At 38.0% G+C, this 144179-nt stretch overlaps 1 pseudogene; it reads right to left on the reverse strand.

Annotated features, from left to right (window-relative positions):
* Positions 1-104148: 104148 nt before the first annotated feature.
* Positions 104149-106239, reverse strand: LOC105879936 (ribosome biogenesis protein NSA2 homolog pseudogene; annotated as a pseudogene).
* Positions 106240-144179: the final 37940 nt, after the last annotated feature.

The raw sequence follows: 144179 nt of genomic DNA on the forward strand, positions 1-144179 counted from the left end.
CCAGCTAAGCTTGAAAACATGCCATGCCCCTGGTAACCTGGTCCATATTAATTGCCATTATGCTGACTGTTATTTGGGCCAAGAAAGAAAATGCTAGAAAGCTATGTCGAGTTATCTACTTTAACCCCAAAGAGGTCCAAAAAAAAAAATTCTCTAATAAACAAAACAAAACAAATCTAATTGACTTTGCCTTGCAGGTTGCTAACCACATCATTTTCACATTTCACCTAGTTGTTCTGGTGACCTACACAGTGTGAAAAATTTGGTTGATCTGCAATGAAGTTTCAGAGTTTTGCTTCAGTCCTTAATCTTAAATACATGGCTATAACTAAGGACTACAAAAAACCCATATCTTTTTACCCATTGTCTTTCTGAACAACCTGTCCATGCAGTTGATCACCTAGTCCCATCAAGTCTATTCCTGGGTATCTCCTAAGATGCCCAACAGCTTAGGAAGTCATTCAAGCCACCTTAGTCTTCCTACAATCTGAACTAGTCCTACCCACTCATCCCTCTCCATCATTCTAGTCAGAAGGCCATTATCTTAGCAATGTTGGATCCTGGGCACTGCAGGGAACAGCCACACTGCTCATTTAGTTTCTTCTGATTGGAATGCCGTTTTCACTAACCCACACATTGCCTTTCTCTGCCTACTAAGTATTGTTCTTTTTGTTTGTTTTTTTTTATAACAGATCTTAAAAATTGAGATGTTTATTGGCCTTTGACAGATAACAGTATGACTAAGTATAATTGGTTAATATAAGAAAAGTCATACTACTATCCCACCCTATCTTTTGTTTTTCTGCCTCTAGTAGAACCAAGGTACAAAGAAATATTTATTTAGAAAAAGAAATCAGACCGAGACCAATAGAGAATAAGAAGGAACTGCCTGTGCTGTCATACTGAGGACACAATAAGCAGTAGTGGAGACTGTGGAGAACTAAAAATCACACGTCTGTTCTAACAGGGCAGAGAACTAGCAGATCTAGACTACTGCTGCTCTTAAGCATGCAGGCTTAATGTGTTAACAAGTCTTTTCATTTTTAAGAGAAGTCATAAATAATTATTGCTATGTGAAATCTGAGAAGTTTGGATCAGACATGTTTTGTTGGCTATATCAAGCCCAAGGGCACAAATTTGTAAATCTCAGCCTCATGATCTTGTTCAAATATTGGATTTTTTTTTTGTGATGCCTCCTCTTACTCCCCTAACCCAGTAGAGCGCTTTCCCGCTACCCACTCATGTGCTGATCAAGAGATTGCAACCAGCCACCATCGTGAAGTGTCAGTGACAAGGTAGACTTAACACAGGGCACAATCACATATGGGTGGGGCAAAGCAGGGACTGTAGCCTACACTTCTGCGTGCTGTGCTCCCCTCAGCCCACCTGACTTCAGCATACCTCTGGCAGAAGTTTGATGCATATTTCCAGCATCCTATGTCAATTGGACCCCCATGGCATCTGCTTTTCTGCCTCACAGCTTTCCCGTGGAAAGCTCCTCAGCCTATGTAGGTACAGCCCTCACATGCAGGGCAATTAGATAAACGCCTCAACTAACCTATTCTTTGAACAATTCTGTTTCTAGCAACTTCTATGCCTATCACGCTGTTTATATGGATGGGTATTTAAAGAAAATTACTACTCCAGATAATAAACATCATCTTCTAAGGTATGGTTCTTCTCCTAATTCCTCTAGGAGACCCTGCCCACTCCATGACATAGTGATGAGAAAAATAATAATGCTTTTCTAAAAACACTACAGCAATTTTTACTCAAAATATGTTCTTATGGGATGGTCTCTTTTTGTTCTAGGCAGGGTCATTTTGGTGATAGTTTTTAGCCAAGCAGCTCTAAGGCAAGTACTTACTCTTAACCAGGAAGACCTGAACCCAAATGCAGATGCTACAAATCTGGTGTTAAGCAGTCTTTTTAATAATAACACAGAGTTTTAATTGTGGAAAAGGTCTATCTCTGGAGTGCTTACTTTAATATTGACTGATTTTGTGTTGCCTCTGGTGGAAGCCCTAGACTGGGGTGAGGAAACAACTGAAATAGAGAAAACTCCTCCAAGAAGGATGATCAGATCCCACAATCTGGCAGTAGGCCAAAGGTTAAGCCAAAGATGACCAGAACCCCAGTAAGAGGTTGTGGACACTGGACTTGAAGAGCTGATGTATCAATATCTAATATCCAGTTTCAAGTTTCCCTTCACTGCCTTGAATCTAATTTATATCATCCTCATATCTTCATCAAGATCATGTTAAAAGACAACCTTTTACTGTGAGATAGGAGTGTGCCATCACAGCATGCCGGAGAGTTGATGTGGAGACAACTGGGAGGGAGCCAGAACAGAGGGCTGGCGTGAGCGGAGCACAGCCACACCGGGATAGTATTCCTTATGGGCTGAATTGTGTTGCACAAAACATGTTGAAATCCTAACGCCCTGTGCCTGAGAATGTGCCCTTATTTGAAAATAGGGTCTTTGCAGAAAATCAAGTTAAATATGAGATCCTAAGGATATATATTACATTATAATGTAATACAATTAGGACCTCATTGTGTTGAGCCCTAATACGATATGAGTGATGTGCCTAGAAAAAGGGAAATTTGGACCCAGAGACAGACATCCATAGAAGCAAGACAATGTTAAGTTGCAAGGAAAATTCCATACAAAAGTCAAGCAATACCTGACACTGTCAGAACCTCAGAGAGGTATGGGACAGATTCTCTGACAGCCCTCAGAAGGAACCTGCCTGCCCAACATCTTGATTTTGGACTTTTGGCCTTAGGAATTGTGAGACGATAAATATGAAATAAAAAATAATTAAATTAAATTAAAAATAAATATTCCTATTGCTTTAAACCACACAATGTGTGTTACTGTGTTAGGGCAGCTTCAGAAAACTGATACAGTATTCCTCTAGTGAACCACAGAGATAACTGGGAACAGAATTGGATTCTTGCAGTTACACAGGAGGGATCCTCAGATTATTGTAATTTAGATATTAAAAGTAAGGGTGAGAAACTTAGGAACACTCAGAAAACAGATGACTCTCTATACTTCTTTCAGAGTGGTGCACTGCAGCTCTCTCATTGTATCCCAGGAGTCAGTCCTGTGAACCAGCTGGAATTAAACTCCTCATGGCATAGAAAATAATATAATACAACATAAACCTCTTCTTGGTCAATTTCACCCTCTCCTTAGTACCTTGCAGACTATTGGTACTTTACATCAAATAAATATCCCATCAGTTTCACCTACTTCAAGGCTTTCTATATTGCGGACTTACAAAAATACCCAGTCCTTCTGATTCCAAGAGTAACCAGAAGTGCCTGTCCTCAGAAGATCCAGGGCAAGGAAAATAATCCATTAGCAATCTGGAAAGAGTGTTGTTAAGAAAGGGATGAGGTTGTTCAGGGTGCTTAGTGGTCTGGAGATAATAATAGTGACCACATTCTTCTACAGCCTGCTTTTTTCACTTGACAATAGATTATGAACTTTTCTTTGGTTAATAAATATTTTTCTACAACATGATTTTTAATATGTGCAGAGAGTCCATCTTCAGGAAGAGATTCCATAATTCATTTAACTAATCCTCTATTCCTGAGTCAACTCAATGGAAAATCAAAATAGTGTGTTGAGCCTAGAGGCATGTATGCCTGAAGATGAACTCTATGATCAATCATCTGTTTCGTAGTCTTCTATGTCTCTATGTGGCACTTCCTTTGTCTAGGAGAGTGCCTCATGGAATCCCATTCTCCAGTATGTGGGCATTTGTAGGACACTGAAAAAGAATCTGTTACCCTATCAAGTTTCTGAAAAAATCACCTATCCATTCATTCATTAAACAAACATTTATTTTGCACTTAACATGCTAGACTACCCAAGTGACCATCAATACATGAGTGGACTAATAAAACGTGGTATATGTATACCATGAAGTACTACTCAGCCATAAAAAAAAAAATGGTGAACTACCTCTTGTTTTATCCTGGATGGAGCTGGAGCCTATTCTTCTAAGTGAAGTATCACAACAATGGAGAAACAAACACCACATGTACTCAGCATTAAATTGGTACTAATTGATCAACATTAATATACACATACGGGAAGTAACATTTATTGAGTGTTGGGCAGGTGGGAGGAGTAAGGAGGGGATGGGTAAATTCACACCTAATAGGTACAGTGTGTGCTGTCTGGGGGATGAGCATGCTTGTAGCTCTGACTTGGGCAGTACAAAGGCAATTTATGTAACCAAAGCATTTGTACCCATGTAATATTCTGAAATGAAAAACAAACAATCAAATAATCAAAAACATGCTAGACACTGCTCTTGGCTTGGTAATATAGCAATGAATAAGACAGATATAGTCTCTGCTTTCTGGCACTTTAAAATCCAAGTAGAACACACAAATAAACAAGATAAATTCAACTACCTGCTATGAAGGAAGTGAAACTGGTGAGGTGAGATAGGCTCTCACTCTGTCACCCAGGCTAGAGTGCAGTGGTGTGATTATACCTCATTGCAGCCTCAAATTCCTGGTTCAAGTGATCCTCCTGCCTCAGCCTTCCAAGTAGCTAACACTACAGTCACATACCACCATGCCTGGCTAATGTTTTGGTTTTTTTTTTTTTTCAAATTTTTGTAGAAATGGGGATCTCACCATGTTGCAAAGGCTGGTGTCAAACTCCTGGCCTTAAATGATTCTCCAAGCTCAGCCTCCCAAAGTTCTGGGATTACAGGCATGAACTACCATACCCAGTGAAGAAGGATACTTTAGATGGAGCAAGAGGGAGTAGTGTGTTAACTGAGACCTGAAAAAGAAAATAGCTATCCCTGTCAAGAGCCATGGAAAAACCATCTCATGCAGAGGAAACAGGTGGAGTAAAGGCGTGATGTGGGGAAAAAGTGTGACAGGTTCAAGAAATAAATGTTAGCCAGAGTGACTGGATAGAGTGACATAGTAGGTGACAAAGGAAAGAGCTGAAAAAGTAGGCAAGTGTGGGGTCCAGGAGACAGGAAAGGCAAAGGACTTTATTTTGAGTACTGTGAGCTGCTGATTCAGAAGATTTTAATCGGGAGTGTTACATGTTAACTCTGTTTTAAGAAGACTGCTCTGGCTGTGGGGGCAAGCATGGATTATAAAGAAACAGGAGAGGAAGTAGAGAGAAACCAGATAGCAGGCTACTGCTGTAGTCTAGTTGAGAGAGTTGTCACTAGCTTAGAATGAGTAGAAATAGATAAAAAGTGAACTGGCTCAAGATACATTTGGATGATGGAATAGGCTGGGCATACTGATACAGATAATATGGGTGAGTGAGTTAAAGGAATAAATCAATGGTGATAACATTTTATCATGAAAATTTTCACATTTAGAGAAATGAAAGAATTGAATAGTGAATACTTATCTACTCACCATGTAGACTGTATAATTAAAACATTATATATGTTATCATATAGATATCCATTTATTCATCCTACTATCCATGTATAAATCCATGTTCTTTTTTATGGTCTTGAGATGAAAGAAAGAAGACTTCACCCCATTTCCCTACTACAATATGCATATTATTAATTAGAATAAATATTTAGTTTTGGTTCTTGTATTTTTTTATACAAAAATTGGCATTCAGTGAAATGCAAAAATCTTAGGTATATCATTTAGTGAGTTTTGAGAAATCATACACATATGTAACCCTCATTCAAGGTTTTTAAACCTCAATGCTATTCTCAACTTTAGATAATTCTTTCTTGTGGGGTGGCTGTCCTTGAACATTGTAGGATGTTTAACAGCATCCCTGACCTCTATGCATTAGCTGTCATTAGTACTATATATTAATAGCTCCTTTTCCAGTTATGACTACAAATTTTCTCCATACGTTGCCAAAAATAATCTGGGGAGCAAAACTGCCCCCAATTAATAACCACTGCCTTAACTCTAATCAAAATATAAAACATTACCATCATCCAGAAAGTTTCTCCTGTTCCTTCCCAGCAAATCCCCGTATCTGTCTCCCAGGGCAACCAATATTCTGAATTTTTGGCCACTCAAATTAGTTTTGTATATTCTAGAACTTCACATAAGTGTAGTCATATTGTATATGCTCTTTTGTGAAAAGCCTTTTTCAGTAAGCTTAACATTTTTGAGATTCATCCATGTTGTGTTTATCAGTAGTTTATTCCTTTTTAATGCTAAGCAGTATTCCATTATGTAACTATACCTGAGTTTGTTTAGCCATTTGCTTGTTGATGGACAATTGGGCTGTTTCCAGTTTTATGTGTTATGAATAAACCTGATATGAACATTCTCATATGATTACTTTTATGGACATGTTTTCATTTATCTTGGCCAGGAACAGAATTTTTGAGTCATAGGATAGGTATATATTGTTAAGAAATTGCCAGACCTTTTTACGAAGCCATTATATCACGTTACATTCCCATCAATAATGTATGAGATTTCCAGTTGATCTATATCCTTGGCAACACTTGGTGTTGTCAGTGATTTTAAATTTAGACATTTTGGTGGGTGGTTAGCATATATCATTATGAATTATTTAATTTGTATTTCCCTGATGATTCTCATGTTGAGTGTTTTTTCACAAGTTTATTGGTCATTTTTATAATTTTCCCTGCAAGGTATCTGTTTAAACTGCTCATTTTAAAAATGAGGTTGTAGTTTTATTATTAACATGATTTCTTTATATATACTGAATATCAGTCCTTTGTCAGATATATGCTTTATGAATATTTTATGCAGGTCTGTGGATTACCTATTATATATTAATAGTCTTTTGATGAGTAGACATATTTAATTTTAGTAATATCAAATTTGCCAATTATATTTTTTATAGTTACAATTTTCTGTGTCCTATCTGGGAAACTTTTGCCTAGTCTCAAAGTCCTAATGACATTCTCCTGTATTTTCTTCTAGAATCTTTATTGTTTTAGTCTTTATGATTAGGTCTAAGATTTATCTCAAGTTATTCTTTTATGGTGTGAGGTATGGGTCAAGGTTCATGGTTTTTTTAGATAGATATCCAGTTGTTCTAGCACATTTTGTTGAAAAGATTTTCTTTTTCCTATTACATGGCTTTTGTGACTTTGTTGAAAACCAAACAAAATTGTATCAGGGGTCTAAATCTGGATTTCCTAATCTGTTCCATTGACCTATTTATAAACCTTTTTGCCAGTACCACACTTTTTTGACTACTGTAACTTGACAGCAAATCATAAGGCCAGGTTAAGTCCTTCAACTTTGTTCTTCTTCAAGATTTCTTTGGATATTCTTGCTCCTGTGCATTTCCATATAAATGTTAGAATAAGCCTATTAATTTCTTTGAAAAAATCCTGGTGAAATTTTTACTGAGATAGTATTGAATCTATAGATTATTTGGGGGTGAATCAGCATATTAACAGTAGTATATCTTCTAATCAATGTACCTGATATATCTTTCCATCTATTTCTAATTTTTCTTAGCACTGTTTAGCAATATTCAACGTAGAGGACTCACATGGTTTTGCTAAACTTATTCCTAGGTGTATTATGCTTTTTGACTCTATTGTAAATAGAATTGATTATTTTAACTTTATTATACCGTTTTATACACTTACATATGGGGATTGTAGCTGATTTTTTTATATTTACCTAGTACTCTGAGATATTGCTAAATTCACATATTAGTGGTAGCAAGTTTTTTAAAGCTTCATTAGGCTTTTCTACTTTGACAGTTATGCCATCTATGAATAAAGATATACTTAACTTCTTTCTCATCTGAATGTCTTTTATTTTCTTGTCTTTTCTTATTGCAATGACTAAGATTTCCACTAAAATGTTGATTGAAGTAGTAAAAATGGACATCCTAGCCTTGTTTATGGTCTTGGGAGAAAGCATTCAATATTTCATCGTCAGTAATGATGTTAACTCTTGGTATTTCATAAATGTGTTTTATCAGAATAAGAAAATATCTTCTATTCCTAGAGTGCTGAGAGCTTTTATCAATGAATTGGTGTGAATTTTATAAAATGATTTTTTCTCCATCTATGAAGATGATGATACATTTTTTCACCTTCATTCTTTTAGTATGGTCAATTGCATTGATTGACTTTTTGATATTAAGCCAAAATTACATTCCATGGATAAACTCTACTTGATATTATCCATCTTATGTGCTATTAGATTTTATTTACTAATATTTTGTTAAGGGTTTTTGTATATATGTGGCACATTTGATTGTAATTTTATTTTTTATAATATCTTTGTCAGGTTTTCCTATTGAGTTTTTCATAGCTTTTTTTTTGAAATTGTGACAACTGGCTAAATAATATTAAAATTTAGAGTTAAGTTAGGGGAGAAGAAGGCAATAAAAAACTGAAAAAGAATAACCTTACAGGATTAGGAGAATAAGAGTTTGTTGTTTCACAGAATTCAAGAGAGAAAAGTTTTTCATATTGAATGCTGCTTATAGTTCAGTAAGATGTGGACAGAAAAGTGACTGTGAATTCAGCAACATGAAGATAATTGATAACACTGACATGAAACTTTTCAGGAGGGTAGAGATGGATTAGAATGAAGGTAGATTAGAGTGAGTTCAAGGAAGAAAAGGAAGTGAGGGAAAGGAGAAGGCTAGTACAGCCAACTTGCTATGTAATGTTTTTCTGTGAAGAGTAGCAGATAAATAGGGCAGCAGCTGGAAAAGATGGAAAGTCAAGAAACATTGAGAAAGAATATCCACTTGGTATCCCTGCTTTCAAGGTAGGTAAGTAGGACAAAACAGAACAGAGGAAAATTTCAACTTAAAATATTCGTGATAATGGAGAGAGCTCTGAAGTAGAGATCAGATCATGGTTTTGTTTCCAGCTTTAAAAATAACCAACTTCATGACCTGGAGCGGGTCATTTCCTTTTATTTGAGCTTTGGTTTTCTCCTGTGAAAATTGATGTCTTTCAGAATAAATATTTTAAAAGACAGTTTAAATATTCCTCAACTTCTGTGACTTCTCTGACAAGTCTCATAATGAAACCAGTCTCTAATTTGTCATTCTTACATCTTAAAATGTATGGTAATTTTGTTTTATTGACTGTGTCTGTTACTTGTTTGGCTTATTTGCATCATGTAAGTAGTATTAAATTGGAAGGCCAAGCATACTTGATTACTCCACAAAAGCAGCTATATAGAGAGTGAGAATTCCAGTCATGTAAAAACAAGCTGTAAAGAGGAGAAATCAGGCCAGCATGAGAAAGTTCCAGGGGGAGAGTGGAATTTTCTAAACAGAGGAAATACAGCCACAAATGCTTTTTTAGATCCCTTGTTGTCTCCATAAAAGTTGGAAGGGAAATGTTAGGGGTACTTGAAGGTTAATCACAATCATCCAATCACATTGTGGTAGATGAAACACATTTGATCAACTATAATAACTAGTCACTAAAATATCTAGACCACATCAAATTATCTTGTTTGTTAAGATAAATGTATTGGATTAGCCATTTTACTAAATCCATGGATTGATGTTTAACTAATTAAACTTATTTCTTCTAAAAGAAGTGATTAATCATGTTGATGTTGTAGTGTCAAGTAAACAGGATGAGTTGATTTGGAGAGGAAGAAACAGTAAATGGAGTTTTCTGCAAAGAGTATGTATATTTAAATAGATTCAGAAATCAATCCATCACCATGGATGGGTTGAGTTTCTAAAAATTACTAGACCCTGGATGAAAAACAACGAAATATAGAGAAAATTATATCTGCCCTTAAGTATCTTCTAGTTGAACTGAAAATATAGATAATAATGGTGAATATATTGAATAGCATAACTTCATGCCTGATTGGGGGAAAGACTAGAAAATATTAGTAATGCAGAAGAAATGGGATACTACAGGGCAAGAGTAGTCAGAGAAGGCTCATGAAAGATGTGGATTTAACCTACATTAAAAGTAGAATTGAGAATTAGAACACATTTGGTTTAAAGTGACAGAATCCAATATGAACTATATTAGGCATAAGCTTGAATTTGCAGAAGGGACAAGTGATCAAAAGAAGAAAAAGGGCAACAAAATTGGTGGGTACACAAGCACCTTCGGACCCTTTTCCTTTTTGTTCTCACATCTCTTCTTGGTTTCTCAGCTTCAAGTGTTTCAACTCATTTCCAGTGCAGGATCAGAGAAGTCTTTGACATGAATCTTTTCTAGGGGTGGAAGTAGGGTGGAACAAATGTAGATCACAGTGAATTAAACGTTGAAAATCACAAAAGGGTGTGCCAGACCAACAAAAGTATGTGAATAGACCAGAAAGGGCAAGTATATTGTTTTCCCATGTACCTGAAATTTCATTATGTGCCAGAACCCTCTTCCTTTGCCATCCAGCTACCTGGAGGAGAAACTGAATGATAGAGAAAGCCTGCAGTTAAGAAGCAGGAAAAAGAAGTCATTAAATGTAACATAGAAAGAGCAATTAGTGAGACAGAAAAAAAGCCCAATTTTAACGTAAACTTACAGTAGCCAATGTCAGAAGAAAAATCATCAAATTTGAGTCCAGTTATCAGAGGCATGAATTAAAAAGGAATACAGAAAAGTTCAGGGATAAAATAGTCTTTTAAAGTAGATTGGAGGCAATTGATGTCAAACTGAAAAGGAATTAAAAATAAGTGAATTAAGAGAAGATGGAACTTCATCTTCCAGCCATGATGGAGCAATTAGTACCTGACCAGCCCTACTGTCATTAAACAGTGGTTGTGCTGATAAATGCTGAACAATCAGTTCTCTAATTAAAAAAAGAAAAAAGCCTGGATTTGTAACATTTGCCTGTTTTCATGGCTTACATACTCCCCATTTGGCTGATTTCAACCTACCAATGGTTTAACAACTGTCTGGCAGTATTTCTAAAAACTTAAAAGTTGCTTCTCACAAGCTGGGATGAGCTGGCTCCAGCATACCATAAATTGCTACAAAGCTGAGGAAAATATTAAAAGAAAGTATTTTTAGGCATTGGATAAAAAGGGAAGCCCACAAGGCAAGCACCATGTGTGCCACTTACCACCCCATCCTGCTGTCCACCTGAGACAATTTCCCAAAACAGGTGGAGCTGGAGGCCAGATGCTTAGCTCCTTCAGCGTTCTGCCTGAGCTGAGGAGCTGGGAGATGAAATCTGAGAGGCACCATAGTAAACAGGAGGGATTTGAGCAAAGTGAGCTCCAGAACTCTATATGGGGCGCCCCTATGAGTCCTTGGCTGAGGACTGGACCACCCATGTGCAAGAAAAGACCACAGGAGGCTTATAAGAAAGTGATTGTTACGGGCCAAGAGCAGAATAGAGATACTGGAAGTCACACTGAGCTATGAAACTAATATTAGAGTTCTAGACAAGCCAGAATGGAGAAACCTCCTTAATACCCTGTTAACACCTCATTAGCACTCAGCAGACAGCTGACACTTCAGAAGGGCCATACATTAGCAGTAAGGGATGACATCTTTAAAATGCTGGAGAAAAAAAAAAAAAAAAATCAGCCCAGAATTCTATATCCAGACAGCAAACATTTCCTTCCAGGATAAGAGTGAAATAAAGACACTTTCTCAAGAAAAAATAATTGAGAAAATCTGTTGCATACAGACTAGCACTATAAGAAATATGAAAGAATATTCTTAAGATCGAATGGAAGGGATAGTAGATGGGAACTTCGAATGGAAGGGATAGTAGATGGGAACTCACATCTACAGAAAATGAGGAAATGGAAATGGTAAATGTGTGAGTAAATATGAGAACTTATTCTTTTCTTAATTTCTTTTGAAAACAACTTACTGATGAAAGCAAAAGCAACAATATTGTAAGGTAGATTTCCAACATATATACAAATAAAACATTAGGGCAAAGGATGTTTGTTCACTCCAACTACTTCTATTCAATATCATTCTAGAGTCTGCAGCAATAAAATACAGGAAAAAGAAATAGAGGGCATAGATATTGGGAAAGAAGGAGTAAATCTGTTTTTATTTATAGATGGCATGATTATTTACATGGAAAGTCCTAAGAAATACACACACACACACAAACACACACACACACAAACACACACACACATTAATAAGTTAAATTTGTATGGTCACAGGATACAAGGTCAATATATAAAAATTAATTGCATTTCTATGTACTAGAGAAAACAACTGAAAATTAGAATTTTAAAGGATATTTATAATAGCATTGTAAAACATAAAATTCTTAGGAATACATTTAACAAAAGATGTGCAAGACCTTGATTCTGAAACTACAACATATTTCTGAGAAAAAAATTAAAGAAAATTTAAATATAATAAATAGCATACCACATTCATGGATTGGAGGACTCAATATTAAGATGTATACTCTTTTCAAACTAATCTATAGATTCAATTAAATTCTACTCAAATTCTATTAGGCATTTTGATAGAAGTTAACAAGCCCATTTGAAAATTTATATGGAGACTTAAAGGACCTAGAATAGCCTTAAAAATATTGTAAAAAAGAACAAACTTAGAGGACAGACATTATCCAATTCTAAGACTTCCTATAAAGCTACAGTATTTAAAATATAGTACCAGAAAGGCCTAAGTAATATTGTAATAATATTGTAAAAAAAAAAATTGGAGGATAGACACTAATTCTGAGACTTACTATAGTGCTATGGTATTCAAAACATAGTACCAGCATAGTACATCAGTAGAACAGAATAGAGTAGCTTAAAGTATAGCAGACATGCATACACACACACCTTCAATTGATTTTTGACAAAGCTTACAAGCGAAAAGTATGTCTTGTCAATAAATGATGTTGGAATAAATGGAAACAAACAGAACTAATGGGGGAAAAATAGAACTCAACTCTTAACTTTCAAAAAATATATAATTGATTTAAAACAGATCATGCACATGTGTAGAATCAAAAACTATAAATTTCTAGAAGAAAATATATGAGAAAAACTTCACACTTTGGAATAGGCAAAGATTTCTTAGGGTACGGAAACCACCAACCAGATATTTAGAAAGAGATAAATTGGATTGCATCAGCATTTAAAATTTCTGCTTTTCCAAAGATACCATTAAGAAATGAAAAGGCAATATATAACATCATGACTTTAGTTAACAATACTGTATTGCATAGTTGGAATTTGCTAAGAAGATAAAACTTTAGTATCCTCACCTCAAAAACAAAAAACAAAAAAAATGAGAGAAGAAAGGAAAATAGTAACAATGTGAGGTGATAGATATGTTAATTATCTTGATTGTATAAACATTTCATAATGTATACAATTAGAAAAATGTGAAGTTGTATACCCGAAATATGTACAATGTACAATTTTTGTCAGTTATGCCTCGATAAAGCTAAAAAAAATGGAAAGGCAAGCCAGAGACTAGGAGAAAATATTTACAATACATGTATCTAACAAAAGATATATGTCACAGAATATTAAAGAAAATTCTTCTAACTCAATAATAAGACAAGCAAGACAATTTATAAAAACGGGGGAAAAATTTACCAAACACTTCCCAATAGAAAATACTCATGGCTCAACATCACTAGTCACCAGGGAAATGCATATTAAAAGCCCAGCAAGACACCATGTCATTTGAATGGAGAAAATTAAAAACTGATAATACTAAATTTATGATTTTTGAACATGATTATTGAACAACTGAAATTTTCATACATTATTGTCTGGAGTGTGAAATGGTACAGCCACTTTGAAAAATATGTTGGCAGTTTCTTGAAAAGTTAAACATATCCTAACCATATGACACAATAAGTATTTCTCCAAGTGAAAAAAAATATATAACACATATATGAGGTCTGTCCGGAAAGTATCCAGTCATTTTTAATATCACGAGAACGGTTTGCACAACATCAATACGACCTGCAACCTGGCAGCCAAGGAGAGTGGACTACAATGCACATGCATAAACAATGACGACTTCACTGTACCAGTAAGTGGGGCACTAGACACCTTTGAGTGAGCGTGTGCACTGTGTGGCCATCACATTGAAAATGAAATGACTGAGCAAGTAGAGTAACAAATCTGCATCAAATTTTGCATTAAGCTTTCCTCCATGGAAACTATTCAGATGACTCAGAAGGCTTTTGGGGACTATGCAATGAGTGTATCACAAATAAAAGTGTGGCACAGACATTCCAAAGATGGTGTAGAATCACTTTAAAGTGATCCGCGTTCTGGAAGGCCTGAAACAAGTAGAATACCTGAGAATGTTGAATGGGATATGGGTTAGGTTAAGAGACACTAGGAGAATTGTGTGAGGTCCCAAGGTGACTACTTTGAATGGAACTGAGGCATTATTGTTCTATGTACAATGTTTCTTCTTATATTTTCTTTAGTAAATGTCTCTATTTTTCATATTACATGGCTGGATAAATCTCATCCATGAAAACTCTTGTTGATAACTGTCAATAAGAGATTCATTGACAATTACTAAAAAGCTGAAAAACCCCAGATGTCCATCAAGAGTGAAAGTGTAAATAAATTGTATCTATTCATACAAAAATAAAATGTATATCTGTGTAGTAAAATGCTACTCCGCAACACAAAGAATGAACGAATGTTGCATTCAACAACATGGAAGAATTTTTTAAATTATTCAAGCAAAATAGACTAAACACAAAAAGTATATACTGAATAATTCCAATTAAATGAAGTTCTAGAACATGTAAAACAAATCTAAAGTGATAGGATCAGATCAATGTTTATTTGGAGTAGGAAGTGGAAGAAATTGATTGTAATGGGCATGAAAAAGTTCTCTGGAGTGGTGGAAATGTTCTGTGTTTTATTGGTGTGGTACTTACATGGGTACCTATACCTATAAAACCTCATCAATCTGTACACTTAAAATTTTTCATTTCATTTTATGTAAATTATGCCCAATTAAGTTCACTTTTTAAAAGATGAAAAGTAGTAAGTAGTAAGCATAAGAATAGCTACTATTTTTCAAGCACCTCATATGTCTCAGACACAGGCTAGGGTGTTTGTATTCCCACTCAATTCTTACAGCATCCTTCTAGGAGGTCATTACTACGAAAACTGAGGTTGAGGGCAGTGAAGTGGGCTGCCCAAGGTCACACAGGAGGAAGCCAACCCATAACACAGGACAGGGAAAGGATTACATGAAACGGCAGAAACTGAAGTTACTAGAAGAACTGGAAGGAAGAATTAAAAGGTATCTATAGAGGCAAATATGTGTAAAAAAAATGGGTTCAAGTAGATATGGGGGCTTTTGTCTGATTTACTTGGTGTTCTCAATGGAGGTGATGAGACCACCTGCTAAAGTGGGGCTGGAGCATGCAGGGAAATCTGAAGTGGTCCCACCAGAAATAATAAAGAATTTCTGGGCAGCAACAGGGCCCCTCTCTGAAGTAGGAAAAGTTAATCATGAAGTGGGCAGAGTCTACAGGACTCTGCCATTTTTTTTTGGAATATTTTGCAAATTAAGAAGGTCAGTGATGAGATTAATGGTGGGCACAGCCTAAGAATGAGTGTGTAAACATGCCCCAGGCAGGAGTGACCTGGAAGCTTTTGGGAGTGGGTTGTTCCTTTTGTTTTCTTTTTTTTTTCTTAGCTGAAATGAAAAAAAAAAAATCCCATGTCTAATCTCCCCCAGCTAAGGGAAAAATTGGCAATTCTGTCTCTCTTTTTTAATTATAATATTTGACTTACTATGATTCTGTCAGACTGCTAAATTGAAAATGAAATAAAATATAGTAGGGTAGAAATTTTGGCTGAGCCAATTAAAATATTCCACAGGGAGTCTTTCCTGTCCAAGCAACATTATGAACCTCTGAATAAATTGGGTCTGGGCCCTGGTTTGTTATTTTTAATTTAGACTAATGGAGTGGATATAAAAGACTAAAATGTGAGGCTTATTCCATCATTCTCATCCTGATCAAAACTCCAATATGCCACAAACTGACAACACTTTCACCATATTTCCTTCCCCCTTGCTGCCAGTATTTGATCCACACTATGCCTTCCCTGACATGAAATCAAAGCAGTATTTATTTCTAATAATGTTAATTGTGTATATTTAAGTTACATATATGTTTCTTAAGCATGTTTAAGAAACAAATGTGTAGTAAAATGGTTACTACAGTGGAACAAATTAACATCTCCATCATTTCATGTAGTTACCCATTTTTCCCCCTGTGGCAAGAGCAGCTGCAATCTATCATGGAGGCATTTTGACCTCAGAACTGTCCTAATTCACCCCTTAGCTACTATCCTTTTCTTCTGTTTCTCTGTCAAGCGTTCACACCACATATTGTTCATAGGTTCTATGCATGAAGATGGTTCTATAGTGAAATATGTTTGGGAAACATTAGGTTAAACACAGGTACAAGTCTTTGCTGCAAACCTCTCAGAGACTTTAATGTTCTCCCGTGTGCTGTGAATCTCCAAAGGTAAGATAAAATAGCTGATCACAGAACTCCTGTGGTTGTAGCATTACCTGAAATTCACCGTGGGAAACACTGACCTAAATTGTAGTAACTGCCCCCAGCTATCCTCTCTATCATCAGTCTCTCTTGTTTCGATCCATATTGAATACCACTGTGGTTAAGGATCTCAAAACACTTCCTTGAACCGGTCCTTGGTGCCCACACACAGCACATATCATGCCTCATGCCTCATGCAGGCCCCTCACAGCATGGCCAGCAAAGCTCTCCTTACTCAGAAGTGAGAAACCGGTTCCAGCAGCAGCAGCAGCAGCCACACAACCAACAGGGGTGAGTGATCACACGCTATCAGTGGAGAGGAAATCACTGTTTCCTGAGTGCAGGTGGCTTCAGAGGTTCCATTTTAAGAGGAGTCAACAGGAATAAATACAAGGGCAAGTGAAAAAAGCCTGAATGACCCCCACTTTGGGAGGAAGTGGAAAACTAGAGATTAGGTATGTCTGATGATTGTTGTCCTGATTCTAAATCCTGTGGATTATATCCAGGCCAGGGGATAAGAAATGGGTCAGAGCCAGGACTAACAAGAATCACTTGCCCAAATCTTCTGAGCTGGCTTAGATCTACTATCAGCACAGAGACTTTCTCTCCGTCACCACTTTACTTCGTTTGAGAGGAATACAGACACCCTCTCACCTTAGATAACTAAAGCCAGAGAATTTCCACAATTGAATCTTGAAGGCAGCACCAGTTCCTTAATATTGAACCCTCAAAGGAAGGGAGATTTTTTTAAAAATGTTTCTTTTCCTGTTTGTGTAAATGTACTCTTTTCTTTTAAAGATAGTGTGTCTAAAGATGCTATATATACCACATGAATTATCTAAGACTCCCTCATTCCCAAATACTTTGATCTAAAATTATTTGAATATATTAAAGCCAAAATATGGTTTGGAACCTCAATTGTCTAGATAATTAAGTGTGTAGATGGGTTCTTGGTTTCAAGAGCATGGACTGGAATAAAAGGAGCCTGTTTCTTTAAGTAATTTTTGCAAAGGTTTTCTAAAGCCCTCTCCTGTTTTGTTGATTTATTTTTCAAAGAGAGAAAGACATGTTGATGAATGAGTCGGCCTCTACAAGATCCCAGGAGAGGAAGGAGGGGCTTGTGGGAGAAGGAGGGGTGGGCAGCTTTTTCTTCTGCTTCGAGAAGGCTCCAAAGCCCCCAGTCCTTCCTGATTACTCTCCAAGATGCTGCACTTACTGTCTAAATTGACTCTATGCCAAGAAAACCCTTCTTTCAAGCCCTGGAGAGTTCCATGCTGTGGGATAAAAAGTAAACAAGAACAGAAAGGGATGAAGGGTAGGGAAGGAAAGAAAAAGAAAGCTGAGGAAATGAGTATATTTGTAAGTTGGGGAGTTTCTGCATCCCCTGGACCACTAGGTTCCATTGAGATTCAGAAATAAAAGGGACAACACTATGACAAAATTCCTAATCCAGAAAGGTGTCTGCTTTAGGATGGGAGGTGTCCAAGCAGTCTCCCTGCCTCTGGTTTAGAAAATAGCAAACCCTTAATAAGAAAATAGGTAAGAGGATTTGTCCTTAAAATCAACTGGGGACCAGAGAAGGAGCAGCCACAACACTGGTTTTTAGGGACTTTTGGGTCCCATAGGAGCCTTTTTTCATGACTGTGTAATCAGAGCTATTAAATCTCTTGTTCATGCTAACAGAGAGGATGATGGAGCAATAATATATGACTCAATTAGCAGACTTTAGGAAGCAACGGGGTACCCAGCAAAATGGGGAAACACCAAAAAGGGTGTTTTTGATAGAGTATATTTGCTATTTAAAAAATAATAATCAGCATGAGAAACTTCAGGACAATTCTCTGAGTAGCCTTGGATCAACCTATTTCTTCCCTTTCTTGCTTGTAGTTCTCAAGAATAATTGTAGAATGTGCTAGGAATGCAATATCTTTAGATAAGAGGAGGACACTGGCTGGAAAAGCCTGAGCTCTGTTTCAGTAACCTTCAGTACAGAATGTCCTTCAATGCTTAAACCCAGTGTGGCATGTGACCTTAAATTATATAATCCAGGGCAGGCCACCTTTTAGGGGTCACTCATCTGTTGTGCAAGTGGAACGTGCACCATTGAGAGTCCACCCCAAGCAGGTTTCTGAGCTTTGGGGGACTGGCGCACAGTGCATCCCAGGCTTCTGTTGTCCCTTGCTGCCTCCTTGTAAGTGATAAATATGCTTCATGCAACTTATTGCATTTGAGTGTTCTGTCTCACTGGGCTGAGACAAGTTGGTAATCAGCACACAGTGAACCTGCTTTACAGAAACTGGAATAGAGTTTCATATACTTGTGCAAAGGTTCAGTGTGCTCTGGATCAGTTATCCATTGCTACAAAAATACTGTGTAACAAACCATCCCAAAACTCAGTGACTTGAAACATCAATGATCTATAGGTCAGTCCAGCATTGTCTCATCTAGGCTGAACTCAGCTGGGAAGCTCTGCAACAAGCTGGGGGTGCTGGAGCAGCTCGGCTTCTTAGAGCAGGACTGAGAGACGGCCAGGGGGCTCTGCTACACTGGTCTCTACTCTTCCTTGGCCCGTCAGGCTAGCTTGGGCATGTTCTTTTGGCACTGACAAAAGTTTGAGAGAAAGCAAACCACCATGTACAAGCACATTTCAAGTCCCTGCTAGAATCTTTTCTAACATCTCATTGGACAAACCAAGTCAGAAGGCCAAGCCCAAATTCAAGGATAGAAAAGTACACTTCACCTTTTGAGAAACAAATTGCAGTTATATGGCAAAAGGCGCAAATATAGGAGGGGGTGAAGAATTGGGGTCAATAGTTCCATCTATTATAATGTACCATTATCTCTTCAGCTTTTAGGACCCCAAAGGTCCTCTCTAGACATTACTGGTTCTTTACCAGTCAGTAGCCATATGGTGTTGGAGATGTCTCTTTGGGGCTTAGTTTCCTTATCTGTAAAATAGGAATGATGTTTTCTCTGCCTGTCTCACAGAACTGGTATGAATGCCAAATGAGATAATGGATATCAAAGTTTTTAAAAACCTATAAAGTATCAAACAGTGCAAGTTAGTATTATAATTATTACCAGAAGACCATACTCTTAGTATATATTGATCTTAGGGACTACATATTTTCCGTCACCACTGCTCAGTTCTGCTGGCATAGCACAAAAGCAGCTATGGACAATATGTAAATAATAGGCACGGCTGTGCTCTAATACAACTTTATATACAAAATTTTAAAAGGCAGCTGGCCTAACGGCCATAATTTACCAATCCTGATATATATCCTTGCATTTTAGGAAATAGATATTAGGACAGCTTTCTATTTACCTGAGATGCTTGGGTAAAGACTCCATCGGGAGATTCCCTACCTCCTTTACTAACTCATCAGAAGGTTTAACAACCTTCACCATTAAAAGACTCATCATATTATAAAAGTTTCTCACTCTACGCTTTAAATCTATGTTCTTTCATTCTTCATGGGGAATAGTTTCCTTGTTATATATCAGGTAACTTATAAATTATAGGTACTTCATAAGAGTGACTTATTTTAAGACTGCCCAAATTTAGATGAGAAAGAGAACTTTTGCCATTTTCCCTGGGATATCAGAGGATCATTGGCTTCCACCCCTTTCCTGTTACATGCTCTTGTGTAATACTATGGCGCAGAGACAGCAAGAATAGTGAAAACACAGGTCCTAGGACATATTTTACAGCCTCTTTTAAGGGCGTATTTCCTTCATTTCTCCAACAAAATACCTGCTGCCACTGAGAACTTTCTACAACCCTCTTTGCTGTTTTCAGAATTGTCTTTACATTTTCATTCCCTGTCAGCTGAGGGAGGGGGGCGGTGAGAGCTCAGCTGTTCTTCATTGCAATCAGGTATAAGCCTGGCTCCAGCCAGCACTCTTGGGAGACAAGTGTAGAGGGAAAATTTCTCACTTCTAAGCCCTGGAAGCTCAGTAGGCCTGCTGTGAAGACAAAAATAAGGTGTGTGTGTGGGGGGAGGAATCAAGAATAGCACACCTCTCCATGATTTTTACCTGAACTCTTCATTAGACATTCTGCATAATCCACTTTGGAGTGAATACAGTCATTAAGAAGACTACAGAGGCTGATGTGGCTGATTTGTTTTACTAGAAGCCAAATACCCAGAACTTTCCTTAGCATGCAAGCTGAGTCAGGATCCCTAAAAGGGCCTACTGTGAAAAACGTCACTGTACTGGAATGGTCTTCAACTGAAACGAGGGTTTCAGTAATAAGTAAATTACCTGAAACTGCCTAGCAAGTCAATGCAAGTAATGAGGACATTTTAGGTCACAAACTTCGTTTCTCCCCACTTGGTACGTAGTTTGGAAGGTGGGCAGGAACCTGTATTGATTTTGTGCCATCTCATCCTTGAGCTAGAAAGGCTCTCAGGGTACATTAAACATAGTGCAGACAACATGGGTACAACCTCTGCAGTAACCTAGAGCTTTTTAAGGTATGAGCTCCATTTACAGTTGGCAGGTGCCCAGTTTTAAGAGATTGCTCTGAAAAGCAATCCTCTGTAGTACAGACCAGTTTCAAAGAGTTCATGTTCAAAGGGAAGAGCCCCTTTCCTGTGCTCATCCGAGATTGTAGCTGTGCTGAGGAACTGCCTCCTGAAAAGCTAGAGCCCTGAATGGAGCATCCAGTTCACTAGGGTTAAAACCAGGCCTTCCTGCGTGCACAGCATCCATCTCCCCGATGACTGACCCAGTCTGGCTAACTAATGCCCCAGCTTTGCATGGCACCTCCTACCCATCCTTCTCTGTTCTCCCACTCATGACTTTCTAACTAAGTGCTGCCTCCCTGCCTCGAGCTCATCTTCTCCTACAACCCCACCTCACACATAGTGCCTTCTTTACCCTATAGCTGGACTTGAGTTTTCAAAGTCCTATTTTTCTAAACACATATCTTATACTGCCCCACATGAATCCTATGTTATATTAATTGCAAATGGGGTTACTCGCTGCTCCCCAAACTCATCTTACCCTTTCCTATAATTTTTCTCATGACATATTCTCACCTGGAATGTTCTCCCCTATCTCTACCTACTGAAATATTTCAAAGCCTACTTTATATACTACTTATTCTAGAAAGACAATAAAAAATGATATTCTAAAGTCCCTTAAACTCTGGACTTCAATTGTATTGTGCTTATGTTAATCATGTTCCCTCTTGTGTTATAATCAAATGTCTTTTCTGCCTTTTTAGATGTGGAGCATCTTTATTTCTAAACAGTCTTCTTCCTCCTGAAATATAATTTGTAATAGCTGCTCAGTTAATACTTGTCACAAAATTAAATGATCAAATGTAAGATTTGAGACTTTAAATAGTTAATTTACTTTCCTAAGTATCTAAAACATAACCAGGAAATAATATGTGTAGGAAATAGAAAAAAAAAAAAAATATATATATATATTTTGTCTGTCCCTTGTAAAAAGTAGGAGAGGCATTTTACAGCAGTTTTACTAGATTGATTACCAGGTTATTTATTGAATCAGATCCTATAAGCCTAAGAGAAGTAAGTTAAGTCTTATTTTCCCATAAAGCAATCTTACAAAATTGGTTTCTGTTCTTAACCAAGGCCTGATGCCCAACTTCTTTATATGAATGGTCAGAAGCACAATATTTAATCAATTATAAATGTTACACCTGTATACTATATTTCATAAAGCTTTCTACAGGGTATATAAATCAATTAAACAAGGCAACATAGTAGCCTATAAAATAAAATTTTATTTAATACAGCCCATCATAAAGGTCTACTCTATGAAGTTTTCATCTTCTTTAAAACCTCTGATAAAATAAATCAGCAAGTGAAGATACTTCTTTGACAGGGTCATGGTTTCAGAAAAATTTCTTTGAGGAAATCTTGTAAGGCATCCTTGGGAAACTTTGTAGGGGATTAAAGACTACAGTGACTTTTGGAGGAGCTAATGCAGAGATGTATGTTCTATTGCCCTTGTTTCTACCTGACAATTTCCCTGAAGTGAGCATAGCTATTAGCCAGTAAGCTTGCATTTCTCTCAATATGAAAGTAGAAAGCATGCTGCCTTTTGAGTACTTGTCTCATCAGCACTAGCAATTTTCTCCTGTTACCTGATAATAACATACTTGGCCAGGAAGACTGACCTGCTATTAAAATGGATCCATCCATTTATTCCCTCATGATGGTGTCTTGTTTTTCTCATCTGATAATAAACTTGGCCTAGGTTCCTTCCAATTTAACAGCTAAACGTCTATAATGCTCAAAGCCATGTCCACGTTGCCACTCCACAATGCTAAGTCACAGGCTGCATTTCATAACCGAAGGTAGTAGCCTCCATGTTATTGATCCACCTCCAACGTACAAGCACAGTACCAGCTCTTTCTCCACAGTAACCATGTCCATGTCACAGCAGCTTAACCTTGGCTACACTTTAAAAATCTCATTGCCTGGGAATTCCTACCCATCCCAAAGCCACTTAAATCAGAAAATAGAAGTAAAATTCAATGAACATCAAGTAAGTAGAAGGGAGGAGGAGGGGATAGGTAAATTCACACTTAGCATGTACAAGGAACACTATCTCGGTGAAGGTCACACTTAATAACTTTGACTCAAACTGCACAAAAGCCAAAATGTATAACCAAAGCCAAAATGTGTAACCAAAATGTATAAACTCCCATAATATTCTGATAAAATAAAATAAAAGTGTATTTCTGGCTCTTGTAGTTACTTGCTGCTTTAGAATTCCTGTATTTCTGTTTCTCAATTCTTAGCCACCAATTAAAGCTTGTTACAACTGCACAGTATGATGCGTTTGCTGGCTTGCTCTGTCACACTTCTGATAGATGTAGGTAACTAATTAAAAAACAAAGAACAACACAATAGATTGCGCTTCTCTGCTGTATCTATCAGACAGGTATAATATTTTAACCAGAGTACATAACTGAGAGTAAGACTTAAAGAAAAGCTAATATTTAGTTATAGTGAGATCTCTCAATAAATTTTATACATGATAGATCCCTGCATAACATAATTCTGATTTTTCTAGGATGTGGTAATTAGAATGAAAGCCCCCTAAATTAGCATGGGTTTCATAATGCCTGTGTGTTTCAGTTCTTCAAGAAAGCTGGGTATTCATCATCTCTGAAGACAGTTTGACTATCCTTTTATTTGTCCAGCATACATAGTCTTCTCTCCGAAGATAGTTGAAACGTGCTTTTCTTCACATGGAGAAGGAAGTTTGAATGGAATGAGAGGAATCATGATTCTCTGCTATGGCTATGTGGACCCCATAGCCCAGAGTCAGTCACTGTTCTACTTTACAAGTGTTCTTTGTAAAGCTGCATTGAAAAATTACATCTGTGCTTCCCACACACCTATCTTTTAAAAAGATATAAGTCTTTTAAAAAAACAAGTTATTCTACATCAGAGATCATGCTCAGAAATGGCAAGTTTATCAAAAGTAGATGGAAGTCAATGAGAGTAGCTTGGTACTTCAAGTGGTTTAAAGAAAGGATTCTAGAGTCAGAAAGTCTGAATTTGAGTCTCTGATTCCAAGAGCGTGATCTTGGGCAAAGGACTTGTCTTTGTGCCTCAGTTTAGTCACCAATAAAATGAGGGTATTAGTGATACCTTATAATAGGATCAGATGACAATTAAAAGGCTTACATTAGGTACTCAAAAACCTTATTTATTATTATTACTATATATTATTAATATTGTTATCATTATAGTCCTCCTGGCTATACTTAAAAGTGTTAGGAATCTTAAAATACAGACAGAGTCAGAGAAACTGCCAACTAAGAGTTGACTGTTAGGCTAACACAGACTAGAGAAATCATATTACTGCAATATGCAAAGGGAAAAGAATCAAAAAAATCCTTTTCATGAAAGAAGTATTTCTGTGTATGCAGGTCATGTCTACCAATGTCCTGTCAGTATAATTCTTTGTAGTGGAAAACCTTTCCATTATGCAGTCCAGCTGTGAATGCCTAGTTCCCCCTTTCCTCCTAATTTCATTTCCCTGATTAGGGATTGAGCCGAAGATCCATACTAAAAAGCCTGAAATGGCAGCATAAAGACAACTATGGTGTTAAGGAAGAACAGCAGCCAAGGATACAGGTTATCTGGTCTTCTAGTTTCTGAATCCCTTTATTCTTCATAACCAGGGTTACATGAACACACTAGGTATCTTACACCTACCCTTAATTCCAGGCATAGGAGAAGTGCAAATCTCTGCAGACTCGCTCTGTAGGATTTGGTCTGAGGTACCGACCACCTTGCTAATCTAATTCTCATGATACACCTCTGCTTTGGAAACATAAACTTTTGCTTTGTTGCTTTTACAATAGAACCCCTTCTTCCCTGATCCCTTAGTTGGAGTGTTAACCTTGATATTTTGAACGCCTATCTGGCATGAAGCTTTCTTCTAAGAATTTCATAGCAGGGGTTCTCCCACATTTTGATGGCCACTTACCTGTCTGGTCTTCTGAATATAGCCCACCCTAATTCCTTCCCAATTCATATTGGAACCTCCCATGGCCCTCATGCTGGGCCCACTATTCATTGTCTTAGCTGGGATAGGAAATTCTATAGTCCCTAAACATTATACTTCACTGGAGGTATTGACATCAGTCTGCTCCACCTGGTGAGGAAGAGAATGTTTGGTCTGGTTCCCTTCCATTGGCTCATTTGATCCCATTGCAAGTGATTGGCTGTTCCCTGCACAGGATGTCTGCCCAGAGGCCCTCAGTGAAAACTACGTGCATTTTTTTCATTCAACTAATACTTAATATGCAATCACTTTGTGCTATCATAGACACAGGAGATACTGTAAAGAGCAAGAAAACGTCACTCTTCTCATGAAACTCAGAGGAAACCTGATGTCAACATTTTGTGTGTGTATTTATTTTTGAATTTTCTGCTAGTGTTCTGTGCTTGACAACTTGTACAGACTTTTGCAATGGATATAATCTACTTAATAATATAACGTTTAGTAAATATAGGAATTCATTTTTACAACTATCCTATATTGTTTATAATGAGCCACTTTATCATTGTAGTTACCAAGCTCAGCTAGCTAGTGTGTGTGGCAGCAATGAGGAGTTGTGGCTGATTATATTCATTTTGTGTCTGATTCATTTAAATGTCACTCAGTTATGAATGTCAAAAGACAGAAATTTGCTCTCTTGTGGTGAAGTGATAGTATGTCTTATTTAAATTAAAAATATTCTATAATAGTGATTTGTTTTAGTTACCCAATATTATCAGTTTAGCAGACTCGGTATTTCAAATGCACCAAAATAATACTCTACCCCACTCACAGAAGGGTGAATATGCATGCACATTTATATTGCGTATTATATGGAAACTACTCACTCATTAACATCATCACATTAGAACACGGAGGTCTGCAAGGAACTCATTCAAACTGAACCGACAGACAGAAATCTCAGCTAATGGTTGTATTTTGACAATACCTAAAATAATTGGATTGAAGTTTAAGTATTTCTATCATGAAAGTGTATTGAATTTTGTTAAATTTTGTTTTCCCTAACATCGATCAACTACATTAGTTTGCTGGTTCATTTTTTTCAGGATGGAGGTAGTTGTGGTATATCAGCTGACACATAGTAGTGACTCATGTGTTCACTACCTATTGAATAAGTATAGCTATTTTAAATAGAATCTGCACATCATAATTTTTTAAGTGTGGTAAAATACACATAACATACATTTTACCATTTAACTATTCTTGAGTGTATAGTTAAGTGTCATTTAAGTACATTCACGTTGTCATGCTACCATCACCACCATCACCCACAGAACTCTTTTCATCTTGCAGAAATGAAGCTCTGTACCCTTTAGACATTAACTCCCCATTCCCTCTCACCCCCAGCCCCTGGAAAACACCATTCTACTTTCTGTCTCTATGAATTTGACTTCCCTAGATACCTCATATAGGTGGAACCATGTGGTATTTGTCCTTTGGTAATTGGCTTATTCACTTACTATAATGTCCTCAAAATTCATCAGTGTTGTAGCATGTGCCAGAATTTCCTTTCTTTTTAAGGCTGAATAATATTTCAGCCTTAAATAATATGTGTATATAGCATATTCTGTTTATTCACCCACTGTTGATGGACACTTAGGTTGCCACCACCTTTTGAATATTTGGGAAAATGACACAATGAGCATGGGTATACAAAGTTCTTTGATTCTCTGCTTTTAATATTTTTGGGTATATGCCCACAAGTGGAACTGCTGCATAATATGGAAATTGTTTAATTTTTATAAATCTCCCATATTGTTTTGCATAGCAGCTGTAGGAAGCATTTTACATTCTCACCAACAGTGTACAAAAGTTCTAATTTCTCCACATCTCACAACTTCACTGACACTTTTTTTTAAGATAGTAACCGTCCTAGTGAGTTTGAAGCAGTATCTTATTGTGGATTTGATTTGCAATTTTGTAATGATTAGTCATGTGAAGCATTTTTTCATTGCTTATTGGCCATTTGTATACCTTCTTTGAAGAAATGTCTATTCAATTCCTTTGCTCATTTTTTTTATTTTTAAATTTTTTTAGTTTTATGATTACTCTTTCTTTTAGGAATCTCCCTATTATTTTCCATAGAGATTGTACTAGTTTGCAGTCCTACCAACAGTGTATAAGTGTTCCTTTCTCTCTGCATCCATGCCAGCATCTGTTGTTTTGGAACTTTTTGATAAAAGTCATTCTCACTGGGTTACGTGGTGTCTCATTGTGATTTTGCTCTGCATTTCTCTGATGATTAATGACATTGAGCATTTTTTCATATGTTTATTGGCCATTAGTGTATCTTCTTTTGAAAGCTTCTGTTCCTATCTTTTGCCCAATTTTTATTGCAGTGGTTTGATTTTTTTCTTCCTGATTTGCTTGAATTCTTTATAGATTCTGGTTATTACCCCTTTATTGGATATATGGCATATGAATATTTTCTCCCATTCTATTTATTTGCTTTGTTGTCTATTTTCTCTGTTGATTGTTTTTTCAGCTGTGCAGAAGCTCTTTTATTTAATCAGGTCTCATTTATTTTTGTTGTTGTCATTGCCCTTGGAGTCTTCTTCATAAATTCTTTGCCTCAGCTGATATGTAGAAGAGTTTTTCCAACATTTTCTTCTAGAATTCTCATGGTTTCATATCTTAACAGACTTAAGTCCATTATCCATCCTGAATTAATTTTTGTGAGTGGTGAGAGGTACGGATCCTGTTTTAGTCTTCTACATGTGGCTATCCAATTTTCCCAGCACCATTTATGGAATACAGATTCTTTACCCCAATGTATGTTTTTGTCTGCTTTGTCGAAGATCAGATGGCAATATTAGAATGGTTTCACATCTGTGTTCTCTGTTCTGATCCATCGGTCTATTTTTGTGCCAGTACCATGCTATTTTTGATACTATAGCTTTGTAGTATAGCTTGAAGTCTGGATTTGTTCTTTATTATTACCTAAGGTCGCATTGGCTATTTGGAGTCTTTTTAGTTTCATATGAAGTATAGAGCTATTTTTTTCTAGATCTGCAAAAATGGTGTTGGTATTTTAATAGAAATTGCATTAAATCTACAAATCACTTTGGATAATATAGACATCTTAGCAATGTTGATTCTGCCAATTCATGAGCATGATATGATTTTTCATCTGTTTACATCCTCTGCAATTTCTTTCCTCACTGTTTCATAGTTCTCCCTCAAGAGGTCTTTCACCTCCTTAAATATGTTACTAGGTATTTTATTTTCTTTGTAGCTATTGTGAAAGGTATTATTTCATTGATTTGATTTTCAAAGTAACTGTTGTTGGCATATATGAAAGCTACTGATTTGTGTACATTGATTTAGTACACTGAAACTTTGCTGAATTTATTTATCAATTCCAGGAGTCTCTTGGTTGAATCTTCGGGGTTTTCTAGATATAATATCATATCACCACCAAAGAGCAATGGTTTGACATCTTCTTTTTATATTCAGATATCCTTGATTTCTTTCTTTTCTTTGATTGCATGGGCTTGGAATTCCAGCACTATGTTGAATAGAAGTAGTGCTAGTGGACAACCTTGCCTGGTTCCAGTTTTGTGAGGCTATGCTTTCAATTTTTCCCTCTTCAGTATGACACTGGTGGTCAGTTTGTCACATGTGGCTTTTACAATTTTACGGTATGTCCCATCTACGCCTAATTTGTTAAGCATTCTTATCATAAATAGGTGCTGAATTTTGTCAAATGCTTTTTCTGCATCTATTGAGAGGATTATATGGTCTTTGTTTTTGCTTCTATTTATGTGGTAAATTACATTGTAGACTTGCATATGTTGAACAAACCTTGCATTTCTGGGATGAAGCCCACTGGTTCTTGGTGAATTATTTTTTGATATGCAGCTGAATTCACTTCACTAAGATTTTATTGAGAATTTTTACATCTCTATTCATAGGGGATATTTGTCTCCAATTTTCTTTTTTTGTTGTGTCCTTTTCTGGCTTTGGTATCAAGGTAATATTGCCTTCATAAAATGAGTTGGGGAGGATTCCTTCCTTCTCAACATTAATGAATAACTTTTATAGTATAGGTACCCTTTCTTTTTTGTAGGTTTGGTAAAATTCAGGTATGAAACCGTCTGGTCTGGACTTACTTTGGGGGGAGGAGACTTTTTATTGCTGCTTTAATTTCAGTGCTTGATATTGCTCTGTTCAGGAGTTCTCTTTCTTTCTGATTGAGTCTAGGGAGGTTGTGTGTTTCTAAGAATTTGTCCATTTCCTCCATGTTTTCAAGTTTATGAGTATAGAGATTTTTATAGTATTCAGAAATGATGTTTTGTATTTCCATATTATCAGGTGTGATTTCTCCTTTTTCATTCCTGATAGAGCTTATTAGAGTCCTTTATTTTCTGTTGTTTCTGGTTAATCTAGCAAGAGGCTTGTCAATTTTGTTTATCTTTTCAGAGAACCAACTTTTTGTTTCATTAATCTTCTGTATAATTCTTTTGTTCTTGATTTCATTTAGTGCTGCTGTGATTTTAGTTATTTACTTCTGCTCAGTTTAGGACTGGTTCATTCTTCCTTTTCCAGTTTCCTAATATAATTCATTAAATTGTTGATTTGTGATCCCTCTGTCTTTTGGATGTGGGCCTTTAAGACTATGAGTTTTCTCCCCAGGACTGCTTTTCCTGTATCCCACAGATTTTGAGAACTTGTGTCCCCATTATAATTTAGTTCAAATAAACTTTTATTTCCACCTTTATCCCTCTTTAACCAAACTATCATTCAGCAAATGAGAAAATCACTCAAATTTGCTTTTTTGTCTAATATCATTTCCATAGTCTAAAATAAATATAAAATGCACAGCAAGTAATAAGTCATTATAAAAACACATAAAGTGAGAAAGGCACATTAAAATAACGTATAATATAGCCACATTTATTTTAGAATGTATTCCAATATCAAATGGCAAAGTTCAACAAGTTTCTAAAACCACAATTACTTTTGCACCAATCTAATATAATGCAGGTCTGAACTCTTCCTGCAGGGCAGGTCTGGTCTTTGCAAATTCCCTCAGCAATTGCTTCTATGAGAAAGTCTTTATTTCTCCCTCATATAAGAAACTTACTTTTGCAGAACACAAAATTGCAGGCTGGCCATTATTCCATTTTGGAAAACTGAAGGTGGGTCTGCAGTCCCTTCTGACTTTTTTTTAAATTTAATTAACAAAGTTTATTTTATTTATTTTTTTAATTTTAGTGTATTATGGGGGTACAAATGTTAAGGTTACATATATTGCCCATTACCCCCTCCCCCATCGAGTAAGAGCTTAAAGCATGTCCATCCCCCAAACGTTGCACATCTTACTCATTATGGTTGTATATACCCATCCCCTCCTACCCCCTTGCACCTGCCTGACACACAATAAATGTTATTCCTATATGTCCACTTAGGCGTTGATCTGTTAATACCAATTTGCTGGTGAGTACATGTGGTGCTTGTTTCTCCATTCTTGAGATACTTAACTTAGTAGAATGGGTTCCAGCTCTATCCAGGAATATACAAGAGATGCTATATCAACATTGTTTCTTAAAGCCGAGTAGTACTCCATGGTATACATATACAACATTTTATTCATCCACTCATGAATTGATGGCCACTTGGATTGTTTCCACAGCTTTGGAATTGTGAAGTGTGCTACTATAAACATTCAAGTGCAGGTGTCTTTTTCATAAAGTGACTTGATCTTTTGGGTAGATGCCCAGTAGTTGAATTGCTGTAAAAATGGTAGATCTACTTGTATCGCTTTGAGGTATCTCCATATTCTTTTCCACAGAGGATGAACTAGTTTGCAGTCCCACAAGCAGTGTAGGAGTGTTGTTTTCTCTTAAGGCCATTCTCACTGGAATTAAGTGATATCTTATTGATTTGCATTTCCCTGATGATTAGAGATGTTGAGCATTTTTTCATATGTTTGTTGGTCTCAGTGAGAAGTCTCAAGTTAGTCTGATAGGTTTTTCTTGGTAAGTTACCTGCTGTTTTTGCAGGTACTCCTATTGCTCGTGGGAGTGCCTCCTTTGTGTTTACTTTGGCCAGCTTAATGACTATGTGTCATGGTGATTGCCTTTTTATGATGAATCTCCAAGGAATCCTGTGTGCTTCTTTTACCTGGGTATCCAATTTTTCTAGCAAGGCCAGGGAAATTTTCCGGAATTATTCCCTCAAATAAATTCTCCAACCCTTTTGTATTTTTTCTTCACCCTCAGGGATGCCTAGGATTCTCATGTTTGGCCTCTTTACATAACCCCACATTTCTTGTAGGCTTTGTTCATTCCTCTTATTTCTCTGTTCTTTCTCTTCAACTGATTTGTTTCACTCACCGGTGTTATCTCCAAGCTCTGAGATTCTTTCTTCTGCCTGATCTAGCCTATTCTTTTTTTCTTTTATATTTTGCAATATTATGGGGGTACAGATTTTAAGGTTTCAATAAATGATCTTTTCCCCCTCCCCCAACATGTATGGGTTTCCAGCATGACCATCCCCCAGAAGGTGCACATCTCACTCTTTATGTATGTATATACCCACCGCTCTCCCCCCTGCCCAATACCCTATTACTGTAGTACCTATGTGTTCACTTAGGTGCTGCTCAGTTAATACCAGTTTGATGGTGAGTATATGCCGTGCTTGTTTTTCCTCCATTTTTGGGATACTTCACTTAGTAGTATGGGTTCCAGCTCTAACCAGGAAAATATAAGATGTGCTATATCACCGTTGTTTCTTAGAGCTGTATAGTACCCCATGGTATACATATACCATATTATATTAATCAATTCTTGGATTGATGGGCACTTGGGCTGCTTCCACAGCCTTGCAATTATGAATTGTGCTGCTATAAATATTCAAGTGCAGGTGTCTTTTTTGTAGAGTATCATTGGATCATTTGGGTAGATGCCCAGCAATGGGATTGCTGGATCAAATGGTAGATTCACTTGTATCGTTTTAAGGTATCTCCAAATGGCTTTCCGCAGAGGTTGAACTAGTTTGCAGTCCCACCAGCAGTGTAGGAGTGTTCCTCCTATACTACAGCTTTGTAGTATAGTTTGATATCTGCCATATTAATACCTCCCATTTTGTTTTTGTTGCCTAGAATTGGTTTTGAGATACGGGGTCTTCTTTGGTTCTATACAAAGCGTAAAATTATGTTATTATATCTGTGAAGAATGCTAATGGGGTTTTAATAGGTATTGCATTGAATCTGCAGATCAGTTTGGGTAGTATAGACATTTTGATGATATTGAGTCTGCCGATCCATGAGCATGGTATGGATTTCCATCTGTTTACATCCTCTGCTATTTCCTTCCTCAGTGTTTCATAGTTCTCCCTGTAGAGGTCTTTTACGTCCTTGGTTAAGTATATTCCTAGGTACTTTAATTTCTTTGTTGCTATTGTGAAGGCAATTGAGTCTTTGATTTGGTTCTCAATTAGATTGTTGTTGGCGTATATGAATGCCTCTGATTTCTGTGTATTGATTGTGTATCCTGAGACTTTACTAAATTCATTGATCAGTTCCAGGAGTTTCTTGGTTGAATCTTTGGGGTTTTCTAGATATAATATCATATCATCAGCAAACAGTGAAAGTTTGATCTCTTCTGCCCCTATTTGGATACCTTTAATTCCATTTTCCTGTCTGACTTCTGTAGCCAGGACTTCCAGCAATATGTTGAACAGAACTGGAGATAGAGGGCAGCCATGTCTTGTTCCAGTTCTAAGTGGGAATGATTTCAATTTTTTCCATTCAATATGATGTTGGCTATGGGTCTGTCATATATGGCTTGTATCATTTTTAGGTATGTCCCTTCTATGCCTATATTCTTAAGTGTTCACATCATGAAAGGGTGTTGAATTTTGTCAAAAGCTTTTTCTGCATTTATTGAAAGAATCATGGGGTCCTTGTTTTTGCTTCTGTTTATGTGGTGAATTGCATTTATAGATTTACGTATGTTGAACCACCCCTGCATCCCTGGGATGAAGCCCACTTGGTTTTGATGGATTATTTTTTTGATAAGTGTCTGGATTCGGTTAGCTAAGATTTTGTTGAAAATTTTTGCATCTATATTTATTAGGGATATTGGTCTGTAGTTTTCTTTGTTTGTTGCATCCTTTCCTGGTTTTGGTATCAGAGTAATATTCGCTTCATAAAAGGTATTGGGAGGTTTCTGTTCTTCTCGATGTTGTGGAATAGTTTCTGCAAGATAGGTACTAGTTCTTCTTTGTAAGTGTGGTAAAATTCGGGTGTGAAACCATCTGGACCGGGACTTTTCTTTTTAGGGAAATTTTTAATTGCTGTTTCTATTTCAGCTCTTGAGATTGGTCTGTTCACGGAATCTATTTCTTCCTGGTTGAGCCTAGGGAGGCTATGTGTTTCTAGAAATCTGTCCATTTCCTCATCATTTTCCAGTTTGTATGCATAAGGATTTTTGTAGTACTCATAAATTATATCTTGTATCACTTTGGGATCAGTTGTGATATCTCCTTTTTTATTCCTGATGGAGCTTATTAGAGATTTCTCTTTTCTGCTTTTCGTTAGCTTAGCCAGTAGTGTGTCAATTTTGTTTACTTTTTCAAAGAACCGACTTTTTGTTTTATTAATCTCCTGAAGAGCTTCCCTGTTTTCAATTTCGTTTAGTTCTGATTTGATCTTGTTGATTTCACTTCTTCTGCTGGGTTTTGGGCTGGTCTGTTCTTCTTTCTCCAGCTCTTTGAGTCGTTTCATTAGATTGTCTATTTGTGATCTTTTTGACTTTTGGTTATGGGCATTTATGGAGACAAACTTTCCTCTCAGAACTGCTTTAACTGTGTCCCAGAGGAGTTGATAATTGTCTCTCCATTGTCATTTTCATCATAGATTTTTCTTATTTGCATCTTGAGTTCTTCATTTATGAAATAATCATTTAGTAGGAGGTTGTTTAATTTCCACGTTTTTGTGTAGAAATGTGATTTTCTGTTAGGGTTGATTTCTACTTTTATTCCACTGTGATCTGAGAAGGTACGTGGTATGATTTCTATTTTTTTTAATTTCCAGAGGTTTACTTTGTGTCCTAGGATATGGTCAATCTTAGAGAATGTCCCGTGAGCAGATGAGAAGAACATATATTCAGTGGATTTGGGGTAGAATGTCCTGTAAATGTCAGTCAGACCCAATTGTTCTAGAGTTTTGTTTAAGTCCATTATTTCTTTATTAATTTTCTGTTTGGAGGATCTGTCTCGTGCCATCAGTGGGGTGTTGAAATCTCCGGTGATTATGAAGTTGCTATTAATCAATTTGCTTAAATCCAATAAGGTTTGCTTTATGAATCTGGGTGCACCTAAGTTGGGTGCATATATATTAAAATTGTTATCTCTTCTTGTTGAACTGTGCCCTTCACCATTATAGAATTACCTTCTTTGTCTTTCACTACTATTGTTGGTTTAAAAACTAAATCATGTGAAATTAGAACTGCCACGCCAGCCTTCTTTTGGCTTCCACTTTCTTGGAATACTGATCTCTACCCTTTTACTTTTTGTCTATATTCATCCTTGCAGTTTAGATGCATTTCCTGAAGACAGCATATACTTAGCCTGTATTTTCTTATCCATTCAGTCAGCCTATGTCTCTTGAGTGGAGAGTTTAAGCCATTCACATTTATTGAAAGAACTGATAGGTAAGGTAGATTACTGTTCATTCTGTTGGGTTGGATGTTGTTTCTTTGATTTCTCTCTTGAGCCATTATAATATCCGGCCTTTAATCTTTGGGTTTTGGTTGTTTTTACATTTGTTAGTTTTTATTATGGTGTTCCCTGGGTAACACTGTTTTGAGTATTTCTTGTAGGGCTGGTCTTTCTTGGGGAATTCTCTGAGACTTTGCTTATCTGAGAATGTCCTTATTTCTCCTTCATATATGAAGCTTAGTTTTACAGGGAATAATATTCTAAGCTGGGCATTGTTTTGTTTCAAAAGAGTGAGAATGGGACCCCAGTCTCTCCTTGCTTGTAAAGTCTCAGTAGAGAAGTCTGGTGTTATTCGAATTGGCTTTCCCTTGTATGTTACTTGCTTCTTTTGTCTTACAGCTCTTAGAAGGGCCTCTTTAGTTGATATTTTGGTCAGTCTGATGACTGCATGTCGTGACATCTTCCTGTTTGCATTGAATCTCCCAGGGGTCCTCTGAGCTTCTTGAACTTGTATATTTAGATTTTGAGTAAGGCCTGGGAAATTTTCCTCTATTATATCTTCAAATAGCTTGTCCAACCCTTGAGTGTTGTCTTCTTCTCCTTCTGGTAACCCTATGACCCTCACAATAGGTTTCTTCACATAATGCCACAGCTCTTGTAGGCTTTGCTCTTTTCTCTTGTTTCTCTGCTCTATCTCTGTGACTGATATATTTAATTGGAGGGTGTTATCTTCAATCTCTGAGATTCTTTCTTCTGTTTGATCTACCCTGTTCTTGAGACTTTCCACTGTATTTTGTAGTTCCCTGAATTGATTCTTCATTTCCAGGAGTTTGGTTAAACTTTTCTTCATTGTGTCTATTTCTTTAGGGAACTTTTGTTCCAGATCCCAGAGTCTTTTTGTGGTTTCTTTGTGTTGGTTAATGAGTTGTTCTTGCAGGTCATTTAATTTTCTGATGATTCACATTCAAAATTCCCCTTCTGTCATTTTGGTTGCCTGATTTTGATTGGTGTCTGTTTCTTGGGGACTAGTGTTCCTCTTTGGGGGTTGTTTTCCATTTGGTTCTTCATATTTCCTGAGTTCCTTCGCTGATTTCTTCCCATGTCAATCAGTTGTTGTTTCTTTCCTTTAGGTTTTTGTTTGGGTATTCACACACCTTGTTTAGTTTCTGAACTTGTAGGTGGTGTCTGTGGGTGAGATCAACCACTCCCTGTATCATGAGTCAGTAGGTTCCATGAAAAGGCTGTGCAGGATGTCCTCCCTGTCAGTAGGTGGTGCTTGCTTGGAGGAACAGGCTACACTGTTGTTTTTGTGTCCTGTTATCAGCTCTTGTTCCTGTAGAGAAGCACTCTTGTGCCTCAGGTGGTGGGTGGTGCCCTGGGACTTCCAGGTGTGTCCTTTTCTCCCCCTCAGTGGGGGCTAGTCTAGGAGAGAGTCTGGGCGGAGCTGGGTTCGGTAAGCCTGCCCTCAAGCACCACCAATGTCATTAGTAGGGGTGAAAGTTCTGTTCTTTGCTTCGAGGAAAAGCTTTCGGGGAATGGCTGGAATGGCCCTGCTCAGTCAGAGAGTCTGTGTGTGGGGGTGGGGCTGTCTGAGACCCACAGTCTGTAGCGGGCCTCGCTTTTTTCCACTGTCCCCAACTCTGTGGCTACTCCTGGGCCTCTGCAGCAGGCCAGACCTCATGCCACTAGGCCTCCCCTGTCTGTGATGCCGGCCGGGAGGTTCCCTGCACAAGAACGCCACCTGGGCTGAGCGCATGGCCTCCTTTTGGGGGGAGAGTTGCCCTCTAGGACGCTGATCTGCCCCTGTAGGCACACACACCTCAGTAGGCTGTTCACGTATATCCTTTCTGTGCTCTAGCGATGCGAGACCTTGGTTCACGGTATCTGGTCTGCAGATCTGACCTCTGGGTCCCAGAGTTCAAACTATATCCCCACCAGGGAGAGGAGTGCCAGTACCAATTCACCCATGGGCAGCACAAGCTGGATCTATGTCTGTCATCCTCAGGGTCTGCCCCGTTCTCCTGGAATCACCGTGCCAGCAGCACCTGGGAGGGCTGGCGGGTAGGAAGCTCACAGTCTGAGTTCCTCTTAGTCAGCTGTAGGGCCCCAAAAGGGAAGATCCCATTCCCTGGAGGTGCCTCCACCTGGTGGCTGTATTATCTCTCTTGGCAGTGGCAGGTAGGGTTGGGGGAGGGGAGAAGGAGGCAATATGGCGCCTGCCGCGCTGCTTGGGTCTGTGCACATGGAGGTGTCCTGAGGGAGTTGGGATCCTGGTCCCGCGTCCGCTACAGGCTTACTGCTCGCTGGCGGCTGCCATCTCTGGGCTGGTGTCCATAGGTCTCTCCACCCGCTGGGGAGCCCACCAGCAGTCTGAGATGCAGGGGAGGGGTAACATCCGATCCACCTACCCTTCTTGCTGGTGTCCGGGCTGCTCTGGCGGTCTCAGCTTCCAGTTCTCCTCCGTGACCTCCTCCTGTGGAGTCTCCCGTGGTCTCAGGTACTCCTCCTTCCTATCCTCCTCCAATGTAGGCTTGTCTTCTTGCTTCTTTCTTCTAATTTCTGTTAGAATCTGTCTTTTCTGCAGAGACACTCTGTCTGGCATTGTTTCTCATCTGCCATCTTGATTCCCTCTCTAGCCTATTCTTAAAGGTTTCTACTGTGTTTTTTAATTCTTTGAATGAAATTTTTATTTTCAGAATTTCTGTTTGGCTTCCCTTTAATATTTCAATATCTTTAGAGAGTTTTTTATTTATTTTCTGCAATGCTTTCGTGGCTTCTTTGTGTTTGATTTCCATTTTCTCCTGTATTTCATTGAGCTTTTTTACAATCCATTTTTGAAATTCTTCGTCTGTTATTTTAACCATTTCATTTAGGCTGGCATTCATTGGTAAGGCATTATTGATATCTTTTGGGGTGCCCTTTCACTCTGATTCTGATATTTCCAGAATTCTTTCACTGATTCCTTCTCCTCTGGCCTCTTAATCAAGAGCTGGGGGTTCTAGGGATGGCTTATAGCCCTGTCTCTCAGTCCCCAAAGCTCAATCTCTGATCATGCTAGGGAGACTAGTGCTGGTCCTATGTTGCCTTTAGGATGTTTTAGCAGGTTTGATGAACCTCTCAGTTTAACTATGGCCTGTTGTCTTCACCTCTTCCCAATGGAATATAGTGAGTTTGGTCTCCCAGGTTAATCTCTGAGCTGGTGGATTGTACCTGTGTGTGTGAATCCACAGCTCCCTAATTGCTTGAATTATAAGGCACTATGTTTAGCTATGGGGTTGTTCTCCCTGTCCCTGATTGTAGTTTGCATGGAGTAGCCAGCTGCCAAGGTAATCATTTCTTCCTGTAGTAAGCTCTGGTCCCTTAAATGGGGCACATGAATGCCCCAAGCTTTAGGAGGGATCCTGTAGCTCCCAGAGGGTTGCTTGGTCCCTATTCTCCCTGAGATGGAGAGATGGGCAAGACAGTTCATGGCTGGAATGTGAGAGCCTGAGGGGCTTTGCTAAGTCTCAGTGGGGCTCAGAGGTTGCTTATGCAGCTGCTAGTGTAGGTCACTAGCAGCTGTATATGTATTTCAGGGCAATCTTTCTAAGCCCAAAGAGCTGCTCCTAAGGGGAGGGGCCTAATCCAGTGATTGCTAAGGCTCAGAGCCAGGCTTTTTCTGTCTCTGTCCATTAGCCTGGTTTCTCTGCAGGGTGGGTCATGTGCCCTCCCTATTTCTTCCTGTAACTTCACAGCATTCTCTCCTCTGATCAACCTATCTGTGTCCTCTCTCTGCTTAAGACTGGCTCTTGAGCTACACCACAGTTCTTGTGTCTGATCCACTGGCATGTATCTCCATGTGACACTGATGGTTTGGGGGATCTCCAGTTGTGCACTCCTGTCCCACCACCAGATCCCTCTCTATCCACAGAAGTCTCTGCCAGGGGCATGCTTATAATGAATCAAAGGCCAGACATGAAAATGGGACCTTCAAAAAAGTAGGCTTTCCTATAAAGAATTTGATCAAGCAGTAAGTGTTCATCAAATGCAACAGCAATCTCCATACTATATTTGTAGCTGAGGGTTACAGAAAAGACTACCTGCTTCAAAAAATTCTCCTTTTGAAGAATTTGTCATCTCTTGAACAGAACTGTCTAACTTTCTGCAATAATGAAAATGTTTTATGTCTGTTCTAATATGGGAGACAAGAGACACATGTAGCAATTTAAATTTAAACAAATTAAATTAAATTAAATTAGAAACTCAGTTCCTCAGGCATGCTAGCCACATTTCAAGTGCTTGCTGGCCATGTGTGGCTCATGGCTACTATGTTAAACAGCACAAATATAGAACATTTCCCTCATCATAGAAAGTGGTATTGGACAGTGCTGGTCTAGATAATGTCAGAAAAGGAGGAAAGCACAATGTCCTTATTTTTAAGAAATGTTAATTGTATGGCTTTCTTTAAACAAAATCTTAAGTAATTGTGAAAAGAAAAAATAATGGACCAGACTCTATTTAAAGAGGAATCTTATCAACTGAAGGCAAACTATATATACTTAAAAATATACCTATAACCAGATGGATCCTTGATTTTAATTTGGCTTCAAATTCATGTATGATTATAATAATGTTAAACAATGTCTTTAGCAATTGAGAGTAAAGTGTAAAGCACAAAAAAAATTTTCATTTAAAAAATTTTCTATGAAAAGACATTAAATCCATTATATTCTTGACATCATAGTCAAAGACGATCAGTGTGGGTTGATGTAGTAGACTCACAGGGAAAAAAAGAAATTTAGGATAGCAGAGACACCATTGAAGTGAATTATTTTGCTCCAGCAAACTTCATGCTGAGATTTATTTCTTCTTCTTGGTAATGCATAACAAAGAAAGTCGAGTATGGGCTTGTATCAGTGGGACCATTTAAGCTGATGCATTAGAAGACTAGCAGCAGCTTTCACCTCATTCTAGCTGTGGGCCTATTGATGTTCTCATTAAGAACTAATATTCTCAGTGATTTGAAACTGATCATAAATATTTAAGTGATATTACTTCTAAAATGAGAGCTTCCTCCCTGCCCTTCATTCATGAAAGGGCCTCAACCCATTTGCGACTATGTTTCCAAACAGGAGCATAACAGGTGTACCCACAATGATAGGCCCTCAATATTCATGTAGATCTGATACTTGCTCCATGAAAATGCAACACAGTAATTGTGCACAGTACATGTGCCTTTAATTATTTTGTCTTTGTACCTAAGTGAAGGATTTATGGATTTAGAGTTGCCTTTTTTGCTACCATCTTCAGAACTCTGGTCTTCAATGACTTACGTTTGGAAAATACACAACAAGGCAACTTATTTTCTGAAAATTGGCTTCTCCACACATGAAATAATCTACTAACAATGATAATGATCATGTTAATTGAAGGAAGGAAATTCACTGAGCAAAGCCACACTAAGGCACAGCATTATTTTACTCTGTTCAGAATTTATGAATTTAGCAGGCTACACTCCGGCTTATGGAATGCTAGGTCTGATTGGAACATACTAGGTGAGTACTACCCACTTCAAGAAAAAGATCTCTGCTCTTATCATCAGGCTAGCCAAGAGGCTGGCACAATGCCTAGTTCCAAATGGCTGCTTTCCATTTTCCTCATTCAAACTCCTCCTTTCCCTGGTATTTTTGGGGGTTTTGTTTTGTTTTGGTTTTTCTTTCTTTTCAAAAAAGTTTTGACATAACCCAGAAATAGCCCTTTTAAAAACAGCCTCTTATGCTTTCTTTTATCCACTGAGCCACAGTAACCCTTAATACAAACCCCCAAACACCGGCCCCAGTAATCATCCAATCTGTGCTGTTATTACAAGCATCAGTCACTCATCACTGCTGCTTCTATGCTCCTGGTGTCCTTGTACTGAGTGAAACTACCCCCTCAGTACCTCAACCCATTGAGGTACCTGCCACCTCCTTCTCTGCTCCCAGGTGGGCTCCTCTCAGTCATGACTAACTGGATTAAAGAGGGACATCTGAACCAAAACAAGCCTAAATTTTTTCTTCCTAAAAATTTAGAATTAGAATTAAGAACTGATCAGTCTGATCTAGTTTTCAAATGAAGGGTTTAAAAACTTGGAAGATATGAGTTGGCTCTTATTTACTCCCATTCTCCCTATAAATAGGTAATTCCTAAATGCTTGTTTTCTTTCCTATTCTCCCCCTGGCCATTTAATAAGCTTCCATAACCTCAACAACCACTTCTACTCAGATGGCACGAAGAGCTATACTCTAGCCTCAGACTTCTCCCCCAGCTTCATGGTGGTTATCATCATGCATAATCCACCCATCTCAAAAATGCAGTATTTCCAACACTGAATGCATTACCTTTTCCTCAAAGGCTATCTCGCCTCCTGATTGTTCTATTCCTTTACTCATACGATCACTCTTTCAGTTACCCAGATTCAAAACCTCTAGATCATCTTTGAGAACTTCTTACAAAAAATACCCACCTGACCAATTATTTTCCAAGTCCTGTGTAGTGTGTGTTTCTTCCTCTATTCCTACTGTTCTATGTATCATCCAGGTTTGAACCATGAAAACAGAAACTAATTACTTAAAAATAGAGGGACTTAAATAGAGAAGTTTAGCTGTACACATGATAGAAGTACCAAGAAAAAGGGACAGTTAAGAAACCCAGAAACTAGTAAAACAGTAAGTCACTACCCTCCCTACCTTGGAGAGACAAAAATGAAAGATAGTATTACCAAAGCTGCAACCACAGAAAAGCTATTGGTGCTGCCTGGAGTACCACCTGGGGCAGAGAGTAAGAGATAATTAACCTGGCTTCTTCCTCCATCCTCTAATCTCTTACCAAAGCCTCTCATTGGCCACACCAGCTTGAAGCCAGCTGACAGATGACATGGAGCCTGGGAAACACAGACTGCAGTAATTAGCTCCTTTGGAATCAGGCTAAGGGAGACAAAACAGATCTGAAAGCACTCAAGCAGTTGACTGACATACATCAAAGTCCAATTCCTTCTTTCCTCTCACCTTGACTATTTGTATTAATATTAGTTTCTTAATTGGTCTCCCTGCCTCACGTGTCTCTCCACATCATCCTATAACACTATTGCCAAATTAGTCTTCCTAAAGCACCAATCTAATTACATCATTTTCCTCTCTAAGTTTTTAACAGCTCTCTATTACCTACTAAAAGAAATTCCTAATCCCTTAGCATGATTTAGTAGATGGTTACTATGATGCCCCCAGTGAACCATACCTCTCAGTGTTCATGCCCTTGTTCAGTCCCCTCCTACACTGACTCTGGGTTTCACAGTGAGATACTAGCAAGCATGATACCTGCATTTTAACACTGAGGCTTATTCTGTTTGAATGCTTACTCTTGAGATCTAACCACTATGTGAAGCATCTAAACTAGCCACATGGAAAGAGTCATAAAGAGAAAGAGAAGGACGGTGGGGAGAAAGTCACAGCCTCCCAGCCATCCCTGCTAAGCAACAGATATGTGAGTCGAGCCATTTGGGATACTCCCATCTAGCCACAGTCTGACCACACCCACATGAGATCCCAGTAAGTCCCACAGAAGAACTACCCAGCTGAGCCCCAGCCAGCTCACAGAATCATGAGCAGGTAAAGTGATTATCTTTTTAAGTTGCTAACTTTTGGGATGATTTGTTACACAACAAAGAAAACCAAAATACTACAGCTTCTCCCACAATTGCGTAAGATCTAATTTCTGTAATAAATCATTATTCCACAATATTTGTAATGGTTTTGCTTTTCTGATCAAACCCTGACTGCTATACCTGGCTTTAAAAACATTCTCCAATTTGGCCCCAGCCAGCCTTTCCCTGCTTATCTCTGACCACTGTCTTCCATCACCTTTTACTCCAGCCAACTAAATCACAGGTTCTCACACATGCCCTTCACTTTCTACATCTACATCTTCCTTACCCAGAGTGTATCCCCCTGCTAGTGTTCACATAAGTAAATGCTAGTTTAATATCATCTCCTGCAGAAAGTTCTTTTTCAGTCCCCATAATGATAAAGCCAAGAAAGTTTTACCAGATCTTTACAAATAATAATCTCTCCTCTGAAACACACTCCTATTTTATGATTATAGGTATCTACCTTGCATTATTGTTAGTTAGTCCCTTTGCAGAACCAGTAGCTCCCTGATTATTTGGATATTGAATGCAACTTTTTCTCTCCTCAGCACTCAAAACAATACTTTATATATTATGTGTGCTCCTTAAATGTTTATGAATTGACTGACATACTCAATTAAATATCAGTTCATTTGTAGTGACCAGCAGGAAAAAGAAAATAAGTCATCCATGTTTACCATTAGAATGATAGTATTGCTGTACACTGACAAGAGCCTCACAAAATATGAGTAAATTGAATGACATATTCATGTGATGTTATACAAACCTTATATTTCAGGGAACATGTCTTCCTTGAACACTGTCCAGCTCCCAAAATGTTTGAAATATTTAAAGTTGTAATTACAACCTTCCCTTCTTTTCCTACAACTCATTTTCTCCTTCCTCTTTTTGTATTACTTTCTTTCCCCAGGCCCTACTTCTTTTTTCTTGCCCAAAGCCAAGAAGCCTTTTTCTGGCAGGCTTCATGCTGCCCCAAACCCCCATGCCCAGGTCCACAGAGATGTAGGGGTCACTGCAATTATATTAACCTGACCTCTTTTTTTCCATGTAGATTCATTTCCATGCCCGAAACCAACAAAATGGTATGTGTTCAGAGTCCTAACCCTTTGGGGGTAAATTTTAATTTAATCATTTAAAATGATGAGAACAACCAAGTTCTTGGTTAGCACAAAATATCTGGGGGATTGTTGCAAATATTTGGCAATATTCACTAAAGAGAGTGGAAAGTGTGTTAAGCCAAATTGGTTATAAATGAAAGCAATCTTCAGGGAAAATGAAAAACTAGAGCCTGACAATGAACCCCATAACATGATAATTTCTAAGAGAGCCATTTAAAAGGATTCACCTATCATATTGCCTTTATTTTCATTCTTCTTCTTTTTAGAAAAAAAAAATGGGGCTTGTGCAAAATTCTAAATTATAAACCAGATTCATACTCCATATAATATAATGGGAGAAGTGCTTTAAACTGAGACACAAGTTTGAATCCCATTTCCACAAGGTATTTAGTGAGTACATTATTTTAAGTCTATCACCTTCTAAGTTTCCTCACCTGCAAAACAGGAACAACCCTTACTGCACAAGGATGTTGTGAGAGCTACTTGTGTTGACATAAGAGAAGCACATGCCTGGAGTGCTGCAGGTGCTCAACTGCTCAGGAAATGGCATGGTCAGGATTCTTAATGCATTTTTTCTCTCATTAGCACTTAGGACAGGACCTTATATATAGTTGGTGTCCTATACTTGTCCTTTACCCAGAGGCTCTGGGGAATCATTTCCACTTGTACTTTCTTTCACTAAATCAGTTTTGCAGTAATTACATAATTAAGAAAACAAAGTTAGTATTAAACAGTTCCTGAAATGTGGGGATCATTAGTCCCTCTCAGACTCCACAAGCCCTCATAGCACTGCACATTCAGGTGGACAGGTAGGTATCCAGCCCCTGGCCTCAGTTGTCTATGTCCTTGCAACTGAGAGGACTATGAAAGGCCAGGGGTTTCTGATCGCAAGGAATTTATAATCTGTGGATACAGCACATACACCTATGAAACCACACACACAAACAAAAATAATCAACCACACACTTTAGAGCATTTTTCTAATATTTTGTGTGCTTCAGTATCAAACACTATTCTATCTCCCTCCAAGCTCCTAGTGCCTCTGAGACAGGCAGGACAGGTATTAGTATGCTTGTCATAAAACTAAGGAAACTGATGCCCCAAAAGGCTGGGCCACTTGCCAAGGCCATATAAGTGCTTAGTGGCAGAACTCAGACTAAGCTCTGGGTTTCCAGAGCTCTTTGCTCTTCTCAATAGACATCTTCCTGTAATTCTCTACCCCTACCTCACCCTCTAATTTATTTTCTAATGTCTTCAATATACCCTAAAACTATAGATTATCAGATCATTCATACATTCAAAAGCACTTACTAAGCTCCTGCCCTGTGCAAGAATCTGTGCTAGGTGCTTTGTAGGATGCAGAGATGGTTACAAGAAGCTGTGATTCCTATAGAGAGAGGCAGAAGCATAGAAGAGGAAGAGAGAATGTTTCCTTTTATAAGAGTCCAAAAAGGTTTCAGGAGAAACACAGCTCTCCACTGGGCCTTTTGAAGACTGGGTAGAAGATCAGGTAAGTGAAATCAGGCTACAGACTCAGATCAAAACCTTTCTTCTCCTGAGGTTTTGTTTGTGAAAATTAAATAAATCATTAAGCAACTTATCAAAGCTGGTCATTTCTAAATAATAGAAAAATAGAACTGGATTCTATCCCAACCTCCCACATTTTAATTTTCTTCTCTTTTCCTTTTTTACCATGTTTTGTGTGAGCTAAACAAACTTGCTTATTTAGCATCCTGCACTCCTTTCCAGACCCATGCCTCTATTCAAGCCATTCCCCTTAAAGCACCCCTGTCATAATGAGAATGGGCTTGGGCAGCACTTGGTAGTCCCTGAGGCCTGGGCTGGGGGAAACAGGAGCAATTCCACCAAAGGCTCTGCCTGCACCTCTGACTACTTCACCAGCATGATTGCTTAAAGGCAGAACCAGTGGCTGGTGTGGGTCAGACAAGGAGAGACAAATGTGGTCTGGTCCACCAGGCAAAACAGGGGTCAGGAACATCCCTCCTGGTATGCCATAGCAGAGTGGACAGAGCAGTGCATGGCCACTCACAGCAGCACCTTAGATGGTACTTGAGGGGGAGGGAAGGATCCAGTCTCCAGGAGAAGGGCCAAGAGAAGCAAGGCAGCACAGCGCCCTATAGGAAGTCCAACATACCAGGTAGGATAAGATATGTGGAAGCCAGTACTTTGGATTGGATCCACCTGAGATAGGGTATGGCTATAAAAGCCAGCCTTCGAGAATGCCCAGGGTTAGTCCCTCTCACAGAAAAGTAGTTCTGATCAGTAGTCTGTCTCAATTCTGGACACCACTGGTTCAGGAAGAGGAGTAATCCTGAGCTTGGGGATATAAGGAAAACTCCATGAGAAGAGACACAAAGCATGCATGCAGGGTAGCCTAATAGGCAAGAGTCAAATAAATTTTACTAGAATATAAACTCTACCTGGGCAGGAATTTTGTCTGTTTAGTTCACTGCTTATATCCTTTGCATTTGGAACAGTTGCTGGCATATAGTGTGCACTCAATAAGCATTTTTGGAAAGAATGAATGAAATCACAGTTCTGCTTTTTGTCAGCTGTGTTTCCCTGGGCAAAATATTAGGCTTCAGATTTTCTTAGGTTTAGTTCTTTTCCACCATATGTGTGGTAGACAGAATTTTGGTCCATATGACCTTTACCCCCAGGTGTTGCTCCCATGAATATGTTACGTGGCATGGCAGAAAGGGGTTTGCAGATGTAGTTAAGGTTACTGATAAATTTATTTTAAGACAGGGGCATTATTTTAAATTGTTTGAGTTAATCTAATCGAATCACATGAACCCTTAAAAGCAGAAGTCTTCCTCTGATTTGTAGCAGGAAGGGAAATCAGAGGTTGCAAGGCACAAGAAGGATTTGATGTACCATTGTTGGCTTGAAGATGAAGGGAGCAACATGTCGAGGAAATGGTGACCACAGTCTAATAGCCTCAGAGAACCGACTTCTGCCAGCTACTTGAATGAGCTGGGAAGTAGAATCTTCCCCAGAGCTCAACCAACATCTTGATTTCTGCCTTGTGAGTCCCTGAGCAGAGGATCTAGTAGAGCTACTATTCTCTACTCAGACTTCTGACCTACAGAACTGTGGGATAATATTTAAGTATGTTTTAAGTCACCAAGTTTGTGGGAATTTGCAATGGCAGGAATAGAAAGGCAATATAGAAAGAGAGAGAGTGTGTATTGAAAATATATATATAATACGTAAGCACGCACACACACACACACACACACACACACACACACATATTTATTGCCTGGGACATTGTAAGCATTAATAATGGTAACTAAAGCTGGCAATTTCCATGGTTTACAAATGAATTTCCAGCTTCCTCCTCAACCCTTTCCTGGTGACCACCTAATTCTAATCACTTCATTTACTTTGTAATAAAATGCTCCCTATGGACCTAATTTTGAATTAATTCTTTAGGCAAGCTTCTCTTGCTGAGATTAGAATCAACAGTGAAGTGCTGTTTGTGTGTTAAAAGACTTAGTCTACCAGAACAGACTGTCCCCATTGTGTATAAGGAGGGTTGAGAGGAAAAGACAAAGGAAGTGAATAAGCCTGAATAAATGGCTCTATAAGCTTCCATAAAAGAAAAGAGGGGTTGCTGCTTTCCCCATGCAGAAGTGAGTAATTATAGGTGACTCCAAACAAGTAAAGCCCTCCTTCAATGATGTTTTCTGTGTGGAGGCTGGTGCCCAAGCCTGAAGCTGTCAATCACAACACAGGTCAAATACCTCACATTAAGAGGAGACTCCTACAATGTCAAAGGTAGCTGGAAGCCTCAGAGTTCATTTGAGTCAGCAGGGTTCAGAGAACAGAATTCACCCTAGCTAGTTTGAGTAACATGGAATTATTACACTGTCTACTGGTTTGAAAAGTATCCCTCCCAAATTCATGTCCACTTAGAATCTCAGAATGTGACTTTATTTGGAAAGAAGGTCTTTGTTAAGTTAAAAAGAAGTCACACTGTAGTCAACTGGGCCCTAAGTCCAGTGACTGGTATCTTTGCAAGAAGACCAGGTGAAGACACAGAGACACACATAGGAAAGAAACCAAGTGACAACAGAAGCAAAGCTTGGAGAGATGCACCTATAAGCCAAGCACTGCCAAGGATTGCTAGAAACAGCCAAAAGCTAGGAATAGACAAGGAGGAATTCTCACTAGAGCCTTCAAAGGGAGCCCTACTGACACCTTGCTTCTGAACTTTTAGTCTCCAGAACTATAAGAGAAGAAATTTTTGTTGTTTTAAGCCATATAATTTGTGGTGATTTGTTGTGGCAGCCCTAAAAACAAATAAATATATGCTGTTTTAAATGGCTCAGATAATTATTTCACATAGAGACAATACTGCAGAAAAGACCATAGGTTTAGCTTCTGGAAATAATCCCAAAGCCACACTGTGAAGCAGTCAGCCAACGGTGCTGCTGCCCTGACTCACCCAAGGTGCTACTAAGAAGGTGCCACCATATCCACCAGCTCTAAAATCACTGTGTCCCCTTGTATGAGACACAAGCAAAAAGGATGCCTTATATCCTGGCTCTGTGCCTACTCAATTGAGTTCCTAATTTAAATCTCTAACAAGGGTATCTGATTAGTGGAACTGAATCATAAAACCCAGCTGCAAAGGAGACCAGGAAGGTAGGTTTTGGCTCCCTTGCCTGTGCAGCCAGGTAAGCACAAACAGAAAGGTTAGAATCCACATTAATCACAGTATGTGTCAAAGTATCTACTCATGGAAATCCAGATTCAACTAACCTTTATTCAAGAAAGGTTACATGAGCCAGGCATTATAATACACGACCCCTCCAATGTCATTTTATTCATATTCTTAACAACATCTTAAGGCATCTATTTTTGTCCTCATTTTATACACAAGGAAACTGAAGTTCAGTGAGATTTTTAGTCTCATTGTCTCACAACAATCTATGTAACAATCAACAGGTATTTGAATACCCGCTATGTGCCGGGCTTGCTGGGAATAAATAGTAAACAGAAGATTGTTTTAAACATTTGGCATACATAAAAGTTGCCTGACGACCTAGGTTTTCAGGTAGATGGCTGAGCCCCCACTATCAGAAGTCTGAATAAAGAAACACAGTCTGAAGGCTGGTACATATCAAGGTGACAATCTGAACCCTCATCCCTTGATTCCAGGCCCATTTGATCTATTGTTACCCTGGAAATTCCTCCAGGTGCCAGGCTAGTAAAATAAATATGTGGAGATGTCAGACATGTCAGTAGGTGTTAAGTCAATTATTAAATATTTGTAGCTGAGCCCAACATGACAGCTGCCTGGTGAAACATAATACATTCTCAGATTATTTCAGGCCTTTGAACATCGAGATTGTGAGCCTTGCAAGGTTCCTCGCCCTCTTCTTTATCTGGTGCGAATCCAAGTGAGAAGAAGAATCCCTTTCTAAGTCAGGCTCCTCTCAGAGCACCTCTCATGCCAAATTGTAATTACTTCTTGTCTTGTCTGTCAGCCCCACTGGTCTATGAGCATAGGAGGACCAGGATTTGCATATGCCTTGTTCATGGTTTGAACTATCATCCAGGCACCATGCTAAGGCCTAATGCACAAGATATATTTGTGGAAGAGAGAAAGGAAGGGAAGGAGGAAATAACTCATGTCCCTCCAAGCTGAGAGAATATATGTTCTCCAGCCTTACCTTTCATAAAGAGGAAAACAGCCCCAGGAATTCAGTATGGTCTGCACAATACCTTTCTTCCTGCCATTGACCAAAGCACTGTGGCATCTCCTTTGCGGACTGAATGTGCAGTCAGACTCCTTAGCCTCTGAAGAAGGCCCCTCCCCAACTTCAGGAGTGACTGGAGCTGTTTGCCTTCACCCAGAAAGTTGCAGAGGCAAGACTTTTTCCCCTGTTCCTCAGTTCAGCAAATATCAATACTTCTCTTCTAGGCTCTATTGCTGATGTTTGAAGTACTGAGGTGAACAAGCAAAGTTCTTGCTCTCATGAAATTTATATACTAGCCAGATGAAAAACAAGTGCAAGAATGGGTAAAAAGTAATTATAGATTATGAGAAGCACAGGAAGGAAAAAAGAAGATAATGTAATACAGTTATGGGTGATTGCTTTAAATAGTTGGTCAGAAAACTCCTATAGATGTGAAACTTAAATAGAATAGGAAGGTACAAGGAGAAGACCTAAAAGAAGAACTTTCCAAAAAAAAAAAAAAAGGGAACACCAAAGGAAAAAAGCTCACTGTTTCAAGAAGAGAATAAATCTAGTATGGACAAGGCATAGTAACAGGTTACTTGTTAACACAGTTAACAAGTATGATAACTCCTATGATAGGAGGCTGAAAAGGTAGGCATGTGCCAGACCACCCAGGACTGTAACCATGAAGAGAATACAGTTAAGTGACAGCCCCCAAGGACCTACTCTTGGAATTCTAAGAAGAGCTCAGGCATGTGGGTGGCATGGATGGTAGCTAGATGAAGTAACAGTTTCCCCCTTATAGATTCCTTTGATCCATACCCTTGAAAGAAATCTAGAAAAGTCTCCTTTGCCCTCTGCTGTCAGTGGACACACTCCTAAAGATACCCAGAATAACTGTCTTATTAGAATTAATAACCTACTTTAAGGCAACAATAGGGAAAGCACTATGAAAATTACTAGATTCCTTAGATTATATTCATATTCATATTCTCAATTCAAATGCACTGAAGTTATAACTCAATATATAATTGTTCTTACTGCCCTGCAACCAGTTCCACTTGGGATTTCACTATTCATCTTACCTTGATTCATTTTTGTTCTCCCCCATGGTTATCTCAGTATAGGCCAGCATAAATTAGCATAAACATGGCCAGTCTATATATGTGTGGAAGGGATAGAATTTGTGCCCCCTACCAACATGCACAGTGTCTTGGTTCTTTGGAACCACCTGAAGCCAGGTGCAGTAGCACACACCTGTAGTCCCACCTATTCAGGAGGCTGAAGCAGGAGAATCAGTTGAGCCCAGGAGGTTGAGGCTGCAGTGCACAATGATGGCATCTGTAAATAGCCACTGCACTCCAGCCTAGGCAACATAAGGAGAACTCATCTCTTAAGAAAAAAAAATGAAAAAGAAAAAAGAAAAAAAGGACCACCTAAATGTAGACATGGAGGTAGCTGGTAAAGTGAGGCCTGGACTGGGAGAGATTTTTAGAACATATTTGTAGGTTCACTTATCAGATACCATTTCTAAAAACCTTTTATTTTGCAATAATTTTGCCTTACAGAAGATTTGCAAGACAGCAGAGAGTTCCTGCATACTCTTCACCCAGTTTCCCCTGATGTAAGCATTTTACATAACTATGGTACAATGATCAAAACTAATAAATGAACATGTATAACCTGAACTATAAATGTTGTTCTGATTTCCCCAGTTTTTTTCCCAGTTCCTAAAGTGGAACTGGTTTAAACTAAACATATTCCCAATCCCCACTAGAGCCCCCGGGAATAGAAGGAGTTGGGGGGAGTGTAGAACCAAGATGGGGACAAGAACAGCCCAAGAGAGCTGAACTACTACACAAAGTAGAGGAGCAGTGAGGAAGCACACCTACATGATTACAAGTGGTGGGGGACCAAGGGGCACAGCCACCTCACTTCCTCAAGGGGACAAGGAGTGCCATGAGCTTCCAAAGGTGGAAGCAATGGAAGAGTAGCACCCGCGCTCACCTTCACGTGAGTGTGGAGGCTCTCGTTCACTATCCGTTGGCCTGTCTAGCCCCGGGACCCGGGTGCAGCTTTTCCGCAGGGTGGCAGTGGTAGCTCCAGAGAAGGTGGAAGCTTCCCTGTCGGGGGCATCTGCTGCTCGCACAGGCTATGTGAGAGCCCACAGGAAAAACACTTCTTCAGTTTGCCAGTCAGTGCCTAAACTGAGCAGTCACACAGGATGGGACCCAGCCCTGGAACCAGCACGGTATTTGTTGTGTTTATCAGGATTTGAGGAGCAACAAGGAGCATTTGGGAGAAGAAGTGAGTGAGAGAGAAGGAGTGAGGGAGATGAAGAAGAAAGCAAGCACCTAAACTTGTGACAAAACACCCTGAATGATAATGGTCAAAAAAATACTCGGATTGTGTTATTGCCACTGGGGAGTTAACTATCTTTTAATACCTGCACCCAGGCTTGTGGGTGGGCAAGCAACTATCACCAATACTTTCCCAACTTCCATGAAATCCAGAGAGATGCAACTAAAGGAACATCAAAAGGTCTTGCAGGAAGTACATTAACAGTAGCTGTTTCCACCACCATCTCTGCCCCACCCCCATGGAGGTAAAAACTGCTTAACAAGTTGGATTCCCCAACTTGTGAATCAAAGAAAGCATAGGCTGAAGCCAGCAATAAACATCCCTAAGGTTTGCTTGACTATGTGGGTTTTGCAGTGGACAGAGGAAAGGGTGGGAGGAATAGGTGGAAGAGAAAATGGAATTCCTTGCATTCAAGGAATGATATTTCTGCCTACACAGAGGAGGAAACTCCAGCTGAACATTTAATATGCTGCACAAATATGCCTGTTTCTTCATTGATAAATGAAATGGAACTGGAATCTGGATGATTAATTCAGCAAGTCTCAATTCCTTTGCTTTTAGTGTTTGGTATTCTTTTATGTTCTGTGTTATATGGGGCAGAACTTTGGGGTCTCAAGCAAGCAGTTACACAAGCACTTAAAGATCCAAAGCTCTTTTCTGAAAAATAATATTGCCTGTAGAACCAGGCATCTCTACAGCAACCACATGTGAAGGACAGGGTTGGCACTCTCTCTGGGTAAGATGACAAGTCCAGTTCTTAAACTTGAACAATATAAAAGTGATATGCTGGTTCCTCCAAGAGGAGTGGCACAAAAAGGAATGCATTGTTCAGTGTATTACTGTTTCCCACCCCTGCCAGAAATGTTATTAATTTTAATTTACCATTCTAAATACACTTTATACACTTACAAACAAATGAAATATATGTGTGTGTGCGCGCGTGTGTGTATGGAGAGAGTGTGTGCATATGTTATGGGGGGAATTGTGCCCCCACAAATTCATGTCCTGAAGCCCTAACCCACAATGTGATGGTATTTGGAAACAAGGCCTTTAGGAAGGAGGTAATTTAAGTAAAATAATGTCGTAAGTTTGGGGCTATAATCTGATAGGAGTGGTGTCCTTAAGAGAAAAGGAAGAGACATCAGAGCTCATTCTCTCTGCAGGAGCATAGAGGAAAGGCCACTGGGGACACAGGGAAAAGGTGTTCATCTATAAACCAAGGAACCAAATACACCAGCATGTTGATCATGAACTTCCAGCCTCCAGAACCGTGAGAAAAAAATTTCTTTGGTTTAAGTCACCCAGTCTGTGGTATTCTGTTATGGAGATCAGAGCAGACTAATACATTCATTCATTCTCTCTCTCTCTCTCTCTCTCTCTCTCTCTCTCTCTCTCTCTCTCTCTCTCTCTCTCTCTCCCCTCCCTCTCTCTCTCATACACACACACACACGTGCACACATTTTCTTTTCCCTCTTTTATTTTTTACACAATGAAGCATACTACACACACCTCTACAACTGGATTTTTAGAGTTAACAATGTCTTTGAGATTTCCATATTAGGATATAAAGATCTTCTCATTCTTTTTGTTTTGGTTTTAAGCCAGTGTAATATTTCATCAAGTGGATATGCAATGATTTATTCCAATTGTCTCTTATTAATGAACATTTGGGCTGTTTCCAAACTTGTCAACATAAACAATGCTACAATAAATAACCCTCATGTATGTGTGATTTTGTATACACCACATAAAATTTTTTTAGTATGAATTAGCTGCCAATATTTAAATACAAGAAGATTTCATGTATAACCTGGACTTGCTACTTTTCTTGAAAGATCAGAAGATCTGATGATACGGGTTCACATCCTCTCCTGGCACTGGAGCTAAGAAGTTGCTGCTCTGCTCAATGGGTCACATGATCTCCTGCTTGCCATTGCCACCACCCTGCCTCACCCACTCACCAGTGTTATGGATCAGACACAGAGTTTTTGACCCTATGCTAGATTCTTTGGTTCCACTGTACCTTAAGGTAAATTATCAGAAAACATAGTAACTATGTACTAGCTTAGCTCATCCTGATTGCCTTTTCAAAAAAGGAAGAAAGAGAAAAAGGAAAAAAGCCTTTACTAAGAATTTAATATTATGCCTTCTGCTTCTATAGAAAGTTGAAATAAGAATTCTCTATTTAAGAAGGATTTTAGGAGTTTTTATAAGGGCTGTCAAGGAAGATACTGTCCACTGTTATTTAAAGTTCTTTATATAAATTCTCATTCCATAAATGTCTGCTTAGGTTTGATTTCAGAATTTTTAAAAAAAGGTTTCTTTGGATGAATGCATACAATTTCTCTTGTCATACAATAAAAATGAAATAAAACTTTTATTCTTGCATTAGGAAACAAAGGACATTTTTAGCCAGACCCTGTCCTTTGAGATTTACCAGCTGGCCTGGCTGCCCTGGGAGGGTCTAACTCTCACATTTTATTTAAATCTAATGAGTGACCCCATCCCTCAGTTACATGCAGTCCATCCAGGTTCAAATTCCCACGACTTAGCCAATTGCAGAATGAACTTAGATATGCCCCAAATTAACATTTTAATGGCTAAAACGCAGTGCCATTTATTTCATTGACAGTTTCATATTCAATAATATAGGTAATCTAAGTTATAAAAATATACATTTTACCCTGAGGGATTTAATATATCTATTTTCATTCTGAATGAAATAAAAATTACATATATATATATATATATATATATATATATATATATATATATTTGTCCTGGATTAGCTTTCATAAAAACAAGAATGTTGTTTAGCATTTAGTTAGGGGAACTTCTTTTTAATTTCTAAATTTCTTAACGAGCTTGTATTTCAACTGGACTCTGCTTTATAGAAGTAGGTGGGGTATAAATTATAAACAGTAAAAAATATTGTTTTCTATAAAAAAATAGAATTATTACCATTAAATGCTAAAGATAGAACCCAGAATAAAAGTTAATTTCATATATTTAATAACTTAATGACATTCTTAAGTTCACTTAAAAATTCTGATTACAAATCCAAAGTCTCTGTTCTTTGGCTAAGCAATGAATTTCTTATTATTACTTAGTAAATGGTTTAACTCTCATTAGAGTCTTCAGGCTTTTTCCCAGTTTCAGGATCTAAGAGGACAATAGTCCTGGCATGCTGGAAAGAGTTCTGGACACTTGCTGCAATGCTCTCATTCACTAGCTATGTGAGCTTGGAGATGTGGCTGCAGCAATCAGTTTCCTTACCTGTAAAATGTGGTTGCTACAGCTCAAAGTTGCTGTGATGATGATTAAAGAAATATAATATATAAACAGTCTTGGAAAATGTTCAAGTGACATAATAGTAATAATAAAAACTAATACATACCAGGCAGCCTTTTATATAATATAAAATATAATATTTACATATGTTTATTCACTTAACCCTTACAACAACTCTATGAGGGGCTATGATTACCAGATCCTCATATTTTACAGATAGAAAAACTGAGTCATGGTACAATAATGAGATGTTCCAAAGACCACACAAGAGCCAGGATTTGAACCTAAGATGTCTGTCTCAAAGGCCTGTGCTCTTAATTAATACACTGCTTCCCAAATGTTAGGAATTATTAGAATTCATAAACTCCCAGGGAGCCCCAAAGTTAGACAAACTCATTCCAAACACACCTTTCCTGTTTTCTTTACAGACATGAGTTCATGCTCAGAAAAAGAGAAACAAATTTCCTTTGCATCCTTCCTACAGGACTGGTTCCTGCTAAACAGGAGTAGATATAGGACTGATAATTCACTATTTGCATTTGTTTAGTGTGTTAGAATTGGCATTGTGCTTTTCCACTCATTATCTAACTCTAGTTTTACCAGGACAAGGGAAAAAAAGAAATCATTACTATTTTCATTTGACAGAAGAGAAAGGTATGGTGGGAAGAAATGATATAAATGACTGAGATCTCATAGCTAGTAAAAGGCACAGTTAAGACTAGAACTCACGTTTTCCTGAATCTGAACACTGGGCTCTACCCATAAACCCATCCAAGTTTTCACCAAACTCTCATTAAGATGCAGCATGGTGTGGGAGTGACATAATTGGATCATTTGGTCCCTATGTTTATGTGTTTTCTTTTGTGGGAGTGCATAGGGCACAGTGGGGTAGTCAGACTTCTATGTTGGGTCTTTCCCACTGTGTTGAGTGCAGGGCACGGTCTTCCCAGTGAACACTGAAGTACAGACATAGATAGTCCCTCCAGTCCCTGAGTGCGCACGTGTGTGCTCGTTGGGGGCCGCAGGGCTGTGTGTATGTGCTCATCAAGAAATAGGGACACCTGCTCTATGCTGCCCTGCCAAGTGTGCCTACAGATGAGGTCCCTGCCCTTTCCCCTTGTCCCCCAAAACCCAGTGGAAGGCAAAAGGGAAAGGAATCCTGGACGCCTTCTGGAGCTCTTCCATCTGTAGATTGTGGAATCTTTCCCTGGAGGCAGAATCAGATGTGCTCCACTCCCCACTGTGGCAGAAGATGGCCAAGAGGCAGTCAAGGGCTAGAGAGGACAGCAGAGGACATTAAAGAAAGACAAAGGGAAGAGGGCATAAGCCATTACCTTTAGAAGCATTAATAAAGAATCACTATGGAAGGGTTAACAGCAAATATTTACTGATGAGGAAATTGATGCTCAGAGAAAAGAAGAGATTCTCCAGCAAGTCCTTCATGGACCGCAATGGTCTTCAAGATATGTGCTTCAAATGCAACTAAAATGATTCTCACATCATGGAACTCAGTTGCTTCACAGGAAGCCCAAACCCACTGTGTTAGCCTCAGTGACAGCATCAAATTAGTAGATTATGAAATAATCAAGAAAGCAGAGTTAGCCTAATTGAGATGGGAGAACTGGGTCTGTGATGGTCTCAGCCAGGACAGACACCTTAGTGGCAGGTAACTTTGTCCCCAGTCCTGCCCCTACTCATCCAACAAGCACATAGTTCTTCTGAGGACCTCACAAGTGCTTTCAAAATTTATTAAACCCATCACATGTTTCTGATATGTGTCTTAAAATTGACACTCTCTACCATTTCAATGTTTTAATTGTCATCATCTGATTTTCACAGCAGGATTCAAATGTGTCTGCCTCCCTTACAGTGTCTTGAAATGGAGGGTTTCAGCTTTAAACAATCTACTCATTCAACCCAAATCGATAATCCTCCAGCAGATCCATACATCCTTTATGCTGCAGTTCCAATCGTAGAGGTCACAGTCAGAGGACTAAAGCCCAGTGAGCGGCATGTGAAATAGTGAGATGAACATCATAGCTAGCAGAACTGGATACAAGCCCCACTCTCCCATTACTAGCTGGGGGAACTTGGGAAAGTACCTAACCACTCTGAGTCCCGATTTCTTCCTCCACAAAATAGAAATAATATCTTCTTCTAGGCATTGTTATAAAGATTAAATTAGATAACATTTATGTAGTGCTAGAGATAGTGCCAAGCACATAGTAGGTACTCAAGATATAATAGTTAATATTGTTATTATTGTCATTATTTATTCCCAAAATAGAGAACAAAAAATTAGAAAAGCAGAGATCACAGAAGACCTTTCATAACAAATGAAGTTTCCAGCATGTACTCTCCAAAACACTCCGTCAACTCTTCCTTCATGCTCCCCAAATTATTGGTGCCTATCTGCTATACAACTTATAATAGCAGAATTATTTGCTTAGGAGTCACACTCTACACTAGTGTGAGCACTGCAAAATCAGGAAGAGTTTTATTCATCTTTATAACCTAAGAGCTTCCCCAGATATCTAGCAAGAGTAGGAATTAATAAATACAGAATAAGTGAATGAGTGAAAAGCTGTCAAAAAAAAAAAAAATGAAAAACATAAACAAAAACTTCCCCAGAAGAAATTTCCCCTACATGCTGATTTGGAGATGTACTACAAAATGAGTTTATAATGCTTCCCTAAATGTCACTAGAAGGTAGCCAACCTAAACTGTAATTAATTAAAAGTAATCTGTAAGCTTGTCAACTGTAAACAGTTACAAAAGGATGCTAAATGAAAAAGAGAAGGACTGATGCCAGAACAAAGGCAAGTGACAATGGTCATCAGAGAGGAGAGCTGAGAAGCAGGGCTTGTCTCTCCCCTGCTTTGCTCAGGCATGAGGGTGCTCAGACTGGAAATGTTCTGGCTCTTCAGACAGAAACATCTCTCGGGAGGAGAGAGAGAGACAATTCATCAAACTACCAAGGCTTGACATGACTGTCCCTTGAGGACATCCAGCTCTGATTCTATATTCACCAAGAAACCTTCTGAACTGTCATGCGTTTTGGTGAGTGAGCTCACAGTCTCAGGCCAGGTTTTTCGCCAGCTATAAATTAATAAACCTGCATTCTGACTTACATTATCAGAATTGGGGGTAGGGAAGGAGTGCTGTCATGAACCAATTATTCAGTGCCTAATCATGCCAGGAAAAATAATTATAAAATCAAACTGCTAGTACTATAAAATTGTGGACTGGATCTTAAAAAGAAAAAGGTAAAAGTTAAAAGGTCCAGGTCTGCTGATCTTACCTGTTATATTACTTCAGTGAGTACCACAAACATTATGAGGAAAAGCTAGGGGTTGCAAGGAAATTCGAACCATCAATGGTACTAGTCCCCTTGCTGTCCTGAGAGTTCAGAGAAACATTATATGGACTACGACAGCAAAAACAATTTCTTTCTTCTTAATACATGCCAAACAAAAGATCAAAAGGCAATAGGAGTATATTATGGCAATAAAACAAAAAAAAAAAAAAAAAAACCAAAAAAAACAACACTATAGGTTAGCTAACAGGAAGAACTTTTGACAGAGCAATTGATGTTAGAATTGTTATAAAGTGCAGCTATAAAATTCTAATTCCTAAAGTTTTTCAAAATAAGGTAAATATTGGCCTAATATAGTTCACATTCAAACTTATGCTCTTAGTCATTACTATGTCACTACTATGACTCTTCAAATGGCACCAACATAATTTGTTAACTCAGTGGGCATAAGTGAAACTAATAGTTTCATCTTGCATAGAAAAAATAACTACTTGAAAGACTTTAATTTTCTAACAAATTGAATTGTCATTGCATAGATTACAGATAATCTGGGGTCTACCAATCAAGAGAAACTCTCAATTTATTTCCATCTTGACAACATGAAAAATACCAAGAGATAATGTCACCCAGACATACATTTGCTTGTAGCTGCAAAAATGCTGAATCATTTTAAAAATCCTTCTCTATGGAATCAGAGGGCTCTATAAAATTAGAACATCTTTCTGAAAGTCTCCCTCTTACTCTGTGTGTGTGTACAGCAATTTCTAATCATACCAGTCTGTCTGTGACTTTCATTCTCTCTGCGTGTGCATCCACCTGACTCCATATAATTTTTGTGCGCTCCCTCTCTCTCTTCTCTCTCAGTTGACCTAGACCACTGTCTGGATTCTTACCCCTCCGTTTTCTGCCTGTTCTCTATTTATCTTTCTTTTTATTTATACCCATGTTGTCTAATATAACTTTCTGCAATGATAGAAATGTTCCATTTCTGCACTTTGCAATACATTAGCCTCTGCTCACACATGACTACTGAGCCCTTGAAATATGCCTAGTGCAACTGAGGAAGTGAATTTTTAATTTTATTTAATTTTAATTCATTTAATTTTAAATAGTCACCTATGGCTTGAAGTTACTATATTAGACAGGGCAGAATTCTATTCCATAGAATTACTAAAATGTTCTTAATCACTATATATATAATCTTTATCTCTTAAAAATAAGAAATTAAATTTATGTGATCTCAGATAATTTCTCCCTTTCAATACTTTGACAAACCCAAGGTCCTTGATAAGTTTCTTAAACCCCTTAATCTTATAATCTCTGAGAATTTCAAGGAAGGAAAAGGAAAAATGAAGCAAGCAAAACATTTTTTCAAGCTATAAACTTGAGCAGCAATGCAAACCCATGAACATTGCTGTGAGTCTGTTTTGGTCCTGCCTATCAATAGAACATTAATGGCTAATAGGCAAATACCGAGGATTTGTGGATTTGGCATGAGCAGATCTGCACCAGGGCTCTTCAATGAGGAGTCCCTGAGGTGCAGATTTCACAGGACTGCACTCTGCCATGCCCAGAGCTGACAACAGCAGGGAAAGCCGCTCATGCTTTGAACCTGCAGGTGATTAATCTAGAGCAAAAGCTCCGCCTACAGGCCATGGAAGCTAATGCAATCCCTCTAACACAGGGTCTTCATTCATCCTGACAAGAAGCCTATACAGTAGAAAATCTCATCTCCAAATCCTGCCACAAAATCACACGTTCACGGGGGCGTGAGGAGGTGGATAAAGTGAAGCATTTGTCAATTCCATCTCACCAAAACACTACCTCCCTGATTCCACCACAGTGAAGCACTTCATCTCGGAGCAAACAGCACTTCACGGCCAACCATCTCACTGGGTGCAGTTCAACTCTGCACCAGGGCCCAAAGTCCCTCTGCAGATCTCAGTTCTCAGCAGAATGCACATGCCACTGTATATTCTTTTCTTTTATTTGGAGATTGAACAATGTAAATGATTTCACTGACAATGAAGTACTTATTAAGGAATCTAGAGATAGAATTAGATCCTCCTACTTTCCCTTCATTTAATGACAATGAAATAATCTATTGTTATATTAAATGCATTAAAGATGAACATAATAACCCTGCTATTTTTATCACTTCACTGCCACCTTTACTGGATTTACACTTTAATAAAGACAATGCAGAATTGTCATTTCCAAGTTTCCTTTTTGACACTGTCTCCTGGTGGCATTTTTATCCAGATTGCCCGGGACAAAAAGGTAGCCTTGAGTCTACAGGAGCTGAGCCTGCCTGGAAAGCCCTTTGAGGTTGCTGCCTGCTAGGAGGCTGAGCTACTAAGAATAAAGACCACCTCCGTTTTTAGGAATTGGGACAGTTGTGGGTTTAATGGTATTGTCACTGGAACTCAGGCTTTTTGATCATTTGAGGTCAAATATGGAGGTGTGGTCAGCCTCTGGAGCTATGATTATAACCCCTGCTGGATCTTTCACATGTGAGTGCCAGTTTCTACTTACATTGGCAACAGGGAAACGAGTAAGGTGGGGGGAGGCTGTGGAATTGGATCAGAGAGTGCCTTTTTCACCAGAGCCACACACCTAGCCAATATTTGTTTACTCATCCGTTCAATATTTATCAGACTATGCCAGGGAGACGTGGCACCAAGACTAGAGAGGAGCATGTTTTCTGCCTTCACAGAGCTGACACTCTCTGGTGGCAATCTGACAAAATGTGTTAGGCCACACAGTTCATTATTCTACTCGGCTAAGATATTTATTCCAGGAAAGTTTGGCTAGGTATCTTTTATCTTAGAAATATAGGAGCAAAAATTCCAGTTGTAGCTTAGTTGGTTCTTTCATTTAATAACCATTCTAATTCTATTTGCTATCCCAGAAACTTCATCGTCATTCATTCTTCAATCAAATATTTAAAGAGTCCCTAATATATGAGACACTATGCTAGGCTTTTTATAAGTTCTGTGAGCAATGCAAAGGCCCTCGATGAGCTCACAGAACAAAAAGGAGAACAAGACTAAAATAGACTAAAAAACATACAAAATAGCAATAGCATAAGAAAAGACAGATAAAATGTTAGGTGAGGTCAAGAGACAGTGAGATTGCTAGAAATATCAAGAAAGTTGATTATACAGAATGTGAACTGAGACTGGATAGAAGAGTAGAATTGTGACAAGAAGAGTGTCTTCTAAACAAAATCAACAAAGCACTATATTGTTCAAAACACATTCACTAACTCACTTGAACTCCATGACAGCCCTGTGGGATACAGTAGTAATATTGTCATTATCCTTTTTTCTCCTAAATGAAGAAACTAAGCCTTGGGTAATTTAAATGACACGCCCAAAGTCTCTGGGTTAGCACATTGCTGGGCGTGTCTCATTAACCACTCAGGAAGGCAGGATCTTCTGAGATCAGTCCGTCATTCCAGGTTGGAGTGGGCACAATTCTACAAAGGCACCAAGATTTCCCATCTGCTCCCCCAGAATAATCCCCAAGACTGTGGACTTGATGGATTTTACTCCATGATTAGGCTATGTGAGATGGTGCTGTTCGCTATAAAAAAAAAAAGAGAGAGAGAGAGATTATTCTGATGGATCTGACCTAATCACGGGAGTCATTAAAAGTGGAGGTTTCTTCAACTGGTCCCAGAAGGAGAGGTCAGAGGGTGTCAACGTGAGGGAGTCTCTATCTCCACTGCTGAGATAGAGACGAGTGGCAAGGACCTCAGAGCAGCCTCTGGAGCTGAGAATGGCCCCAGCCAACAGCTAGCAAGACAATAGGGACTTAGTCTTACAACAAAGAAAGGCATTCTGCCAATACCTTGAGGGAGCTTAGAAACAGGCCATTGTCTCCAGATAAGGACTTTGATTTCACCCTTATGAGAACGTGAACAGAGGACCCAGCTAAAACCTGCCAGACCTTGACCTACAGAAATTAGGAGATTTGTGATTTGCTTTAAAGGTCTATGTGTGTAGTAATTTATTACACAGCAATAGGAAAGTAATACAGAGGTCACCTAGAATTTTGCCATAACCTACCTAGCTAACTATAGTGCTCTGTACTTACCAAGACAAATTCATTATTCCAACCAGGGCAATCTTTCTTCTATTTGCTAAGTAGATTTGTCCTTTGCCGCATCCTCAGCATTGCTCTTAGATGGACTCATCACAATTTTTGATTTCATGCCCGCTTTTAACTTATTTAAATTATTCTTCTGAATTTCCAAGGCATATTGAACAAAAAGATTAATGCCTGACTGATTGGATAAAATGGTGTAGCAGATTTCATTTTCCAAAAATGGCCACAAGAAAATTTTGGTTTCACATGTTCATCCATAATTTGCCATTCTCTTATCAAGAGGTAGAGTCTATGACCTTTCCCCTAGATCCTGGCAAGGTCTTTGTGACTACCTGGGCTAACAGAGTAAAGCAGACGTGATGCTATATTACCTCTGAGGCTAGGCCAAAAGAGACATACACTGCTTCTGCCTTATCCTCCCTCCCTCAGGATGCTCATCCTTGGTACCAAGTTGCCATGTAGCCAAGCTACCATGTAGGCCACCTGGAAAGACCTACAAGGAGAGATTCTGAGGCCCTGGTCCTTAACTCTAGCCAAGATCACAGCTAGCAATAGGCTGTTAAATGTTGAACCTCCAACTCTTGTATGTGTGTGTTGGGTATACAGGGAAAAAGCTCTGGTTTGTAGCAATTGTCAGTTTCCATGGTGTAAATATTCCCACCATGACTAATTTCAAACTACAAACATGATACCACTGGAAATGAATTTGAGAAATAGATGTGCACAATTGGTCTTGTGAATCAATACAAGCCAGCTCCAATATACCCCTACTCACGGCCAGCAGCCTGCACGAACTTACCAGCCCTGAGAGTGAATCATATCAGAAGTGGAGCCTACAGTTCCTCAGCTGGACTGCCCCAACTGACTCCAGCTGGATCAGAGATATGCCTGCCCCTCCAATCTCTACCCATATTTAAAGTTTATGAGAAAAATAAATGATTGGCATTGTCATAAATTACCAAGTGTTGGAATAATTTATTATAAAGCATGAAATTTTAAAAAAGACTTTAAAATGAACCTGTGGTTCTCTGAAAGATTTAAAAAGCAGTTATATATTTGAAGTTAAGAAATCTGCAGCTAAAATATATAAGTTTGAAAACTACCATTATAGACTAAAGAAAAGTAAATAGAGAAGAGAGCAGCTGATATTGACTAGACATTAGGTGATTATTTGATTAAAGTAATTTTAACTAAGATGTTACTGGAGCCCAACTTAATCTCTAAAGGGATGTTTGCATTTTTTAAATTTTTACTTCAGCATATTACAGGGGTACAAATGTTTAGGTTACATATGTTACCTTTGCCCCACCCAAGTCAGAGTTTCAAATGTATCCATGCTACAGATGGTGTGCACCACACCCACGAGGTGCGACTATATCGTATACTCATCCCCGCCTCCCCCTTCCCACCTGTCTGACACCCAGTGAATGTTACTACTATATGTGCACATAAGTGTTGATCAGTTAATACCAATTTGATGGTGAGTACATGTGTGCTTGTTTTTCCATTCTTGGGATACTTAGTAGAATGGACTCCATCTCTATCCAGGATAATACAAGAGGTGCTAGATCACCATTGTTTATTGTTGCTGAGTAGAACTCTATGGTGTACATACACCACATTTTATTAATCCACTCATATATTGATGGACACTTGAGTTGCTTCCACATCTTTGCAATTGTGAATTGTGCTGCTATAAACATTCGACCGCCGATGTTGTTTTTTATAGAATGTCTTTTTTTTCCTTTGGGTAGATGCCCAGTAATGGGATTGCTGGATCAAATGGTAGTTCTACTTGTAGCTCTTTGAGATATCTCCAAGTTACTTTCTACAGAGGTTGTACTAGTTTGCAGTCTCACCAGCAGTATATGAGTGTTCCTATCTCTCTGCATCCACACCATTTATTGTTTGGGGACTTTTTGATAAAGGCCATTCTTACTGGCATTAAGTGATATCTGATCATGGTTTTGATTTGCATTTCCCTGATGATTAGAGATGTTGAGCATTTTTTCATATGTTTATTGGCCATTAGTCTATCTACAAATTACTACTTCTTAAGCAATACTAATCTGAGTTACTTTATTGCTGAAATCAAATAATGGTAGTTGCTTATATCCAAATTCATAATGAAAAGATATTTCAATGAATAGCATTTTCTCAATTCAAAATTTTGGTCCATGGGCAAACCAAAAGTTTTCCTAAATCTTTCATGATCGCTATAGTTTTGGTGTTGGTGAGCAAAGGACAAGACAAAGTATTAAGTACTACATTAACTAGAAAATATAGAATCATCCTTAGTTCCTTGCTTGGCCTGTGTGATTATGGAAGTGATTTCAAATTGTAGTGTATGATACAGTCATATTTTCTGCTGGGTAAGTGTTCTTAGTTTGTAAATGGAATTAAATATATCAATATTTCATGGAGTTCTTCTCAGAACACTACTTCCTCCAGGTGTTTTGCCAACTGAACAAGATTGAGAACCACTAACTTAAATGAATCTGTCATTAGTGGGATATAAGGAGGAATATTTTTTAACAGGGTAGGAAGCTTCACTTTGTGCTGTCCTTGCTCTGAATAGCTGCCACGCTTTCACCACAGGACAGAAAGAATAGTAATCAGCAACTTGGCCACTTAAATCTAAATGGCTTACTACCCTGGCCTTAAGGCAGCTGAAAAAAGCCAGAGGCTTTTGAAGGCAAATTTAGCCTAAAGACACAGAACCATGGTGGTCCAAGAAGTCATGTGATTATAAGATTAGATTGCATAAATATGAAATGAAAATTACAATCAAAGTCTAGGGAAGAAACCAGGGTGATTGAGAACAATTAAGAAATGTGAGAAGGGACCCACTTTAGTAATCCTAGTTTTATCATGCTTAGCTGCTTTGAGAATGTGTGTGTGTGTGTGTGTGTGTGTGTGTGTGTGTGTGTGTGTGTGTGTGTATTTTACATCAAAGGTCTGGAGAGCTGTTTCTCAAACAAGATTATACAAATAAAATAATCCATCATCAATACATGAAAAAGTCAGCCAATTTCAGAGAAAAGGAACCCCCTTGATATTAGACTTATAAACAAAAATTGTAAAATGAAAATAGAAGGCATAACTCTGAATCGCTATATAAACCTAATATATAAACCTAAATATAATTGCACTGGAACTAAAAATTGTGACGGTTGAATTTTCCAATATTTGGACCTCCTAATAAAAATGCTAGTTAGCCAAAGGATTTTGAGTTTATATAAAATACAAGGAAAATTACTTATTGATATTCTTTGTGTTTTATATCCTACCCATTTCCAAAATGGATTTGAGGCAACACTACTTTTTCTAGACTAAGGTTGACTCTCTCTCATTCTCTCATAATATAATATAAGATTGAGAAGTCTTGATAGCTTCTTTTCTTTATTTTCACCTTATTCTTTTGAATAATTCAAGGTACTGACATAACCAACCTTCTCTGGGTTTGTTAAGTCATTTCTCTTCAGTCCTATTCTGGCACATATTCTTGCTATGACCATCTTTTTTTCTAGCCCTGGCTTCCCTTGAAGGCTCTTTTTTCTTGTACCACAAAAAAAAAAAATTAACTTCAGCATCAAAGCTAGGGAAAGAGGTGGAGGATGAGGAGGAAACTGGTATCCTCTGCCTTCATAGGAAGCCCCATCAAAGATTTAAAAACAGAACAAAACCCTGTGCTGGAAAGCACATGTTAAGGTCCGTGGGCTCATACTACTATTGGCTTAAATGTGACAGAGCTTCAAGGTTGCCGTTATCCTTTGACTCAGTCATTTCAAGCCAAGAAATGTGGTCTGAACAAGCATTCAAAAACATAAAATAGTAAAAGCACATTCTTATTATTAGATATAATAGAATTTTTTTAAATGGTAAATGCCAACAATACAAGTAGTTTAAATACACTCTAGTGTATCTGTATGGTATAATAATTCACAAAACTCTAAATGTAGCATGATACCATTTGTGTGTGTGTGTGTGTGTGTGTGTGTGTGTGTGTGTGTACATGTGAATACACACAGATCAGAAAGGAGATAAACAGAAATCCTGACAGTTATTTATGATATGAGAATTATGGCATTTCCATTTTCTTTGTTATATTTTTCCATACTTCCAAATTTTCTGCAGAATACTTTTTATTTTTATAATCAGAAAAATATAAACAATCACATTATAAACAAGTTGCTCATTCAGGTCTTTACAAATCAATTAAAATACTCTGAAGAGATTGATCCTGGATTTGCTGATTTCCTTTTTTTCTTGAGTATGCACTGCTGGCACTTGGCTTCCCCTTGGTTTTTCCTTCACCACTCCACTCCTGCCTCAGTGCTGTCTGCTCTTGGGGACTGCATCCTTCTGTGTACCAATGAAGAACAGCAGAAGTGTGTGGGCTTCTCTCTTTCTTCAACACAGCTACTCTGCTTTCTACTTTTCCTTGGGCTTTATAAGCCAGGGGAACTACCCCTCTCCTTCTCTTTCTCCCTCTGTCTGGGCCTTGCCCTAGCAAACTATACTGACTTTAATAGTGTTCTTTTGTTTCTTGCCCACCATGAAACTTACAAGAGCCATTTTTTTTTTCCTGGCTGGGTTCACATCCAAATAGAAGTAGTTGTAGGCCACCACAACCACAATTATTTAATTTAAAAAAGACTCTGAATTTATTTATCATTTCCAAGAGACTCTTGGTGGAGTCTTTGGGGTTTTCTAGATACATTTATCCTAAGTGAAGTATCTCAAGAATGGGAAGCCAAACACCACATGTACTCTCTAATAAACTGAAACAAACCCATGGGCACAAGATACACAAAGGAAAGTGAAAATCAAGAAGGGGGCAGGAGGAGGAGGAGAAGGGCAAAAACCCACCTAATGGCACAATGAACGCTATTTGAGTGATGGACACATTATAGCCCTGACTCAAGCCATGTATCAAAAAAAAAAAATCTGTACCCTCTTAATATTTTGAAATTTAAAAAAAGTTAAAAAAGACTATGTCAGAATCTAAAATTTGATCCTGATTATACTTGTTGTTGATTCTCTTTGGCATCTTTATGCAAAGATCCTCAATAAAACTTCAGTCCTTTGCATTTTTTCTTGGCTCCTTCATCTCATATATATCTAAAGGCCAAAAATATTCATACTCTTTGACCCAAATATTCCATCTCTGGGAATACAGCTCACAGAAAGAAAATCCAAAACTTGGAGGGTAGGGGATAAGCTCTGAGATATTCACCATAGCCTAATTTATAATGGGAAGATTTAGTAACCCAAGTGACCCGAAATTGGGAAATAGTTACCTAAAACTAGGCACTGTCATAAAGTAAATTAAAAAAAAAAAAAGATAGCCATTAAAATTAATGACTAAGACTAGGTAGAGACCTAGTCTTAATGTAATTTTAATGGGAAAAAAATAGTGCTTAAACAACTTCTAACCTAAGGAAAAGAGTCCAACAAAACCTGGTAAGACAATCAGAGATTATAAAGAAAAGCATCGTTTTACCCTTTAGTTAGTTACTGTCTTTAGTTTGGAATCTGTTCAAACCCCATTCTAAAGGTAAATATTAATAGTTCAAAAAGTTTCAGTATTGAAGGATCTTACCACCCACCTGTGGACTGAAGTGAAGTTTCCTTCCTTCCTACTTACCTCATCCCAGGAGGACAATGGTGACCTCCTTCTAGAGAGGACAAAGACAGTTCCATATACAGACATGGTGAAGTATCTCCATCCCTCCAATCCAGATACCTCAATTTTGAACTAAACAAACTGAAGACTAGCAACTAGCACTGTCCCATCAACTGTCTGTGACACAGTGCCTGTCATTGGATCTGCCCACACGTCTGGCACGATTCCTACCTGCCACATCTGTGTCTGCTACAATGGAGGTGGCAAGTCTGCAGGGACCTCTGAGTCCCAGTGGGGCAGCTCTGCAGGGAGGGATTGTCTGGCACTTCCAGAAGCGAGAGGGTGGAGTGAGGCTGCACTTGCCTTGACCAAGGTTGTGTTCTCTCCACTGCTGAGGGGCCTCTGTGTTCTTCCTGTCACCCATATCACTCGTGCCAGCCTTCTGCCTCTCTGTTCTCCACTTGCGCCTTAGCTTTGCTGCTGTCTTCTCCCTTCTGTTAGAAGGTTCTTAAAACCTCTCATTCAGGCAGCTAACCCTTTTTCTATTTCTCTAGGTATAAAGACCTACGAAAGACAGGAGTACTTCTCGCCCCTGTTGAGGCTTCCCCCACGTGGAAGGCTGAAGAAAGGCAGTTCATTCATCCTGACCGACCACTGAGGCTGTAGCAGTGAGGTGAGCTCTCTCTCATTCCCATTCTGTCAGTGTGTTTGGGGGACAGAAAACCCCATGGAAGAGTATGCACTTGGACGAGCAATCCCATATGTATCACCACAAGGCCATTTTCTATGCTGCACAAATTCCCCCACTTTCCAACAGGAGGAAAATCCCTCATGAAGCAGACTGTCTTAAACTCCCAGGGGGCATGTGGGAACTGCCTTGAAGGCATTCATTGGGGACGTTGCTTGCCTTTTGCCCGGGCAAGCTAAGATTTTCCTAAGGTCTTGAGCTGTTGTATAGTCTCGAATTCTGTACAGACACATTTTATTTTTAAGTTTAGAAACAACATGTGAGTTGAAGGAAGTACACCTAAATAGTCCTAACAATTGTTAGAGTGATGAAATCATACCTGACTTAATTTTTCTAAATATTTTTTTTTCCAAAATTTTATGTTCATTTTTTTCAACATAAAACATAAAAGGGCAAATAATACAAGAATGTCTCAAGATCTCCACCATTGATAAAGCTCCCTACAGTACCACAATATTTTTTTGATTTGATTTCTGTTTCATTTTCTACAATTTCTGTCTTTCTCCTCTCTGATGAAAAAATCAAATTGTGGTCTCATCCATACATCCATCCATCCATGCCCTTTCCATTCCTGCTTTACAGGAACCAAGTAGGGAAGCCACGAGCTGCCTTAAAAAGAAAAAAAGAAGAAGAGGAAGAAAGAAATACTCAGCGGCAGCCACAGGCACTAATGTGAGAAGCTGGAGAAGGTGTCGTTTTTCACTCAAACTGACATTTAAGCTGTTTCATAAATATGAAATCAAACTTGAGGGTCCAGATGGACTGCCGCCCCCTCCGCCTTTTGCTGGAATGACATGCTATTTACCAGCCTCGGAAGGGGGACTGAGGAATGAAACTTTCAGATGATGAGTCACTGAGGAAAATGATTGATTAGTGATGAATGAACTGGTGATTTTTTCATACAAGAATCAGGAGAGAGTCTCTGTACAATAGACAATGATCACCAGTGCACAGCCATAGTCGAACTGTGACAAGGAGTAAGGTGCACACAGTTCCCGGGCACTAAATGGAGAACAGAGAACAAGTCACAGCTTATCACTGACCACGTGTACATGGAGGCATTTTCGAGAGGGTCACTTTTATTCTGGGCGATCGCACAGCAGCAGTATCATATATGCATCCTAAAAAGAGCATTGTATGAAGCCAAATATAAAATTTTAGTTTTCAGGACATAGACATTTGCCAGGATCTTTAAATCATGAAGTATTTATGACTTTTCCAAGAGCAAGTGCTTCCTAGACCCTCGTGTTGGAGGTGAGCATTGCAGAACCTTGTCTGCATCTCCCGAGCCCTGTGAAACTGGAAGAAGTGAGGAAGGCAGGGGATTTTTTTGAGGCCCCACTGCCACTTCCACAATATGAAGCCATGCCCTGGCAAGTCACCTCCTATTGCTATGCTGCAAAGTTGCAATATGCTTCCAACTTAGGGAGATGGAATGTGGTTCTCCGTTGTTTTGGAGGACACTCAGGGGTGTCTGGGCATTAGTCTCTGATTCCTCCTTGTAACTCAGGAGTCTCACTTTGCAGAAAAACAAAGAGACAGCCTGGTTTATTTTATAGCTGTTGCTGAAAGCAATCATGGAAATTATTTTTTTAAATCCCATTTCAGTTACAGAAAGAAAATTTTGATGATGACTATAAGCTTTTATTTTCATCATTGTTAAAAACACAAAAAATTGAGGTTGCACAGGGCACTTTCTTCACTGAAAATTTGGTGGTGATTTGTGAGTGTTGCAGTAACTTTGCCCCACACATTCCCCTGATTAGGAAGAAGAGACCTTTTGTAGCAGGACAGATTCCAGCTTGTTTGTTCTAATTCTTTGAAGATACTACCTTTGTATGTGCCTTAACACCCAGAGGAGAAAAGCCTTGTTATATTTCAAAAGAGTGAGGTTCATGATCAGTAATATTGGAGAGCTGATCTACCTACTTCTTCCAAGCACACTTCCACAAAATAGAGTCCTCCCGACAGACCCTTAAGGTTAGCACAATGTTAGGGTAGGAAAAACTCCCTCCCTCTGACCTGCCCCAGACAAGTGATAGCATAATCCTTGCCAAGGCAGCACCCACATCTCTATCCTGCTCCAACTTTGGATTCCCCACCTCATGCCTCCTTTGGGGGATCTGATCAGGTACAACATGCAAACTTTGTACTTACCTCTGAGCTAACATGTATTTGCAAAGGAGGGTGGGGAAGAGTAGCTGCTGAAGCACCTGAAGAAGGATGATGAAAATCTTCAGTGAGAATTTATTCTAATAGAATAAGAAAATTGGTGGAAGAGAGAAGGAGGTGCACAAGTGAGGGACAGGAAGATCTGGCTGAGCCTGTGGCAGGCTTTGTCTCCCTGTTAGAGTCTTTGGTTATCAGCAGGTCAGTGGCATGCTGGCACATACGTGTCTTTCTCTTGATTGATTCCAGTGAAGAAATAAATTTCCTACCAACATATGTTTTTTAAAAAGTTGACTTAGAATATCTTTGTTGTTTAGCATGATTTGATTATGCTTTGTACAATTTTCAATTATCCAGATAAAAATTTGTCTTGAATGGGCTACTGGATTTCTGGCCTGCCAAGCTTACGAATTCCAGACACATTGTCTTGTCTTCACATGCAGAAATTTGCATCAGTGGACTAGTATATCAGGAAGCCTTCATTACAAAGATAAGAAGATGTACACTAATTCAGGGCATTTAGAATCAACACATAAAGCTGATATAAAACTCTATCCAGGATAATACAAGAGGTGCTCTATCACCATTGTTTTTTGTGGCTGAGGTAGAACTCCATGGTATACATATACCATATTTTATTAATCCACTCATGTATTGATGGGCACTTGGCTTTATCCTGTATAGACCTGTAGCCCATTCTACTAAGTGAAGTATCACAAGAATGGAAAAATAAGCACTACATGTACCATGTTTCCCCCCAAATAAGACCTACCCATAAAAAAGCCCTAGCAGGATTTCAAAGCATTTGTGCAATATAAGCCCTACCCCAAAAATAAGACCTAGTGATGGGCGTGGCTACGCAGCATATCTGCACAACCCATGCATTTCATTGTGGAGAGGTAAAGAAGATGAGCAGCCCTTCTCATCTACCCCATTGTGACAGCTACTAACCCAGAGGTGACCAGAAAGGTGCGGGCAGCCCCACCAACAAGGTCGGCTACCCCTGTCAGGTCCTGGCCATCCTGTGCGTGCTACATGCTGAAGCTTTGAGGGGAAAATAACACATCCCCTGAAAATGAGCCCTAGGGTGTTTTCTTCACGAAAAATAAATATAAGACCCTGTCTTATTTTCAGGGAAACACGGTACTCACCATCAAATTGGTATTAACTGATCAACACTTAAGTGCATATATAGTAATAACATTCAGCGGGTGTCAGGCAGATAAGAGGCGGGAGTAGGGGATGGGTATATACACACCTAAAGGGTGTGGTGCATACCATCTGGGAGATGGACATGCTTGAAGCTCTGACTCAGGTGGGGCAAAGGCAATATATGTAACCTAAACATTTGTACCCCCATAATATGCTGAATAAAAGTTTTTTTTAAAGCTGATATAAAGTCAACGATGTGCCACATAAAGAGAATTGGTCTCTCTTCTGCTATTTAGAGTCCTAATCATTTCATTGAGACACTGGGCCATATGTTGTTAACTTTCACATTGGAAGAAATTCAAAGACTTAGCAAAAGAAAGTTCTAACTCACTGGAAAATATTAAAACCTACATTCAATATAATTTTTAAAATTTCCTAATTGGATACTAAGTGCTTAGACCTACATTGGACATTGAATAAAGTTTTTTAAAAAATTGTTTTCTTTCTACATCTAATAGCATATATATTTGCTATGAAAAAATTAAATAATAGCATAAGGCAGTAAATAATTAAGTTCTCAATTAGATCACATTGTATAACAGGTTGTTGTTTTTTTTTTCCATAGTAAGTATGTGATCCTCTGTGAAGAACAATGGAGATAACACAGGGGTAAGTTGTCAGGTAGAGCTGTATTTACTATCATAATATAAAATAAGATGACTAGAAATGACCCTTGTCTCACCCAAAATAGAAGGTTTAGCTGCAGTGAGAGAAAGATCTAAAATTAAGTACCTCTCCAGGTGAGTAGAAAACATCCATAGAAGATGCAATAGCAGACAACAGGTGAGAGCTAAGACTAGCAAATGGCCTCAAAGAGGTCCTATGATTATAGATATAATCAGCAGGACAGTGGAACAAATGGTGGAGGTCCTTGAATAAAGCAAAATGCAAAAGGTCTAATAGGCACTATTGGGAAAATCTGAACTCTGAAGGCAGACTCTCAGCTGTAGAGCTGGCTTACAAGTTCTCTGGGGAATACAGGAAAAAGCTAAAATCCCAAGCATAAGAAATTGGGCATTACAAGTATTTAGAACAGGGCATAAGATTTTGGAGAACAAGACAGGGATCTAGTCACTAACATAGGGGTCCAAAGTCAGGATGTAGCCTCAGAAACAAGACAGTATAACCTAGTGATCCAAGGCACAAGACTGGACCCAGGCATGCAGGACTAGTAACTAATATTTATACACCACACTGTATAATTTCAAAGTATTTTCACATTATATGGGTTCCTAGATCATCTATTTATTTAATAATAAATGCACCTACCATGTGCCAGGAACTGTGGCAGAGATGAAGGAACCCAGAGATGAAGAGGACATAGCCCCAACACTTAGGGGAGAAAGGCAAAGTGCAAAAGACTGACAGGTAAACAGACTGGACAGAATGCAATAAATCCTGGACATCATGCAGAGTCTATTAGGAGAAAGGAGTCCAGCCTATCCTCTTTCCTTTTTTGTAGTCTTTGTAACTGACTGAAAAGCTCACCAGTGACAGCCTTGGAACTGATGATAATGACTTAGAATCATTTCACCTACCCAAAACCTAGCATTTAGATTTCCATACAAGTGAACATTTAATTTCTGTCCCACAGGGCTGCACTTAGAGCAAAGGATCATTTTAAAATTCCATAGAATAGGCCCTGCCATGCGGATCACCAGAGGCCTTGGAGGTGGATGGGCTCTAATGAAGTGCGATGTGACTTGGGTAATGTAGAGCTCTGAGGAAAGACCTCATACAAATGTTGGGTGATGAACTAATTTTTTTTTTTTAAATGAAAACTTCAGCGTCAATGAACATAGGAAGACTAAAACAATAAAAACATAAGGTTCAGGCCAAGAGATATCTTAGGATTTGGGTAACTTTGAATATTTTGATCCCAGTTCCCCTCCTCCCCCAGCCCTTCACCCAAATGTTCTGTTGCTAAGACAACAGGATGCTAGCAGGCATATGCATGTGTCTGCTCCCTGCATGCTGTTGCCTAGCAACGGGACTCAGCAGAGCCTGGGCTCTTGCTCTTTACACCTACCGGGCTCCATCCATTGCCTTGACTTGCCAGTTGCTTCTCCCACCCCCAAGGCAAAGAAACAAAAAGCAAGAGAGTGCAAGAGGCTCAGGATCTGATCTTGTCAACAGCCTATTGTCAACACCAGGAGAAAACCCAAGCCTGGCTTCACTCAGCTTAACCCCTACACCATGAAGTTATGAAATGTAAACTGACAATTACAGCTGAATGGAAATGAAGTGATTTGACATTCTTAGTATTTGAAATCCAGTTAAGCAGTCTCACCCTGTAATAACCGAAGGGATGTGGTGATGAGGAAAATACTGAACCACTGAGGCAAAATTAATGGGAATATTTTACATTAGGAATAAGATAACAAGGAGATTTTCAAAGAAAGAAGAAAATGAAGGGAAAATAAATTAAGGAGGAAAAAATAAAGGGTGGAAAAGAAGAGCAAGGAAGATAAGAGAGGCTTTTAACTCACAACAAACCTCTTTAGAATGTGATGGTGTGTAAACTGGAAAAATCTGTAACATTACGTAGACTAGGATGTCATGCCTAAAACAATAACAGTAGAGCATACTGAAGTTCTTCTTAATACCATATATTACATTACATAAATTATTTCCATTTTCACAATAGCCCTGCAATACAGAGCTTAGAAAAGTAATTTTACAGCTAGGAATCAGAATAGTTAAGTGACGTGACCAAGGTCACAAAGCTGGTAAATGCAGTAAAGCTAATAAAAATAGGTAATATTTAAACCAAAATTAGTCTGACTCAAAATTCCACATGCCTTCTCAACATGTACTATGATAAATATCTAGGAAAATGTACATGAATCTTGTAAAATCACACAAATTTGTTAAATTGGGGACCTTTTAAAGGAGCTATAAATATGTTTTATATAACATTAAAGAAATAGCTTTTTCTTCATAGCTTTAATGCGATAACTTATGAAAAGAAAATCATCTTGCCAAACGGGAAAGGGAAAGCTGATCCTTTAACAAAATGTTCAGTAAAAAGAGTTTAAAGCCCTTTTGAAGAAGCTATAGAAAAATTCTAGAATTACTCCTTTTGAAAAGAAAGTTTGAATTTTGAAAATGCTTATGAAAGTATGGTAAACTGTGCAGTGAATAGCACAAAATCAATTGCTTCAGGAAAGTCAAATATAAGCAAAATATAAGGTTCCTCTGAAATCTTGGTTAAGACTCCTTTTTGGAAGCAGCACAAAGCCCTAGGTTAGTCAATGAACATGGAACAAAGTGCTGACAGCAGGATACACGGGTATTCAGTGCTCTTGTCTCAGATCTTCAAACCTCCATGCACATAGAAGACATATGACATGCTGGCCCCATCAGTCAGATAGATGTGCCCAAGCTTGTTGACCTCGACTTAAACCAGTCACCTTACCAGATACCTATATTCCTCATTCTAAGTGGTGAGTTCAGGCACGCTTAGAAAGTCCTTTTGTCATATTCTTTACTTCCTGAGGTAAAGGACCCCCTCTAAATATTTATAGGGATCAGGCTGACCCTAACTGACTATTAGTGTCAAGATGCTGGTGTATGGAGCGCACAGAATCAGGTTAACAGGTTAATAGCTTCATTAAGGAGTCTGCTTAAGGATCAGAGCCAAATACCTTCTTGTGCAGAGCATAAGCCAGAGTGGAAACACAAAACAGGCTTTCCAGCTTTTCTGCACAGAGCTACAGGAAGTGACTATGTTGCAGAGCTCGAAAGTAATATAATGATATAATAAAGTAATATAATAATATATAAAGTAATGCCTATCATGTATAAAAATACAATGGGCAAAACATACCGACTGTCCCACAACGTCCATTCTATCTTTCTTTTACAGCCACATGGCCACTCAGACAAGAGTCTGGTCAGTAAGGTGTAAGTGGAATTGTTGTGTGGCAGTTTCTGAAACTCTTTAAGAATCAGCTATTGTACTCACTTTGCCCCTCTTATGTTCCCTCCTCTTGTCCACTACTGCAGTGTAGATGTCATCTCAGATTATGAGAGAGCGAGCCACAACTAGTAATGACAGAATAAGGAGCTTGAAGGCGCATAAGTCCCTGAGGCACAGTGGAACAAAGCCACTCTGCCACTCAGGACTCATACCACCACATTTTATATAGGAGAGAAGTAAGCTTCTATCTTTTTAAAGCTTCTATTTGTTGGATTTTTATTGTTACTTGCAGCCAAATTCAATCTTAAGTAATATCCAGAGATTATAGCATAGCCATTGTAACCTAATTGGCTATCTAGGCAGGTAAAAATTTGAATGGCACATAGCAGAGAAGAAATCCTGAATAGAAATGAGGGTCTGAATTGTCCCATGATGAGACATGCTCATTTTTCTTCGGTAATCTAAAGAACACTTGCCATTGTTTTTAAAGATATAACTTTTCTCAATGATATATTTTTTCTCCTAGTATAAAGAATAAGATGTTCTTTTCTAAGAGCTATTGTGACTATAGGCTTGTACTAATAACAAACCAAAGCTAGGGGCCAATGGTGAAACTCATCAACCTTCGAGGGATGGTCACGCTTGAAGCTCTGACTAGAGGCGGGAGGGGGGCATGGGCAGTATATGTTACCTTAACATTTGTACCCCCATAATATGCTAAAATTAAAAAAAGATATGACTTAATGTCTTCTCAATGTTTAAAGGAAATGTGTACACTGAAAATTTGTATGATCTACAGCAGTTCTTTCCAATGGAAATATAATGCCAGCCACAAATGTGAGACATATGCCATTCTAAATTTTTTAGTAACTACACTTAAGTAAAATAAGCATAATTTTAATAATGTATTTTATTCACTCCAATGTCAAAAATATTACACAAATTATACAGTAATATGATCCATGTAAAATATCAATATATTTGACATTTTACTTTTTTGTACAAAGACTTCACAACGCGGTATGTATTTTGCACTTACAGTACATTTCAATTTGAGCTAGCCACGTTTCAGATAGATATTCATTAACCACTATGGCTAGTGGCTACCATACTGAACAGCAGAGATCTAGAGTATGTCATCTATTGCTTAGTAGAAATATTAATGATAATATTTTTGCAATGCCTTGCACCTCTAAAGTTTTCCCAGCCCAACCAAGGCTCCTCCCTTCTTGTCATAATTGTACACAACCATAAAAAGTGAAGGTGATTATTTGTACATAGCTACCAAAATAGTCACACTATTATTATCACTCATAATCATTTATTCAAATCTTACCTATGAAGAGGTTTTCCTTTTGTGCCAACCTTATATTTACTGCTGCATGTAAGCCTGTTCTTCTGGTTCTGTCTTCCACAGGCAAGAGACACAGTGATGCAGCTCCTCCACATAATAGCCCTGCCTGTAAAGAAGCAGAGAACTCCAGAGACATTCTCCACTTACCAAGGTGCAAAGGTGGTGATGATTTAGAAGGACCAAATCCCAAATCGCAAAGCATTCAGTCTCAGAATTCCCTTCTGCCAGCTCACTCACACCTACTTCCATTTTTCAGTGTAGTCCTAAGGCCACAGACACTGTGATAGCTCTCCTTTAACCACAAAGCAATGTTGAACATAACTTCTGACTCTGAGGTCTACTGATACATTAGACCTTTAAAAAGAAGAATTGGAAGAAAATGAGGACTAGGAGGAGAATGATGAAGAGGATGTGGAAAGATCTAGAAGCAGTAGCCGAAGAGGGAGAATAGGAAGAAGTATGTTATGTCCATGCAGGAGGCAGTCACATCATTTGAGATCTGAGACTGGAACAAAAACCTGATAGAAATGTCTACTTCAACTACCTGCCTGGTTAGAAGTTCAAGCACCAGTGATACATTTCTTCTAGCTAAACTAAGAGCCCATGCATGCATACTTAGTTAAAAGGCAAATAACCCTAGAAAGTAAAATACCAAATCTTCAAGTCTCACTACATTTTCATTCATCAAATATAGGTAAATTGGTCAACTCAGCAGGCCCTAGAGAGGCAGACATGGGTTCTGACAAGCATGATGGGAACATTTAGGAAACAGGAGCCACAGCCATGCAGGCATTACTGTGATGACCCAGGAGACAGAGAGAAAGGGTCACCTGCAGCAGATGAGGATCTGACGAGAAAACAGAGGTTACCAAACCCCAACCTTTCCAACCATTCATTCCCCAGCCCTGCCCAGGACCTCCACTGTTTACTACAAATATGTGACTTTGAGTTATCTGTACTTACTTCTATGTGATGAGTCATTGTCACTTCAATTCTCATGTTTTATTAGGATCAGCTTCTCTTCCTAGGGCCCAGTGAGCTTCTAGCCTTCCAGTTTGCCTAACCAATCATAATGAAATAAACCACTAACTCTTTGGACTTTTAAAATTCAACTGGACAGTCAGTTAAAAGCTGATACTTGACAACAAAGTTCCAAAATTTCTGAGTACTAGGAAAGATCCGACAGTTGAAAATTTGGAAAAATCAATGGATATTGATCACTTCATAGCTCATGAGAGGTTATTTATTCAGTCATTCAACAATGGTTGAGTTGCTACTGTGTGCCTGGCCCTGTGCTCAGAGCACAGCAGTAAGTAATAGACATGGTAACACATAGCTGTGTTGGCTGCTATCACAGTGGTGCCCCCCAGGCAGAGAAGGGGAACAGAATAGGATGCTGGTTCAGGAAATGTAGGCAGCCAGGGATTTGGTCCCTTCCTTTCTCATAGATCCATGTGTCTCTCTCCCCACACTGCCTTCTCGGAGGAACAATGTTCATCAGCCATGAACATAGAAACAGTGAGAGTCCTTGCCAGAAAGCAAAGAATGAGGATAAGGGAAGTACAGGAGGAAAGAAGGTAGGACTAGAATCAAAGCTGACTTGAAGTCCTCCTTTTCCAGTTATTCTCAAACAGTAAACACCTTAGAGGTAAGACAGGAGGAATTTAGCTTTTTCGGTGCCATGTCTTTTCCATTTTTCTCTAAGCAAGTACCATGCGATAAATAGGACCACTCCTAAGTATAGGCACCCACCTCAGTGTCAGTACAAACTTAGTGTCATCCTCAAGTGTCCCTAGAACCTGAGGCTGTGGCAGTGAACTTTAGACTAACAGAAAGATACTGGAATGGTCTCTAATATACTTATTAAAGGAATAGGTCCTCTGTGTGCTATATCTGATTATATTTTTTCAGTGATTTTCACCTTCATTTCCAACACATGTTCTTGACAAAAACAAAGAAAGAGAGCGAGAAGTCTCCAGTGCATTACAAAAGTTGCATTTGAGAATCCTAATATCCACTTCAAGGTGCATTCCTCTTTGGTAAACATGCAGTCTGTTTGCATTTAATTCTTCCACACAAGCCCTGCAAGAAAGTTAGCCAAATTGATAATCGATTCACATGATCTTTGCTCACTCATTTATTAAAACACACCAAACAGTTAATTCCCTTTTCTGTTGGGAGCTCTCACTGGCTCTACGTGGTTTGAATGTTAAACAGCCACTCAGGGCTCCAGGAAAAAAGCAAAGCTATTAGGTGGTAACTGTTTCAAACTATTCAAAACAAGTCTCAAAGATTAAGGGCCTCACTGTTCCTTCAATAAAATTCCTCTAGTTAATTTTTATTGATCTGATGATCAACCAACAGATGATAAAGAAGATCTAAAGATCTCAAAAGGTTATCATTTAGTTGACCAATCCACTTTCTCCCTCTCACTTTGACTACTGGAGAAAGAAGAGAGAAAAGAGTTTTTGAATATACTTCATGTCCCCAGATATGGGATAAGACCATTAGACACATTGGCCAATACCTTACTGATATACTAATTCAGTGCTAGGAGCTGATACAGAGATAGGTATATATTGATAGGTCGATTAGGTATAGACATAGATATAGATGTAGATATCATCCACTTCTTTAGCCTGATCCAGAGGCTAGTATCAGGGACCCTAAATAATTTGTGGTGTTAGAAGGAAACCAACAGATTATAAGACTATATATGCCAAGCCCTCATCTTCACATATGAGGAAACTTAGGCTTCAGCAGTTATTTGGTAGCCAAGCTATGACTCTTAGCCAACTGTCCCAAATTCTAGTGTGATGCTCTATTTCCTTTTTGCCTACTGACCTAGATGTAGTAATGAAGACATATCCTAGAGCTTTTCTGAAAAGCTTGGTTTACTTTTCCTACCTCAGTGTAGTACAAATGCTCAACTTTTCCCTGACACTCAAGCAAGATTTCATTTCATCTTTATTCATTTTTTTTTTTACTTACTCATTCATAGGACAATCACTTATAGAGATCCTATTGTGTGTCAGGCACTATAGTAAGGCCTTAGGAACATCAAAAATAAATTAAAACTTTTCAGTATGATGGGAAATATACATAGATAATGATACAATTAAATTACAATTCAACAAGTAGTAATGGAGATATTTATAGAGCAATAAAAATGCACAGGTGTAATAACTAAACAAGGAAACACTAAAGTACATAGTAGATGCTCAATAAAGGCAAATCCATCTCCTCTATACAGTAGTTAACAAATGATAGCTACCTCAGTATTTTGGGGGAAGCTTTATTAATATACTGTAGTGCAGCTCCAGAATCTTTATTTTTATTGTTTTCTGGGATTTTCTGATGCATCACAAGTTTTAGGACTCTAGCTTGAACTAATACAGGAGAAGAAAGTTCTAAGAAGTTTCACAAAGGGTGTGATGTTCAAATAGAGTTTTTAAACAAACGCAGGGACTTAAGAAAATTATCCATAAGGGTACAATGTGGAATTATAATTTTTCTATAGCTTTTCACATGGTAGAACTAGGACTAATGCATTAAAGTTAATATTTAATAAGAAGTTTTTAGGCAGCTGTTTTAAAATGCATGGCCCTCTCTGAGAGGGAAAGAGCAGCCCAGCACTGGAAGTATTCAAGCTCGGTTGTTTGGCTATAAAGTCCTTGGTTCTTTTCTACTTAGGTCTTCATCATTCACTGTGCCTGTTGGCTTTGCCAATGAATGAATAATAAATACAATTGAATGTATGAATAAATGAATAAATACATATAATTGATTTTTTCTTTTGTAATATTAAAGCTAGACTTTAAAGCTACCCTTATTATTTCTGGTTAAGAAACTGAGATCAAGGGCTGGGTCTTAGGCATTTTTGCAACCTCATTCTCAACTAGCTTTTCACAGAGAATATGTACAAAAAATGTTTACAAAATGCTGACTGAATCTCTATTAAATCCCATCTTGTTAGTTTTACCCATTGTTTCTGGATTTTGAGACTCTTTTGTAGCTCGGCCAATTATAGAAGGGAAGTGTAGAGGCACTGAACTCCAAGATCTCTTCAAACTCTGAAATCAGTGATGCTGTGAATGGGCAGAATTTCTATGAATTTATTAAAATTAAATTGTGTCTATTGAATACACTAATGGCAGTCCACTTTTCTTAGGAGGGAAGTGTCAGAAAATAAAAGGGAAACTGCCCTTAAAGGTACTTAATTCAGCTCAATAAACAGGTGCTAAGCATCTCCTCTGTGCCAATAATGCAGAGTCAGAGTTCAGCAAAGTCTGACGTTGCCTCAAAGTGCCTAGTGTCAACTAGTATCAACTATTACTTTCATCTAGTGTCATCTAGTATCAACTATTACTTTCCTCCATTAGATATCTACACCTTTAGCCAACCAAACATAGGCCTTACTCTTTGAAAATAAAGGGAAGTTGCTTCTAGCTTTAATACAGAATTATATGCCAAGAGACACATAGAATAGATAAGATAATAAACAGATAAATATTGAATGCTCTCCATACAAAAGAGGAATGCTTTTTTCAGTGATTGCCAGATTCCTCAGCCAATCCAAGAGTTACAACCCAAAGCAAAAAGCAGGTAGCTGAAATACAGTGGTACTTTCTACGGAAGTCTTAAGGGTAGATATGTAAAAAAGTGACTGGCGGCGGGAGGGGAGCATTAAGGAGCCCTGCCCTCCCGACACAGAAGCAAGTGGCTCCACACACACATGCTCAATTGCTGAAGCAGTGGTCATTTAGTATCCTCCACTCCACCTCCCCAGCCCCAGGACAGCTATCTCTAGGGCCCCCAAATATCACTGCCAATCAGTGGCCTGACAGCCCTCGTATTTTTTTAAGCAAATGAAGAATAAAAGGCTTTGATCTTTTCCTTCTGCAGATGTCTACCCTCCACCTGAGCGCAAAAATGTATAACTGAAAATGAGACTATTTGTTTCTGTACAAAGTAAGAAAGCCCAAGAAAAACTTTTAAAGTGCTACAAGTTCTATTCAATGCAGAAGACAAAAATGATTCTTTATTAAACAAAATTAAATATTTTCCAAGCTTTTATACTTTTCTCTACAACCCTCTTCAAGTTTAAATCTATTTTTTTAAAGAACCACCAAATTGATTCTAAGAGAGTAATTGCTAAGGCGTGAAAGTACCGCGTGTATCCTGGAAGAAGACTGTGCCATGGCTCATTTCTTAATTTTCACCCTATTAGGGTAATTTCCTGCCATGGTGGTTTTTTTTCCTGTGGCAGTTCCTACATGCTGGCATCCTGGCTCCTTCATAGCTGCTTTGTCAAAGCAGAGGGAAAGGGGACCAATAACACATCTTTGTGGAAATAGATGCAACAATGTCACTGTTCTATCAGCCTGCCACAGGGTGAGCACAAGGGAAGGAATCAAAATCATCACATGAGAGGTCTGGTCACCCCCCAAGAACTTGGCTTCTACAGATATTTAAGCTACAATGACACAATTTATAAATCCAGTGTCCTAAAAGAAAACAGATAATTCACATGCAAACTAGAAATGCAAAAATGTTCAGCCTTCCCAAGTTAAGCAACCAAATGCAAGTTTGAAAAAGAAAAGCATGGTACCATTTTTGCTCCTTAGCAGTTTTTTGAATGGTAAAATCAGATTCTGATGAGAGTCCAGTGAAATTGATATTTTCATATAATACTGATAGCATTGTAAATTTGAACAACCTTTCTGGAAAGCAATTTAGCAATAAGTACTAATGGCCATAAAAAATATTTATGCTTTTTGACCTAGTGATTCCACTTATTGAAATCTATCCTAAGAAATATGTATCTCCAAATATATCCATTGAACTTCTGTTTATAAAAGTGGAAAAACTGGAGGGAAATGTACATCTCTACATGAATGATTGAGTAAATCATAGTCCATCAACTGAAAAGACCATTAAAAATAGCCTAGATCAGCACCTAGCATGTAGTAGGTACTTAATGCTGACAGTGTAGAGACATGTAAAAATGCTTATGAAATAAAATTAAATGGGAAAAAAATCTAATACAACATGTATGTTTCTTATTAAATCTCTGACAAATACATAGAGAGATGCCATCTCTAAATGATAAAAACATTCAAAAACTCCAACATATATAAGGAAAAACAAAGTCAATTTTCTATATTTTCAGTAATAGATATTTTTTAATTCTTTCATACTATAGCAAAAAGTACAAAACTAAATGAATCAACCTGTTTCCCTGGGTTTCAATAGGCTGGGTCTCCCTTTGGACTATAGGATATAAGAATGTGTTGCCAAACATCTCTTTCATTCAAATCAGCCTCATGATAAAAGGCCTAAAGCTCTTACTGAGAGAGGAAGGAAGAGTACACGGTACTTATGAAGAGACTTGAAAGATGGTCAGTGCAAAAAATTGCATTGCAGGTGGACGTGGTGAAGAAGCAGCAAGTGGGTCTTCTCTGGAACCAAGTAGAACCTCCTGGGAGAAAACTTCCAGCTGCTTTAAATCCAATATGAAAACTGAGACCCCAGTGTAGAGGCATAGACAGCTAATGGTGATGCCATAAGGACTACAGAGTGAATATTGCCAAGGCTTTCCTTTGGGAGCTTAGAATCAACTTTAGAAATGAGATTCCCAAGCTTGGAGACATGGAGAATCTCCTAGGCTAGGAGTCTAGAGACCTGACTTGGATCTAGTTCTGTACACCTTTAACTGTGAAGTTTCAGCCAACTGTCTAACTTCTGCCTAAAAAATCTCATTTTCCTAATTGAGTAAAATGAGCATAACAATCCCTTCCCCAGCTATTTCACAAGGCTGCTAATAAGGATCAAAGGATCCTTATTAGTGCACTGGTATATGAGAGTCTTGTGAGCCATGATGTGCCATGTACAGGTAAGGGATGATGCTCCTCAGGAAAAGAGATCTCAGACTTTGCACATCGTGGCCCATTCTGGGGTTGCCAATTGTGGGATCTACACAATGGAAAATAAAAGAAACATCCATGAATTTCTAGCCTTTGGTTAAAAACTACAAGCCACTTTCCAACACTCCTTTATTGCTCTACGACTGTTTCGTGGAAGAAAATTATACAAAACAATCAGATTGACACACAAAACAACTATATAAAATAGTGGTATTTACTAACAATAGGTTCAGAAGTACAAGGTCCCATTTTCTTCCTGCCCTCAAGTCTAGAAAAACCATCAGTGCCATGACAAAGCTATTCTTTCTACCCATGGATATTAGGGCCCATCTGATAGTACCTCACAGTTAATGGACATGAGCAATTTAAATTTATAGTGAAACCCCAGAGGCGCTATAAGAAAGAGAATTATATGTTATGTATGAGACACAGCATGTATCATAGAGCCAGTTAACTTCCACATAAAGTAGGCACTCTTCAAGTAGCACTCCCTGGAAGTGTGTTCTTCCCAACAAAGGTCAAAGTTTTCTGTAAAGCTCCTCCTAGTACCAGTATAGCTGGGAGACACAGGACACATACAGAAGCACAATTCTAGAGTAATAAGAGGCATGGCTTTTGCAGAAAGTACACCAAAGGAGAGGAAATCTCTATTTTGCCTATAAATACTTATTGAACACCTACTAAGTATTGGGAATGAAACAGATGAGTAAATAGACAAGATCTCTGTCCCATACAGCTTGTATTCTACCTCCCTCATGTATGATGTTGTGTAATCTGCATAGTAGCAAATTAAGAACACAGAAACATAGTTTATGAAGTTTTGCAATTAAAGTCTAAGTTCTGAGTGGTCATGAAAAACTTAAAATTCTCTACTGTTAGAGTACCTATATAAAGAGTTATCCATTCTGAGACAGGATGTAACTAACATGGAATAAACTAACATGGAATAAAGAAGTGAAGCAATAGCTCTAGTACACATTCCTGCCAGCATATACTCTCTTCAAGCGATAACAAGTGAGAATCCCCTTCACTTGAGGATCCACATCCACCAACCCAACCTGTGGATTTTCAGTGAAGCTGACTCCAAGTCCAGATATCAGCATGTGACCTTAGTTATGCTCATCAGCCCACTCCATGCCCCTGGCCATAGAGATTGGCTCAGGGATGGACCATTAGACCACACCAAGTCCATGAAGTCCAAGAAGACTCATTTAATTCTAAGACATTCATCTGAGAATATTTGGGGAATACTTCTGGTTTCTTTCCCTCTGGAGATGACCTAGAGAGAGCTGGTATAGCGAACCTGAGAACAGGAGTGAGGTCTTGTAACAAAGCCAGGTTTAAGGAAGTAAGACTTAAAACAGAGAAAGAATCCCAGTCCTGAGGACAGCATGTGAGCCCTGCATCGTGCCACACTGAAAACCAGTTACTTGCAGGTGTTCAACTACATGGAGCAGAGAACTTTGAATCAGGCATCTGTCTCTTGCAGGGAAAGCACCCTTACTGCAACAACGGCCAGCTCAGAACCAGAGCATAAGAAGGAAAAGATGATCTGGAGAAGAGCCAGGCAGAGATATTTCACTTAATATTTGGTCAAGTATTTATTAAGTTCCTTAAAGAAGAGGAACTGAACTTAATACCAGAACAACCATGCATGTTATTGGAGTTTGTGGAATATATCCATGCTTAAATTAACTTTACAGGAAACTTTCTGAGTCTTTGCTAGTATAAGTTTACTATTCTCAACCAACAACTCCGATTGTCATTACAAAATCTAGTGTGAAAAAATCCTCCTCAGTTGTTATTTAACTAAAATAGATAGTCCCCATGGTCAGGTGCTATTAAAATTATGATGCTCATAAACAGGCAACTTTCATGAACAGCCCCATATGGAATACTGCGTCTATTTCAATGTGCCATGCAGTAAATTAACAGACAATCCACCATCTATGACTTGACTATAAATTTTGGAATTTTTTAAAGTGATACATTAAATTATTAATCCCTAAGCCTTACTTAAATATTTTGTACACGTCTAAGATGTAAAATAAAACAAGATTTCAAGAAATACTCATTCTCAATTTGTATTTAATGTGTTTTGCTTTGCTTATCAACTTTTAAAAAAAAATCTTTCCTTTGTCTGGAATGCTTTCATATTTTGAAAGTCCCATATTCCTCATGACCACTCAGAAAAATGCTTGGTTATTAGAGGCCCTTTTTGACACTTCCTATGACTTCCTAAAATCTGGTGATACCTTTAAGACATGCACAATCTAGTTGTAAAGAAAAGACAAGAATCAAGGGATAAAACTAGTCCTAAAATGGGGGTCAGAGACTATAAATTCTTCTAGGGGCCAAAAGTGAAGATATTATCAAGACTGGATATTTGGGGAAGTTTTGCATAGGAGGCAGGAATTTATGTTGGCCTTAAAGCATAAGATTAGATTTAATGGAAAGTACAGAATTTCAGGAGGGAGGAAATGGATGAGCAATAAGAGGTGGGAGTGGGCATAACTCACAGTAAAGATACAGAAGAAAATAGAGTATGTGAAGTGGAGTTGTAGGTGTATAGTCAGTCATTCAAAAGCAGAAGTTTGGAGAATTGTTGCAATGAAACCTACATAATATAAGAAAAAAATCTGAATGAGTAAACTATATTACATACTGGACTAAACTCTAGACAGGAATTGAATTAGAGTTCAAAGGAAGGAAGAATGCTTGATGCTGACTATTTCAATGCTGATATCTGGGGCACCTGGATAGGGATGAACACATTTCACAAGGCTACCTCCAAAGATGAAATCAACATGGGAACAATAATAGTCATAATATTGAATTTACTTGTTGCCAGGCACATTGCTAATCACTTTGCATGTATTATGTTATTTAATCATAAATAACATAATATCATCTCAACAACTCTATAAAGCAAATACTACTATATTTTGCACTTTCCAGTTGAGGATATTAAGGCTCAAGGAAATCAAGGAACTTACCCAAAGTCCACAGCTTATAATGGGCAGAGCTGAGATTTGTAATATATATACTGTGTGTGTATGTATGTGTGTGCCGGTGTATATAGAGAGAGGCTGCATAACACCAAAAGAAAAAAAAAAAAAAATATATATATATATATATATATATATATTGATTTGCACACAGGATAAAAACAAATAAACACAAGTGATTTTAAAAAGCAGTAAAATAAGTAAGTAAATAATAAGTAAGTAAATAATAAGTAAAAAAAAAAAACCCTTTTCATGCCAGGTATCAATCCTACTGTCAAAGGGAGTGAGGTCCAGGATATCCCAGAGTTAGCACACAGGAAGCCAGGGTGGTAGATGAAGGGAGCTGTTAAATGTTAAGGGGCTCTGACCAAAAGTTATTTATCAACCAGTGCAAAAATATGGCAGTATTTTTAATTTGCTCAGCCTTTCCACTGAATACCAGAGGAAAAAAAATCAGTCCAGTGTATAACCCAACCTATTCTCACCACACAGTTCTCCTTGATCCCCATGGGCAGCCAAGTAAATGCAACACCACAGGTGAGACAGAAGAGAGCACCAGCTGGAATGCGTGGGCCCTTGTTTATTCTCCACTGCATGCCCATCTGTCTCACACCTGGCATGGGAAAGGTGGGAACAAGAGGAAGAGAAGTTAGAAAGACTAGAGTAATTGATTGTTTTATTTGATCTTAAAACAAGTCAACCAGAACGTTCGTCTTCCAGTTCCTAGCAGGCTGCAATTCCATATAAGAATAAACTTAGTGAGATGGTGATAATGTCACTAGAGGAGTTGCTTAAGCAGAAAAGGTTATGTTATGTGGAACTTAAAAGCAAGATGTGCTGAAAGTAAATTTCAGCGTACAAAATCAGTACTTGCAAAATTAACAATTGAATTATATATATAGCATTTCAAAGATAAAGTATTAATAATAAATTCAGATAATGAAAATAGTAAAAATGAATTCAATTCTCAGACTAAACCACCATTCTTCCTGAAATTTCAGAAAATTTAGACTGGTTTTTATTGCAATTATTTTTAATCTTAATAATACTCTCTGGACAAGTGAAGGCTTTAGGCAGTAACATTCTAACATGAATAAAATCCTTTCTTATGAGATTTAAGTCCAATATTCAGGGCAAGAATTTTTTCCTATTGCATTGATCATTTGAACTCTAGGGCTCCTGATCCTGAGGGCACATATTTTGTTCCTCATTAGCCAGAAAAAAATGTAAGAATGATATAGCACTTATTTTAAAAGCTATTTTCTAAAGATTAAATATGAAAAACATGGTCATTTTCCTCAATTTGGACATGATTTCTTCTATTTGCATATAATTTCATTAAATGATTATTTTAAATGGTTCTGCTTTTAGTCATAACCTTGTAAGGGGGTAAAGTAGTGTGGGAGGGAATTTGAAAATGGTGAACTTTCATGTTGAACTGGACTTCCAACCAAAGGTTACATCTGGGTGTTGGAAATTACATCAGAATCCCCTTGATGACCAACATGGATCCCTGCAGACTTCATTGGTAATGGTCTATATCAACCACCAGAATGGCTTTGTTTATAGAATATTTCCCAGCCTTCTATTTTGTCTTGTTGAGAGACTGTTTTGAGGGCCCCCAGCTACACTGGGGTTCCAGGACCAGAGAAGCTAGCAACCCTCCTCTAACTAGAAATGAAGAGGACCTGGACACAGATGTTTACAATGTGCCTTTCATGGGACACACTTAGCAGATGGGGGGTTTCTCACGCAGTAGTCTTATTTATACTGGCAAGTGCCCCCGTACCTCTTGTCTGACCTGTGTCCAGTGTATGCCTGCCTGATCACTGCTCTGGCATGGAAGCCCCACCCTGTGTTCCCCCCACGTCCAGAGGAAAACCTGGCCTGAGGTATCCCCTAGTTCTTCAGATGGAAGATGAAAATTCAATATACCACAACAATAAGAAACAAGTTGAAAGATTTTTAGTTACATATCCTGGGCAAGGAGGGCATAATGAGTCAGGAAGGCAGTCTTCCATCCCTAGGTCTCCAGAATTAGGAAGAGAAAGAGAAAGAGAAAGAAGCATGTGGCAACTAGCAATGTGTGTAAGGGAATGGGGTGTAGGTCACTAAGTTCACAGGCAAATTTCTGAATAGCCCATTTAAAGGAAGTAGGAAAGCAGGGAGCCCAATCTGCTAGGCAGGAGAGATGCCTCTAAGTGCTTATCTCTGGCCACTAGCTTAAGCCATTTTCCAGCTAGAAACTGTGTCAAGGGTGACAGAGCTCTGCTTCTGGAATGAGAAGTTGAACTTGTATTCAAAATGGATGCTGAGCCAATATAAAATTATAAGAATTCACTACAGAGACCTATTTTTCTTAACATTTAGAGGAATGTATTCTTGTCTCTTCCTTTTCTGTTCCTATGGAATGCCAAACACAGGGTGAGGTGCCATACATTTAGAAATAGCAAAACCCTGACTCACTCCTCAAATTGCTTACAGTCTAGCCTTTCTTCATCTTTATTTTGTACCTCCCCCCTCCCAAGTCAATGTACTAAAGATGGGTACCATTTCCCACCCACTCCTGTCTTTTCTCCTTAGAGAAATCTTTTTCCACAGCCTTGCTTATAAGATGCGCCATTTTTACTGCCTACCCACGCTGATTAAACAATTGACCCATGTTGGGCTGAGAAGTGTTCCTCTTCTGGGAAATGGAAGCCCAAGACACCAAGTCTAGTGGTACTTGCCTGGAACGAGAATCCAGATGGATCAGGGTGCTGGCTATGTCACCCCAAAGCAGTCTACAGACATGGACACACAGAAAGGAGCAATGACATGAAGCCAGGAAGTTCGGGAGTGATGCGATAACTGCTCAGGACTGACTCTCCAGGCCATGTGTTGCTCCCTCCAAAGGGCACACTTCCTACCATGGAGCTCTGTGGGACAGAGATCCACAGTGTCCCTGGGTCTTTATCACATATTTTCTTTTATTAGTTTACATTAGATTGAGTAGGTTTCTATTCCTCAACCAAATGCTCCATGTCTAATACATAACTGATAGACTTAAGATTACAATAGAAAATAAATTTCAGCAAGGGATGGCAAAGGGAGCACTAAATCAGGAGTGCACAGACACCTGAATTTTAGTTTAGCATTTTCTACTAGCACTATAGTTGATCAGATGATCCAGATTTCCTAGGAGAGTCATGTTATTTAAAAATCTCGTTTCATTGTTATAAAAAGGACAATATTGTTAAAAAGAAAAACACAGACACATAGGCAGTGGCATGTTGAGAAATGTTCAACAATCAGCTCTCTGGCAAAGAAAATTATGCCCCAATATGTAGCCTTTGCCAATTTCCATAGTGTAAATACTTCTATTGTGGCTGTTTTCAAACTACTAACCTTATTTCACTGAACATTGAGTTGGGAAAAGATGCTACCAGTGCACATGAGCCACTAAAAGGTGGCTCCAGTATATCACCATATAAGGCACAAATTTTAGAATTAGAGAAACTTGAGTTTATAATTTACCTTTTCCCTACTGTTACGTGTGAAGTAGATCTCTGTCTGAGCCTCCATTATCTATAAAATTAGAATAAAAAATAATAACCTACCACATCAAGGGTTGCTGAGAGGATCACATAAGATGGCATGTACCCAGCACAATGCTTGGCAATGTGGATGTTCAATCACAGCAGTGATTGTTGTTATTGTTGTTGTCATCGCCATTATTGCTGTTATTATGATCACTATTGTTAGATTATGGGTCTCAGTTTTAGATTGGAAAATATAGCCTCCATAATTATTACCAATTTCCCAAAAGGCTTTGAATAAATTACGTGACCTTTACATAAGTCAATATTTTCGTCTCTAAAATGAAATTCTAAATTACCTGTATTTTTCATTCAATGTGAGAGACAGAGAAATTGCAGTGCAAAGGAAAAGTGAAGGAAAGTGGCAAGGTTGGGCCACCTCCAAAAAGGAAATCCTCAGGAGATGAAGCTATTAAGTGTGACATCCAAGGATGTCAGTTACTCAATCCTCTCTGCCTCTAGTACCTTCAGAAATACACAAACTGCAGCATTATCCAAAGGCTCAGTCCCTGCTTTTAAGTGAGGCACCCACATGGCTTGATTAGGAATAAGAAGATAGATAAAAATAGAAAGCAGAAAACATACAAAGAAAATGTGAAGTGCCTTCTCATTGCCATTGTTACATCAATTAAGTCTGGCCTAGAGCTGGCTCCCTATGCATTTTAAGTTTGGCCTAAAGGTTTCTTCATACAGAGTAAGCTGCAACCTAATTTGACATGTAAATAGATTATAACCTACTCTTGTAACAAGTACCCAAGTCTCAACCAATCACAGCAGTCAAGTTTCAGTCAATCACAGGCAGCCAACTGTTGAATCTGTATACAAATAAGGCAAATGCCAGTCTATGATCAATCCAGATGTTTCTGTACCTCACTTTCCTTTTTCTGGCCATAAATGTTATTTGACCATGTGGCAGCCCCAGAGTCACTCTAAACCTATTCTGATTCTGGAGGCTGCCTCATTTGCAAATCATTCTTTGCTCAATTAAACTGTTAAATTTAGTTCATCCAAGGTTTTTCTTTTAACACCATTTACCCCAAGAGCAAAATAAACATGTTAGACTAGGCCCAGTAACTACCCCATTGACTCTGACCCATTTATCTGGTGTCCCTGGGGATATGGTTCTGTCAAGCTACTTTCCCTCCTTGCTATTCCCCCAGTATACGCACATACATACGTGTGTGCACACATGATTTCATTTATGTGGTATGCACACATAAAGAATAATAGGCTGGTCAAATGGCAGTAGATTTATCTGCTTGTTGGGCAGGGGCAGGGCATCAATTTTAAGTGAAGCCTTAAACTCAATCCAGTTCACTCCAGACTACAAAAGTAAAACCATCTCTCCTTTTTAAGAGAAAGGGAGGAAGGTGGAGATGGAAGTTGGGACCCAAAGAAAAGAGGCACTAACCTAAAAGGTACAGGAAAAGTACACAGACAAGAAGTGTTTTTTTAAAAAGGAAACTCAGAGATGATCAAATAAGTAAAGAAAGAGAAGAGGAAAGAGATTACAGGCTATGAGAGGAAAGACAGGAGTACATTGAAGAAAATGGACAAGAGGAGGAATTAACAATGGATGAATTTTTTTTATTGCAATTTTTTTCTCACAGTGTCAGAGATTCCCTAAGTTTCAAGAGGGCAATAGTGAGTTTATTGATGGATAAAGATCAACTCTGAGCACAGTTCTCATTGTCTTCAGTAAGGACTGAAAAGGTGCTAGGAGATACCCTTTTATTACAAAATTTACATTCAAATGAATTTAGAAGGCAAGAGAAAGGCAAGCTACCTGCTATAGCCCATTTACAATCCTGAAACACAGGTGCCAGGTATCCAGAATATTCGGACAGATTCATCTTTGCCAAGGTCTATATAAAGATGAAAAATGCAAAATTAAAGTGATTCTGTCACTTAAAATAAAGAATAATTACTTATGGGAGGAAGGGAACCAAATAAAGTAGCAAGGAAATTCTCTGATTTAGTGAAATTCACAGAAATAAAAAGATTTTCTATAAGATCTGTTATATTAGCCATAATTCTCCAAGACTGCAGACACAGTATTTGATTGGGACCTTTGATCAACTCTTGTTAAGGTTGTTGCTCCTCCTTATCATTGCTAGCACGGGATAAAATTTGCACATCCTGACACAGTCATATTGCACCATAAAGAAACACAGTCAACCTGTTTGAAATTGGGCCCTGGATTTACCACTACATGATTTGAGCCTCACCTAAACTTATCTTTGGAGTCTAAAAAGTAATATTTGTTTACTGCCTAAAACACACCATTTGCGAATGAAATTATCATCCCTGAATCACGATGCTATAAAAATGTTCTCTCTGGGTAAAATCAAATGAAGAATTAAGTTCTTTGGCAGTGAACCTGGGACTATGCTTACAGTCAATTTAACTACTCTGATGGAGTGAGGAGGCACACATTTAAATACAGTTAAAATTAAAGGTGTCTTTTGCCTGAGTTATCTCCAAACACTCAGAAACCAGGGTTTAGCTTTCACTTCCTACCTCACTTTGACTACAGGGACCTATAGAATCTTCTAGCCTAAGCTCATACCATAATATGGATAAGTACCAACCAATTGATAAAATAAGAATTTTTAAAAAATAGAAGTCAGAAAATTAGGGGCAGGAGAAATGAAAATGCAAAGGGCATCTTTTTCATGATAGCCAATAAATCTGTTAACACAACACATGAAGCTGAGCTTTCAGAAAAGATGAAAATGAAGGAAGGCTTCATCCCCTTTCCTTTCAAATCAGATTACAATGTGCATACAAAAAGACCTGCAAATAGAAATAAGAAAATTCCATTAACGTGATAATGATATCCTGAATGACCTGAACAAACAAAGGAGATTGGAACTTTGGATGTAATTTGTCAATCGTTTGCTTTTCCAGGTTTTGTGAGCATCTGACTTGAAGGGTTTTAGAAAAGGCTGCTATGTCGCTGCTAGGCCAGTTTTGTTCCATCTGTCAGAGAACTCCTACAGGAAAAATTAATTCAATAAAACACCATTTAAATTGTGATGTTAGATTGTTTCCACTTTCCATTAATTAAATATATATATATATATATACAATAGGAGTCAGCCTCAGCCACACCTAATGCATGCTGCAATAGGTGTGAATTGAGGGGCATTGGGAAACATGCCTATAACTGGATCTTACTAAAGCCTGTTTTCTGTCTGAAACAAATGAATGGATCATGGCAAAGCCACCATTAAAATGCTCATGTAAAGGAGGTGATGTTATTAAAAACTTTGTTTGAATGAGACTCTAAATTTTCATCTCATTGCCCTCCTCCCTGCTCATGTGGGACCATGATAGACCAGAATTGGGTCCAGTGTGGATAGTGACCTGAAATGGCCCAGAAGAGACAGTAGGTAAATCCAAACAAAGTCTTTACCAAAGACCAAGAGGCAGATGAGGGGAGCTGACTTTAATCTTCATGTCCAAAAGGCCAGCATGAAAGTTGGAAATAGGCAGTTAAGACTCAGAGTGTTACTGAGTGATCACTGCCCATTCTATGCCTGATGTGCATAGAAGCCAATACCATGGCATCACGTTCTGAGAAATGAACTTTATTACAAGTCAAGTGGCAAGGAGACAGGAAGAAACACTCAAATATGTCCACCTGAGCTGAGGGGCTGGGTCAGGTTTTATAAGCATATGGTAATGAAGCATGATATGATTGGATCTTGCAATGAGGTAAGGCCAGGTGGTATGCTCTGACTGGACCATGCCATGGGGAGGGTGACATCAGGGCTTGATCTGATTGGATCCTGGATCCTGCCATGCCATGTCTGCCTTTTAATTCAGTACCTGTTCCTCCGTCTGAGTGCTTAGGTTCCGCCTGGTGTTGCATGCTTGGTTCATGCTCAGGTTATGTGACTTTCATCCTGGGAGTCCATGGCAACTGAAAAATAAGTCACAACTTTGTACAGAGAAGTTGAACCAGATTACTCTGATGTGGTTAAAAGAGAATCTGGTAAACAGTATAATAATGCAGTGGATAATAGCCAAGGTAAAGTGAGAAGGTGCCAAGGGTAGCAGAGAAACATAGAAGATAATGGCTCCTTCTTATTTGCCCTGGACACCACTGGGGCAGAGGGCCTGGTTTACACACAGATTTGGGGTGAAGAGTTTCCCAATAGGGAAAAAAGTTCCAAGGCAAAAAGAAGTCAGTTAAATAAGATAATATGATAAGTACTGTACAGATGTTAGGTATTGTTAGTTGGTAGGTAGGGGTGCTGTGGGAAAGGTTTGACGTGTGGGCACAGGCCAGGAAAACTGGACTTTGTGTAAGTTGCACTGGTTCCCTGGAGATAGACTCAGGACAGAAAACCAGGCCAGAAACCATTCTGTTCTAATAGCCAATGTAGCACAGGAGTTTAAACCTGAGCTCTCCAGAAAGACACCTGAACTTGAACCATGGCTCTGTCATTTACCACCACTGTGATCTTGGGCTAATAACTGAAGCCCACTTACCTCAGCAATAATACTAGTACTTACATAGAAGGGTTCTCATGAAGATGAAATGAATTATATAAGAAAATGATAAGTATTTGAGGTAATGCAAATGTTAATTAGCTTGATTTAGACATTCCACAATGTGTGCATATTTCAAAACATCCTGTTGTACACCATAAATATTCAATTTCTATTTGTCAGATAAAAATGAAGAAAACAAAATTATACAATAAAAGGATATATAAATTAATAAAGTACTTACAACAGTGCCTGGTACATAGTAAATAATCAATGTTAGCTGTGATAATTGCTTATTAGTATACTTGATACTGTATTATGAGAGATAAAAAGGGTATAGCAGATAGACCCCTAGACACAGAAGCTACATTTTTATATTACAATGCCTAAAAATCTCTATTTGCTTTTATATAGGAGCAGATAACTTTACTTCTCTAGTTTTTTCTTGCTAATTTAAATTCAATAAATTAGGATTTCTCAAAACAAAATAATTCTTAAATGTTCAATTACAATATGTAAGTCAATTTTTAGAAATTATTGTATTATACAGTATCGTCAATAGATTTGTTGAAACAATTACGTACCTTTTTTAAAGACACAACCCTTTTGCACTGCAATAATGTTAGAAAGATTACTCGGCATGCATTTAATCCATGGGACCTTGGAGGACAAAGTATTACAAAGAACCTCTTCCTTGTGTCACCTGCTCTCATTCAGAAGGAGGGCACAACCTCTTTCTTGACCACAAAGATGTTTGTATTAAGTGGTTCCTTAAAGCAATTTGCAACTGAGCCTCCTGCTATATTCCTATAGGTGGATCATGAAACACAGTCACCTGGGTGGCTCTCCCCAGCCCAACCTAATATTGAACTATTAGCTAATGCAGAGACGCTAGCAAAGGACTACTGCATCTATTCTCAGGCCCCAGCCCCAGACAATCTGCGTTTTAACCAGCTCTCCACGTGATTTTGATGCACACTCAAGTTTGAGAAACAGTGAGCTAGAGAAGCTAGGCTACAATCTGCTTCTAATCTCCAGGAGTAAGGAAAGTGCCCAAGGTCAGACAGTTGATAACTGAGAAAGCCAAGTGCACTGACACATGTTAGTACTTAGCAGTACACCATGCTGCTTCACCCTTCTTTGCACCACCTTCAGGGAAAAAAGAAAAAACAAAAGGCCTTGAAAATTAAACTTATGGAAAGAGTATCAAATTCCATTTTAAAAGCATTTATAGTAAAAATGGTAATTTTTTTCAGTTTTCTACAACCTAGCATATTTTGACTCCCATATCAACTAATCAAATATTTCTTTAGAAGCATTTCTAATGCATAAACTACCAGATACAATCTTCTTTCTCCTAAGAAAATTCAATACATAAAAATCTGCTTACAAAACAGATAAATCAGAGTTTTAACTTTACAAAAGAATTTGCCACCTAATTTTTTTCTTTAAAAAACCAATTTCTTGATACATTTGCACAGTGATTCATTTTACAAAATTTTAATATACATGAAAAATTTAGGAGACATATCAACTGAGATTGTGTTCACTCTCTTACAGAATTGGATCATTCATAATCTTTCTCATTAATTCTCTGTGGTTATGTTCATCATTTTGCAAAAGTGAAAATTCCCCTTCAGATTTCCAGGATATACAAGGAGTTACCCCAATCTCTTAAGGCAGTTGTTCTCATTCCTGAGATGCATCACAAAAAGGCATTTTTAAAACACAAATTGCTGGGCCCTTACCCAGAATTTCTAGGTTGGTAGGTCTGGAGTGGGGTCCAAGATTTTATATTATAAATGAGTACTGGGACCACACATTTAGGACCACAGCTTAGGGAATTTCCAGAGTAGGGATGGACAAAACATTTTCTGCAGTATTCTTCCTCAGTTTTCAAATTGTGTTGAGATATATTCTACTGACACCTGCTGATTATGATAATTCAAGGAATAGTTCTTTCTGCAAATACACGCTTCATAAACCCTTATCACCACCCACCAGGAGACAAACTCAAAAATGAATTCAGAAACAATATAAAATCCTGACTAACAGCACCTAGTAAATAACCACTATTCAAATAGTTACAAGAAGCATCCTCAATAACAGGAAAATGGATGGAGTTTACTGCTGTTTGGGAAATTTTAAAGAAGTTACATTTGCCACCTATTCCCACTAAGTCTAAGAAGTTTAAGATAAGAGGTCACTACTTTAGCTATCAGTATCATGATGAGGAGCTTCCCCACAAAGCTCTATAATTTAAAAAGAAATGCTAGAAATCAAGTATTGAACTAAATAACAATAATATTACTTTCATTGAGAACTTAATATAGTTTATATATTAGTACCTTATTTCATCTGCCTGATGCCTCTGCTCCATAAATGAGATTAAGCCTGTTTTGTAAATGCAACCAAAAAGACAAGGGAGTTGTCCCAGGTAGAAGTGAGAGCCAGGACTTAAATCCAGATTGTGAGACCTCCAAAGTTTAGGATCTTTTACTCCATGTTGACCAGCACATAAAATGAGGCTTCAATTTTCCCATTCATCAGAGAATAAACAGTTCCTAAGTGCAGATGCACAGAGGTCTCCTTGTTGTTCACCACTCCATGGGCTTTGATGGTGTATCAGCTTTCTATTGCTGTGTAACAAATTACCACAAACCTAGGGACTTAAAGTAATGCCCATTTATTAACTCTCCATTCAATACATCAGAAATCCAAGTAGGCTCCACTGGGTTCTCTGCTCAGGCTATCACAAGACTGAATGTATCAGTTGTGCTGGGCTCTTAGCAGGACACCGGAAAAAGACTTCCTTACAGGCTTTCATGTTATTGACAGAATCCAGTTCCTTGGAATTATGGTACAGAGCTCCCCGTTTCCTTGCTGGTTGCCAGTTGGAGGCTCCTCACAGCTTCTAGAGCCATCTCCATTCCTTGCCACATGGCTCTTTCCATCTTCCACTAGCAACGGTGCATCAAATCCTTGTGCTTATATCTCTCTGACTTCCTCCGTTCCTACTTGCCAGAGAAAATGCTCTACTTTTAAAGGTCTTACCTGATTGAGTCAAGACTACCCAGACAATCTTTGTACCTGAGGTCAACTGACCTGGGACTTCACTCACATCTGCAAAGTCCCTTCACAGCACTATCTACATTAGTGTTTGATTGAACAACTAGGGTACAGCAATCTTGTGGGGAGGGACAGCTGTACCTGTAGTCCTCTGTCTAAACAGGAAACTCAGGGACTGTTTTCCTACCTCAGAGAACAATCTGTGGTTGTTCCTGCTCCCTTAGTGCAACATGGACTTTGGTGAGTGTTGTCTCTAAGTAGAAATCCTCCTACTGGTTGTGGGAGGGAAGTACTCACTATCTCTCATGAAACCCATGCATACTCTAACTTGAAAAATCAGCCAGTAGAGCAAATGTCCAGGTTATTGAAGAAAATTATTTTCTCATAGATCATGTCCTTGAGTGATCATTTTACCAATTTATTTTTTGTGTGGATATAATCTTATTCTTATGCTACACAGGGAGATCCTTCATGAAAAGAGCTATATCTTAAACATCTTTGCTTTCACAAAAAGTGCCTAGCACAGTGCCTGAAATTCAGAAGATACTCAGTACACGTTTGATAAATTGAGTTATTTGACATTAATTAGACTGTCAGCAACATTGCTTACTATGCATTAGGAATTCAATGTATTTTCTTTTCCTTTCCTTCTGGGTAAAAACTAAAGAAGACTTCCCTTTTTTCCTCCTTCTAAAAAATCAAAACCTATAGATATTTTAAGTATAACCATTTATGGTAAATGATGAGTGCTTTATGATTGCAAAAGAGAGAGATGACTGTAAAATAGTGTTTCCTTTACAGTTAATCTATGAGAATCTTTAAGATTGCAAGCTTAAAGCTTTGCAAGGTCAGCTCAATTATTTGTTTTCAATGTAGAAAAAATAGAACTTGGTGATTTTCTTGTTAAGGGACTTAACCATTTAGATGAAAACCAGAAAATTCCACCCACTAAGATTATTAAATAGTTTGGGGTCTAAAGTCCACAATGAACCCACTCGATGATCAGAGAGGAAAACTGATTTAGAGATGTGGCATATCTCATTGAAGAAATAATCTCTTATAAACAAATTCTTATAAGCATAAGCTTAAGCAGCCTATAATGAATCAAATACTTTATTGGTTTCAAAAATTCTCTACGGCATATATGACAGTATGCTTGCTGTTTTGCAGGGAGGTGGAAGGCAACATGGTGCAGTGGCTTGATAACCAAGTAAACTAACCTAAAATGTAAATCCCAACTCTACTGATTACTAGTAACTGGGTTTTAGCCAGGGAAATTAACACTTCAGGACACTGGTTTCTTCATCTGTCAAAATGGGCATAAGAACACTTAACCTTTTAAAATTATAACATTGTAAAGATTGGAGATAATGTAAATAAGTCATGTGACACAGTAATTCACTAAATGGTAGCTACAATTATTATTATTTGTGCAGATACTTTTCACCAATTCATAAGAGATTCTCTATAAAGTATACAAATTTGAGTTTTTCCTTTTTTCCAGTCCTGGGTTTATCCTTTTTCCCAGTCCTGGGATGTTATTTTCCTCTACATCCACTCAAAATCTCTCAAAACTTCCCAATTCAAATAAAAAATATAGAATTAACTTTTAAGTAGTGTTGATTGTGCATGATGGATATTTGTGCAACATGTTCTCTACAGTGTGTTGTATGTTATGCTGAGTTAGAATGGAGACAAGAGAACATTTTTTGCAGGGTCTTCTGACTCATTTTGGTATTCAACACATGTGAAAGAATAATAATGGTCAATAGGACCACTGCATACATATTCTACATAAAAGAAAAATTCAATTGGCATTATAGAGCTCCTGGTCTTAGAATCTCTTTCTGCTTCAGCTGATATATAGTGTAAATCTAAAACTTATTTAAAAACCTGTCTGGGTAAGACAGCTTTTAATTAATCTTCCCTTAGTTTTTATACTATATGGTACCTGGAAGATGCAAGATCAATCACCACTGTATTGTAATGTCGAGTTGTGAGACAGAAAGATAAATGAGCTATCAAGCTTAGCATTTTGATAGCTAAGTTAATTTAACTAGCTCCAGAACATACTCTAGATTGGTGGATAAAGTTGTGAGCTGGGTCGTTGAATGTTATAACTGTGAATGTGGTATGTTATTAAAAAAAAACAAAACAGGAATTTGCTAGTTACTATTTGTCCTGTGTAGAAATTTAAATTCAGGATCAGAGATGTGTAGCTGGGTGATAAGGTCATATTGCTACTTCTGTCAGACCAATTAAGACAACTTTATTAATTAAGACTTTTAACTGAACACTTGTGACAAGGTCTGGGCTAATCTGAAATTTCCTTCTGTAGGTTGTATAAGGAAAAGCTTGGCCAAGCAAATTAAATTCAATTTATATTTAATAGTAGACCTGGAGTAGACTTTGTTTTCTATGGTACATACCAGGATTTTTAAATCATAAATTGATTTCAAGTTGTGTTTTCTCAATTATAGAAACTTTGAACTGAATCTTGCACTTGGGGGAGAATATACTCCCATTTCTGGGATATCCATTTATGCAATGATGTTTCAATCAGCAAGAAAAGTAGGAATAAAACTACCAACCTGACTCTCCAAAACTACCATTCTAAATTATAATAAAACTTCAAACAAAAGAAAAACGCTTCAGAAGTCATTGGAGAAGTATTTAGATACGTTAATCACAGCTATTAAGGAATATCAACTTTGGAATGTCAAATCTATTCAAATAAGCAACAGTAAATGGAGCAATTTTGAAAGGTTTTCTTTCTCTTGAAAGATAATGAAATCAAGCTGTTAGGAGGCAGAAAAACCAACCTCTACTCAACTCCCACAGCTACCCATCTACAGCCTAATCTGTACTAGACCACTTTCGACTTCTTCCATTCATTCATTCACTTTTTAACAAACATGTGTTAAGCACCAACTACCAATAGATTATGTCCTTTGTTCTGTGTTGGAATCATAGTCATTAGCAAGTAACAATTCATGTCTTCATGTGATGACTTCATGTGATGATTAATTTTATGGGTAAACTTGACTAGGTCACAGAGTTCCCAGATATTTGGTTAAACAAACTGGGTGAGTCTGTGAGGGTCTTTCCAGATGAGAATAACACATGAATTGGTAAACTGAGAAAGGCAGAATAATCCCTTCAAATGCAGGTGGGCTTCATTAAATCCTGTTTGAACCTCAAACAGTCCCAAAAGGCAGAACAAGAGAGAATTCTCTCTCTTTCTTGATTGTCTTCAAGCAGGAACATGAGTCCTCTCCTGCCTTCGGCCGAGGACTCAAAATCAGGCTGTAACTATACAATCAGGTCTCCAGCTTGCCAACTTTCTCTGGAGAACCCAGAATAACACGGTATAATAGGTGAGAATGGGAGCAATGGTACCTGAATTTTATGGTAAAACCACAGAACATCTTATAATTCACATAATACTTCTTTCTTTGTCCTTTTCCTCACTGACATAGACCTTTGCTTTTAGAAATCAAGCAATTCAAACACTCACTCATTTCTAATATTCTAACCTAAGAACTTCTGAGCTCAACCCATAAGCAACAAAAAGCATATCACTTCCCTAACATGTCACTATTTCAAAGTTGTGCTGCATGGTATTCTCCTTTGTTGCAATGAGTCAATAAACGTTGTGTGCTCCTATCATAATAGGTTTCTTTAAAGAGAAGACTTTCTTTATATGTTTTAGAGTAGAGATAATTATTCTCACAAATCTATGGGTGTTTAGAGATCAAAGTCACCTTCAAAGCACTGTAATACAACTCTCAAAATTTTCTGTCCAATATAAAGCAAAAATGATTCACCTAAAATCATCCCGCTAGTTGCTGGCATAGCCAGATGAGAAGTAAAATCTTGAGATTCCACAAAAACAAACTTCCTCACTTTCACCTAAGGATACTCAGGAAAAAAGAGCTAAAAAGATATTGTCAACTTTGGACAAATTTCCTGATTTATTAAATAAATCTTTCTAACTGCATCTTTACAAATAAAATTTTGTCATTTTCCCAAGTCCTGCCAGGTAATGATTTTACTAATTAATTCACACACATACACACACACACACACACACACACACATATATACATAATTTATATTGTCAGGGCACAGAGGGAGAGAACTTCTGCATTTGACTGTCTACTTGTATGTGTGTACAAATACAATCACAAATTTAAATAAAGGCTTTATAAGTGTGGACATTCATATAATTTTTTTATTTAGTTCTACTTATATTTAGTGAGGAAAAGCTTTAACTCCTAGTTCTAAAATCTAAACTCTAAGGAGTCTGGTGAAGAAGCATCACACTGGGAGGCAGAAGAGGATAATGCTTAAGAATATGGGCTTTGACATTAGCTGCACCAAGTTCAAGCTCCAGCTCTGCTACTTGAAAGAGAATTCTTAAAACTCTGTATATAACCATAACCACTTACTAAGGGTAGAATGTTGAAAAGTAGAGGGGCTCCTGTTTTGGAAAAATTTGGTAGAATCATCTCCCAGGTTTGAGGGCAGGAAGTGGATAGGCATCTGTTGCAGAGAGTAAAATCACAATGACCATATTTAGAGCTAATAATTGGTGCTGATATATTTTAAACTGAGTATAAATTTGTTTAAAATAAAGTTTTTAAGGTAAAAGATAGATGATAACTTAAAAATAAAAGATAACTCAGTATTATTCAGTAAAACCTACATAAAAGAATATTTGGATTCCTAATGGCTAACAAACCTTGTCTCTAGCAAAAAGATAAAGCAATGAACTAACAACAATAATTGATATTATGTTTTCTACTACATCTTAGGAGGAAATAACTATGCCAAGAAGCAGCTAGTGATTCCTTATAAAGCCTTGCAGGAGATGGACCAGTGAAGGCTGCTCTGGCGGAAGGAATGGACAGGAGCTGGCAGAATGAGGGGAAGAGATGCAGGCTGCAGAAATTTTTGAAATAAGCTCACTGTGCACTGGTTTCCAACCAGTATGACTCTGGTGAAACAGAACACCCACACACAAGCTACATGAAATGGGTTTACTACTTACGGATAGGGATCAAGGGACAAAAAAAATCCTAGGATTCAGAGAGATCCAGTCCACCAAGCCTCATAAAAGCTGCCCAGAGTGGACAGATTTTTGCATATATGTGCCCCACTTGCATCGCAGCTGAGGGACTCCAGAAAGCAGTCTTCTTGCTCTAGGTTTCATATCCAAGGTCATCATAACTCACTAGGCTAAAGCATTGAAGGACATCTTGTTTCTATGAGCAGAGTTTAGGCTGTTCCAGTTAATTCCTCTTTATCTCAGGATGTTGCATTCCTAGCACATTCAATAGCTACCCTTTTTCTGAGTATTACTGGGGTACAAACAATTTGGTTACATAAATTTCCTTTACATTGCCCCACAAGTGCACCTATACCTCAGACAGTGCACACCACATCCAGTAAGTGTGGATTTACCCATCCCCTTGTCTCCTCTCCACCTGCCCAATACCCTATGAATGTTACTTCCCAAATGTGCACATTAGCATTGATCAATTAGTACCAATTTGATGGTGAGTACAACATGGTGTTTGTTTTCCCATTCTTGCAGTATTTCACTTAGAAGAATGGGTCCAGCTCCAACCAGGATAATATAATAGGTAGTTCATCTTTTTTATGGCTGAGTAGTACTCCATGGTATACATATACCACATTTTATTAGTCTACTCATGTATTGATAGGCACTTGGGTTGTTTCCACATCTTTTTTAAACTGGATCATTTTAATGTTTTATACAATTTGATAAATAGTTCTTTTGATGACTGCAGACATGTAAGGCTATTTGGTGGCATTCAGAAACATCACTGTAATGGTGGTTTTCCCAACTGGTATGTAGTCTTCAATAAGAATTTACTTGTATGAAACTGCTATCAACCCAGTAAGACTGCATTTATACATCCATCATTTTCAGGATTGTTGGTAACCTGGGCATATTTCCCCCAGATAACCTTGCCTCCTTGTGTCACAAGGCCCAACTCACTCATATTGACCTCAATGACAGTTCCTTTAGTAATAACACCCAAAGTTGTATATAATGGGGATGAGGGATTCTTCTTTATACCAAGTATTGGTAGGCAAAAGGTAGCTTTCAGTTCAGGATGTGTTACATGGGCCTTCTTGAAACGTAAGCCCATTGGCCTAGTGAATCTTTCATATTTAGGTGGTTTTCTTGTAAAGCCATCTCCAACAAAGCAGACTTTAGTAACCATCCTCTTCCATGCCTTTTTCTTTCTCTTTCCTGTTTGAATAACTTTTAATACTTCTGTTTCTCCTTGGGCACGAACTTTGGGCAGAGGGACTTCCCATTTTCCCGCTTTCTCTTTTCTTTTTTGTTTAATCATATTGGAAAGTACTTTGGCTCGGACTGCCCCTCTCTGTCCAGCAGATAGGCAGGTACTGCTCCCTGTGGAGTCTTCTCTTCATTCTTTTGTTTGATATTTCTCTTTTCATGCATCTTGATAGTCTTTTTCATTTGTATTTTCTCAGCATGGCGCTGCTTATGGTAGAGCTTAGCCTTCAGACCAATCATCTTCTTTGCCTTCTTCGACCGTTCATGAGCCTCTCGGCTTTCCTTTTTTCTCTTTTTCTCATGGTAATCCAAACAATACCCATAGCATTTACGGTGTAATTCAATATATTCATTTTGTGGCATGGTGACGGCCACAGAGCCCCAGGTCCCGACTTCTCCTGGACGAAGAAGCTCTTGATCTCTGCGTCTCAGAGATCCATGAGCGACTTAGCGCAGGCCACAACAGGAAAAAGCTGTTTCCACATCTTTGCAATTGTGAATTGTGCTGCTATAAATATTCGAATCCAGATGTCTTTTTTATAGAATGTCTTTTTTTTTTTTCTTTTTGGTAAATACCCAGTAGTGGGATTGCTGGAACAAATGGTAGTTCTACTTTTAGTTCTTTGAGGTATCTCCATACTACTTACCATAGAGTTTGTAGTAGTTTGCAGTCCCACTGACAGTGTATAAGTGTTCTTATCTCTCCACATCCACACTAACATTTGTTGTTTTAGCACTTTTTGATAAAAGCCATTCTCACTAGAGATACGTGATATCTCATTGTGGTTTTGATTTGCATTTCCCTGATGATTAGAGATGTTTGAATATTTTTTCATATGTTTGTTGGCCATTACTTTTGAAAGGTTTCTGCTCATGTCTTGGCCCACTTTTTAACAGAGTTGTTTACTTTTTTTCTTGCTGATTTCCCTAAATTCTATATAGATTCTAGTTATCAGCCATTTATTGGATGTATAGCTTGAAATTATTTTCTCCCATTCTGTAGGTTGTCTATTCACTCTAGTGATAGTTTCTCTGGCTGTGCAATAGCTTTTTTATTTAATCGAGTCCTATTTATTTATTTTTGTTATTGCTATGATTGCTTTTGGGATCTTCCTCTTCATAAATTCTTTGCCCAGGATTATGTCTGTAAGAGTTTTTCCAAAATTTTCTTCTAGAATTCTTATGGTTTCATACCTTAGATTTAAGTCTGTTATCTACCGTGAGTTGATTTTTGTGAGAGGTGAGAGGTATGGATCCTGTTTCAGTCTTCTACATGTGGCTATCCAATTTTCCCAGTACCATTTATTGAATAGGGATTCTTTTCCCTAGTGTATGTTTTTGTCTGCTTTGTCAAAGATCAGATGGCTATATGAGGATAGTTTTATATGTGGTTTCTCAGTTCTGTTCCATTGGTCTATGTCTCTGTTCTTATGCCAGTACCATGCTTCAACAGCTATTTTTGAGAACAGCAAGCGAGAAGGGGGAGAGAATGGCATCATTTCAAGGTCACCTGAAGAACTGTCCTGCAGAATTATCCTTACAGATTTTCACAGTTCAGACAACTCTAAACTGTAGGCCTCTGACTCCCTCTAAAAATCTGGACCATAACAGCTAAGCCATATTTCAAAACGAGCTGAAAATATCATATCTGCCATAAGCTACCTCTGTCCTAAAGAAAAAAAAAATCTCAGACATTGAAAGTGTCCTGTCCTTAAAAGAACAGGAAAGACAAGTATAACTTTCAAAATTGTTCACAGTATTGAAAGGAGAGGGCTTTCCTTTTTTCCTTCTACTAATGGTAGAATTCATTCAGCAATAGCCATTTCCTAATTCTGAGAATTTGGGTATGTAGACCCTTTCTGAGTCTTGTTTTCCATGATCTTAAGTCAAGGGAATAAAGATAAAATTAGATAATGAATAAGACATATTTAACATAGAGCCCAGCATATCATAAATGTTCAATAAATTATAGTCATTATTACTTAATTTATTCCCTTAAAAGCCTTTAATTTTTATGAAAAATATGCTTATCTTACAAATTATATAATATTGTTCTAAAGATGACCTAAACCAAGTATTTTAATCATAAGTACAAATTTAAACTTAAACCATGAAAAGGATTAGGTGAACAAATGAAGGAGGCAGTATTTTCCCTCTTTTTACCCTGTTACAGAGTACAAACCATTAAAAATTTTTTGTTGTTTAATTATTTGTACATAATGAGATGCGGTTAATTTAATTCCAAGTGACTCTTACTTATTTATTAAGGTAGTTTGTTATCTTGTCCTACTTTGTTAGTGATTAATTAATTACTATATTGGGGGCAAAAAGTTTACCTCATGATGTGGTCTGAATGGTTCATGTCTCCTTAAAATTAATATGTGAAAATCTAATCACTAAGGTGATGGTTATTAGAAGGCAAAGCCTTTTGGGAGGTGATTAGGTCATGAGAGTTCCACCCTTGTGAATGGGATTAGTGCCCTTAGAAAAGAGGCCCCAGAGAGCTGCCTTGCCCTTCTGCCTTATGAGGACATACAAGAAGATGCTATCCATGAAGAAAAGACCCTCACCAGATGCAGAATCTGCTGGCACCTTGATCTTGGCCTTCCCAGCCTCTAGAACTGTGAGTAATAAATTTCTGTTGTTCATAAATTATTAAGTCAAAGGTATTTTGTTATAGCAGCCTGAATGAACTAAGATATCTTATACATCTGTCAAGATCACACCAAGTTCCAACCTACCTTCTGTATGTCTGATTCTTCAGGACATTGTTTTCTGCTCCTTTAGACAGGCCAAAACTGAGAATTACCAAACCTTCAGCCCTTTACTTCCTATTCCCCACACACCTAGCACCCTGGGCCCAGGCGTCAACATTCAGTATAGCACGAGGAATGACTGGTGTGCTCTAGGACCCAGTCATGGCCTCCCTCCCTGCTTTCTATTGCCTTAGTGATATTCAGCACTCATAGATGCTCACAGTTCAGACCAGCATATCCTGCTCTTACAAAATGAATCCTCAATATGGATGTCTGTTCTCCATTTATTCAGGGCCAAACCTCCCATCTGGTGATTGCACTCATCAGTAACACTGTGAGGCTAAGCCTCCTCCCGATTCAGGTACCCCCGAGGGAGAAAATGTTCAAAATCACTTTGCTCAGACTGTTGAGGAAAATGCCATTCAAATGCCTAATCAAAAGTACAATAAGCGCCAAGCCACATTATAACTTTCATGCTGTTGTTGAAAAAAGTTAGATTAGTTTGACAAGATTAGTTCTTTTTAAGAGTCATTTTGATTTCCCCCCACTACCCTGTAATCCCTCTCAGACTTTGAAAATTAATCCTCCTATTATTCTTGTATTTCTCAATATGAATGTATGCTGCCTGGTTTATGGCATCTGGTATCATGGGCCCCTGGGCAAACCTCTCAGAGTTTTCAGAGGGTTTTGTTTCAGCTAATTCCTTAAGCATCCCAGGATTCAAGTCATTGTATCTTGTAATTTATTTTATTAATCCTAAGTGTATCTTAAAAGGAAGGAATAGAAATTAATGAAAATAAATTAGCATTTTTGATTACAAAAGATACCTTCAAGGGCACTCTCATTTCTTGAAAGTGATCTTGCAGTGTATAGTAATACTGGAGCAGGAAAACAGCAGAATGGCCTAGATTCCTTCGTAAACAGACAGTGTCGCTTTTTAGATAGGGCCACACTAACCAGGGACTATAGATGTTTGAGCCAGAGACAGTCCAGCTGTTAGAAATTCAAGTTGGCCATTGAGTAAGAGTTGGCAAGCTTCCAGACAACAAGCCAAACAGTAGCTTAATTCTAAACATCCCTCTCCAACTTCCATGCTTGCTCCCTAGACCAAATCAATATAGCCTTTCACCTGGGCCATTAAAATAATCTCCAAACTAGTCTCACTGTTTCAACCCTTAGTCGTTACTATAAACCATACCACCACACAGATCAGATAATGTTATTCTCCTGCTTAAAATCTTTTGGGGGCTTTCCATTAAAGCTAGGAAAAAATACATGTATTTTACATAGCCTATAAAGCTATGTATAAAGCTCTGACTCCTGCCTACTCCAACCTCCCCTGGTACGGTCAGTTCTGCTATAATGCAATGTATGCATTCCTTAAAAAATCATTGCATTTTGCAAAATCATGTAATAAAAACCACGGAACTTATGGGGAGGGGGACAGGACTCAAAATCTTCGTCAGTGGCACATTAATTTAAAAAAGATAGAGATCAGGTGTGGTGGCTCACAGCTGTAATCCATCCCCTCAGCATTTTGGGAGTCTGAGGCCAGAGAATCACTTGAGCCAGGAGTCTGAGGTTACAGTGAGCTAAGATTATGCCACTGCACTCTAGTCCGGGTGACAGAGTGAGACCCTATATCTCTAATTAACAAAAAAAGTAGGAACCTAATAAAAATGGTGGCATAGTTTCATACATTTTAAGTGGTTGAGAAATACAAAGATGCTACAATAAATATGGCACTTTAGCCTGGAAAGAATTGAAGTTTGCTTGTGGAAGTGGGCACCAGAAGAGTTACAGTTTGTGAATTATCAAGTGATAAAAAGAGGGTTATCTAAAATCAGAAGGGAAGTTGTAACACCAGATAGGTGGATTGGTGTGACTCACACACAAAGTGAACTAAGGAAGCTCATAAATGTCTGAGGACGCAAGTGTGCATTTGGCATATTCCAACACCACTCAGTTCACTGGGTGCAATTTTCTGCCTTCACCTAGTGCTCCTCTCAGACAAAAATCACACACCAACAAATGAAAAATCTGTGTTATGCTCAAATTTTTCCCTATCAATCCTCTTGGAACAAATTTGCATTTTGAAAGCAATCATTATAGCAGAGCCTACTGATCCCCCTGTACGATGTCATTACCGTCTTCCATTCAGCATCTCCACCATGCCAACCTCTTCCCCACCTCACAGCCTTTGCATTTGCTCGTTCCTCTCCCTGGATTGTTCTTCCCCAAGTTCTTCTTGAGACTGGCTTCATCTCATCCTTCAAGCTTGTTTTAATGCCACCTCTTCAGAAGAGTCCTATCATCCTCCCTAATGTAGGCCTCTACCCCCATTACTTTCTATTTCAAAATTCTTTTTTCACTTCTTTAGAGGTTCTATTAGAAGAGCTAAATAGTTAATGTATCTTTGTTATTATCTCTCTTCCACTAGGAAGCCAGCTCTGTGAGAGAAGAAGCCACGTCTTTCCTGACACTTTAATTTCCAGGCCCTTGCAGGTACTGTGCTCAGTATCAATAGATATCTCCTGAATAAATTTTAAAAATGAGTGAGTGATTATATCTAGGCAAATAGCAAATCTATCCAGCAGGCTCTCACAGAATGGCCTTATTAATGCTGTTATGATACTTACTCTGTTAAACCCCTTAACAGTTTAGCTCTTGTTCAGATTTAATGCTCTCATTAAAAGGAGCTTGAAGGGAAACAGTACAAAATTAAGTTTTGAAAAAGAATATGTGAGAGGGATTTCAAAGAATAGATTATTAGAATCACACAACACAAAAATAACAACAGAAAAAAATTGGACTGTCAAAATGACAAAAACAGATGATTCATTCATGCTCTTTACAAAACCAGACTCTAATCCCAATGATGGTAACAGAAAAAGGCTCACATTTGGCAAGTGATTAAACAGAGATTAAGGGTTTGGTGAGGCCCTTTTCACAACTCTGTGTCTAGTTTTGATATCTATTTTTTAAGAGGAATCCAAAGAAGTTTTGAAGGATCTACAAAGAATCACACTAATCGGATTAAATAGTCACTGCAAAGACAAGCAAAAAGCTAAAGTCAGCCTTCACTTTCCCCCTTCTTCACAGAAAAAAAAAATAGTGACTGAGATGTCTGAATGTCCCTTAATATCCAGTCTTCATGTCTTCTGTATCATTAGAATACTAATGCTTGACTGGAATAAACGAGACTGGAATAAAGATTCCATTCCCAGCCTCCCTCGTGTCTTTGTGTGGTTGTGTAATCACAGGGCTATATTCTGGCTAACAAGATCTAAGTAGCTAATTCTGGCTAATGGCTTGGCCACTTTTGTAAACCTTCCTTAGGAGAAGGCTGTGTCTTACTCGTCGCCCCTTCTCCTTTCTTTCTTTCATCTAGGAATGCAGATGTAACAGCTGAGTTGAGGTGAACCACGGGGTGATCTTGGGAACATAGGTCATGGTCAATGAAGCGACAAGCCAGAAACAGCTGGGGTGTCTGCAGCCGTGGAACAGGCCACCAGAGCAGCCATGAACTCTCTCCCCACAACACTTCAACATGAAGGGGAAAATATCTAGCTGACTGAAGTAAATCTTATTTTAGATTTTAACTTTAACAAGTTGTATAGGTAAATGTGCCCCCATTTTTCATTTGATGGATTAGTTAAGGAAACCAATTACCAAGTCTTAATGGGTGCTTTCAGTAAAGAAAGTCAGGCTACCTGGGCATAGCTAGAAGGTGAGAGTGAGCAAAGTTGATTGCTCTGTCTAACCAGGTGTTAGAAATGTGGGGCTTCATAAGGGACATTCTGAGGGAGAATGGTGGAGACTTGGAGCAAGATGACAGAAGTTCCTGTAATCAAAAGCAAGGGCCAGTGAAAAATTCCCTGTGATGGGTATTTCAGGGAGGACAATGACTCTAAAGTTGCCCTTCTTTTCAATCTATAATTGCCCTCCACTTTTCCCAAACCTTCAATGACAGCTGTCTCTGTGTAATAAACTTGTATTAGTAATGTGTAATGTTTAGGTAGAGGAAAGATGGGGTTGAGTAGGCAAGGGTGCTCGTTTCAAGAGCTGAGGACTAAGGTTACTGCTTCATAAAAAAAATGTCTAACCACCTCTCAGTGTGGAATAATTTAGAAGGGAATAAATGCCCCTGCTATAAGGGGCTTAGGATTATAGGAAAGATGATGCCAGAGCCTGGAATACTTAGAAACATACAAACTGAAGAGCTCTGAGCTACATAATAATATCAAATGTCCTCTTCCTTGTCTGCATAGTGACTCTTATCTAGCCTCCAAAATTGTGTTCTAGTGTCACCTTTATTGACAGATCTTCCCTAATACTCCTGGATAAGATTAATCGGCCCCTCTTCCACAGTAACATAGTATCTCAGACATTTAGTTCTTGTTGTGCTTTTCCCACTGTGAGCTATTTGAGAACATGATATATTCATCTTATCTCTAGTGCCTAACACATAGTACCAAAAAAGCTTTAGAGAATTGAATTGAATTATGAGTCTTATAATAAAACCACTAACATGGGAAAAATCTTAAAGGTAATCAGTAGAAGTAAATCTTAGTAATCTTTATTTTTCATATAAATAAATCAAGGAACAGAGAGACTAAATGAATTGCTAAAAATCACACAGCTCCAAGAGGTGGAATGAGGATGAGAACCCAGGTGTCTAGATCTCAAATCACCTGCTGTTACCACCTTCCTATGTTCACTGACACTAGGGTAAAACACTTCAGGAAACACTGGGAAAAATTCAGATGTTTAAGCTCTCTTCCAAGCACAGTGCTATTTTGCTGTATGTCAAACAAAGCCACTTTTATTTGCTTCAACTTTTGGGAAAGGAAAGTATGAGATTCATGCTTCCTGTTTTTAAGGTTCCTTATAACTGGTGAATATGAATAATAAAGAGATAGACTTAGCAATGCACAGATAAGTGCATAGATTCATCAGCCCTCCTGGGGCTCACAAATTGCAGAGAAAAGTACAGTTTCAAACTAAAGATCTTTATATGGCCCTGACCAAAAAGAAAAAAAAAAGAATTTGAATAAAAAATAAGACAGTGCAGCACACATATTTATATTATTTTCATCCCCAAACACAGAAGCAAGCTAGAGCTGTTCTCCAATCTCTTCATATTCACCACAACATCTTATTTTATCTCCCTTATTTTGTTCTCCTTTCGAAACCCACTCAATCATTTATTGGCTTGTCGGTGCTCTAGCGCATTTCTTCTCTGCTTTACTATCTCGCTCTTTCGCAGATAAACACCTCACACCTGGGAAACAGATGCCTCTAATTAGTATTAAAACCTGAAGTTTATGCCTGCCTTTGAGGTTCTCTCGGATGCATTTTGGTGAATAATAATATTCTCAACTCAGCACCATTCAATCCTTAATCAAAGTCAGTTTAGCAGAAATTCTCTTGTTGTCACCCTTTCTACCCTAGTCCCAAACGTGCTTGTTAAATAAAGTCAAAGAACTGGATCCTGTGCTTCAAAAATGTCTCTTTTACACACTACACTTCCATGAGCATGACGTTTTAGAGAAATGGGTACATCAATTTTACAAAATCTTAATAACATTTAAACTTTGAAGAAAACCCAAAGTTGACAAAAGAAAGATCTGAGAAGTAGCAGCTGCTCTAACATTTGCTAAGTGATTATGTTTTCTCTGATTTACCTGAGAAGTATTTCTATTAGAAATACTTCATTCTTATTTAATGCTATAAGTGCAACCTATTGGAGAGTGAGCATAAATAGGCTAAATAGTAAAAACACTGAGAGACCAAAGCTGGGAGAAAGTTTATCCAGGGAGTAATATGGTGACCACTCCTCTGCCCAGTGCAAAAGCCTTCTGTAGGTGAAACTCAACATAGAAATCTTTCTTCTAGTCAGAACAAAAGAAAAATTGCCTACCTCAATACTATGGCTCCATGTAGCAAAATACAGAAAGATAAAGAGAAAATTACAACATCACACAGATGGAGAGGAAAACTATTTCTGGAGAAATAATTACATGATTGAAGCCAGCCATTTTGTGGTATCTTTGGAGGCAAGAAAAAAAGCTGGTCCAGAGAAATTTTATGCAAATCAAAACAGAGTTAACAGACCCCCACTTAAAAATAAACTGGGAGCTGTAATAATGCAATAATTATAAGTGTTCCATGCAATTATTAATATTCATAATACCAAGTCTCCTGAGTGATCACTCAAGTGTGGTCAGACCACTACTAAACAAAAACAGCAAAAGACAGAGAGAAGAGGCTCAATAAATTATAAACAAACAAAACGTACATTATGCCCATGTTAGAAACTAGTCTCTTAGCCATATAGTTTAAGGGGGGCCCCATTTTTTTTGGTGTGGAAGCTTTGGAAAATTCAGATTATCCTATGATGTGGTGCATATATTTGTACTGTGTCTGTATTAGTCAATATAGGCTAATTATTTTACTATAACAAATTATCCCAAATCTCACAACAAAGGTTTATTTCTTGTTCATACTATCTGTTCATCACAGGCTGGCCACAAGCTGCTCCCAGTCTCAAGCCTCTGACATGACTGCTGTGAGTCATGTCCGAGGAAAAAAGAACTTGGCAAGCCACACTCTGCCAGCTCATAAAGCTCAGAAGCAAATGCATCACTCATAGTAATGGGCCAGGCAAGTCACATGGCCGTATCTGTGCTCAATAGAGAGGAATGTAAGAACCCCACCACCACCAGAGTCTCTGAATATGTGATATAATCTACCACAGTATGCTCAAGGTAACTGTAATAAATTGCATAATCCCGACTCTATAATGCCAAAATGTTTCAGGAATAAAATTATCTTTATAAAATCTCAAATGAAATACTGCCAGATGTTATTATGAATAGCTACCTAGATAGGATAGTTATAGCCAGTATTTTGGTGTTTTCTAGTTAGCAGTATCCCTTATGGAATAAAGTCTTAAATTTGAACTTTGTCTAGGTATATTCATAATATTTAAGCATGCAGGTTGTCTGCTAAGATCCTTAAGGGGGAGAAACAATAATCAATTTTTTTTATTGTATGTCTACTCCAAAAAACTAACATCATATTTAAGTAAAAATTTGAATGAGGTTGGGTTAGAAACATGCATTTATGAATTTTACATATTTTCCATTTCCCACCAAGGAACCAGATCTTCCAACACTACTCTGCAACAGTGACTTCAAAAATGACAACGGCCTTCTTAACCCCAATACTTGATGTTAAAATAGAAAGCATAAATTTGACAGCAGAAACATTAGTCAGGAATTTACTATAATAATTATTTTTCCATGATATGAGCTTTAATTTGCTTGGTAAAGATAATGAAATGTATGCCACCTTTGTAGTTTTAAACCTAAGCAGAAATACTAGTGCTGTAGGAGGATGTTCCCCATCCTCCCCAGCAAAGAAAGGATAGAGTGTGTTGTGGCTCTGTTTACCTACCACTGAGAGGAAGCAACAGCCCTCAGACAAGTATTTTCGGCAAGTGACTTCAAGTTAAAGTTCTCAAAAACAACATTTATCATGTCATTTCAGCATGATACTGCCTGGTGGCAGGGAAAAGAAATAAAAGTTTTCTTAATGTCCCTTTTATCCTTGTAATTCAATTTTTTTCTCACCTTTTCTACTATCCGGCAAAGTCTCTTCTTCTAAGCCACTGAAATTACTATAATAAGGACATGCAAGAATTCCAGAAAGCTGAGACCTGCTTCTTCTTCCCAGACACTCAGAATATATCCTTGAAGATTACATAATTTTGACAAACTCCAAGCTGCAATAACAGATCACATTTCCTTCCATAGATGTTGACTGAAGAGGGGTAAGAGAGATGGCTGATCAACCACTTGATTAAAGGAAGAGATAAACTGACACGTGCATTCTGAGGAGCCTCCCAATAGCAATGCAAATCCAGGTCTTGAAGTAGGAGAAAGAGGGGCCAGAAGGGTTCTTTATCATCTCTTCCTCTTTCCTGACCACCTTCTTCATTTATCCTTTATTCCATCCCAGTCCCACATACTCCGGGCTTCTCATACCACCACTGCCCTTGACCTTGGTGATCTTGCTTAATTACCCATTCATTTGTTTCAGGCCTCATCTTCAGCACCCTGGAAATCTCCATCAGAAAAGGCACCATTATGAAGGGGAATAATGGGTAAGCCTATGACTGGAGGTGATAAAACCTACTTGCTGAGTGTCTGCCACAGATGAGTTAAGACAAGTTTGAGGGAGGGCTACAATCAAATGTAGGTACTCTGGAACCTGTGTAAAAGTGGAATAATCACTCAAAGTTGAACTTCCCCTCCATATTCCTGTTATAAGTTACTTCCTGGCATGTTCTGAGAACAGCAATTTGACTTGCTTAAATCTTTCTCACATGTAAAAGCTTGACTCTTTGATACTTTCCTTCTTCTCTGTACCTACCCCTAGGCAGCATTAATTATCCTTCCTTCTACAAACTTAAAGTACTTAATTCATAAACATATTGTGGCATTTTTCATGTTATGTTATATAGTTCTCTTCTCAGTAGGGGAATAATTTTCCAAGGGCAGAATTAAATCTTATTCATCTTTATATCCATGTTACCAAACAAAGCATTGGACATATAGTAGGTGCTCAAGAAATGTTACTGATTGAATTGAAATTTAATTGAGGGTCAACAATGTAGACAGATGCTACCTAGAGAGAGATAATATGGAATACAGTATAAGGGTATGGGCTTTGGCATAAGAGAAACCCAAGATCAAATCCCAACTCTGCCCCTTACTAGCTAGGCAAACTTAGACAATGTTACTTGTTAATAACAAAAACTGTTTGCTCCTATAAAACAAAGACAATCATCTCTACCTTATTAGATTATAGTATAAATTAACTAAGAAGCATGTACAGTGTGTGACACCTGATGAGTTGCCATGAACATAGGGGTTACTCCACCAAGATGCTCTTGGATGCCTTTTACTTATTCTGTACACCCATACCCTGGCTTCTGTCCTAATGGCTGGTAACTGCAGTCTCTCTCAGAGGACGTCCCTTGGGTTACTGGAGCTGCTTTGGCCTAAGCACAGAGATTCCTGAGATTTAAGTTTCATGGAGATGGCTGTAGCCAGTGACTGACTGGACAAGAGTGTAACAGCCCAGCTTCCTTTGCCTGGGACTGAGACTAACTCTGGAGTGGAATCTGTGCTCCCAAGCTCCTCGCACTCTTCCCCTACTTTCTTTCTGACTTGTGGGATTGCCAACTTAATAAAATACTTGACATGATTCCTTGTCTCAGGGTCTGCTTCTGGAAACCTGACCTAGGACGTGGGCATTCCCCAAACAGTAACTATTTTTATAACCCTGAGTGACCTAAAGAGAAGTATAAAAATTACCATCCCCCAAAACATCTCCCCTATTGTTACCCTCTACCTAGTTTTCCAGTCTTGCCCTCACTACCCTTTACCTCCTCAACACATTTATCCTAGGTGCTATGGTTTGGATGCTTGTCCCCTTCAAATCTTAGGTTGAATTTGATCCTCAATGCTAGAGGTGGGGCCTAATGGGAGGTGTTTTGGTAATGGGGTGGATCCCTCATTCCCTCAGGAAGAGTGAATCCCCTTCCTGGTAGGGGTGTGAATGAGTTCTTACTTTTTAGTTCCTGGGAGAGATGTTTGTGAAAAAGAGCCTGGCACCTCACTGTACCACCTCTCTTCCTTCTCTCTCACCACATGCTCGCTGCACACTGCTCTCTGCTCTTTACCTTCCAACAGGACTGGAAGCAGCCGGAGGCCCTCACCAGATGCAGATGCCCAATCATGAACTTCCCAACCATCAGAATCATGAGCCAAATAAACCTTTTTTCTTTGTAAATTACCCAGCCTCACATAATCCTTTATAGCAACACTAAGCGGACTAAGACACTAGGGGAAAGGAGAATCAGCAGAACATTTTTTTTCCTTTGAAAAAACATATGTGTGTTCATGTTCTTAACTTGGTAGCTGCCTCTTTATAGCTGGTTTGCTCAACACTTAGCATCTTGAGGGTGATTAACAAATGTAAAAATTCAGCAATGTCTCACAGGGATGAGAAGGATGTCTTCCATGAAAATCTTGTCCGGGAGACCCAAGAAAACAGATGGGTCTATTCTGGGACTGGCAGATTCTATCACATCTTAAGGACATTTTCCCCAAGGGAATCAGTGATTCTGAGGGGTAAATTCATTACATAATATGCTGTTTTGTTGAGACCATTTTTCAGTCTCACATCACAGAATTTCAAAGAACTACTACTGAGTTCTTTGAAGATTTTTTGTTGTTGTTGTTCACCAAAGCAGTTCTAGGCAATGCTGTATCTTTTATTTAGGACATGATATTTTTCAAGTTTAAATGCAGAGTGTGCTACTTACTAGCTGGGTGATGTTGAGTAAATTAATCTTTCTAAGCCTCAGTTTATCTGCATATTTGAAAAAGTAATCATTTTTTTTTCCTCATAAGGTTGTTGTGAGGATTCAGTAGACTAATATACAAAAAGCATGTGCCACAGTATCTGACAGAAAATAAACATAACCCAAGAGTTAGATTTTGGGGGGTTGCTATTGTTATTTTTCTTGTTTTATCACTTTCATCCCTCTGCTCTTATAAATGAACAACAACAACAACACACACGCACACACACAAACAAACCTAATTTGATAAACCTGTGTTGTCTCTCCTAGCTAAAGAAGGCTTCAAGAATTGGACAGCGATTATCAAGGCTGAGAGTCTATTAAGTTGGAGACAGAATAGACTTATTCTATTGGGATTGGCATATAGAACTAGTAACAATTTATAGAGTTCACATGAAACTATTTCATCTTAATATGAATACAATTGCCAAGAATTCATCACTCCCCTATACTGAAATGAAGTCCTTGGAGGATGATAAGTTCCCTGTCACCAGAGACATTCAAGCAGGTACTAAATGACTACTCTCTGGGAATGCTAGATATAGATATAGATGATATAGTTATAGATATAGGTAGACATAGATAGATACATATATATCAATTGAGCCTCTTTTGGTTTCACTTGGTTCTAATTACAAGGTGCTTAAACCACAGGGAAGTATACCATAAAATTACTGGTTATCTTAGGAAATCCACAGACAGGATGGCAGACAGGACCCTAATGCCATTGTGTATATGTTTCTCCCATCACTGCACATCTTCCTCTCTTCCCTGTTTGGCCACAGAGAGGCCCCCCCTGCTTCTCAGTTTCCATGGCAGAATGTGAACACCAAACTTTCACACATTTTACACCCTACAATCCAGGTACCCAAAATGATAACTGGTACATGATCTACAATTGTCACAAATCCAAATTTCTCTGGAAGGAACTATGTGTGGATCAACGGCAACCTAGACTAATCAAATGCAGCCAGGGAACAGGATTCCACTGTGTTAACACTGTCTGTCCATAGTAACCACTGAAAGCAATGGGGGAGGAAACACAGTGCTCCAGAAAAGAAGGCAGTAATTCTCAGAAGTGGGAAGAAGGATCTGGGATACTTCAGAACAGACAAAATAATAGATCTACACTACACTCTAGGATAAATGAAAAGTGTAACCAGTTTCCTGTAACTTTCTTCTATCTCTACAATTCTATTTGTCCAAAATAAGACTCTATACACCAATGGATTCATCAAATTAATGACTTAAAAACCAGTCTGAAACATTAAAAATTATGAAAATTACTCATTTATTTCTCCAAATTAACAATAAAGTATCTAGCCATATGAATACATCTACCTCATTTCATTGAATGTAATACACCATCGATTATAAAACATACCATAGTTTTATGTGCTACTATGAAAGAAAAATCATGCCAAACATATTTGTAAGAGGTTATCAATTGTAACAATTTCAGAGATGTTAAATTGTGAAGATACATGTATCTTAGAAAGCAATGAGATATGAAAATTTTGATCATTCTATGTGCTCTTATACAGGTCCTCTTCTTTCCTTCATTTAAAAAATGAGGTTCATTTGAGTCAGTTAAGCAAACATTTAATGAGCATGTGATAGCCACTGTGATAGGCACAGGGGATGAAGAATTGCTTAGGAAATCATTTGTCTTCTAGGAATTTACAGGATTAGAGGAGACAGCCATAGAAACAAATGACTGCAATAGAGATGCTCATGATCTAATAAGCAATCTTTAAGGTTTTGAAATGCAACAAGATATTTCCTACCTCAGGTCCTTTATATATGCTATTCCTCTGCCAGGAAAGCTTTCTCTCCTTTATCTGGCTAGCTGCTACTTATCATTCAACTGCTTTGATCTCATTTCCATAGGGACACACAAAGGAGCCCTGTTATACCAGCCTCTACTGAACACAACTCTTTTCCCCTCAAAGCTCTTATCCCACTATAACTGAAACTAATGTTGGCCTTTCAAAACCTATTAGCTCAATATGATTGTTGTTCCAGTTTTATCATGGTAAGAGTATGTGGAATAAATACTTCAAAACTTGAAAATTAAATGCTTTCGTGTTTATTTGTTTTTGGCTTATTTTTCTATTCAACTGGAGAAATTTTCTGCATATTTTCCATGAATATATAAATGTATATATTAACAATATGCAAGCAATTTTGGAAAAGTCCCTGTGAAAACTGAGGACAATAGGTGCTAAAGGGGTTCAGCAATGGGCAAGATTTTATATAGTAAGGGGAATCAGAAAAGATTTCATGGAGAAGTAGCATTTGAACTAAGCTTTGAAGGATCTCAGTAGGTAAATGTTGGGGAAAGGCAATCCAAGTAGAGGTATTAGAATGATTCAGGGTCAGAAGTAGGAAAGATAAAGATATTGTTAAGGAACATCTGTTAGTAAAGTTTGATAAATTGGAAAGATAGATTGAGAATAGATTGAGAAAAGAGATACCATTAAGCTAATTAAGTTTAAGCTTCAGGACCCTTCACTTTCCTGGACTCTTCTAAGGCTGGTGAGGTTCTGCTCCAGGGACATGAGAAAGAAGCAGCAGCCTTAGTAGCCCTGCCCCAGCATGCAGGTCACTCTCTTATGGTCTCCTGGAGCCACAATTCCAGCAGTACTTCCACATCTACCAGCCCTCAGCAAAAATTGTCCATGATAAATCTGTAGGAAAAACTGGACACCATCTTTGACTCCAAAAAGGATTTAAGAAATGCTGCTCTTCAAAACCCAGAAGGAAGGTGCTGATGAAATGATGGGGCATTGAGTACCTAAGAAGCAAGATGAGCCACTACAGCAGCAGCTCTGGAAGGCATGCCAAATGAGATCAAAGGATTGGGATTCTCCAAGGCTTGCCTAAGGCAAGAAGCACCTTCCAAGTAAGACTTGCAGAGAAAGTTATAGACACAGTTTTCCCAAAAGAAAGTTGTGAAGCAGAAAACTCTTTCTTAAAAACAGAAACAGATTTCTATCAATCATGCTGGGGGAAACTGAATTTTCTCTGTAGAAAATTATATTACAAAATGGTTGTCATTTAAAGAGATGGTCAAAGATCATGCAACCAAATAGTAGGGAAAGAGTATTATAGAGATGATGCAGTAGGCAGGAAATTAATAAAAATAACAATAAACCATTTTCTGGGTTTTGTGATGATTATGGTATTTATTATCTTTTTAAAATTTTTTACAATGGGTATGATTTCTTTTATCATTTGGGATAAGTCTTCACTTTTCTACCTAAATTTTGAACTTGTAATTTTATCTTCTTTTTAAGAGTGCTCCAAAAATGATCTCAGCTTCAGGCCCCACAAAACCTGCATCTGACCCTGGTTGAGAGCCTTGCCTTCCAGGCTCTAGGGCTGAGATTGCATTTGGTCAAGAACAGGGGAGCAAAGAAGATGTCAACTAATCAGTTTTCATGCTAATTTATATGAGAATGAACATAAATCTTTATATAACAGTGTTACAACTTTATCTTCCACAGGCAGGGTTGATAGTTACTTGAGAATTAAATGCCTTCTTTATATTTTTTAAGTCTTCTTTTTACTTTGCCATTTTGCTGCAGGAATTTATCTGCTGATTCTCCATTTTGAAGCAGAAAGACATGCCTATAAAGTATAACTATTTTGCTCAGATCGAAGTTCCTTCCCTAGCATCATGATGTTATTAATACATCACATCCATTTTATCCATATCGCTTTTCCTAGGCTTGGCTACCGGCACAGATTAATAGTTGTCTTTGCATTATGCAGTGGAACTTAATTTCTATTTGAATGTTTAACACCATTGTAATGATTTTATTGCAATTAAGAATGATAAATGTTTCCCTTCCAGTCTTCAAAATCAATATTCACAAAGTGGAGGAGATAGGCAGGAAGAAGGCAGTTAGTAGAACTGGGAGCTGCCCAGGAACTGAGAGAAGGTGAAGAAAAGCTGAAAGGCACTAGTACTGCTTAAGCCCCTACTATGTGCTGGATGCTGTGCCAGGTATTTCACACAGTAGAAATGGTAGTAGCAAAAATGACAATAAAAACAGATAACATTTACTATGAACTTACTCTGAAACAAGCACTTTCTATGCATTTTCTCAGTTGGTCTTCTTACTACTTCTACAATGCAAGTAGCATTTCTATTTCTGTTACTCTTTACAGGTGAGAAATCTGAGATTTAGAGAAGTAAAGTAACTTTCCCATAATCATAAAATGGTGATTGGAAAACAAAGGACTTGAATTCAGTTCTGTCCGATTCCAAAATTCCAAAAATGTAATAATACCCATTATATTTGTTTTCTATTGCTATATAACAAATTACCACAAACTTACACCCATTTATTGTCTCACAGCTCTGTAGGTCAGAACTCTACCTGGTCAGAGATCTAGTGGGCTAGTAGAACTGGGTTCTCTCCTTAGGTTCTCATAGGCTAAAAAGTCAAGGTGTTGACCAGACTGGGTTTTCATCTGGAAACTTTGGGGAAGAATCCCCTTCCAAGCTGATCCAAGTTGTTGGGAAAATTCAGTTCCTTGAGATTGTAAGAGATAGAGCTCAATTTCTTTGCCAGCCATCAGGCAGGCTCTATCTCAGCTTCTAGAGACTTCCCTCCACTTCTTTATATATGGGAACTCCATCTTCAAGCCAGTAAAAATGAATTGAATCTTTCTCACCCTTGGAATCTCTTTGATTTCTTCTGCTGCTAGCCAATGAAAACTCTCTGCTTTTAAATGATTTATATGGCTATACTGAGGCCACTCAGAAAATCTTCCTTTTGATTAACTCAAAGTTAACTGACAGTAACCTTAATTATCTTAATTACCTCTCCACAATCCCTCTCTGGTATAATGTAACATAACCATGGGCATGATATCTCATTATATTTACAGTATAGGGAACAGGACAGAAAATCCTGGGGTGGGGTTGAGAAGATGCCATGCAATTCTCCCTCCTACACCCATACTATCCTCCATACCACATATATGCTCTCTTATTTAGCCCTGACCACAACTTTGTCAAGAAATTAGTATTTACTCTAGAACAATGAGAAAACCAGGACTTATAACCAGAGTGATCACTGAGGAAGAGACAGTAAGAAATCTACATTTCACATGTCAATAGCCTTGTGCACATTGTAGCACCACTTCCCTCTCCATTGCCATCCTGCACTGCGCCCTGCTCCACCCATAGTAAGGGTGCTAAGATGCACCATGCAATCATCTGCAGGCCTTCAAAGATCCCTCTGCCGAAAAATTTCCACTCTGCTTCTGCTTAGCTAACTCTCACTTTTCCTTCAAGTCTCAAACCCCCTTCCTTTGGAAACCACTCCCCACCAAAGACAGGAGTAGTGATCCCTCCTATACTAAGAAATCTTATACTTAACCCATTTTAATATCACTTATCAACTTGCATTATAACTTCTGTCTTATTATCTATCCCCATCCATTGGATGTAGTCTGTTTTGTTGCTGGCCTAAACATCTTTTACATGGCTTTAGATTATTTCCTAGTGGTTTAGGATTTTGAACAAGTTAATTCCCTTTGGTTAAAAAATAAATGAAAATTCAAAATAAAGGTGCTAGAGGAATAAAAAGTGACAGCAAACAAAAACCTTACTTGTCCATACAACATTTCTATAATTTTCACTGATGCCATGACCTTCATAGTAGAAACACTCTAATCAATTCCTCCTTCTTGTCTATTATTTTTATATAAATTTGACTAACAACATAATCTACAAAAGAAATTTGGAGCACTAAACATCTTTTGTCCTTGTTCTTGATGGTCTGCATTTAGTGACAAACCAAACTAAGTATGAAAATTAACAAGAGAAATAATGAGAACCTATTTGCAAATATGTCATCTTAATTAAAGCAAAATGCTAGAGAAAAATATTCAAATGTAAAATGTATTTAAATATTAATTTAGTGATTCTTTTTTAACAATCATATTTCAAAAAAGTTATTATCAGTTTGAGACTAAGAAGAAAGGAATATTTGAGAGACTCCAAGAAAGAAAAGAGTAGATATCTTGAAGTAGAAAGATTAAAATAACAAATCCTTCACAAATAAGTATTGAGCATTAAAGCCACAGCAATAAAAAAATTATTCTGGTACCATATGGATACATTTTCACAAAAATAAAAAAGACATAAAAATATTAGAAAATGATAAGGAAGCAGTTATCAATGTTTGAATCCTAAGACCTAGAGAAAGAATAAGGCCTAGACTACAGTTTTTGTTTAGAGACAAGATAGGTGGAAAAAAAATCTGATCTCTGAAGATGTTTCTTTTCTTCTCTCACCACTTCAAAATTACCTTAGTCAGGATTCTCAAAAAGTCCTCAAATATCGAATTCAGTATCCTGATTATAATTGGCAAAGCAAGTTTCGGGAGGTACACCAAAATTTCACATGAGACAACTTGAACCAATATAGCATAGAAAGAAGTAAAATTTAACAAATTCCTGGTTAATTTTACCCCTAAATGCAGCTATAATTGAAAATTAAAGTTTAAAATGAATTCTTCATCTAGCTTTTTCCCAATTTTTCCCCAAAACAGCAATAAAGGCACAGAAAAAAGACCAAAGCATAGAATACCAGAAAACTATGCTATTGTATATGCTATAGCCAGATTCTAGGATATTTTGTTGCCACTTTCCAGGCTGATGGAATGAGACTGGGAGAGATATACATGTATTGCCTTTCCAGCCCACATAAGAAGGAAGAAGGCACTAAGTATCTCTTTGCCCCAGTTTGAGTCCCTTGGATGCAATAAAACCTTGTTAACCTAATCCAAAAGGAATTTGTTAGAAGTAATTTTGAGGTTTTGAGGCTTGTAGAATCAATGGAAGATTGGAAAACCAGCCTTGAAAATGAGCAGGACCCAAGATAGCACCAGATGGCAAATAAGACACCTGCTGATAAGCAGGGACCTCTGCAAGGCTTTTGCTCCAGGAAAAGAACATCTGGCTGGCCTAGTTTGGAAGTTGTGCCTGCATTCAGGCTAAGGAAGAGTGAAGCTCCTCACTACAATCTCACCAGATGGTATCCATTGAGTTCCACTGAAATTGCAAATAAACCCAAAACTCCTTTCCACAGCCTGCAGGATATAAATGACCTAGTGTCAGCCACCTCCCCACCCTCATCTCCTTCCTCTCTCTCCTTCACTATGGGCCCAACACACATTCTTCTTGTAGTCTCTGCCTCAGAACTCTTGCACTTACTGTCCTGTCTGTCCAGAAAGTTCTTCCCCAGGACATCACCCAGTCCATCCCATGACAAACTCTCTGATAAGTTACACCTCAGTTCAAGTAACAGCTGGTCAGAGAGACCTCCTTAACCACCCCATCTCTTCCTTTTCCACACCTACACATTTTCAATCCCATTTTCCTGATTTACTTCTTACAGCAGTCATCAATATCTAAAATTGTCTTCTTTATTTGCTCATTTCATTATTGTCCATCTGGCCCTCCTCCTTTGTCCTTCTATGGTGAGGGTAGAAGCCACACCTGAGGAGTGAAGATCATATTTATTTTCTTCAACATATGTGTATCCCCTATCTAGTGTTTGTACGCAGCATAAAATCAGCAAAAATTAAAATAAATGAATGAACCAATATTGTAGCACTCACTACATTTCTCTTAATTAATCTGCTTCTCATGATGAACTATAAGACCTCTGGGATAAGAACTGAGTTTTCCTCCACTCTATGCCCTAATGCCCACAATAGTGCCTGGCTCATGGTAAAGTTTTCAACAAATGTTTATTGACGTGAATTCTATTTAGCTGTGGGCTCTTCTTTCTTTATGAACTGCTAGGCAAGCAGGCTGTACCTAGAGAAAGCTATTTTCTAAAATGATTTCAAATCAGATTTCATAAGATGATAATAGCTAGAATAAAAAGTCCTTCCCATGAAAGCTCTGAAAACAGTGTAAACATTCTTAAACATTTATAGCCCTAAAATTTCTTTTGCCCAGCATCTGTCTCCAACAGCATGAATAAATGTAGCTGGGAAGTTCATCCAAACTGTCAACAGACAAGCCAGGGGCTCAGAGTAAGGGGCTCCTTCTGGACATTCCTTACCGATGAAGGGCAAGACAATGAGAGTCATCACCCAAAAAAATCCTCCAAGGACTGAACAAATATTCCTCTGGTAATAAATAAATAGTTCAGCTGGGAAATTGTAATTGTGTGTATAATGCAGCTCAGATATAGGGCATAATTACACTCTAGAATCCATACAGTAATAAAAAGCTCCAGTCAGGGAAAAGAATGCTTGTTTGCCATGGTTTGACAGGCAAGCAACAAACAAGAACCACTTTTTCACCTTTTATTCAATAAAATCAGCATATTAAATATTCAGACTGTCTCCATTAAGCAATTCGCTTCTACCTCTCCTCCTTTCTCCCTCCCTACCTCTTCTTGTTTTGTTTTCATCAAGTCAGGGAGGGGAAAAAAATAAAACCAGGTTCGTGATGTGATTTTTAATGAAGCCTCTGCTCAAAGGTTCTATTGCTTTCAGGAGCTGCCTCTAGTTCACAGGGGTTTGGGGCTCTGGGACCCTTGAGGGGAGCAGTTTGAGAGAGACCTGAGACAACAGTCGGATCACCACTTTTAATCAAGGATAATAAGGAGTTCTTTGAGGGGGGGGTGACATATAGAAGGGTCCCATATAGAAAGGGAAGGAAGGAATCAGCTTCCCCTACAACACAGGCCAATAAGAAAAGGCACCTGGCCTGAAAATATATTTAACTGGATGCTATGAGTCGTGAACTGTGTCTAATGAAACAGCTGAAAACACAACACAGAATAAAAGAGCCAGGGCAAAGGAGAGAAAGGTTAAAAGGCTAGGAAACTAGATTATAATGATTAAGTGAGAAACTGACATACATTGTAAACACAATTGAGTAGTCTCTGCATGACACTGAGAAAGGATTAGAATATTTTCTTGGACAACCAAATTGCTGCCTGCCTGTTTCTTTTCTCCCATTCAGAGGAAGGTTTGGTCCTCTCCATTTTAATCTGCCTCAGAAAGAAGAGGTTACAAATGGACAAGAGGAAGAAGGGACTGTGGAAGTGTCACTTTCTCCAGAATGAAGGGAGGAAAAATCACCCCGATTCTTTCACAGCCCTGGTAGCAGCAACAAGCCTTAATCCTGCCTCTGCCTCTGATGTTGACAGGCAGAGGTAAGGTGCATCCGGCAGGCAGGGCCGTGGAAGGCCGGTCCTCTCTAGCACAGGAGGGATGAGGTCAATGGTAATGAGCAACAGCAAGGCAGAATGCAAATTACAAAAATTTATGAAGTTGTTTCTGCTCAGTGAGCAGATCCCAGATAAGTGGAGTGTTAATAAGGCAGGCAAGTTTTTCAGCTGTGCCAGCTGTTAGGAAGATGCTGGCATGCTCTTAACCCGGTATTTATTGGATGCTACTCATTGCTGTGACAGCACACATGCGTACATAAGCATGTTTATTCACAACATGCATAATCACTCTGTCACAACACAGACGCTAATCAGTGGCACATCTCACAAGCAGAGGGGCATATCTAAAACCCAGGTCCTTAAGGAAAACTTTCTGAAAGAGCTCCCTTTCACCAACAGTAATGGATCCCTGCAGACTGCCCGATAATGGACTATGATTTCTGCGAGGATGAAGAGACATAAAGTGAGGACTTGGTCTCTGTTTTATGCAGAGTAGAGCCTCATAAGGAATCAATCCTGAACAAACTGAGCAATTTGGTTGCAGTGTACTGTAAATTTTAGAGGGTATAACCGCATGCTTACTACATGTGATTTCAGGGCTTTACAGAGCTTTAATGGTCTCTGAGCACCCTATGCAAATGTATCTTACAGAATTAGTGGCAATGGAAAAACCGGGAAGCTCAGTGACAAACTGAGCTCCCTTGAATGCACTTGAATATGTATGTAAGCTACTGCAGATTCTGTAATATGAAACAAAATGCCCCTTCACATACACTTAAAGGACAACAGGAAAACTGGCTGAGGAAGAGACTGGAAAATCCATAGGAATTTTTTAAATGGAAAATAATTTTATTTAAGATTATTTATGATTAGGCAGAGAGGAGTGGATGCCAACATATGGTACCATCCGGGTGCCAATTATATTACACACACTCCCTCCTGTAAACCTCCTGACCCCCTCATTTTACAGAAAAGGAAATGGAGCTTTGGAGAGGTTAAGGGGTGCCCAAAGTCATAGCAACTTGGGAAGCACCAAGGCTGAGACTCAGCCACAGGTCTGGCTGAATGCCAAGCCTATGCTCCCTCAAGTGCTTGCTCCAAATTGTCTCAGGTCAAGAAGGGATTTATTGAAGAGTTGGGCTGGAATCCTAGATCTAAAGTGGGCTGAGTTTGAGAAGCTAGAAATAAATCCAGATAGAACAAGAGTACTAGAAAAAAGCTGCCCCGAAGATGAATTCATGACATAAATTCTATGGGGTGTGACTATAAACTGAAGTCAAGAGGCTCACTTCACAGCCCTACCTGATACCTAGTCTATATGTTTTATAGCCATATGTCTGCCAAACTGATCACATCACTATAGAAACAGCCTCCATCTGAATATGACCACCCACCCCAGCATCCCCTTCCATTCTCTGTTGTCCTATCTGAGCAGCATCCCTGGCACTCAACATTTCAACATTTCTTTGTCCTGATATGTTTAAGTTTCTAAAGTAACTCAAGGTTTACATAGTATCTCTTACTTCCTAGTAATATTTGACATTGGTGGAGATTAATGAAAATGCAAACCCTAATCCCAAAGGAATGAATTCTGTTAGAGAAATGATGAGTAGGGTTGGAGGCGCAGCCCAGTAGTGAGGAAGGAACAATGGATATAAATTCTAGTTTTTGCCCTGCTGCTGTCGTACTGTGTGGCCTTGGGCCAGTCACTCAACCTCTTCAGGAATCCATTTCCTCAGCCATAAAAGAAAGAGATGAGACTAGAATTGTGTGATTTTTAAATAGGTGCACTGCTCTCCTGGGAACATACAGAAATATGACAAGTGGGGCATTTGGGGGTCATCACAATTACTAGGGAAAACATATCCTGCCTCAAATGCCCAAGCACCCTGTTGAAGAACAGGGGTCTTTATCTTCTTTAATTCCTTCTCTGCTCTGACATTGTATTGATCCACCGAGGTAAGGACTGTTGGATAGCAATGCCATTCTCATTCCTCCCGAATCTTATCAGGTGGCATCCATCAGGTGGTATAGTCTAAAATCAGGATAGAACATTTTAAATCAGACTCTGCTCCAATATACATGCTGGACACAATCAGCTTAGAAATCCAGAAGACAACACTCCAAGTTACTGCTGCTGCTGCTGTTTATAGTGGATTAGCATTTTTCTCTACAATTACCTCTCTGACTCCTCTATTTCTTCATCTCTTTCCTGTGCATCCTTTCATGCTTGTAAACTGCTTTATTCAAATGTTTGTGATCATTCTAAATGGCCAGGTTTCCTGGGGTCTTCAGGAGAAAACAACCAGATATGCAAATTTTAGTGCCCTGCACATTTTAGATCTTTCTGAGCTCACAGTGCTTGTCACAGATGCCCCCTATAGCAAGGAGAGAGAGAGAGAGAGAGAGAGAGAGAGCGAGAGAGAGAGAGAGAGAGAGAGAGAATGCTATAGAACAACGCAGAGCAGATATAGATTTCCATCACTCTAGGCACATTTATTCAGCAAACTTCCTCCTAGAATCTTCACTTATTGTCTCCAGTGAATCCAATTAATGGTCTAGCCAAAATCTAACACTCTCAGAATCATAATTATGTTAATCTTTTTCTCAAATCCATTTTTTGATTCTCTATATTTACATAAATTTTCAACTTATTTTTTTTCCCTTTATTCAAGCCCTTTAATTTCTCAGTCCTCCTAGTGTTGACACTCCTGATCTACATTTCTTATCAGCTGGTTCCTATTTCTTTCCTCCTCTTTTGGATTCTCCCTTCTACCAGTATGTGGCCCAAACCCACAATATGTCTCCAAAACCCTTAAAGCCTAAACATTTTAAGGAGCCCCTAGGAATGGGTGCTCACCTCGGGTGTCTAAACCATTCCCACACCAGCATCCTGATTTATCTGGGCCCACCTGGAAGGCTGGAGAGGAATATCTTCCCCTCAGGAGTCTATGGGAAAGATTTTTGTAATGGAAGAAAGAGTGAGGGTCACAATCAGAAAAGGGGTAGCAATCAGCTTGCACTGTCTTCTGGCCCTGCCTGCTTTTCCTCTAAAGGTTTCTAGCCAGAGAGGGAAAATATTAATAAGTAAGCAGTGGCCTTAAAAGCTCGGTCTGAGTGCATAAGAGAATCATAGCAGACTAAATAACAACTAGCATGAGCCTCCATGTAGTCCAGAAGAGAAAATAATAGAAGACATGATCCAAAAGTACAGCAGAACATTTGGGCGCATATGGGACTTCATGAACAAAACAAAAGAATAAAGTCAGTATCCGAGATTTGGGCCCAAATGGAATGGCCTAGGGAAAAAGTACTCACAGTCCTTAGAACATACAAGAACTTCAAGTGTTGTAGCCACTTAGAATGATGAGTCCTTGGTAGGACCTCCCATGGGCCATCCCACCAATGAGCAGCCTTCAGGGAGGACAATATCTAAGTCATCACCCACAAATAGAGTCAGTTTCTCTAAGTATCTTCAGAAAAGACTTTTAAACTTCCATTAACATTCATTTAAGTCTTTTGAAAAAATATACCAGAAAAATTGTCCCTCAACTAAAATTCTTCATTTTTTACTCCAAATCCAACTATAAAGGACCTGTTAGTAGCTTATAACTAACTTCATTACAGTCTGCCTTCCCTAAAGGGTATTCTATTTACCACTTATATCCTAGGCTTCCAAATTCCTTTTGAAATGTAGCTTTCATAAAGACAAAATAGTATCACTGGGTATATAAATTATTCAGCTACAAGAATCGCAGGACCCTGAAAGGCAAAATGCCACCTGGAATAGAGTTGGGGGTGGGGTGAGGTTAAAATGCCATTATGAAAATCAAGTTTGAATTCAAAGTTGATAATCCTGTTTGGTTTAGCCAATTTAGGCTTGGTTTGCTGAGGAATTTCAGAAAAATTAAAGACTGACTCACCAGTACCTCAAGCAATGTTTTAACTGAACCTTCATAATTATAAACACTAAAGATGATTCATTTGTGGATTTCCTGGAACATCATTCTATGAATTGTTTACTACATAAAAGCATAAAATTTTGAGTTGTACTAGAGATTATTTCACTTAGGCTCCTTCCCTACAAAGGAATCTCTTTAACTGCATTCTTGACACATGGGCCCACCAACCTCACCTTGAACATGTTCAAAGATCAGGCAAGCAGTCTCATCCCAGAATAAATTTAATTGTGGCAAAACTGTCTCCCTGATCTTAAGTTCAAATATTCTTCCTCAAAATTTCTACCACTGGCCTTTGCTCTCCTGAAACAACACTAATACATATATACTCTCTGCCTCCTAAGAGCTTGTCATTTTTTTTAAACAGATATCACATCCCTCATAAGACATTTCTTCTGGCAAAACAATTCTTATTGCTGTAATAATTTCTCATATTTCATTTATTTTTATTTCATCATCTCAATTAGCATTCTCTAGGCAGATATCTGTGAAAAAACACAGTACTCCAAGACTACAGACATGGTATTAATATCTCAGTCAATGTAATCAAACACTGCATCATTTGTGGTAAAATCAATTATCTATTCTTAGTTCCATTTCTTTATTACCAATATATATAAAGTTATCATAAAAAGTTGGTTATGAAAAAGTAATTTTCAGAATTGCAAATGTGAATGACCAAGAATAAGACAAATAGATGTTTGACTTCATTACTAAGCAGGAAAATGAAAGTTAAAACAAAAGTGAAATATCATTTCACACTCATCAGATTGGCAAATTTTAAAAGTCTAAAGAACTGCTGGCACAAATGTGAAAAAATGGGAACCCATGCTCTGCTAGTGGGAGTACAAATTGGTTTAACCACTTTGGAGAGAAATTTGGCATTGTATAGCAATGCTAAAAGTGCATACACTCCACAACCCAGAATTTTTATTTCTGTGAGGTTTATTACAGAAACTTGCACACATGCTTACAAGAAGTTATGCCCATGACATAACTGCAACATTGTTTGTAATGGCAAATGGGGTGGAGAGGGGAAGAAAACAATTTCTTTCAGTAGAATAATGTTAAATTCATTGTAACCATGCAAGGGAATACTATATAGCATTTAAAATGAACAGAACATGAATAACTCCAGAAAACAAAGTTGAAAGAAAAAAAAGTTGTAGAAGGATATGTGCATGATAATATCATTTATATATTTTTAAAACACACTAAGTAATTTTAAGCATTGTTTGTGGACATATATGCTGAGTTTAAAAATGTGGATGGAAAAATACATCTGATTTAAAAGTCATTGTTGCCTCTAGAAAGGAGAAAGAAGAGGTTGGACAAGGTCAAGATAAGAAACAAAGTCCTCTCGTGACTTTGTAAAATGTTACATTCTCAAAAGAACACTGATGTAAATATGGTAAAATATTAACATCATTGAATTTGGATGTCGTGTGGTTGTCTGTTGTGTTCTTAATATTTAGTATCTTTAAAAATATTTTGTATTTTCAAATGGTAAATTTAACTTGCTCAAAATAAAATTTAGAAACCATAAAAAATTATAAATCAAAAAATAACATTGAATAATGTTGTCAATATTCTGTTTTATTTTCATCAAGACTTTTTTTTACATTTTTTTGAAATAACTGTAGTCTTAGAGAAGAGCTGCAAAAATAGCACAAAGTGTTCATGGATGCCCTTCACCCAGCTTTCCTTAATGCCAACAATTTACATAACCTTAATGCAATTATCAAAATAGGAAATTAACATTGGTAAAATACTATCAACACACTTATATACTTTATTTCAATTGTTATGTCTCCTTAGTCTCCTCCTATCTGTGATAGTTCCTAAATATTTATTTCTCTTTCAAGGTCTTGGCACTTTTGATCAGAATGTCTCTCAATTTGGCCTTCTCCAGTATTTTCTCATGATTAGATTGAGATTATGCATTTTTTAAATTTCAGCATGTTATAGGGGTACAAATGTTTAGGTTACATACATTGCCGTTTCCCCACCCAAGTCAGAGCTTCAAATGTGTCCACCCCCCAGATGGTGTACACTGCACCCATTCCCTCCCCCTACCTTCCCACCTGCCACACACCCAATGAATGTACTGTACGTGAACATAAGTGCTAATCAGTTAATACCAATTTGATGGCAAGTACATGTGATACTTGCTTTTCCATTCTTGTAATACTTCACTTAGTAGAATGGGCTCCAGCTCCATCTAGGATAATGGTACTAGATCACCATTGGTTTTGTGGATGACTAGAACTTCATGGTATACATATACCACATTTTATTAATCCACTCATGTACTGATGGGCACTTGGGTTGTTTCCACATCTTTGCAACTATGAATTGTGCTGCTATAAACATTCTAGTGCAGATGCCTTTTTATATAATGTCTTTTTTCCTTGGGGTAGATGCCCAGTATTGGGATTACTGGATCAAATGGTAGTTCTACTTGTAGCTCTTTGAGGCATCCCCACACTATTGTCCATAGAGGTTCTCCTAATTTGTAGTCCCACCCAGCAGTATTTATGTGTTCCTATCTCTCCACATCCATGCTAACAGTTTTTGTTTGGGGACTTTGTGATAAAACCCATTCTCACTGGAATTAAGTTATATCTCATTGTGGTTTTGATTTGCATTTCCCTGATGATTAGAGATGTTGAGCATTTTTTCATATGCTTTTGGCCATTAGTCTTTCTTTTTCTGAAAAGTTTCTATTCATGTCCTTTGTCCACTTTTCAATTAGTTTGTTTGTTTTTGTCCTGATTTTCCTGAGTTGTATATAGATTCTAGTTATCAACCCTTTATCAGATATATAGCATGTGAATATTTTCTCTCATTCTGTGGGTTGTCTGTTTGCTCTGGTGATAGTTTCTTTGGCTATGCAGAAGCTTTTTAATTTGATCAGGTCCTATTTGTTTAGTTTTGTTGTTGCTGTGATTGCCTTTGGGATTTTCTTTATAAATTCTTCGCCTAGGCCAATATCTGTAAGAACTTTTCCAACAGAATTCTTATAATTTCATGCCTTTGGTTTCAGTCTGTTATCCAATGTGAGTTGATTTTTTTGAGAGGTGAGAGGTATGGATCCTGTTTCAGTCTTCTACGTGAGGCTATCCAATTTTCTCAGCACCATTTATTGAATAAGGATTCTTTTCCCCAGTATATGTTTTTGTCTGTTTTGTCAAAGATTAGATGTCTATATGAGGATGGTTTTATATATGGGTTCACAGTTCTGTTCCATTGGTCTATGTCTCTGTTCTTGTGCCAGTTCAATGCTGTTTTAGTTACTGTAGCCTTAAAGTATAGCCTTGAAATCCGGTAAATTGATATCTCCTAGTTTGTTCTTTTTGCTTAAGATTGCTTTTGCTATACTAGGTCTTTTCTGGTTCCATATGAAACATAGAATTATTTTTTCTAGATCTGTGAAAAATGATGTTGGTTTTTTAAAAGGTATTGTATTTGAATCTGTAGATCACTTTGGGTAGTATAGGCATTTTAACAATGTTGATTCTGCTGACCCCTGAGCATAGTATTGTTTTCTACCTGTTTACATCTTCTGCTATTTCCTTTCTCAGTTTTTCATAGTTCTCCCTATAGAGATCTTTTACCTCCCTAGTTAAATATATTCCTAGGTATTTTATTTTCTTTGTTGCTATTGTGAAAGTTACTGAGTCTTTGATTTGGTTCTAAGATAGACTATTTGGTTCTAAGATAGACTATTGTTGGCATATAGGAATGCTACTGACTTCTGTACATTGATTTTGTAACCTGAAACTTTGCTGAATGTGTTTATGAACTCCAGTAGTCTTATGGCAGAATATTTGGGGTATTTTAGATATAAGATTATATTTTCAGCAAAGAGTGATAATTTGACCTATTCTGCCCCCATTTGGATGCCTTTGATTTCCTTCTCTTGTCCTACTTCCAACACTATGTTAAATAAAAGCAGTGATACAGGGCAACCTTGTCCAGTTCCAGTTCTGAGTGGGAATGCTTTCAATTTTTCCTCATCCAGTATTATGTTGGTTGTGGGTTTTTCATATATGGCCTCTATCATTTTAGGTAAGTGCTACCTATGCCTACTTTGTTAAGTGTTCTCATTATAAAAGGGTGCTGAATTTTGTTGAATGCTTTTTCTGCATCTAGAACTAGAAAAGGATGTGCAAACCAACTCCACATCCAGCAAAAGAAAAGAAATAACAAACATCAGAGCAGATGTAAATGAAATCAATAACAAAAAAATACACACAGATTAGTAAAACAAAAAGTTGGTTCTTCAAAAAAATAAACAAAATTGATACCCCTTTGGCTAGATTAATGAGAAGCAGAAAAGAAAAAACTCTAATAAGCTCCATCAAGAATAAAAAGGAGAAATTATAACTTATACCATGGAAATACAAAATATCTACGAATACTGTAAAAATCTCTGTGCACATAAACTTGAAAAAGAGGAGGAAATGGACAAACTCTTAGAATCACACAGTCTCCCTAGGCTCAATCAGGAAGAAATAGAATTCCTGAACACACCAATATCAAGTATGAAAATTGAAGCGGGAATAAAAAAGCCTTCCTAAAAAGAAAAGTCCTGAACCAGATGGTTTCATATTCAAATTTTACCAGAACTACAAAGAAGAATTGATGCCTATCTTTCAGAAATTATTCCACAACATTAAGAAGGAAGGAATCCTCCCCAACACATTTTACAAAGCCAACATCACCCTAATACTGAAACCAGGAAAGGATGCAATAAAAAAAGAAAACTACAGACTGATATCCCTTATGAATATAGATGTAAAAATTCTCAACAAAATCCTAGCAAACCAATTTCTGGTGCTTATCAAAGGAATAATCCATCATGACCAAGTGGGCTTTATCCCAGAAATGCAGGGATGGCTCAGCATATGCAAATCTATAAATGTAATTCAACACACAAGCAGAAGTAAAAAATTTAGATCCTGATTTAGTCAGGGTTCTTCAGAAAGACAAGAGAACAAATTAGGGGAGTTGGCTCACTGACTGGGGAGGCTGGTGAGCCCCACCATCTGCCATCTGTAAGCTGGAGTCAGGGAAGCCAGCAGTGTGGCTCAGTCCATGTCTGAGGCCTCAGAGCCAGAGAAGCTGGAGAAGCCAGAGAAGTTACTGAGGTAACTCTGAGTCTGAGGCTCAAGAGCCCAGAGGAGTCTCTAGAGTAAGTCTTGGAACTAAAAAGTCAAGGAATCTGAAGTTCTGATGTCCAAAAACAGGAGAAGGATGCCCAGGCTCTGGAGGAGAGAGTAAGAATTTGCCTTCTATTCAATCTGGGCCCCAGCTAACTGGATGGTTCCCACCTACACTGAAGGCATATTTCTCCCACTAAGTCCACCAACACTAATGCCAGTCTCTCCAGAAACACCCTCACCGATACACCTGAGGCAGCCGTAGCCTTCAAATCAAACACCAAACTACCTGGATTTTTCTTCCAGCAGAACAAGGGTGAGCTCAGTGCCTGCTGAAGCACTGAGAGCAATTAATGAAATTGAGGATAAATAATGCTTTACCAACTATCTGCATATCCTTTAATCCACTCAAAGTGACACCTCAAATCCACCAACACCCCTCATCCATTTGAAGTTTATTTGTATGTATGTTGTGAAGTAAAGGCCTCATTTTATCTTTTTCAAAATGGCTTCAAAGAGTCCCAGCATAATTTATTTAAAAGTCTATCTTCACACTAGCAATTTGAGATAACATCTATATCATATTCTAAATTTCCTTATGTATGTGCGCCTAATCCTTTACTTTCTATTCTATTACACTGGTCATTTTTTCTATTAATACACTAGTACTGTATCTTCCAGTTTTGTTAATGCAATTTTAAACATTATTGAGATCATAAGGTATAAACAATTTTGTAGGCTGCTTTTTCATTTTACATTATAGCAGAAATAGTCTGTAACATTTAAAACACTTCTAGTTAAAATCATTTAAAGAAGTTTCATAATGTTCTCTTATGAATATAATTTACTTTAACATCCCTCATTTTTGGACATTTAGATTGCTTCCATTTTTTGCTATTATAAACAGTACAATAAGGAAGAAATATTTGATTTTTATTAAACTTATTTTGTGATAATTATTCATTCACATGCATTTGTAGGAAATAATACAAAGAGATTCCATGTGCCTTTTAGCCAGTGTCCCCAGTTATAATATCTTGTAGAACCATAGTATAATATCACAACCAAAATATTGACATTTATACAGTCAAGATACTGAATATTTTTGTGACCGCAAGGATCCTTCATGTTGTCCTTTTATAGACCCACCCATTTTGCTTTCACCTCATTTCAATATACTTCCTCCTTAACCCCTGGCAACCACTATTCTGTTCATTTCCATAATTTTGTCACTTCAAGAATAAGTGAATCACACAGTCTGTAACATTTTGAGATTGGCTTTTTTCACATAGCATAATTCTCTGGAGATTCATCCAAGTGTTGTATATATTAATAGTTTATTCCTTTCTATCACTGAGTTGGATATATCATAATTTAACCATTTATCATTACAGAACATCTAAATTGTTTCCATTTTGCAGCTATTACAAAGAAAGCTGGATGAACATTTATTAATGCCTAGGAGTACCATTGCCAGGTTATATGGTAATTTCTGTTTTTGTAAGAAATTGTTAAGTGTCTCCTGTTACTTTATTTCCTGGAAGATATTTTGTAGATGGTGTAGAATTGGTGCTATTTCAGAATTGGTATAGATTTCTCAAGTGAAACCATGTGGGCCTGGAGATTTCTTTGTTGAGGGTTTTTAAATTATGTATTCAATTTTCCTAATAGTTGCAGGACTATTCAAATTACCTATTTCGTATCAGTTAAATTGTGATAGTTTGCACTTTTCAAATAACTGGTCCATTTCATCTAAGTTGTCAAATTTATGTGTGCAGAGCTGTTGATAGTATTCCCTTACTATCCTTTTGATGTCTGCAAGGTCTCTAGTGATAGTCTGTTTTATTCATGATATTGGTAATTTGTGTCTTTTATTTTTTTATATTGCTAGAGATTTGTAAATTTTATTGATTTTTTTAAAAAAATACTACCTTCTTATTTCATTTATTTTCTTTATTGTCTGTGTTTTCAATTTTATTGATTTCTGCTTTTATATTTATTTCCTTCCTTTTCCTAAATTAGGGTTTATTTTGCTCTTCTTTTTTTAGGTTGTTGGTTAGGGTAGAAGCTTAGATTATTGATTTGAGATGTTTCTTCTTTTCTAATCTAACAATTTAGGCATAAGTTTCTCTTATGCTGCTTTAACTGTGTCCCATAAATTTTGATATAGTATATTTTCATTTTCATGCAACTCAATTCATTTTTTAATTTCCATGGGATTTGCTCTTTGACACACAGTTTAGAGGTATTTTGTCTAGTTTTCAAAACAAACTTCAATATATTTTAATAACTGAAACAGCATGATACTGGCACAAGAGCAGAGACAGACCAGAACTGAGAACCCAAATATAAAGCAATCTTCATATAGCCATTTCATCTTTGAAAAAACAGACAAAAACATACACTGGGAAAAAAATCTTTATTCAATAAATGGTGCTGGGAAAATTGGATAGCCACATGTAGAAGACTGAAACAGGATACGTACCTTTCACCTCTCACAAAAATCAACTCATGGAGGATAATAGACTGAAACCTAAGGCATGAAACTGTAAGAATTCTAGAAGAAAATGTTAGAAAAACTCTAAGACACATTGGTCTAGGCAAAGAATTTATGAAGAAGACCCCAAAGGCAATCACAGCACCAACAAAAACAAATAAATGGGACCTGATCAAATTAAAAGGCTTCTACACAGCCAAGGAACCCATCACAAGAGCAAATAGACAACCTACAGAATGGGAGAAAATATTCACATGCTACCCATCTGATAAAGGACTGATAACTAGAATCTATACACAACTCGGGAAAATCAGAAAAAAAAAAAAAAAAAAAAAAAAAAAAAATCAAACAACCCTATCAAAAAGTGGGCAAAGGACATGAACGGAAAATTTTCAAAAAAAATTGACTAATGGCCAAAAAACATATGAAAAAATGTTCAACATCTCTACTCATCAGGGAAATACAAATCAAAACCACAATGAGATATCACTTATCTCCAGTAAGAATGGCCTTTATCAAAAAGTCCAAAAACAATAAATGTTGACATGCATACAGAGAGATGGGAGCACTTAAACAAGGCTGGTGGAACTAAAAACTAGTACAACCCCTATGGAAAGTAATATGGAGATACCCCAAAGAGCTGCAAGTAGAACTACCAATGATCCAGCAATCCCAATACTGCACATTTACCCAAAGGTAAAAAGGCATTCTATAAAAAAGACATCTGCACTAGAATGTTTATAGCAGCACAATTCACAATTGCCAAGATGTAGAAACAACCCAGGTGCTCATCTATACATGAGTGCATTAATAAAATGTGGTATACGTCTATCAAAGAGATTTACTCACAAACCCTACATATAGGTCTTTCTAGTTACTGGTGTCCTCAGTTCCAAGTCCGAGATATACAGAGCAAAAATATAACCTGGAGAACTCACCACCATGATGTTGCTAGAGTCCAGAGGTCTCTAGGAAGTCTGTATTCTTCTCTCCACCTTTCAGAGTCTTCTTGGTTTTATATCTAATATCCAGGGTTTTTGTTGTACCTAGTAGAAAGAATAAGAAAAAGTGTAGCTACTCTAACTTCTCAAAAGCCTAATATTTGCTTTTAAAATTTACTATTGCTCTAGAATAAAGCCTATAAAATACAATTATTGAAGCAAAATATAAAATAATTTCAAATGCTCTTGGTATATATTTCCAAACTATTTTTAATGTACATTAATTATTAAGTTTATATGTAATATGGAATGTTTTATTGTACTAGCATTTATTGTTCTCTCTATCATTATATATTAGTGGGGTTTTTTTAAGTCTTTCCTAATTTGATAGATTAAATGCAGTGTTTCATAATTGTTCTAAGTTAGTTTTTGGTAATTAGTAATAGTGAACATTTTTTTCCCAAATGTTTTTCTTTGAGACAGGCTCTCGCTCTGTTTCCAGGGCTAGTCTTAAACTCTCAGCCTTAAGTTATCCTCCCACCTCAGCCTCTCCAAGTGCTAGGATTACAGACATGAGCTGCCAAGCCCAATCTTTTTTTCTAAATTTTAATAGGTACTTCTAGTTTTACTCTCATGATTTATTTTTTGTTCATAAATTTTTTGCTTTATTTCTTTTATCTCTTTATGAATTCTTAATATATCTAAATATTAAGTTTTATGTATCATATTTATTGCACTTTGTAGTCAGCTTTTTATTTGTCTATATTAATGTATTTTAGGGTATATACATTTTAACATTTTTGCCTAAATATGTTGATTTTTAAGTACATGTAATTATTTTCAACAATTTTAAGTTAAATATGCTTTCCAATCTAGACATAGAATAAATATTTCCTCTATTTTAAGTTTTTTTGTTTATTATATGGACAAATTATTAATTCACCTCCTATATATTTTAGTACAAGTTACAAATATAACTTTTGTGATATAAATGATGATTTCTATATTTTGGCATGTGGCTCGTTAATTTTCCTAAACCCATTTACTTCATTTTTTCAGAATTTTTTAGAAATGTTTTTGTGATCCCAGCTAAGTGTCTATCATGGGACTTTGAATTCTGGGCTGACATGCGTGCAAATGCAATATCTTCAATTCCTGGGGCTGGCAGAGATCAGCACCATTTGACTGATGGCCAGAGAACATGGAAGTCATATGTTTTCTGCATTCTTTGATGGATTGACACAATAACAATGATAGGGCCAAAGCAAATCCTACAGGATCCAATAAATGTCAATAGTTACCAGATTGTACATGAAGTCTTCCTTGAAGACTCTGAGGAAACCCTTACCACTTCACCATAGGAAGGTTCCTGACATTGTGAGGGAATTTCATGCATCTAGTCAGATCCAATGTAAATCTAGACTGAAGAAAATTTCAAAACAGAATCTTGTGATAAAATATAGGAAAGGATGGCCTTAAGTACGTAGTGTACCCCTACCAAAAACATGAGCTATTTGAGGCTATGTCCGTTTACTACAGAGTACATTTTACATAGTAAAATTTAAGTTATTTGAAGCCTGCCCCATCAGCTCTCCACTATGTGAACAGAATCATGAAATTTACCTAATTCATGCCAAATGACTTAAACCACCAGGGTCATTTTAAATGACATAAGCCATACTTTAGAAAATAGCAGATGTGCTCTGGAAATAGAAACAGAGTTCATAACTGTGATTTCCACAGGCAGACATTTCCTTCATCTTGTCTCTTTTTCTGGGCTCCCCATGTGCCTTCCTTACATATATCAGTTATGTCTCTCCTTGTCTTCCTTAATCCTCCCAGACCACCCTTCCGGTACTGCCACCCTTCTCCCTGGTGACAATTCAAACTTCCTCTCCCCGCCTTATTGGCCAACATGACACCCTAGTCTCAGATGTGATGACTTCCTCACTGGCTCCTGGGAAGTGGCATTTCTGAGTAGCCACATTCTCACGTATGGGCACAGTAAACTACTGTCCCACAGAATGAGCAGTTCAAAACACATATGCTTGAGGAGAGGACTTATGTTATGCAAGTAGACAGGATGAGATAGAATTTAACATGTCAGTATTCAAAACTTTCCCTTCTGTCTACTTAACTTTCTCACGCTGAAAAGAAAGAGTCCAAAGTTGCTTAGGAGGGTTATCACAAGAAAAACAGTCAGGAGAATAATTATAATACCAGGGCAGCTATGTGCACTAAAGAAGGAGAGGGGGAACTAAATAAACAAGGTGGCATGATGAGAATGGGAGAGATGGACCGTTTGGAGTACAAAAGAGTAAGAAACTCTGAGTTTGGGATTTGGAAAATGGACCAAAACATTTTAATACAAGTTACCAAGAGTCGTTCTTAATGTTTAAGAGAAATATTGAATAAATATCAAAATACACATCTAGGTCTTGATCTTAAAAATGCAAAACTATTCTGGGACTAGAGTGGGCACTACTGGGATCACACTTCATAAATACTGCACATTCATTAAACCACCATGCCTCCAGGGTCAGGCAGTGATAGAGAAGGTTGAGGGAGATGGTGAAATGGTATCTCTCAGATTAGAACACAGAGTATCAAGGAGCCTTACATGCCACAGCTATAAAGCCAATAGCTTCTTGAGGCCAGGGACACTGTCTTATTCATAATTACATTTCCAGTCCCTAGTTCAGAGTCTCAATACCTAGCACATGGACGGTATTTCATAAATGTCTAGTGAATGAATGATAATGAATGAATGAATTTATCTGAATGGTTTCTGCAAATCAGATCAATCTATCCTTTCTGGATGATACCATCTCAACTCTACCAAGATAGTCTTTCTGGGAGAAACTTATAACACAGTGTTGCAAAGGCTACAGTGCAATCACTGTAGTTCAGACTAGACTGGCCATCATGATTATGCCTGATTCCCAGAGAAGAAAGTGGATCCCCAGATAGGAGCCAACTTAGAAATTTGAGAACAAAACAGGTATAGACTTTTAAATAACAGGTTTATAATAATCCTAAAAAACAGGGTTCATAATTTCACAATGGAAATTTCTGAAACTTTGCACTGTCCAAAGATTAGATAGATGATAGCCTGGCCCATGGAGGTGAAACTGAATATAGCTGAAAAGTTTAAGGATAAAGACAGGGTTAACTTATGCAGTTTATATTCCTGTAAATGAGATGTATTTTATATACACCCAGAAGGAAAGTTTGTTTGTATTGGTTTATGGTAATTCTCTAGTTCACTGTAGATATAATAATTAATAAAGCACTGTACTTTGCTAAGAGGAGTTAGAGCATTATTTACACATAATTCAATAAACAAAAAGTCTACAAAACATGGTGTTAATATAATTAGAGCCCATCACCCATACTAAAAGCGTTTGTTCTTTATACCTTCTTTTTCTAGGGTAAGACTGGTTTTACTGAATTATCATAGACAAGCTAAGAAAGAAGGAAAGGGGGAAAAAGAAAAAGGGAGGCAAGAGAGGGGAGGGGAGGAAAGGAGGGAAGGAAAGAGGGAGGGAGAGGAGGAAGAAGAGGAGAGGAAGAAGAGGCAGTCTGGGTCCAGAGCCTGTGCCCTGGAGGAAAGATTTATAAGGTGTACTATTTAAAATTAAAAACTTTTCATCAAAAGACACCATAAAGAAAGTTAAAAGACTCTAAACACAAACCAGGAGAAGCTATTTCCACATATTTAACCACCAACACATTCATGGCAGATTCTGTACTAAACTTCTCAAGCCAACACTGGCATTGAGCCATTATGTCCTGCTGGTCATTTTCCAAGTAATAGCCTAACCTCATGGATATCACCACGGATTAGTTTCCACAACTCCCTTCACTCAAGTTTAATTTCCCTCAAAATCATTACCTGGTATAGGGTTATGTTACTGTACATTCTGGCCATCACCAATACCCTTTGTCTTTGAAAACCCCTGTCCTCAAGTTTTCTTTAGAACTAACACAATGAACAAATTTCTCAAAGCTCTAAACAACTCTCTGGAGACGCAAGAGGCATGCAGTGATATTTTAAAGCTCTAGCTCCGGCACCCACTCGCTTTGTGGATGTGGGTAAGTTACTTAAACTCTCAATATCTCAGCTTCCTCGTGTGTAAAATGAGATCATTAACAGCCACTTCATGGTAGCACTGCCAGAATTGAATCAGACAACGTAGGTGAAAGGATACATCCTGGGAGTCCCTCAAAAGATTATACACATAGTTACCATACAACTATTCGTGATTCCACTCCTAGGTAAGCACACAAGAGAAATGAAAACATATGTCCACACAAAACTCGTTCACAAATGTTCATTACAACAATATATATAATAGTCAAAAAGTGGAAAGAACTCAAATGTCTACCAACTGATATGGAACATTATCCAGCAATAAAAAGGAATGAAGGGGTGATTCATGCTACAACATAGATGAACCTTCAGAAAATTATGCCAAGTGAAAAGCAC

The sequence above is a fragment of the Microcebus murinus genome, chromosome 1 (genome assembly GCF_040939455.1).
Source record: "Microcebus murinus isolate Inina chromosome 1, M.murinus_Inina_mat1.0, whole genome shotgun sequence".
Lineage (NCBI taxonomy): Eukaryota > Metazoa > Chordata > Mammalia > Primates > Cheirogaleidae > Microcebus > Microcebus murinus.